Source organism: Salvelinus alpinus, chromosome 7 (genome assembly GCF_045679555.1).
Source record: "Salvelinus alpinus chromosome 7, SLU_Salpinus.1, whole genome shotgun sequence".
NCBI lineage: Eukaryota > Metazoa > Chordata > Actinopteri > Salmoniformes > Salmonidae > Salvelinus > Salvelinus alpinus.
The window spans coordinates 40,949,846-41,094,024 of NC_092092.1; the positions used below are offsets into that span (position 1 = coordinate 40,949,846).

At 42.5% G+C, this 144,179-nt stretch overlaps 1 protein-coding gene and 1 long non-coding RNA gene across 3 annotated transcripts; one reads left to right on the forward strand and one right to left on the reverse strand.

Annotated features, from left to right (window-relative positions):
• The first annotated feature begins 486 nt into the window (after positions 1 to 486).
• LOC139581025 (TANK-binding kinase 1-binding protein 1-like) lies at positions 487 to 115,311 on the forward strand. Of its 2 annotated transcripts, none has more exons than XM_071410324.1 (10): positions 487 to 1,176; positions 57,136 to 57,379; positions 66,464 to 66,589; positions 69,489 to 69,593; positions 70,345 to 70,489; positions 77,867 to 78,069; positions 78,262 to 78,323; positions 108,752 to 108,867; positions 111,309 to 112,156; positions 112,503 to 115,311. In XM_071410324.1, exons 2-10 carry the CDS (start codon positions 57,152 to 57,154, stop codon positions 112,629 to 112,631), a joined length of 1,962 nt encoding a protein of 653 aa, XP_071266425.1. In that variant the 5' UTR covers positions 487 to 1,176; positions 57,136 to 57,151; the 3' UTR covers positions 112,632 to 115,311. The 2 variants fall into 2 exon arrangements, with proteins under 2 accessions (XP_071266425.1, XP_071266426.1); XM_071410325.1 differs by lacking the exon at positions 487 to 1,176 and adding an exon at positions 1,196 to 1,674.
• Positions 22,094 to 27,502, reverse strand: LOC139581024 (uncharacterized). Its single transcript, XR_011676134.1, has 3 exons — positions 27,176 to 27,502; positions 25,329 to 25,835; positions 22,094 to 25,216 (listed from the first exon to the last, which is right to left on the reverse strand). It is a non-coding gene; the product is annotated as an uncharacterized lncRNA (long non-coding RNA).
• Positions 115,312 to 144,179: the final 28,868 nt, after the last annotated feature.

Here is a 144,179-nt window from a genome sequence, read left to right on the forward strand (position 1 = left end):
CGTAGCTGCTGGACTATGTCAAAATGACCTCAATATGACCCCCATGAAGGTCTTAAGAGTATTTGATGATCAGGATTATTGTCTATATTAACTGGGGGGTTTATTTATTTGGTAGATATCATTTTGATATTGTTTGGAATGATTTTACCTTATTTTCTTCTAACAGGAAATCCGAGACTGCCTCCAATACCGAGTTGCACAGCAGTCTAAGACACTGCCTCTCAGGGCAAGAAGCGTCCCTATCCCTGGTTAGATTCCAGGCTGTATCACATCCGGCCATGATTGGTAGTCCCATAGGGCGGCACACAAATGGCCCAGCGTCGCCCGGGTTTGCCCGGGGTAGGCCGTCATTGTAAATAAGATATTGTTCTTAACTGACTTGCCTAGTTAAATAAAGGTTACAATCTGTAGAATGTTCCTTAAGGTATCTAGTATTAGTGTACCAAGTTTGATACTTGTATCATAAAGTCGAACGATCTCAGCATATTTGGTTCTTATGCGCTGGACTACATGTGCTGCTGCTGCTGCGTGTTGGAGCCATATGAAGCTCCTATTGCCGCGACAAGAATCCACCCCAATCGAGAACAAAGTGTTTGATCTCCAGTTATAGCAGCAGTTACAGAACTGTGGAAGGAGAGAACAGAAGAACACTGGCTACTATCAACGGACATTGGGACTCGCCGCAACCTTGCGCTTTTTTGGGTGTACTGCCCCTCTTGAGCAATGGCATCTCTAGATCGATCAAAGGGAGCGTGTGAGGATGGGGTCGCCTTTTTTATTACCATGTATTATCAGTAGATTAGATGTATCATACAGTGATACTAGAGTATTCCATAGCCTCTGATGTGAGTGCATGGAGACACATAGGCAGACAAGGTTGGGAATGTGAAAGAAGCAGCGCGCTCCGTGTATACGCGTGATCCTACAGATTGCACAGAAAAAAAGCACAATATTTCCCATGCATGTTTTTGTTAGTAGACTTCGTAACACATGGGTGAAATATTGATTAATCGTCAGCTGCTAATGAGCACACCATAAATTAGCAGTGTTCTTGAACAAAGCTGATGCATCTTAAAGGAGACGCGCGTGCTTTGACAGCATCATCCCCACCTCAAATGGATGGAGTTATCGTCTGATCCTGGCCACAGAAATCGCCCAACTTCAAGCGCCACGTAGGTGAGGGATGCTCATACAATATTTTGAATGGATGATCAAATCATTTGCTCTGGGCAAATTTAGATTACATGAACTAAAAGGTATAGCTTGCAATTCAATTGTCAAAACCGTGCAGGTTTATTTAACCGTAGACCACTCATTTAGGTGGCTAGACTAATTACAATTCTATACCAATAAATACATGAAGATAGTGTTTTAGTGATCATTTGTACACTGTTGAAAGGAAGGCACCTTTAGGCTATGTGGGTAGCAGTATAGGCATAGGTATAGGCGTCTGTTGGATCTTGATGTAGATCGACTTTCGTTCTCCAGTTTTGTCAGAAGTGTTTGGTAGGCTGTAGAACAACAATAACACAATGACGTGCAACTAACAACAGACCGTGTGATCTTGGAATGAAATTAGTCGAATGGAAAACCACGGAAGCAAAATCTGGAACTTAAAGAGGAATGTGACATGACACAAGGTGTACTTGGATAGATACGGTCGTTCATTCTGAGGTGAGCCAAAGGCATTTTTAATCATGGATAGGCCTTAAGTCCCAATAGTGCATGTAATACTGGCATATACTGTACCGTTTATCTAAAGATGAAATACAATTGCAGTCTCTTACAGGGATGATGCATGATGTTTGGGTCTTTCTGGTGTCAGTCATTGAGGAAGCCTGTATGAAGTGCCTAGCTTGATAACAAATTCAATTAAACTACTGTAGGCACTAGAGATTTAGGGGAATCAGAGGTTGCCTTGAGAGGATAAAGGACTTATTGTCCAGTAGACTGTTGTGGGGTGGACTGGAGAGTGGGCTGCAGTGTCTCTACAGTTGCAATGAAGAGAACAGCACCGTGGTGCTGAAATACTTCGTTATCGTTTTACATGAATTGACGAGTTTAAATAGGACTTTTGGTTTCAGAAGAGAGAGAAAAGGTTTGTGGAGTTTATCTCAACTGTAGATTGATTGTGTTTTAGGTTGTGGTTTGGGGTTCTCTGACAGCCAGGGTCCTTATGAATTAGTAGTCATGTATAGCAAATGGGAATGACAGACTTCCTGCCAGACTTACAGAATATGTGCTTTAAAAGCAGAATTTAAGTAGGCAAAGAATACAGTGCTGTGATGGAAACATTTGCCTAATTCACACATTTCAGAAATTTCAAAAATATGTCTGTCAAAGCCAAAGGCATTTTACTTAAATTATGTCTCTATCTAACTGATCTTCTACCCTGGTGGAGAGTTGTGTAAGATCTCCCCCAGATCTCCATCAGAGAGATGGAAAAATACATCTTTGATCCAAGCTTACTAGCTGAACGGCATGCATCTCATGCTTTTAAACTGGCCTCGCAATTCACTATGTCAATAATACTTAGTCCATGCAGTCAGTGGCTCAACAGTGAACGATTAAACGCTCATTCAATTAGCCTGTTAATACGAATCTGATAACCCATGGCACTGAGAGGAGGGAGGTGGTACTGTAGAATGACCCCCACCACTCCAACCACCACCACCTAGCCTGTTTCCCTGCAGGCCCTTGTGTTGTCAATGGTGTTCTGGGCCAGAGCCTAACTTGATTACTGTGCACTTAATTTGCAGCGCGGCTCTCCGCTGGTCCCGCCAGGGCCTGTCTGTCTGTGTGCAGGGGCTCATTTAAGTGACTGAATCACTGTGTGTGTTAGCCTACCTGCTAATCGCCAATCACATACAGTGGCAAGAAAAAGTATGTGAACCCTTTGCAAATACCTGGATTTCTGCATAAATTGGTCATAACATTTGATCTGATCTTCATCTAGGTCACAACAATAGACCAACACAGTCTGCATAAACTAATAACATGTCTTTATTGAACACACCGTGTAAACATTCACAGTGCAGGGTGGGAAAAGTATGTGAATCCTTGGATTTAATAACTGGTTGACCCTCCTTTGGCAGCATTAACCTCAACCAAACATTTTCTGTAGTTGTGGATCAGACCTGCACAACAGTCAGGAATTTTGGACCATTCCTCTTTACAAAACTGTTTCAGTTCAGCAATATTCTTGGGATGTCTGGTGTGAACTGCTCTCTTGAGGTCATGCCACAGCGTCTCAATTGGGTTGAGGTCAGGACTCTTACTGGGCCACTCCAGAAGGCATATTTTCTTCTGTTGAAGCCATTCTGTTGTTGATTTACTTCTGTGTTTTGAGTCATTGTCCTGTTGCATCACCCAACTTCTGTTGAGCTTCAATTGGCAGACAGATAGCCTTACATTCTCCTGCAAATTGTCTTGATAAACTTGATGATAGCAAGCTGTCCAGGCCCTGAGGCAGCAAATCAGCCCCAAACCATGATGCTCCCTCCACCATACTTTACAGTTGGGATGAGGTTTTAATGTTGGTGTGCGGAGCCTTTTTTTCTCCACACATAGTGTTGTGTGTTCCTTCCAAACAACTGTAGTTTCATCTGTCCACAGAGTATTTTGCCAGAAGCACTGTGGAACATCCATGGGCACTTTTGCAAACTTCAGACGGTCAGCAATGTTTTTTTGGACAGCAGTGGCTTCTTTCGTGGTTTCCTCCCATGAACACCATTCTTGTTTAGTGTTTTTACGTATCGTAGACTCGTCAACAGAGATGTTAGCATGTTCCAGAGATTTCTGTAAGTCTTTAGCTGACACTCTAGGATTCTTCTTAACATCATTGAGCATTCTGCGCTGTGCTCTTGCAGTAATCTTTGCAGGACCGCCATTCCTAGGGAGAGTAGCAACAGTGCTGAACTGTTCCCATTTATAGACATTTTGTCTTACCGTGGATTGATGAACATCAAGGCTTTTAGAGATACTTTTGTAACCCTTTCCAGCTTTATGAATGTCAAGGAGTTCACATAGTTTTTCCAACCTACACTGTGAATGTTTAAATGATGTATTCAATATCGACAAGAAAAATACAATAATTTGTGTGTTATTAGTTTGAGCACGCTATGTTTGTCTATTGTTGCGACTTAGATAAAGATCAGATCAAATGACACATTTATGCAGAAATCCAGGTAATTCCAAAGGGTTCACATACTTTTTCTTGCCACTGTAACACTGTAGACTCTCACGGGGCTGTTGTTGTGTTTCGCTTTGTTTTCTCAGCTAACCATGTTTTGCTTTTCTCACCCTTAAATTGGATTGTGGGAGCATCTCGGCTTGTTTCTGATGTCTTATGTAAAGTGTTGTGTTTGAGCTGTAATTATGAGTGCAGAACTGTATTATGGTTGTCACTATTGGTGTATCATGAATGATGCATACTGTGGAGATGATGTACCTGTTAGTATGTCTATTTTGAGGATTAATTGCTTCCTTTAAGGGAAACAAAGCACAATCATACTCTAAAGCGGAAAACCAACAAGGAATCCATAGGGAGCCTTGGTGAGAAAGATATACCTCCAAACAACCATGGGGACATGTATTTACCAGTTACCTCATCATGTGTGAAAGTGATGTGGCCATTTGCTGGTCCAGACCCATGTTGCCCAACAGAGGTCCCATAGTACACAAATCTCTCCAGTTTCTGGCCAAAGTCCTGTCTGGCTTTTAATGGATCCCCCATAATCAGAGGCCTTACCAATCAAGCAACTGATTGCTTCAGTCGATTAATTAAGACTGTTTGCGCTACAGTGTGCAGTGTGACCTTCACCAAGTGTCCTTACTCTCCAGTGGTAACAAAGGGCTGACGCACATAGATTAAAGAGAGTGAGCAATTTGGCACCATACAGCTGGAGTGCAGAATTGAAGAGTGTTTTTCTCTGAAAGGTAGCCCGCTGAGGGTGAGTAACACATTGAATGATGCAGTTTAAGCATGACTCGTCGTTAAACTTCGCATTTCTAGCTTAACTGGAATCTAATTGGTCTGGAAATTGCAGCTTCGTTTCCCTGTCATCCGAGTCAACTCGCAATCTATGAGGGCCAGTGGGTGCAGACTTTTGTTCGAGTCAATCAGTAACACACCTGATTCTAACAATCTAGCAACTAGTTTTCAATCAATACTTTCGAATTGGAACACCCAATACCAGGAGGAGGCAGTCTTACCAGCATATGCTTGGTGTACAGTAGGTGCTGGCTTTTATTTCATCTTTTCAATCAAAACTTTGACTATTAGAGGTGTCACCTCTTGGCTGCCCAACACTGCCCTAAACCCATATTGCAGTGAGATGAGATCAACCGCTGCAAAGCCTACCACCATAGAGTAGATCTGAGTAATGTGTCTTTAATACACCCAATACCTGCAAGACTGCCTAGCACACTAGCATATTGAGGCCATTCATCTCACTCTATGGCCTCATCACCCGAGACCTGAATTTGCTCTACCTCTGAGCTCTCTGCTTAACTGTACATGTGTAATGCCTTCATAAGCACGGCTGACTACCAACTAAGAAACGGCACTTATGTGACTCACAGCACAGCCTGACCATGTATATAAAATGAATTCCATGTCTCTCCAACATATCTCTTACTCATTTCTGCCTCGCCCATTCAACAATGATGTTGCTGTACATTTATGTAAGCCACTCACACTCTGTCAAATGTAGCTGATGATGGGAGGAGGGAGAGCAGGAACTCTGCTACATGATATAATATTAATGGGCTGCTTTTAAGGGTCGCAAGGGGTGAGAGAGAGAGAGAGAGAGAGAGAGAGAGAGAGAGAGAGAGAGAGAGAGAGACTGCAGTTGTGACACTGATCTCTTCCCATTCCTTCTTCCTTCAAAAGTACTGCATAACAACACACCTAGCAAATCTGTAAAGGTGCTTGGACACTTTCTTCTCCGTGTTTCCAACTTCAACCCGAGGTGACCCAGTATCAACGGTTTATAACTTCTGTCGAGTTGTGCGGGAAGGAGGAACATTCTCTCTCATTCAGTTGCTGTCCGATGAATATTGGGTAAACGAGGGTCATTGTCGTTGCTAGCTCCTCCACAGAGCTTTACCAACTACCAGAGACCGTGGATGCTCTGTTTCTCTTACTAACTGTTAGTCATTAACCATTAAGAAGGGCCCCAGAATCCAGTTAACCGTAAGAGATCCTCAGGCATAGCCACTGGGGGAAATTGAAACGCAATGACGCCTTTTGAAGTGTGACCGATAATAGTGTTTGTTGGATGATTACACAACAGTGTTGCTGGGTGCTTGACTTAATATGAGCACAATAAAATACCAGTCGGTGTCCAGCCGAATGTTGTTTGCCAAGAGCACAATAATTCCCAACCAACTAGCACACTTCATGCCATGGGTGTTTGTGCCTCTGTGCTTTTCACTGCAACACATAGACGTTAGCTCGAGGTATCCTGTTTCTATTGCAAAGCTTTCACAATGCTTTGCTTGATATGAGTGTAACAAATATCTGCCAATGTCCAGCCAATTTGTTTCCCCAAGAGCATGCTGTCAATTTAGGATCACCCCGTGCTGAAAAAAACAGCGTAGACTAGCATAGACTGTTGTGTTTTCGCTGGTGACCAGCCTTTGTTGTGTTTTCGCTGGTGACCAGTCTTTGCTGTGTTTTCGCTGGTGATCAGCCTTTGTTGTGTTTCGCTGTTGACCAGGCTTTGTTGTGTTTTCACTAACGACCAGCCATCATTGTGTTTTTGCTGGTGACCAGCCTTCGCTGTGTTTTGGAGACTGGTCACAAGCGTACCAGAATTGTTGGTCACCCGCAAAACCAGCATCAAGTGATTTGATTTGAAGTAACATTATGCTGGCTTGCAAAGTGATGTCTATTGGAATCCAGCCTGAGTGGGGATATCCAACAATTGGAAATGTTATTCACCCACAATCTGCATTCAGAATGACTGCCAGGGTTAGAAAGATGAGTAAGATGAGTAAACCATCTAAACTGGAACAACCATTTCAGTAACGAGTGCAATAAGTCCAAATAACAGATTGGATTACTTTAGAAACATTTACATAATTTATTTTTGTGTAACATAAGATAAATGAATTAAGTGCTCTGGCACCCCAATGGTGGAACAAACTCCCTCACGACGCCAGGTCAGCGGAGTCAATCACCACCTTCCGGAGACACCTGAAACCCCACCTCTTTAAGGAATACCTAGGATAGGATAAAGTAATCCTTCTAACCCCCCCCCCCCCCCCCCTTAAAAGAGTTAGATGCACTATTGTAAAGTGGTTGTTCCACTGGATATCATAAGGTGAATGCACCAATTTGTAAGTCGCTCTGGATAAGAGCGTCTGCTAAATGACTTAAATGTAAATGTAAATGTAAGTGCCTTCAGAAAGTATTCACACCCCTTGACTTTTTCCTAAATATTTTGTGTTACATGGATTCAATCGAGATTTTTTTTGTCACTGGCCTACACACAATACTCCATAATGTAAAAGTGGAGTTATTCTATGTTTTTTAATTTTATTTTTTACAAATGAATTAAAAATGAAAAGTTGAAATGTCTTGAGTCAATAAGTATTCAACCTCTTTGTAATTGCAAGCCTATAAGTTCAGGAGTAAACATTTGCTTAACAAGTCACGAAATACGTTTCATGGACTCACTGTGTGCAATAAGTGTTTAACATGATTATTGAATGACTACCTCATTTCTGTACCCCACACATACAATTATCTGTAAGGTGCCTCAGTCGAGCAGTGAATTTCAAAGAACAGATTCAACCATAAAGACCAGGGAGGTTTTACAATGCCTCACAAAAAAGGGCACCTATTGGTAGACAGGTAAAAATATAAAAAAACAGACATTGAATATCTATTTGAGCATTGTGAAGTTATGAATTACACTTTGGATGGTGTATCAAAGCACCCAGTCACTACAAAGATACAGGTGTCCTTCATAACTCAGTTGCAAGGTAACCAAACAACCTGAGGATTGATTATAAAAAACATTTGACATGTTTCTACGAACTTTACGGATACTATTTGGATTTTTCGTCTGCCCTTCATGACCGCTCGAGCCTGTGGATTTCTGAACATAACGCGCCAACCAAATGGAGGTTTTCGGATATAAAAATAATCTTTATCGAACAAAAGGAACATTTATTGTGTAACTGGGAGTCTCGTGAGTGCAAACATCCGAAGATCATCAAAGGTAAGCGATTATTTTTATTTATTTTCTGACTTTCGTAACCAATCTACATTGCTGCTAGCTGTTTGTAATGTTTTGTCTAGTGATCGATAAACTCACACAAACGCTTGGATTGCTTTCGCTGTTAAGCATATTTTCAAAATATGACACGACAGGTGGATTAACAACAAGCTAAGCTGTGTTTTGGTATATTGCACTTGTGATTTCATGAAATTAAATATTTTTTGTAATTTCTTTTGAATTTGGCGCTCTGCAATTCAGCGGATGTTTACGAAAATGATTCCGCTAAAGCAGGGGTGTCAAAGTCAAATGGACGGAGGGCCAAATAAAAAATTTAGCTACAAGCCGAGGGCCGGACTGTTCGAATGTTCATTGAAATTTTTTTAAATGACGCATATAGTCTAGTGAACCTAATTGAACCTACTGAAAACCTAACAAATATATTCCAATATGATCAGATAAATAAAGCAATATTTTCTTATGGCTCTGTCAGTAATCTTTAATTTTCAACAGACACAAAAGACAAATTTCCTTTATATAAAAATCCCCATAACATGAACATTAAATGAAAGAAACCGGTATTCAAGGCACCTTTCCCTGGCTTAGCCATCGCACCTCTGTGTGATAAGGCAAATCACCATGCTCCGTTTCTAACTCCGTCAGAAATGCCTTGAACTGGCGGTGATTCAAACCTTTGGCTCTGATAAAGTTAACTGTGCGCGTGATGATGCTCATTACATGCTCCATTTTCAAGGCTTTACCGCACAACGCTTCCTGGTGTATGATACAATGATAAGCTGTCAGCTCACCTGTCGCGTTTTCCTCTTGCATCTTTTCCCGTATCTTCGCCACCAGTCCGCTCCTGTGTCCACACATCGCAGGTGCTCCGTCGGTTGTCAAACCCACGAGTTTTTCCCAAGGCAGCTCCATCTCATTTACACAGCAGCCTACTGCTCGGTGCGTCACCGTTGCATTGTGGGAAATGTAGTATTGGTGCGTGTAAAAGATCTGCGGGCTGCCGGCTTGCTGCGGTCTGCGGGCCGGTTCTAATAATAAATCAAGATCATCCCAGGGGCCGTAAAAAACCTTCTCGCGGGCCGGATGTGGCCCGCGGGCCTTGACTCTGACATATATGCGCTAAAGGGATCTGTGCGCCAAGAGGACTGGGGAGTTTTTCAGGATAAAAAAAGAAACAGAATGGATCTAAGCACAGGCTAAGACCTAGATTCAGTCTGCCTTCCACCAGACATTGGGAGATGAATTCACCTTTCAGCAGGACAATAACCTAAAACACAAGGCCAAATCTGCACTGGAGTTGCAGAGTTACAGTTTTTACTTAAATCTACTTGAAGACCTGACCTGGTTTTCTAGCAATGATCAACAACCAAATTGACAGAGTTTGAAGAATATTGAAAATAGTAATGTGCAAATGTTTCCAGGTGTGGAAAGCTCGTTTTACTTAAATCTACTTGAAGACCTGACCTGGTTGCCTAGCAATGATCAACAACCAAATTGACAGAGTTTGAAGAATATTGAAAATAGTAATGGGAAAATATTTCCAGGTGTGGAAAGCTCTTAGAGATATACCAAGAAAGACTCACAGCTGTAAGGTGTGTCTATAAAGTATTGACTCAGGGGTATGAATACTTATGTGAATTAGATATTTCATTTTTTACAAATTTTCACTTTACCATTATGGGGATTTGTGTGTAGATGGGAGAGGAAAAAACTATTTAGAATTTTGGAATACAGGCTGTAACACAACAATGTGGAATGAGGTATAAATACTTTCTCAAGTACAAATACTTTCTCAATGTATGTACATGTACGCATGCATGCAAAAACACAGATATTGAAACAAATAATTATACAAAATCAAACTGCAGTAGAGCATGCTGAGAAATATGATAATAATGGCCTGATTGGTGGAGTGCTGCAGAGGTGGTTGTCCTTCTGGAAGGCTCTCCCATCTCCACAGAAGAACTGTAGAGCTCTGTCAGAGTGACCATCGAGTTCTTGGTCACCTCCCTGACCAAGGCTCTTCTCCCCTGATTGCTCAGTTTGGCCGGGTGGCCAGCTCTAGCAAGAGTTTTGGTGGTTTGAAACGTCTTCCATTTAAGAATGATGGAGGCCACTGTGTTATTGGTGATCTTCAATGCTGCAGAAATTGTTTGGTACCATTCCGCAGATATGTGCTTCGACACAATCCTGTCTCGGAGCTCTACAGACAATTCCTTCAACCTCATGGCTTGGTTTTTGTGCCTGACAGGTTTGTGCCTTTCCAAATCATGTCCAATCAATTGAATTTACCACAGGTGGACTCCAATCAAGTTGTAGAAACATCTCAACGATGATCAATAGAAACAGGATGCATCTGAGCTCAATTTTGAGTCTCATAGCAAAGGGTCTGAATACTTACGTAAATAAGGTATTTCAGTTGTTTTTTTTGTTTTTTTTATTTGCAAAAATTTCAAAAACCTGTTTTCACTTTGTCATTATGGGGTATTGTTTGTAGATTGCTGTGAGTTATAATTTTGTAATCCATTTTAGAATAAGGCTTGTAACGTAACAAAATGTAGAAAAAGTCGAGGGGTCTGAATACTTTCCGAAGGCACTGTATATACTGAATTCTAGTCTGCCTATCCTACTTAACTTTTGCTGTACATATACTATTATATCGTACAAATTCTACAGATATACAACATATTTTGTCCATATACTGTCCATAATGTCTATACATTCCATCATATACAAATATACACTACCGGTCAAAAGTTTTAGAACACCTACTCATTCAAGGGTTTTTCTTTATTTTTGCTATTTTCTACATTGTGGAATAATAGTGAAGACATCAAAACTATGAAATAACATATATGGAATCATGTAGTAACCAAAAAAGTGTTAAACAAATCCAAATATATTTTATATTTGATATTCTTCAAATAGCCACTCTTGACAGCTTTGCACACTCTTGTCATTCTCTCAACCAGCTTCACTGGCACTGAATGCTTTTCCAACAGTCTTGAAGGAGTTCCCATATATGCTGAGCACTTGTTGGCTACTTTTCCTTCACTCGGCAGTCCGACTCATCTCAAACCATCTCAATTTGGTTGATGTCGGAGGATTGTTGAGGCCAGATCTTCTGATGTAGCACTTCATCACTCTCCTTCTTTGTCAAATAGCCCTTACACAACCTGGAGGTATGTTGGGTCATTGTTCTGTTGAAAAACAAATGCTAGTCCCACTAAGTCCAAACCAGATGGGATGGCGTATCACTGCAGAATGTTGTGGTAGCCATGCTGTTTAAGTGTGCCATGAATTCTAAATAAATCACAGAAAGTGTCACCAGCAAAGCACCCCCACACCATCACACCTTCTTCTCCTTCATGCTTTACGGTGGGAACCACACATGCGGAGATCAGCCGTTCACCCACACCATATCTCACAAAGATGCGGTGGTTGGGACCAATAATCTCCAATTTGCACTCCAGACCAAAGGACAAATTTCCACCGGTCTAATGTCCATTGCTCATGTTTCTTGGCCCAAGCAAGTCTCTTATTATTATTGGTGTCCTTTAGTAGTGGTTTCTTTGCAGCAATTCGACCATGAAGGTCTGATTCACACAGTCTCCATTGAACAGTTGATGTTGAGATGTGTCTGTTACGTAAACTCTGTGAAGAATTTATTTGGGCTGCAATTTCTGAGGCTGGTAAATCTAATGAACGTATCTTCTGCAGCAGAGGTAACTCTGTGTCTTCCATTTCTGTGGCTGTCCTCATAAGAGCCAGTTTCATCATACCGCTTGGTGGTTTTTGCAACTGCACTTGAAGAAACTTACAAAGTTTTTGAAATGTTCTGTATTGACTGACCTTCTTGTCTAAAAGTAAAGATGGACTGTTTCTCTTCGCTTCTTTAAGCTGTTCTTGCCATAATATGGACTTGGTCTTTTACCAAATATCTTCTGTATACCCCCCTACCTTGTCACAACACAACTGATTGGCTCAAACGTATTAAAACCCCTTTGTGCTAGGGAAAAGCATGCCCAAAGTAAACTGCCTGTTACTCAGGCCCCGAAGCTAGGATATGCATAAAACACTCTGACGTTTCTGTTCGAATAATGTCTGTGAGTATAACAGAACAGATATGGCAGGCGAAACCGCGAGGACAAACCATCCAAAAATAAAAAAGTTCAGCCTACCACTGTTTCCAATGGCTGTCATGTTTATTATGAGGCAAAATCCTCTCAGATTGCAGTTCCTAGGGATTCCACTAGATGTCAACAGTCTTTAAAAAGAGTTTAAGGCTTGTTTTTGGAAAAATGAGCTAGAATTTGTAGTATTTCCTAAGTGGCTCCCATTTTGGCTGTAGTGTTTTCATGCTGTCACGATCGTCGTAAGAAGCAGACCAAAGCGCAGCGTGGTTTGAATACATTCTTCTATATTTAATGAAGAACACTTAAACAAAAAACAACAAAACGAATAAGACGAACGTGACCGCTATAATAAACACTGTGCTAACATTCAACATAACATAGACAATAACCCACAACCCACAATACAAAACAGGCTACCTAAATATGGTTCCCAATCAGAGACAATGCAAAACACCTGTCTCTGATTGAGAACCATATCAGGCCAAACACATAGAAATATACAAACCAGACATACAACATAGAATGCCCACACAGATCACACCCTGACCAACCAAAACATAAAACATACAAAGCAAACTATGGTCAGGGCGTGACACATGCGCAAGGATGAGAGCGCGTTCTTTGTTGCTCATCTCCGGTAAAGACAATAGCGATTCTCCGTCTTAAATTGTATAATTTATTTACGTATTAGGGTACCAAAGGTTTGATTATAAATGTTGTTTGGCTTGTTTGGAGAAGTTTATTGGTAACGTTTGGGATTCATTTTGTATGCATTTTGAAGGAGGGAAACCGGTGGATTATTGAATGAAGCGTGCCAGCTAAACTGAGTTTTTGGGGATATAAAGAAGGATTTTATCGAACAAAATGACCATTTGTGATGTACAGTGAGGGAAAAAAGTATTTGATCCCCTGCTGATTTTGTTCGTTTGCCCACTGACAATGAAATGATCAGTCTGTAATTTTAATGGTATGTTTATTTGAACAGTGAGAGACAGAATATCAACAAAAAAATCCAGAAAAACACATGTCAAAAATGTTATAAATTGATTTGCATTTTAATGAGGGAAATAAGTATTTGACCCCTCTTCAAAACATGACTTAGTACTTGGTGGCAAAACCCTTGTTGGCAATCACAGAGGTCAGATGTTTCTTGTAGTTGGCCACCAGGTTTGCACACATCTCAGGAGGGATTTTGTCCCACTCCTCTTTGCAGATCTTCTTCAAGTCATTAAGATTTCGAGGCTGACGTTTGGCAACTCGAACCTTCAGCTCCCTCCACAGATTTTCTATAGGATTAAGGTCTGGAGACTGGCTAGGCCACTCCAGGACCTTAATGTGCTTTTTCTTGAGCCACTCCTTTGTTGCCTTGGCCGTGTGTTTTGGGTCATTGTCATGCTGGAATACCCATCCACGACCCATTTTCAATGCCCTGGCTGAGGGAAGGAGGTTTTCACCCAAGATTTGACGGTACATGGCCCCGTCCATCGTCCCTTTGATGCGGTGAAGTTGTCCTGTCCCCTTAGCAGAAAAACACCCCCAAAGCATAATGTTTCCACCTCCATGTTTGACGGTGGGGATGGTTTCTTGGGGTCATAGGCAGCATTCCTCCTCCTCCAAACACGGCAAGTTGAGTTGATGCCAAAGAACTCCACTTTGGTCTCGTCTGACCACAACACGTTCACCCAGTTGTCCTCTGAATCATTCAGATGTTCATTGGCAAACTTCAGACGGGTATGTATATGAGCTTTCTTGAGCAGGGGGACCTTGCGGGCGCTGCAGGATTTCAGTCCTTCACGGCGTAGTGTGTTACCAATTGTTTTCTTGGTGACTATGGTCCCAGCTGCCTTGAGATCATTGACAAGATCCTCCTGTTTAGTTCTGGGCAGATTCCTCACCATTCTCATGATCATTGCAACTCCACGAGGTGAGATCTTGCATGGAGCCCTAGGCCAAGGGAGTTTGACAGTTGTTTTGTGTTTCTTCCATTTGCGAATAATCGCACCAACTGTTGTCACCTTCTCACCAAGCTGCTTGGCAATGGTCTTGTAGCCCATTCCAGCCTTGTGTAGATCTACAATCTTGTCCCTGACATCCTTGGAGAGCTCTTTGGTCTTGGCCATGGTGGAGAGTTTGGAATCTGATTGATTGATTGCTTCTGTGGACAGGTGTCTTTTATACAGGTAAGAAACTGAGATTAGGAGCACACTCTTAAAGGGAGTGCTCCTAATCTCAGCTCGTTACCTGTATGAAAGACACCTGGGAGCCAGAAATCTTTCTGATTGAGAGGGGGTCAAATACTTATTTCCCTCATTAAAATGCAAATCAATTTATAACATTTTTGACATGCGTTTTTCTGGATATTTTTGTTGTTATTCTGTCTCTCACTGTTCAAATAAACCTACCATTAAAATTATAGACTGATCATTTCTTTGTCAGTGGGCAAACGTACAAAATCAGCAGGGGATCAAATACTTTTTTCCCTCACTGTAGCTGGGACCTTTTGGAGTGCCAACAGAAGAAGATCTTCAAAGGTAAGCATTTATTATATCGCTATTTCTGACTTTCGTGGCGCACCTGCCTGGTTGAAAAATGTTTTTCATGCTCTTGTATGCGGGGCGCTGTCCTCAGATAATCGCATGGTGTGCTTTCACCGTAATGCCTTTTTGAAATCTGACACAGCGGCTGGATTAACAAGAAGTTAAGCTTTATTTTGATGTATGACACTTTCATGAATGTTAAATATTTCTACTTCTGTAATTAGAATTTCGCACTCTGCAATTTCTGCAATTTCAGTCTCTGCTATGACTTATTCATTCTGGATGGGAGAGGCCTCACCTTTCCTTCATTCTCCGTTTTGCTACTCTTAATAAGAACCAACTCTACTGCTTGTCCAAGCTGTTTTGGTAACTGCGTACAGGCTACTTCGCTAATAGCTCCATTCTAGTTTGTGGTTATCATTCTGGAACATACTTTCATACAGGGGGTAACATGCTGACCAGACCCGACGCGTGCGCGAGCGTCGCAAAATAAATTTAGAAATCCATGTTATTCAATTATTGCACCCACACTGCTTCGCACGCCAACGAGCGTCTGCGACACCAAGGGCTAAAATAGATGTCGTTCCTATTTCTGACGCAGATCGCGCCGCAAGTCCTGCCTCTCCCATCTCCTCATTGGTTTATAGAAGCAGGTACCCACGTGCCATCTTCTCATTGGTTTATAGAAGCAGGTACCCATGTGCCATCTCCTCATTGGTTATACCCACGTGGGTGATAGAAAGACGAACTGTTTTGCCGGTAGTCGTGGTGATACAATGAAAGTTGTACTTCCACTTGTGTGAAGAGGTGGGTGGAGCCATAAATACATGGATCTGGAACAATAATGGCATACTGTGCTCTCTCTCTTTGCATGTAAATGCATTGTGTAATATTTGTAAAATGGATTTCCAACATTTCCAGTTGACCAGATTACATGTGCCCTTATGTTAAGATACCAAATGTGAAGTCTTCGTGTCAACAGTAAATCTATTTTAGTTTAGAAAACGTTCTAAATCGTGCAAATGTTTCTTTCTCATATCACTCAATTGATCTCTGCTCATCGATCCATGCACTTAGACCTCACTAGTGTCAAAAATGAGTATTGAGCCTATCCTAAAGAGTGTGTTGTGTTTTGTATAGAACTCACTGGTGGTTGCATTCTTTCCTGACCAGTCTCTTCATGGCAGTCTACCTGTTTGTCTACGACGTGCACTACTTCTTCTCCAAGCTGCAGATCATTAGTGCGGCCATTACCATCCTCTACTTCACCATGATCATGGTACTCATATTCTTCCTCTTCACAAGGGAGTCAACGACAGAGCCACACTACGGAAGGCTAGACTCTGTAACAGGTTTTTGTAGAGGAGCTCAAACAAATGGGGTATCTCCTGATTTTCACTTGAACAAACACAGTGCTGGAGCTTTTGGCAGACTTTGGCCGATTAATCGGCTGTTTCCCGCCACCTTTCGCAATAGGAATTCTATCCGCCTTTAATAAATGGAAATTGGCGGTGCTGTGATAGCAAGCCGAGCCAGTTGAAAATATTGATGCCAGGGATATTTTTGATGTCTGTGTGTTCCTGAAGTGCCTTGGCTCTGTGTTCTTTTTCATTCGTTTTGTGTTTTTATTCATTTATTTCTGGTACCCTCCTACCTGAGCAGCATGAGGCCTGTGTGGCATCTCATTGTTAACATCATCCCAGTGTTGAGATGAAACACCTGTGTGTTGCAAAGCCACATGCTCTCTAAGTTCTCTCTGCTCTACCTAGGTATTTTAATGGGCTGATGTGGCTAATACTAATACAGAGAACCATTGTACATGTATTTTCTCATCTTTTATGACATTATGTTTACCACTTCAATGCCCTTACATCTGTAGTTTGAAGCATATATAAAACATTTTGTTTCACTTTATAACATATTCAACAAGAAACATATGACACAACACTTTAGGGTGTCTGTGATGATTCTTGCCATCCAGTTATGTTTGTCAGCTATCTCTCCTGGTCAATTAAGTTTTATACGTTTTGGTTTTCAGCACTCAAGTCCACTTTACATCCATATTTAATACAAATCCGTGATTGACGAGTGCTAATTTCACTCAACTTTTTAAAAAGAGGAGACATTTACAGATCAGTGTCTAGCCCAAAACTAATCAGACTGTTTCAGCATGTGAATCCAACCACGGTATCAGATTTAAAAAATGCTTTACGGCGAAAGCATACCTTACGATTATTTGAGAACATAGCCCACTAGACAAATCATTACAAACAGTAGCCAGCCATGTAGAACAGTTACACGTCAGAAATAGAGATAAAATTAATCCCTTACCTTTGATGATCTTCATATGGTTGCACTCAGCAGACATTCATTTACTCAATAAATGTTCCTTTTGTTCGATAAAGTCTCTTTATATCCAAAAATCTCAGTTTTGTTCGCACGTTTTCTTCAGTAATCCACAGGCTCAAACGTAGTCAAAGCAGGAAGACAAAAAAATCAAAATTGTATCCGTAAAGTTCATATTCAAACCTCAGGTTGTTTTTAGCCTAAATAATCGATCATATTTCAACCGGACAATAACGTCGTCAATTTAAAAGGTAAACAAGAAATTCACTCTCTCGGTCGTGCGCAAGAAAAAGCTCTGTGACACTTTAGGGTCCACTCATTCAGACTGCTCTTACTTCTTCATTTTTCCGAATACAAGCCTGAAACAATTTCTAAAGACTGTTGACATCTAGTGGAAGGCATAGAAACTGCAATTTGAGTCCTAAGTCAATGGATACTGTAATGGCATTGAATAGAAAACTACAAAACCAAAAATAAAACTACTTCCTGAATCAACTTTTCTCAGGTTTTCACCTGCCAAATCAGTTCTGTTATACTCACAGACACTATTTTAACAGTTTTGGAAACGTTAGAGTGTTTTCTATCCAACTCTACCAGTTATATGCATATCATATCTTCTGGGCCCGAGAAGCAGGCAGTTTAATTTGGGCATGCATTTCATCCAAAATTCCGAATGCTGCCCCCTACCCTAGTGAAGTTAATCAAGGGAATATTAATCATGTGTCAGGTCCCATTAGGCAATATAATTTGATTAATTCATGATCTAAAAGTAAAAACTGATCCTAGATCGGCACTCCTACCCTAAGACGCTTAGTGAATACGGGTCCAGATAAGACCCTAGCCCCCAGCACATAAAGCTATTGCAAAATAATTACTGGGGACTGATGGGGGTTGGGAGACACTGTGGCCCTGTCCAATGTCACCCCAGGACAGGGCCAGCCAGGAAGAAGCTTACCCAACTACTCTGAGACAGCGGTTGTGTGGCTAGCAGAGGCAGAGTTGTGCTTTGCATATCTAAAAGAGAGCAACAACATTATTTGAATGAGAATTCAGTCCACTTGATAATTCAAACAGAATTCAGTATTCTTCATGCTGATGATTTGTACAACTTGAGACAAGTGGCAATACAGTACAAATAAATTAAAACATAATACGGAATGTAACACATACAGATGATGTGTATGTGGTGGTTTCAAATAGTACAATTACTACAGATAGCTAGCTATAGCCATGCTTTTCCTGAACATGTTAATCTGATATTATAGCTAGCTAGTTGATGTTGTTCTAGCTAGCTCACCCAAAGCAGGCTTTTCTCCTCCTCGCTGGTCTGTAAACTACATGATCATGATGTTGTGGCTGTTACATTTAACCTCTCTGGGATATGTGGGAAGCTAGCGTCCCAACTGGCCAACATCCAGTGAAAATGCAGAGCGCCAAATTCAAATAAATTACTATAGAAATTAAACTTAGATGAAATCACACATTCAATATACCAAATTAAAGCTACACTTGTTGTGAATCCAGCCAACGTGTCAGATTTCAAAAATGCTTTACGGCGAAAGCAAACGATGCTATTATCTGAGGATAGCACCCAAGCAAACAAACACAGACCATCATATTTCAACCCTCCATGCGCGACACAAAACACAGAAATAAAAATATAATTCATGCCTTACCTTTGACGAGCTTCTTCTGTTGGCACTCCAATATGTCCCAAAACCACACAAATGGTCCTTTTGTTCGATTAATTCCGTCGATTATATATCCAAAATGTCAATTTATTTGGCGCAACGTAACTACAAAATATCTCAAAAGTTACCTGTAAGCTTTGTCCAAACATTTCAAACTACCTTTGTAATACAACTTTAGGTATTTTTTTGTCTATGGGCTGTGTGCTCGATTTCATACACCTGTAAGCAGCCAAATCCCCTAATTTGAAGGAGTGTCCACATACTTTTGTATATTAATTTGAACAAATATGATCCATATTTAGCACAGTAGAAAGCGTGCTTCCAGACTGAACTCTATAAAACGTTTAAGCATGTTAAAGTTTGACACAGGTTAGTTGTCAAATTAGTGCCAAAACTCTTAGTGCAAACATTTGACATCTGTAAGTGTAGTTTTGATTCACAGAAGATAAGTTTAGTGCTTGTAAATCTTATTGAATTTATTCACATATCAACTTACCTGTTTGCAAGTGTTTTTGTATTTATTCACACATCATGTTATACACTTGCAACTACAACTCAGTATACAGGTGCAACTCATATTTTACATGAGCAAATCATACTTGACATGCTTGTATAATTAAGTCATGAATCTACCTCCATATAGAGAACACCTGGTTCAATCTGTGACTGACTGGGAGAGAGTGATGCAAATGAACTGTGGGACGGACCTCTCTCTTTGCCCAGTCAAGGCACTGAGCCCGTCCATGGAGGCGTGATGTAATAATCTGTAAAAAGAAAGAGAGGGAGAGAGAGAGAGAGAGCAGAGGAGTGTGTGTAATAGAGGTAGGGGGAAATTGATAGAGAGCAGTTGTGTGTGTTGTTTGAGAGAGAGAGAGAGAAATAGTTTGTGGGAGAGAGAGAAAAAGAGAGTGTGAGGGAGTGTGTGTTGTGAGAGAGAGTTTGCTTTAGGCCCTTATTCACGTTGGGGATTTACAGTGTTCTTTTTGTATCTCTGAAAAACCAGGTTACCCACTTGCCTGTCACTTGGTGCTGTGCTGGACTGCCTAAATTCCCCCAGGTGGCCCTAAAAATAGCCACTAATGCTGTCAGAATGCCCCTCCAGCTGCGTTCAGCTGGAAAACCTCTTTCCTTCTATGGATGGATTCAACGTAGCAACTTAGCCTTCAACTTCATTTAATCTTCGGTGGACTCTTCAACGTTAGCAGTGCCGTGACAGCTATTGTGAACAGTCCTAATACTAATGCCCCCAACGCATCAGAGCACTGCGTATGGAATAATCCATGAGGAAGTGGAAAATAGTCCGACAGTTTAACAACACAGCGATACGTTTCAAAGGGGGGCAGCAGGAACCTAGTGGTTAGAGCGTTGGGCCAGTAACCGAAAGGTTGCTAGAACGAATCCCCGAGCTGACAAGGTAAAATAATGTCATTCTGCCCCTGAACAAGGCAGTTAACCCACTGTTCCCCAGTAGGCTGTCATTGTAAATAAGAATTTGTTCTTAACTGACTTGCCAAGTTAAATAAAAAGAGGAAGCTGTGGCTTGTCTTAAAATGTCATTTGTTGTAGCGTTTTGTCAAGCGGAGAAGAGTCTGGGCCTCTCTCTCTCTTTGTGCCTCGTAGCTGTGTTAGTGTTTGTTCTTAACAAAAGACCCAGGGGCAGTTTGGATCACATTGGTTGAGGTTAAGTGGAGTAAAAATACCTGATTCTGGATCCATTTTTAACGGTTCTTTCCTGCAGTGAAGTATGACCACTGTCCATGGTTCTGAATCTATGTGATTGTGCTTACATGAAAGAAACAAACGACTCATATATATTTAGGTGATTATGCTGTTTCCCTAAATACTCGTCCAGAGAGTTATACAACAAAGCAAGTTAGATCTACTCAGTTTTCTAAAGTTAGCTAGCTTCAGTTAGCTTCCCAATTCCAGCTCAGGCTTCATCCGTATTACGGCGGTGGCTATTGCTTGTCTGCCTGCCGCTAACTCTAGCAGGCTTGTAACTGCGCATGCATGTCTCACATAGCTAGTCGAACGCCCAACTCTTCATTGAGACGACCCTGAAACAGAGAAAAGTTATCTTGCTAATTCAGCCGGCTATCGTGTCAAGTGCCGTCTTTATTGTATTACTTTGGTTCGCTTTGGTTAGGTCATCAATGCACAAGCATAATTTTATTGATAAAATTCTTTAATTAACTTTCAAATGCATTTCTCATGACTAAATATTTGAACATAACACATGTAACACACAAAAACACATTTGATTAATAAAATGTTTATTCAGTTGTCTTCCCCAAATTAAGTGGATGATTCGCGAGTGGGAGTGAATTTGATTTCATTGGTCCCCAACTCAGACACTCAGATAAAGCTAGTTGGCCCTGAGTCAGCCTGCCCTGAAGCAGGTTAGATCTGAAGGATTTGTTGCCATCGAAATGTACCAGGCTAAAAGGTGAGCCTCCTTCGTTGTACTGGTTATCTTGAGTTTAGCTCAAGAGTTAACCAAAGTTACCTTGCTAACTCTTCAAACTACATTTCTAACATAGGGCTCAGGACCTGCTTTATGATTTTACTCTTAAAGGGACAATTTGTGACTGAGCTGCTCAAATCGGTCTTATGTAGCAAAATTTGAAATAGTGTTTTTTACATTGGATAAAAGTAGAGACTCAGAGCTACAAAATGCTATATCATACACTGCAATTGAGGAACAATGGGAAAGTAATTCTGCTTTGAAAGTTGATCAACTGGTAAACTTGGCCTTTGAAAGTTTTGGTACCCACTGGAGTGCTCTCCTTTGTCAACACCCATTCAGCATTGTTCACACCCTCTTAAGCCAGCCCCACCCATCTCGTTAAGGATTCACATGTGAGGTCATGTGCTAAACACTGAGTAGTGTAGTAAAGATTAAGACTAAAAGTGGTAGTAGCCTACAATAAGGAACAATTCCAGGTTAACATAGTGTCCAGAGATATATTTTTTTATAAACATTAGACACTTACCCAGAAACACTTGTCTAAATTGATGGGTCAAGTGAAATAAATGCAATAACCCCCAGCCACATTCAGTGGTGGAAAATGTACTACATTGTCATAGAGTAAAAGTATAAATCATTTCAAATTCATTATATTAAACCAGACGGCACAATTAGTAAAACATTTTATAGCCAGGGGCACACTCCAATACTCAGACAAAATTTACAAACTAAGCATTTGTGTTTAGTGAGTCGGCCAGATCAAATCAAATCAAATCAAATCAAATTGTATTAGTCACATACACATGGTTAGCAGATGTTAATGCGAGTGTAGCGAAATGCTTGTGCTTCTAGTTCCGACAATGCAGTAATAACCAACAAGTAATCTAACCTAACAATTCCACAACTACTACCTCAGAGGCAGTAGGGATGACCAGGGATGTTCTCTTGATAAGTGTGTGAATTGGACAATTTTCCTGTCAAAATGTAACGAGTACTTTTTGGTGTCAAGGAAAATGTATTGAGTAAAAAGTACATTATTTTCTTTACGAATGTAGTGAAGTAAAAGTAGCCAAAAATAGTAAAGTAATGTACAGATACCACAAAGAACTACTTAAGTTGTACAGTACTTTCAAGTATTTTTACTTAAGTACTTTACGCCACTGCCCAAATGCCTTCACACCAGTACAGTAGCATACTTTATATACTGTTACACATACACTTATCACAGTGTTCCATACATAGGTTAAGGCCATGCAACCTGAGTTGAAACCTGAGTGAGGCGCAGATGTAGAGTACATAAACAGATGCATGCGCCATATATTTATGTGGTGGGCTCTTGATACGGTCACATGATATTGTTGTGGTATGTCACAGAATCATGTTACGACCACACATATCAATATTCATTATACAGTTGAAGTCGGAAGTTTACATACACTTAGGTTGGAGTCATTAAAACTCGCTTTTCAACCACTCCACAAATTTATTGTTAACAAACTATAGTTTTGGCAAGTCGATTAGGACATCTACTTTGTGCATGACACAAGTAATTTTTCCAACTATTGTTTACAGACAGATTATTTCACTGTATCACAATTCCAGTGGGTCAGAAGTTAACGTACACTAAGTTGACTGTGCCTTTAAATAGCTTGGAAAATTCCAGAAAATTATGTCATGGCTTTAGAAGCTTCTGATAGGCTAATTTACATAATTTGAGTCAATTGGAGGTATACCTGTGGATGTATTTCAAGGCATACCTTCAAACTCAGTGCCTCTTTTTGTGACGTCATGGGAACGTCAAAAAAACGTTCCCATGAAATCAGCCAAGACCTCAGAAAAAAAATTGTAGACCTCCACAAGTCTGGTTTGTCCTTGGGAGCAATTTCCAAATGCCTGAAGGTACCACTTTCATCTGTACAAACAATAGTACGCAAGTATAAACACCATGGGACCACGCAGCCGTCATACCGCTCAGGAAGGGGACGCGTTCTGTCTCCTAGACTTTGGTGTGAAAAGTGCAAAATAATCCCAGAACAACAGCAAAGGACCTTGTAAAGATGCTGGAGGAAACAGGTACAAAAGTATCTATATCCACAGTAAAACGAGTCCTATATCGACATAACCTGAAAGGCCGCTCAGCAAGGAAGAAGCCACTGCTCCAAAACCGCCATAAAAAAGCCAGACTACGGTTTGCAACTGCACATGGGGACAAAGATTGTACTTTTTGGAGAAATGTCCTCTGGTCTGATGAAACAAAAATAGAACTGTTTGGCCATCGTTATGTTTGGAGGAAAAACGGGAAGGCTTGCAAGCTGAAGAACACCCTCCCAACCGTGAAGCACGGGGGTGGCAGGATCATGTTGTGGGGGGCTTTGCTGCAGGAGGGACTGGTGCACTTCACAAAATAGATGGCATCATGTGGGAGGAAATTATGTGGATATATTGAAGCAATATCTCAAGACATCAGGCAGGAAGTTAAAGCTTGGTCGCAAATGGGTCTTCCAAATGGACAATGACCCCAAGCATAATTCCAAAGTTGTGGCAAAATGGCTTAAGGACAACAATGTCAAGGTATTGGAGTGGCCATCACAAAGCCCTGACCTCAATCCCATAGAAAATTTGTGGGCAGAACTGAAAAAGCGTGTGCGAGCAAGGAGGCCTACAAACCTGACTCAGTTACACCAGCTCTGTCAGGAGGAAGGGGCCAAAATTCACCCAACTTATTTTGGAAGGCTACCCAAAACAATTTAAAGGCATTTCTAGTGTATGTAAACTTCTGACCCACTGGGAATGTGATGAAAGAAATAAAAGCTGAAAGAAATCTTTCTCTCTACTATTATTCTGACATTTCACATTCTTAAAATAAAGTGGTGATCATAACTGCCCTAAGACATTGAATTTTACTAGGATTTAATGTCAGGAATTGTGAAAAACTGAGTTTAAATGTAAACTTCCGACTTCAACTGTATATCAATATTTTGCTAAGTGGATGGGTCTCTACAGAAAGTGTAAACGGTACAGTCAAATGGTTACTTGCATAGTAGCAATATCAGAAACAGATAGTATCAATATAAAACATAATACAGTGTGTACAAGAACAATATCAATAAGGATATCAGTGATAGACAAGGTTATATGCATACAATCAGGTAAAGTGGCTGAGCAGCAGGAGAAAAAAAATATAGTAGCAGCAATGTATGGCATGTGGGTTAGGAGAGAGTCATGTGAATAGAGGCACTGCAGATAGGGCTGATGACTGGTCCGTCCGAACCACGCATGAACAAGTGAATCTATATTCGGAGAGCCTGTTTCTGTCCTGCCCTTGACTTTGGTGCAGGGCATGTGATGTCCATAGCCTCTTCGTCGCAAAACTCCCTGATCTTGTCAAAAATATAGTTTTGTCTAGCTGTGTCCAGTCCAGGTGGATGCGCAGCAGCTGAAACCTTGTCCCGACAGTCCGAACGCTCCTTGGCGACAACCACTGTGATTATTATTATTTGACCCTGCTGGTCATCTATGAACATTTTAACATCTTGGCCATGTTCTGTTATAATCTCCACCCGGCACAGCCAGAAGAGGACTGGCCACCCAATATAGCCTGGTTCCTCTCTAGGTTTCTTCCTTTCTAGGGAGTTTTTCCTAGCCACCGTGCTTCTACTCCTTGCATTGCCTGCTGTTTGGTGTTTTAGGCTGGGTTTCTGTACAGCACTTTGTGACATCAGCTGATGTAAGAATGGCTTTATAAATACATTTGATTGATTGATTGACAACTCCAGGCTCCAGAGCATCGAAGCTGTAAAACAGGGAATAACAAAAAATCAGAAGACATTACAACCCTGCACAACATCAATTCACCTCCCAAGTTTAGATAAGAATAAACTCATACAATGAAAATATTTTTTTACCTGAAGTGCTGTTACTGCTTGATCTGTGGCAGCGGCCTGAAGTACGGAGTCAGGTGTTGTTGCCAACCATAGCTTTCCACCAGCACCGTACCATCCTCCAGTCCAACCGGCTGTGGAATTTTGACCCCTGTCATAGTGCGGTCCTTCACAACACCAGAAATCTCAGACAAAGTGTTCACTCTGGTCTTTCTGAAGCGCTGCTTGATGAGGCCGAAGCACCAGTGAGGGGCAAACTTGGTGTGGCCTGTGATCAGGAAGCGAAGGTCCAGATTGTGGTGGAACTTGTGCATGGTCCACCAGGCACAATACCAGAGCACAAACTTGTTCTTGTTTTGGCCATTGCAGTTATCACAATTCAGGTCCACACGTGTTTTCCTAACTCCTTAGTTGGTGAAGAAATGGTGCATGTAGTTGATGACTCCGCTGCTGTCTTTGCTTGCCTGGGCCAGCTCTCTTTTGATGACTATGACTGGTGGATTAGAGTCAGGCGTGTTCTACTGATTGATGCTGAAAGATACATTCCAGATACACATTTTTTAGCATTATTTTACCATAGATGCGAAATGGCATTCTGAGATATCACTACACACAGTTCATACTGGGATGTTAGCTACTGTAGCTAGCTAGCCATCTAACGTCAGCTGGCTAGCTAACAGTCAGCTTTAACTAGCAATACAAACCGATTTTCATAGCTAGCTAAAGTTATGGTTCAATAGGTTCAATGTTAGCTAGTTAGCTAACTAACATTAGGCGATAACTAGCAATATGCAATGGCATTCTGAGAAAACTACACTAACGTTGCACACACTTCATACACATAAATTCATGTTAGCTAGCAAGCCAGCCAGCCACCTAACCTCAGCTGACGTTAGCTAGTTAACAGCAAGCTTTAACTTGGGGTATTTTGTTTAGCTAAAATATGAAATAGAATCCCAATAAATAGAGTAACGTTACTAGCAATACAAACCGATTGTCATAGCCAGCTAAAGTTAACCAAATAACGTTCATTGTTAGTTAGCAAGCCAGCCATCGAACTTCAGCTGGCTAGCTAACAGCAAGCTTTAGCTTGCAATGAAAACAACTATCTGACAAAATTGGAAGCATATAATATCTGCAAAAAAACACATTTAGATTTTTTTTTTTAAATGATCATGTTCAAAATGCTCTCCTGTGAAGTCGTGACTTGCGACATACGCCTAGTTTCCTGAATCGGGTCACATTTGTGATTGTTACATACATTTTTTCAAACTTTTAAATAAATGACATATCCATGATTCTTGAAGAACATAACTTATAAATGCGGCATGAGCTTAGTTTAACTGTCTAACCCAGGGGTGTCAAAGTCAAATGGACGGAGGGCCAAATAAAAAATTTAGCTACAAGCCGAGGGCCGGACTGTTCGAATGTTCATTGAAATTTTTTTAAATGACGCATATAGTCTAGTGAACCTAATTGAACCTACTGAAAACCTAACAAATATATTCCAATATGATCAGATAAATAAAGCAATATTTTCTTATGGCTCTGTCAGTAATCTTTAATTTTCAACAGACACAAAAGACAAATTTCCTTTATATAAAAATCCCCATAACATGAACATTAAATGAAAGAAACCGGTATTCAAGGCACCTTTCCCTGGCTTAGCCATCGCACCTCTGTGTGATAAGGCAAATCACCATGCTCCGTTTCTAACTCCGTCAGAAATGCCTTGAACTGGCGGTGATTCAAACCTTTGGCTCTGATAAAGTTAACTGTGCGCGTGATGATGCTCATTACATGCTCCATTTTCAAGGCTTTACCGCACAACGCTTCCTGGTGTATGATACAATGATAAGCTGTCAGCTCACCTGTCGCGTTTTCCTCTTGCATCTTTTCCCGTATCTTCGCCACCAGTCCGCTCCTGTGTCCACACATCGCAGGTGCTCCGTCGGTTGTCAAACCCACGAGTTTTTCCCAAGGCAGCTCCATCTCATTTACACAGCAGCCTACTGCTCGGTGCGTCACCGTTGCATTGTGGGAAATGTAGTATTGGTGCGTGTAAAAGATCTGCGGGCTGCCGGCTTGCTGCGGTCTGCGGGCCGGTTCTAATAATAAATCAAGATCATCCCAGGGGCCGTAAAAAACCTTCTCGCGGGCCGGATGTGGCCCGCGGGCCTTGACTCTGACATATATGGTCTAACCCCATCAGAAAACAAAATATAAGCTCGTTCTACTCTATTGTTTGTAAACAATACAATTGTAAACAAACCAATGTATAGCTTAAAAACATGGCCAAAACTATCACTTTGATCTCATGGATGGTCAGTCTTTTGTATTCATAGCCCCGTCTATGAATTTGAGAGTGGTTTACCCAAAAACTGCAGATTGCCACTTTAAGGATATAACGTAAGACTATAAACGATGTAGAGAAAACTGATCCTAGACCATCACTTAATGGCAACCTCTCCCTAGAGTCTGGTGACTAATGAACTTCAATTAACAACAAGTGTGCTATTTTCAGTGAGAGGTATGTAGGCCTGTAGAATGTGTGTTGAGACTGGACAGGAAAATGTGTATTCAGTGGTCCTTTACGTGCCTGTGTTTGTTTCTGTGTCTGTGGGTAATAATTGTCTATCTACATCTCGTCGTTCTGTTGCTCTAATTAGAAGGCACATCCCGTTTGTTTGGCCTGCATCCATTCATCTCTCCTTCTATCTCTTTCTTTATATATATATTTTTTACCTTTCTATCTCTCACTCTCCATATTTCGCACTCTCTCTCTGTCTATCTGTCTGTCTGTCTTTGTCCCTCTTTTTCTCCTTATTCTGTCTTTCTCTCTCCATAACTCTCTCTCTTTCTTTCCTCTACCTTTTCCTGGTCTGTGTTTTTCTATCCCTCCAGCAGTGGTTCCTCTGTTTTGTGTTCTGTGCTCCCTTGGGTCCTTCCATCACAGGCTTTCTCCCTCTCTCCCCCTCCCTCTCTCCCCCTCCCTCTCTCCCCCTCCCCCAGTCTGTAAGGAGATGAGCGGAGCATTACAGGGATGGTAGTGGGGGGAGAGGAGGCAGAGCAATGTGTCCTTGACAAGGACACTCCAGGCCTTTCACCACAGTAGTGGACTAACGCCTTGCCAGAGAGGAACACGTGTGCACACCCACTCCGAGACACACACTTGGATACATTGTGCTTCACTAACAAACCTACACAGACGTTGACATATAAAGTCAGAAACACTGCACCGCACGCAAACGCACACACACACACAAAGGAACATTGCTCACGTTCGTCAAATATTCCTGATCCAACCCACTGCTTTCCCACTCATCACCTTCTCTCCTGCTGCTCCAGCCAGAGAGGAGCGTAAAGACACGTGCTGTTTTAATGAATCTGCTGGTAGAATGTCACAGCACTGAAAGTCAATTAAATCACACATATTGTTATAGATTCACTAAATCTCATTTGTCATTGCTTGCCAGCAATATCGAACTTGAGGAGTTTGCAATATTGGACTCCAATATCTTCTATATTTGGTGCTGAGGACCCACAGGGAATTCAAGCTTTGATCTAACACTGTTTTAAAAACATTAGTTAACTAATCCCCAAGCGTTTAAAGGAAAGATTCGCCCATTTTTTTAATGTTATATAGTTTTTGTGCGTCTCTGAGCGATGTTCTGTCGATTCCCGGGGTCATTTCATGTTTTTATGTGTATCTGAACTAATGCTGTTCAAGCAGGCAGTAATAGAGTCAATATGACAACGTTTTGCATCATGATATAACATTCAAAATGGGTGAGTCTTTCCTTTTAATAGTTGACTCTCGTGTGATTGTACTGACTAGAGCGAAAGCCTGCACACCCTATGAGTCCCCAGGACCAGAATTTTACAACACTGTTTTAGTGTGTGTTTTTTCCATCTCATTTGAGTGCACACTGAGCTCGAACCTGACATCAGAGAAGACCAAGTGGAGTTAATGTCTTTAGATGTGGTCTGGGGAAAGACAAAGTGAGAGCACAGCGAAGTGTCAGGAACATTGGCAGGGAATCATTATACTAGTTGACAGTGGCGATTTTAGCATGTAAATCTTGATGGGGCAAACTAAAAAAATAATTTTTTTTTTACATGCATGTCAGCAAACCCACTACACAACACAACTCTAAACAATACATCTAAATGCACTATAACGGTGACAAACGGTGCTCACACACTGTTAGGGCCTACATGAAGCTGTCCCAACAGCAGAGTCTCAGTAGCAGTCCCAACACCTTACCACTGCTACAGCCTTGTTTGGCAGCGAAACAGTTCATTCAGCCTCATTTACTGCCTTTAAAAAATAAAAACATCGCTGATATGGCTGATTTGCTTAAACAAATGTGGTTTCTCCTGACAATTGAGATGTACAACTTATGGCATAAGGGGACGACGAGCGGATAAGAGGAAATGCGTAATTTCAATTAAGACATTAATGAGCGAGCTAGGATGGACGTAGTCAATATAACTATTTGTTCAGGACTTTTGAAATGTAAAGCGACAGAATTCAGAACATGGGCCGTTCTTACAGTATTCTCCCTGTACACCAAGTCAGAACTGTAAGATAAATAAAGGGGAATATAAGCAGACAATGAAAGCTCTTACAATATTCAATCATTACATTTTTCTAAAACAGGCTATAGGCTACATGTGCACCACCAAGTCAGAACAGTGGGAGAAATTAGGTGGGGAAATGGGACCAAATTATTAGGGTGAGGCACATGGGCTAGTTGTAAGGACAGACGCTGGAGACGAGAAGCAAGTACAGGGAGTGAACATTTAATGACACACAGACAGGAACAGAATACAGACAGCGTCTGGATAGGGGAAAACAAAACGGCAATAATGCTGACATGGGGATGAAACAGAGGAAACAGACAGATATAGGGAAGGTAATCAAAACGTGAAGGAGTCCAGGTGAGTCCAATGAGTGCAGATGCAAGTAACGATGGTGACAGGTGTGCGTAATGAAGGGCAGCCTGGGAGGGCTGCGCCACCCGGGCCGAGGCATGGGTGCCGGACTAGCCGGCTGAGGCGTAGGAGCCCGACGAGCCGGCTGAGGCGTGGGAGCCCGACGAACCGGCTGAGGCTTGGGAGCCCGACAAGCCGGCTGAGGCGTGGGAGGAGCACGACGAGCCGGCTGAGGCGTGGGAGGAGCCCGACGAGCCGGCTGAGGCGTGGGAGGAGCCCGACGAGCCGGCTGAGGCGTGGGAGGAGCCCGACGAGCCGGCTGAGGTATGACGTGGGATGAGAGCCTGATGAGCCGGCTGAGGCATGGGAGCCCGAGGAGCTGGCTGAGGCATGACGTGGGATGGGCGCCTGCTGAGCCAACCGATGCAAGGAAACCTCTCGAGCCAGTTCCTACGGCAGCGGCACCCGGACCTGAAATCACCAACAAAACAAAAAACCTCCCTGATGCTTCAAATATTGGTGTCAGCATTCTGTAAGGACAGACGCTGGAGACGAAAATCAAGTATAGGGAGTGAACATTTAATGAAACACGGACAGAAACAGAATATAGTCAGCGTCTGGACAGAGGAAAATAACAATAATGCTGACACGGGGATGAAACCGAGGAGACAGACAGATATAGAGGAAGGCAATCAAAACGTGAAGTCCAGGTGAGTCCAATGAGCGCAGATGTGCATAATGAGGGTGACAGGTGTGCGTAATGAAGGGCAGCCTGGCGCCTCGAGCGCCAGAAAGGGGAAGTGAGAGCAGGCGTGACACTACTAACATCTTACTACACAACATACACTTAGTATTACTTTCTTAACTACAGTATACATATCTCCCTGGCATATTACATAATTTATGCAGCAGCATGCAAGACAGTTTTGGACCTTGTTGTGCTGTGCTCACTTGAACAGGAAGGTGGTGCGGCGGTCCTTCGTGGCCAAATTTAGACATCAAACTATGGTTCTTTCAAGACAACTGGGAACTCTGAAAAAATCAAGGTAGAATCATGATGACGTCAGTTATCTTCAGGTCGGAGCTCTAGAAAGAGGCCTCAGTTCCCGACTTGCAACTCCGAGTTGGATGACCGTTCAAAACGTTTTTTCCCAGTCGGAGCTCGTTTTTTTCCCCGAGTTCCAAGTTGTCTTGAATGAACTGAAATCAGATTTCCCAGTTCTGTTTCTCCAGTTGTTTTGAGTGCTGCAGAAGTCATGCTGGATTGACACCATGGCTAATGTTGAATGTTTATCCTTTTAAGCTTGGAAAAGAGACCCTTAAACCCAGACTTGGGACCACACACCCACTCCACGCAATAGCAGACTAGTGATTGCTTTGCAATGCTGGCAGTTAGCCACTGATTCCTTACAAACCATTCATTGTTGAATTGATTTGTTGAAAGTGATTTCCAACTTGTTGTGTAATGTTTGTCCAATGGCTGATGAGCACAGATACCTTTTATCTATAATTTCTCTTCATTACTTCTCTTTATATGACAAGGATGAAAAAGTTTTTGCCAGTCAATATTTCGACATGTTTTGCTAGAAAGGTGGGGCCCAAACAGGTGAGGCTCTGCTAGTTGATCTGGTTAGCAGGGTCTTGTCACCATTAGCGGGTATGTAGTAGAGGATTTTAGTGGTGTGTGTGTGTGAGGTGCAGTGTTTCTGACTTTATATATTAACGTCTGTGTAGGTTTGTTAGTGAAACACAATGTGTATGTGTGTGTGTGTCTATCGTGCGACCCTGCAGACTGCATGGCACTATTTCCCTTCTACATGCTGTATATATTCAGAGCCATATCCCTGTAATGCTTGGAGAAGATCTAATGTCAACTGTTATCGAGGTGTTGTGGTTGCAGGTTCACAGGTTCAGCCTTTTATTTTGGGGTGTTGCTGTAAGCCAACAAGTGCAAACAGTCAGTATATAAATAATATGTGTGAAATGCTTGAAAGTTTATGTGATATAACTTCTCTGGGATATGTGTGACGCTAACGTCCCACTTGGCCAAAAGCCAGAAAAAATGCAGCGCGCCAATTTCATATATATTACTATAAAAATCAATCTTTCATGAAATCACACATGAAAGACACCAAATTAAAGCTACACATGTTGTGAATCCAGCCAACATGTCTGATTTCAAAAAGGATTTACGGCGAAAGCACACCAAACGATTATGTTAGGTCAGTACATAGCCACAGAAAAACACAGCCATTTTCCCAGCCAAAAATAGGAGTCACAAAAAGCAGAAATAGAGATAAAATGAATCACTAACCTTTGATGATCTTCATCAGATGACACTCATAGGACATCATGTTACACAATTCATGTATGTTTTGTTTCGATAATGTGCATATTTATATCCAAAAATCATAGTTTACATTGGCGCCATGTTCAGAAATGCCTCCAAAATATCAGGAGAAATTGCAGAGAGCCACATCTAATAACAGGAATACTCATCATACACTTTGATGAAAGATACATGTTTTACATAGAATTAAAGATACACCTGTTCTTAATGCAACCGCTGTGTCAGATTTTAAAAAAACTTTACGGAAAAAGCACACCATGCAATAATCTGAGACGGCGCTCAGATATAACAACATTTCTCCGCCATGTTGGAGTTAACAGAAATACGAAATTACATCATAAATATTCCCTTACCTTTGATGATCTTCATCAGTATGCATTCCCAGGAATCCTAGTTCCACAATAAATTGTTGTTTTGTTCGATAATGTCCATTACTTATGTCCAAGTAGCTACTTTTGCTAGCACGTTTAGTGCACATGTACAAACGCTTGCGCAGATGCAGGCGAACTCGGACGAAAACTTCCAAAAGTTATATTACAGGTCGAATAAACTGGTCAAACTAAGTAGAGAATCAATCTTCAGGATGTTGTAATCATAACTATCCAATAACGTTCCAACCGGAGAATTCCTTTGTGTCTCTAGAAGTAATGGAAAGCAAGACGATATCATTTAGAATGCGCGTGACCAGGAACTGGCATTCTGCCAGACCACTGACTGAAACACCTCCCATCCGGCTCAACATCACTGTAGAGGCTTCATTCAACGTTCTACAGACTGTTGACATCTAGTGGAAGGCGTAGGAAGTGCAAACAGATCCATATCTTACAGGGATTTGAATAGGCAATGAGTTGAACATCGACCAGCCTCAGAATTCTCACTTCCTGTTTGGATTCTTTCTCAGGTTTTTGCCTGCCATGTGAGTTCTGTTATACTCACAGACATCATTCAAACAGTTTTAGAAACTTCAGAGTGTTTTCTATCCATACTAATAATAATATGCATATATTAGCATCTGGGACAGAGTAGGAGGCAGTTCACTATGGGCACGCTATTCATCCAAAAGTGAAAATGCTGCCCCCATTCACAAAGAAGATAAACAGAGAGGTCTACTTTCTTGGGAACCTGAATATTGACTGGTTTTCATCAAGCTTTCCGCTCAAGAGGAAGCTCCTTACTGTAACCAGTGCCTCTAATCTGGTTCAGGTTATTAATCAACCTACCAGGGTGTTTACAAACACTACAGGAACAAGATCATCCACATGTATCGATCACTTTTTTACTAATACTGTAGAACTTTGTTCTAAAGCTGTATCCGTACCCTATGGACGCAGTGATCACAATATAGTGGCTTTATCCAGGAAAGCCAAAGTTCCAACAGCTGATCCTAAAATACTGTATAAGAGATTTTTTGTTTGTTGTTGCTGTGACTCTTGTGTGGATGATGTTAAAAATATTTGTTGGTCTGATGTGATTAATGAGGAGCATCCAGACGCTGCACTTGATGCATTTATGAAATTGCTTCTTCCAATTATTGATGAACATGCACCTGTTAAGAAACTGACTGTTAGAACTGTTAAGGCTCCATGGATTGATGAGGAATTGAAAAACTGTATGGTTGAAAGAGATGGTACAAAAGGAGTGGCTAATAAGTCTGGCTGCACATCTGACTGGCTCACTTACTGCACATTGAGAAATGATGTGACTGAACTCAACAAAAAGAAGAAGAAACTGTATTATGAAGCCAAGATCAATGATATAAAGAATGATGGGGGGAAAAACGTTGGAGTACTTTAAATTATGGGCAGAAAGACAAATTCAACTCCATTTTCAACTCCATTTCATCCAATCAGATGGTTTATTCATCACGAAACCATTTGATGTTGCCAATTTTTGTATGATTATTTCATTGGCAAAGTGGGAAAACTTAGGCAGGAAATGCCAACAACAAACAGTGAGCAATTGTATTCATGCATAAAAAAACATATAATGAAAGAAAAGCATTGCAAGTTTGAATTTTGTAAAGTTAGTGTGGGAGTTGTGGTAAAATTGTTATCAATCAACAATGACAAACCTCCTGGCATTGACAACTTAAATGGAAAGCTACTGAGGATGGTAGCTGAATCTATAGCCACTCCTATCTGTCATATGTTTTATTTGAGCCTTTTGGAAAGTCTTTGTGCTCAGGCCTGAAGGGAAGCCAAAGTAATTCCGCTACCAAAGAGTGGTAAAGCAGCCTTTACTGGTTCTAACAGCAGACCTATATACTTGCTGCCAGCTCTTAGCAAACTGTTGGGAAAAATGGTGTTTGACCAAATACAATGCAATTTACATTTACATTTACATTTTAGTCATTTAGCAGACGCTCTTATCCAGAGCGACTTACAGTAGAGTGCATACATTTTATTACATTTTTTACATACTGAGACAAGGATATCCCTACCGGCCAAGAGCAGACGCTCTTATCCAGAGCGACTTACAGTAGAGTGCATACATTTTTATTACTTTTTTTTTTTTTTTTACATACTGAGACAAGGATATCCCTACCGGCCAAACCCTCCCTACCGGCCAAACCCTCCCTAACCCGGACGACGCTATGCCAATTGTGCGTCGCCCCACGGATCTCCCGGTTGCGGCCGGCTGCGACAGAGCCTGGGCGCGAACCCAGCCCAGCCTGGGCGCGAACCCAGAGACTCTGGTGGCGCAGCTAGCACTGCGATGCAGTGCCCTAGACCTCTGCGCCACCCGGCAATAATTCAATAAATACAATAATCTCTATAAACAAATTAACAACAGACTTTCAGCATGCTTATAGAGAAGGGCACTCAACATGTACTGCACTGACACAAATTACTGATGATTGGTTGAAAGAAATTGATAATAAGAAGATTGTGGGAGCTGTACTATTAGATTTTAGTGCAGCCTTTGATATTATTGACCATAACCTGTTGTTGTAAAAAACATATGTGTTATGGCTTTTCAACCTCTGCTGTATCATGGATTCAGAGCTATCTATCTAATAGAACTCAAAGGATTTTCTTTAATGGAAGCTTCTCTAATGTCAAACATGTAAAGTATGGTGTACCGCATGGCAGCTCTCTAGGCCCTCTACTCTTTTCTATTTTTGCTAATGACCTGCCACTGGCATTAAACAAAGCATGTGTGTCCATGTATGCTGATGATTCAACCATATACGCATCAGCAACCATAGCTAATGAAGTCACTGAAACCCTTAACAAAGAGTTGCAGTCTGTTTTGGAATGGGTGGCCAGTAATAAACTGGTCCTGAACATCTCTAAAACTAAGAGCATTGTACAAATCATTCCTTAAGTTCTAGACCTCAGACGAATCTGGTAATGAATGGTGTGGCTGTTGAACAAGTTGAGGAGACTAAACTACTTGGAGTTACTTTAGATTGTAAACTGTCATGGTCAAAACATATAGATTCAATGGTTGTAAAGATGGGGAGAGGTCTGTCTGTTATAAAGAGATGCTTTATAGACACCACACTCATAAAAGCAAGTTCTGCAGGCTCTAGTTTTGTCTAATCTTGATTATTGTCCAGTCGTGTGGTCCAGTGCTGCAAGGAAAGACATAGTTAAGCTGCAGCTGGCCCAGAACAGAGCAGCACGTTTTGCTCTTAATTGTAATCAGAGGGCTGATATAAATACTATGCATGCCAGTCTCTCTTGGCTAAGAGTTGAGGAGAGACTGACTGCATCACTTCTTCTTTTTATAAGAAACATCAATGTGTTGAAAATCCAAAATTGTTTGCATAGTCAACTTACACACAGCTCTGACACACACTTAACCCACCAGACATGCCACCAGGGGTCTTTTCACAGTCCCCAAATTCAGAACAAATTCAAGAAAGCGTACAGTATTATATAAAGCCCTAATTGCATGGAACTTCCTTCCATCTCATATTGCTCAAATAAACAGCAAACCTGGTTTAAAAAAACTGATAAAGCAACACCTCGCGGAACAACGCCTCTCCCCTATTTGACCTAGATAGTTTGTGTGTATGCATTGATATGTAAGCTACGTGTGCCTTTGACATTTTTTCTTGTCTATTGATGTTCTGTATTATGTCATTCTATATTATGTTTTATGTTTTGTGTGCACCCCAGTAAGAGTATCTGCTGCTTTCGCAACAGCTGATGGGGATCCTAATAAAATACCCCAAAAATAACACAATCTTCACTGAGTGATTCTGCTCCTCTCTGTCTCATCCTTCCATCTTATCTCTTCCAAGTAGCAATCGTTCACTCCAGTGTTTATGCCTACTGTGCATTTGGCTGTGCTTGGTGGCCTTAATGTTGCTTCGTAACAGCTGAGCAGTTGAAATGATGGGGAAGGAATGCTTCCTGGTTAGAGCCTCTGTCTCACTACTGTGTGTGTGTGTGTTTTGGTGGGTGTGTACACATGCACACGTGTGTGTGTGTGTGTGTGTGTGTGTGTGCGTATGTATGGGTCTGCATGTTTGTATGTGTGTGCTTCTATGCGAGTGTGTGCCCAAGTTTGATGGAGAGCTTATAGGTGGCAAGTGTAGGAGTGGGGCGGGTTGTGATTGGATGAAAAAATGACAAAAAAAACTCCAGAATCTCATTGTTTTCTCTTTGCACTTGGAGACTGCTGCAGACTTTGAGCTAGCCTTGAGAAGGAGGGACTGCAATGCTAATAATAAGGAGATGAATGTATGTTGTGGGAAAGTTCTCATTGAAACGTTGGTGCTGAGAGTAATTCCTCCTCCTTGGGGGGGCTGTGATGAACTTTGCTGCTGGAGCTGCGGGTTCCCTCCAGTACAACAGGGGGGGATGAATGAGAGAGAGAGACAGAGAGAGAGAGAGACATAGAGAGACATAGAGAGAGAGAGCGAGAGAGAGAGATAGCACATTGTCTACCCCCTGCTCCATCCATCAATTTCTTTGGTGACGCCCGCCTCTACATTTTCACACAAACCCCCTACACATACACACACACGCACTAAGGTTGGAGCCTGCTGCTGCATTTTGCCAGAACTGCCTACGCTGATGAAGAGGGATGAATCATGGCATGGAATGGCTCAGCACAGAATTACATGTGGTGGCTGTGCAGTGTGAACATGCAGTTCATCTGATTTTAGACATTTTAGACATTTTTTTATACTGAATGTTATCAGATGTTCAACCAAAACATAATATTAGATAAAGGGAACCTGAGATTACAAATACCCACCAAAAATACTTATTTTATTTATTTAATTAACAAAAGTTATGCAACACCCAATTCCCTTTTGTGAAAAAGTAATTGCCCCCGTACACTCAATAACTGGTTGTGCCATCTTTAGCTGCATTGACTGCAACCAAATGCTTCCTGTAGTTGTTGATCAGTCTCTCACATCGCTGTGGAGGAATTTTGTCCCACTCTTGCATGAAGAACTGCTTTAAATCAGCAACATTTGCGGGTTTTCAAGCTTGAACTGCACATTTCAAGTCCTGCCACAACATCTCCATTGGGATTAGGTCTGAACTAAGACTAGGCCATTCTAAAAATTTAAATGTGTTGCTCATTTTCATGTCCCAGCTGAGCTTTAGCTTCAGCTCGCAGATGAATGGACTGACATTCTCTTGTAGAATTATCTGATACAGAGGAGAATTCATGGTTCCTTCTATTAAGGCAAGTCGTCCACGTCCTGAGGCAGCAAAGCATCCCCAAACCATGACACTACCACAACCATGCTTGACCGCTGGTATGAGGTTCTTACTGTGGAATACAGTGTTCGGTTTTCGCCAGACATAATGGGACCCATCTCATCCAAAAAGTTGACTCAAGTTTGCCAAAAAGCACCTGGATGATCATCAAGACTCTTGAAAGAATGTTCTATGGACAGATTAGTCAAAAGTATAACTTTTTGGATGACGTGGGTCCCATTACATACCCTCTACACAGTACTTTTTTGAAGCACCTTTTGCAGCAATGACAGTATGACGCTAAAAGCTTGGCACACCTGTATTTGGGGAGTTTCTCCCATTCTTCTCTTTAAATCCACTCAAGCTCTGTCAGGTTGGATGGGGAGCGTTGCTGAACAGCTATTTTCAGGTCTCTCCAGAGATGTTAGATCGGGATCAAGTCCGGGCTCTGGCTGGGTCACTCAAGGACATTCAGAGACTTGTCACAAAGCCACTCCTGCGTTGTCTTGGCTGTGTGCTTAGGGTCGTTGTCCAGTTGGAAGGTGAACCTTCACCCCAGTCCGAGGTCCTGAGCACTCTGGAGCAGGTTTTCATCAATGATCTCTCTGTACTTTGCTCTGTTCATCTTTCCTTCGATCCTGACGAGTCTCCCAGTCCTTGCCGCTGAAAAACATCCCCACAGCATGATGCTGCCTCCACCATGCTTCACCGTAGGGATGGTATTGGCCAGGTGATGAGCGGTGTCTGGTTTCCTCCAGACGTGCTGCTTGGCATTCAGACCAAAGAGTTCAATCTTGGTTTCATCAGAACAGAAAATATTTTTTCTCATGGTCTGAGAGTCCTTTAAGTGCCTTTTGGAAAACTCCAAGCAGGCTGTCATGTGTCTTTTTCTGAGGACAGGCTTCCGTCTAGCCACTCCACCATAAAGGCCTTGTTGGTGGAGTGCTGCAGAGATGGTTGTCCTTCTGGAAGGTTCTCCCATCTCCACAGAAGAACTCTGGAGCGCAGTCAGTGTGACCATCGGGTTCTTGGTCACCTCCCTGACCAAGGCCCTTCTCCCCCGATTGCTCAGTTTGGCCGGGTGGCCATCTCTAGGAAGAGTCTTGGTGGTTCCAAGCTTCTTCCATTTGAGAATGGAGGCCTCTGTGTTCTTGGGGACCTTCAATGCTGCAGAAATGTTTTGGTACCCTTCCCCAGAACTGTGCCTCAACACAATCTTGTCTCTGAGCTCTACAGACAATTCCTTCGACCTCATGGCTTGGTGTTTGCTCTGACATGTCACAGTGATGTACTTGGCCGTACTCACCACCCTCTGTAGCGCCTTGCGGTCGGGTGCCTTGCAGTTGCAATACCAAGTGGGGATGCAGCCAGTGAAAATGCTCTGAATGGTGCAGCTGTAGAACCTGTTGAGGATCTGAGGGCCCATGCTAAATCTGTTCACCCTCCTGAGGGGGAAGAGGAGCTGTTGTGCCCTCTTCAGAACTGTATGGGTGTGTGTGGACCATGTTAATTCCTTAGTGATTTGGACACAGAGGAACTTTAAGCTCTCGATCCGCTCCACTATAGCCACTTCGATGGTGGATGGAGGCATGATCGCCCCTTCATTTCCTGTAGTCCACTATCAGTCATTTTGTCTTACTGACATTGAGGGAGAGTTTGTTTTCCTGGCACCACACTGCCAGGTCTCTGACCTCCTTGCTATAGGCTGCCTCATCGTCGTCGATAATCAGTCCTACCACCGTCGTGTCATCAACAAACTTAATGATGGTGTTTGAGTTGTGCATGGTCATTCAGTCATGGATGAACAGGGAGTACAGGAGGGGACAACACCCACCCCTAAGGGGCCCCTGTGTTGATGGTCAGCGTGGTGGATGTGTTGTTACCTACCCTCACCACCTGGGGGGCGGCACGTCAGGAAATCCAGGATCCAGTTGCAGAGGGAGGTGTTCAGTCCCAGGGTCCTGAGCTTAGTGATGAGCTTGGAGGGGACTATGACTACAGCGCAGCATTCAAAACCAATGAACAGCATTCTTACATTGGTATTCCTTTTGTCCAGGTGGGTGAGGGCAATGTTGAGTGCAATAGAGATTGCATCATCTGTGGATGTGTTGGGGAAGAATGCGAATTGGAATGGGTCCAGGGTGTCTGTGATAATGGTATTAATGTGAGCCATGACTAGCCTTTCAACGCATTTCATGGCTATAGATGTGAGTGCTTTGAGGCAATAATCATTTAGGCAGGTTACCTTGACATTCTTGGGCACGAGAACTATGGTGATCTGTTTGAAACAAGTTGGTATTACAGACCGGGTCAAGGAAATGTTGAAAATGTCAGTGAAGACACTTGCCAGCTGCTACGTGCAAGCTATGAGTATGTGTCCTGGTATTCTTTCTGGCCCTGTGGCGTGGCGAATGTTAACCTGTTTAAAGGTCTTACTCATATTTGCTATGGAGAACAAGATCACACAGTTGTCCGTAACACCTGGTGCTCTCATGCATGGTTAAGTGTTGCTCGACTCAAAGTGAGCATAGAAGGCATTTAGCTCGTCTGGTAGGCTCGTGTCTCCGTGCAGCTCACGGCTGGGTTTCCCTTTGTAATCCTTGATATTTTGCAAGCCCTGCCACATCTGTCGAGCATCAGAGCCGGTGAAGTATAATTCGATCTTAGTCCTGTATCAACACTTTGCCTGTTCAATGACCCTTTAATCAGTACTTTGTTGAAGCACCTTCGGCAGCGATTACAGCCTCGAGTCTTCCTGGGTATGACGATACAAGCTTGGCACACCTGTATTTGGGGAGTTTCTCCCATTCTTCTATGCATATCCTCTCAAGCTCTGTCAGGTTGGATGTGGAGCTTTGCTGCACAGCTATTTTCAGGTCACCTTAGGGATGGTGCCCGGTTTTCTCCAGATGTGACACTTGGCATTCAGGCCAAAGATTTCAATCTTGGTTTCATCAGACCAGAGAACTCTAGATCTCTGTCAGAGTGACCTCCTTGATCAAGGCCATTCTCCCCGATTGCTCAGTTTGGCTGTGAGGCCAGCTCTAAGAAGAGTCTTGGTGGTTCCAAACTTCTTCCATTTAAGAATGATGGAGGCCACTGTGTTCTTGGGGACCTTCAATGCTGCATAAATTTTTGGTACCCTTCCCCAGATCTGTGCCTCAACACAATCCTGTCTCTGAGCTCGATGGATAATTCCTTCGATCTCATGGCTTGATTTTTGGTCTGACATGCACTGTCAACTGTGGGACCTTATATAGACAGCTGTGGGCTTTTCCAAATCATGTCCAATCAATTAAAATGTATCACAGGTGGACTCCAATCAAGCTATAGAAACATCTCAAGGATGATCAATGAAAACAGGATGCACCTGAGCTGAATTTAATTTCGAGTCTCATAGCAAAGGGCCTGAATACTTATGTAAATAAGATATCTCTGTTTTTTATTTTTAATAAATTTGCCAAACATTCTAAAATACATTTTTTGCTTTATCATTATGGGGTATTGTGTGCAGATTTGAGGATTTTTTACAAAGTGTATCCATTTTAGAATAAGGCTGTAACGTAACAACATTTTGAAAAAGTCAAGGGGTCTGAATACCTTCCGAAGGCATTGTAGCTGTATCTTGACATTGGACTTTCGAGCTCTTAAATCATCTGACAAACATTGATTGTGAAGTGAACTATCTTTAACATGGGGAATTGGGTATTTGGAGGATCTATCCTGAAGTATGTGGTAGGCTACTTTGCTTAAAGTCAGGTCATAACATGTGTGAAATGCTTGATAATATATGTGATATCAACAGAGAGGTACACTGACGCTCCAGAAACTCAACTAGTCTAATGAAGGCGAGTTTTATTGCTTCTTTAATCAGAACAACCGTTTTCAGCTGCCCTAACATAATTGCAAAAGGGTTTTCTAATGATCAATTAGCCTTTTAAAATGATCAAATTGGATTAGCTAACACAACGTGCCATTGGAACACAGGAGTGATGGTTGCTGATAATGGGCCTCTGTACGCCTATGTAGATATTCCATAAAAAATCAGCCGTTTCCAGCTACAATAGTCATTTACAACATTAGCAATGTCTACACTGTATTTCTGATCAATTTTATGTTATTTTAATGGACAACAAAATTGATTTTCTTTCAAAAACAAGGACATTTCTAAGTGACCCTAAACTTTTGAACGTTTTTTCTGGGTGATTTAAATATTGACTGGCTTTCATCAAGCTGCCCATGCAAGAAAAAGCTTCAAACTGTAACCAGTGCCTTCAACCTGGTTCAGATGATCAATAAACCTACCAGGGTATTTACAAACAGCACAGGAATGAAATCATCAACATGTATTGATCTCATCTTTACTAATGCTGCAGAAAGGTGCTTGAAAGCAGTATCCAGATCCATCGGATGTAGTGATCACAATATAGTAGCCATATCTAAGAAAACCAAAGTTCTAAAGGCTGGGCCTAATATAGTGTATAAGGGGTCATAGAATGAGTTTTGTAGTGATTCTATGTTGTTCATGTAAATAATATTTGTTGGTCTGTGGTGTGTAATGAGGAGCAAACTGACGTTGCACTTGACACATTCATGAAATTGCTTATCCCAGTTACTATTAAGCACACACCCATTAAAAAAATGACTGTAAAAACTTCAATCCCTGTGGATTGATGAGGAATGAAAAAAATTGTATGGTTGAGAGGGATGAGGCAAAAGGAATGGCAAGTAAGTCTGGCTGCACAACCAATTGGCGAACGTACTGCAAATTGAGAAATCATGTGACTAAACTGAATAAAAAGAAGATGAAACTATGAAACAAAGATAAATGACATAAAGAATGATAGTAAAAAGCTTTGGAGTACCTTCAATTACATTTTGGGAGAAAAGGCAAACTCAGTTCCATCATTCATTGAATCAGATGGCTCATTCATTACAAAACCGACTGATATTGCCAACTACTTTAATTAGCTTTTCATTGGCAAGATTAGCAAACTTAGGCATGACATGCCAGCAACAAATGCTGACACTACACATCCAAGTAAACGCAGCAAAAAAAGAAACGCCCTCTCACTGTCAACTGCATTTATTTTCAGCAAATGTAATATGTGTAAATATTTGTATGAACATAACAAGATTCAACAACGGAGACATTAACTGAATAAGTTCCACAGACATGTGACTGACAGAAATGGAATAATGTGTCCCTGAACAAAGGGGGGGTTCAAAATCAAAAGTAAGTCAGTATCTGGTGTGGCCACCAGCTGCATTAAGTACTGCAGTGCATCTCCTCCTCATGGACTGCACCAGATTTGCCAGTTCTTGCTGTGAGATGTTACCCCAATCTTCCACCAAGGCGCCTGCAAGTTCACAAACATTTCTCGGGGGAATGGCCCTAGCCCTCACCCTCCAATCCATCAGGTCCCAGACGTGCTCAATGGGATTGAGATCCAGGCTCTTCACTGGCCATGGAAGAACACTGACATTCCTGTCTTGCAGGAAATCACGCACAGAACGAGCAGTATGGCTGGTGGCATTGTCATGCTGGAGGGTCATGTCAGGATGAGCCTGCAGAAAGGGTACCACATGAGGGAGGAGGAGGTCTTCCCTGTTAACGCACAGCGTTGAGATTGTCTGCAATGACAACAATAATGCTGTGACACACGGCCCCAGACCATGATGGACCCTTCACCTCCAAATCGATCCCGCTCCAGATTACAGGCCTCTGTGTAATGCTCATTCCTTCGACGATAAACGTGAATCCGACCATCACCCCATGTCAGACAAAACCGCGACTTGTCAGTGAAGAGCACTTTTTGCCAGTCCTCTCTGGTCCAGCGACGGTGGGTTTGTGCCCATAGGCGACGTTGTTGCCGGTGATGTCTGGTGAGGACCTGCCTTACAACAGGCCTACAAGCCCTCAGTCCAGCCTCTCTCAGCCTATTGAGGACACTCTGAGCACTGATGGAGGGATTGTGCATTCCTAGTGTAACTCAGGCAGTTGTTGTTGCCATCCTGGACATGTCCCGCAGGTTTGATGTTCGGATGTACCAATCCTGTGCAGGTGTTGTTACACGTGGTCTGCCACTGCGAGGACGATCAGCTGTCCGTTCTGTCTCCCTGTAGCGCTGTCTTAGGCGTCTCACAGTACGGACATTGCAATTTATTGCCCTGGCCACATCTGCAGTCCTCATGCCTCCTTGCAGCATGACTAAGGCACGTTCACGCAGATGAGCAAGGACCCTGGACATTCTTTTGTGAAGTTATTTGGATTTTTATGAATTATCTTTGAAAGACAGGGTCCTGAAAAAGGGACGTTTATTTTATTGCTGAGTTTATATCTGACCAAATGATGAAAGACAAGAATTAATTAAGTAATTTTGAATTCCGTAAAGTGAGTGTGGAAGTGGTGGGAAAATTATTGTTGTCTATCAACAATGACAAGCCACCAGGGTCTGACAGCTTGGATGGAAAATTACTGAGGGAACGATATTGCCACCCATATTTGCCATATTTTCAATATAAGCATACTGGAAAGTGTGTACCTTCATGCCTGCAGGGAAGCAAAAAGTAATTCCGCTCCTAAGGACAGTAAAGCCCCCTTTAGTGGCTCAAATAGCTGACCAATCAGCCTGTTACCCAACCCTTAGTAAAGTTTCGGAAACAATTGTATTTGACCAGATACAATGCTATTTTACAGTAAACAAATTGACAACAGACTTTCGGGGAAAGCTTATAGGGAAAGACATTCAACAAGCTCAGCACACAAATGACTGATGATTGGCCTAGAGAAATTGATGATAAAAAGAATGTGGGAGCTGTTTTGTTAGACTTCAGTGCGGCTTTTGACATTATTGATCATAGTCTGCTGCTGGCAAAACGTTTGTGTTATGGCTTTATACCCCCTGCTATATTGTGGATAAAGAGTTACCTGTCTAACAGAACACAGAGGGTTTTCTTTAATGGATGCCTCTCTAACATACTCCAGGTAGAATCAGGAATTCCCCAGGGTAGCTGTCTAGGGCCCTTACATCTATGTATGACTCAACACTATACACGTCAGCTACTACAGCAACTGAAATGACTGCAACACTTAACAAAGAGCTGCAGTTAGTTTCAGAATGGGTAGCAAGGAAGAAGTTAGTCCTAAATATTTCAAAAACTAAAAGCATTGTATTTGGGTCAAATCATTCACTAAACCCTAAACCTCAACTAAATATTGTAATAAATAATGTGGAAATTGAGCAAGTTGAGGTGACTAAACTGCTTGAATAAACCCCGGACTGTAAACTGTCATGGTCAAAACATATTCATACAACAGTAGCTAAGATGGGGAGAAGTCTTTCCATAATAAAGTGCTGCTCTACCTTCTTAACAGCACTATCAACCAGGCAGATCCTACAGGCTCTAGTTTTGTCGCACCTGGACCACTGTTCAGTCGTGTGGTCAGCTGCTCTGGCAGCAGCTAATGGGTATCCATAACAAATACAAAAAGTCTTGAAATCTTGGCAAGTATATGTTCACTCAGGAGCCATCAATGGGCTTTTCATGCTTGACACCAGCTAACCCAGTTTAAGAACTGTAAAGATGTGAACATGCAGGACATTTACATGCCATTGTATCCCTGCTTTTTCCATCTCTGGCATACACATAAAGTCACACACACACACACACACACACACACACACACACACACACACACACACACACACACACACACACACACACACACACACACACACACACACACACACACACACACACACACACACACACACACACACACACACACAGTGACTCACTCCCAAAGTTCTTTGATTCTGAATCTGTTGCCATTGGAATACCTTCAGCTTGACCCGTCTGGCGAGGGTTTCTCGCTTCTTTCACATATTATTTATGCCCGGAGCCAACAACACACTAAACGGATTGCATCTTAGAGGAAGAATAACTTATGAATTATTCTAACATCAGAATTATGAGCTGCAGCATCTGGACAAAATACCCAGAAATATCTCTCTTCTGGCCCCAAGTGATAAAGTGGCCAAAGCCGCTGGGGAATGGAGATGCCTTTGTGACCTTTGTGAGTTTTCATAAGATAACTTTTAGTTATCTTTCAGAAAAGAGAAAAACTAAAAGCAACTTTACTCAGAATGACCCATGAAAAATGTAAAAGTACACACATCCCAATGGTTCAGGTGCTGGACAGAAAAACAAATGTGAAGAAATGAAACATGTCCACAACTCTGTATACATAGACTGTCTCAATACATCCTAGTGGGACTGTGAGCATAGCTTTTCTCACATCCTTCATGTATTTACTCCGAATGGCTGCCCATGATTAATACAGATCCTCATATTATGGGATACATACAGCACAGTATGTGTGATATACTGTATGATTTTACATCTAACCCCACATAGCAGGTACACTACACAAGACAACAGGCTGATGGCGACGACAGATACTGATTCTGTAATATTATGCATGCTGATACCGTCATTCTCCAGTAACTGTCAATAAAGCATTCTCTTCTTGCCTAATGAACATGAACACAGGCCTACTATTATGTTGGCGTGTTAGTGTAGTGTGCTACCCAACCAGTATACACAGTGTCTGGTTCTAATGGTGGTGGTAGTACAGTCATATAGGGCGGTAGAAGGTGCTGCTATGTCTCTGTGCCAGTGCAATGTGTGCCATCTCAGTCCAATGTAATGTATGATTTCCTGTAATAATCGCTCTAATGAAGCAGGCATTGAGGGGAGGCGGCCAGTTTCATAACACTGAGTCCACCAGGGCTCCAACCAGAGTACCAGCAAATGAGCCCTGCAGGTCAGAGAGAGCGAGACAGAGAGAGAGAGAGAGAGAGAGCGAGAGATGTAAGGGGTGAGGAGGGTAGCTAGCTAGCTGAGGAGGCAGCAGCCAGAGAATGGCCAGTCTGTGGTAAATTCTCAGTCTCTACACTGCCATAAATTCAGAACGGACAAGATGGATGCTCTGTCTCCCTGTGCTTTGTTTTATTCCAGAGGGAGTCTGTGGTCATGGCTTTGGCTATTGATCAGCGTAGGTCTTTATCGGAAGGTGTTGGAACCCCAGATGTAGCACCGCCTGCTGTGAAAGGAATGTTGCCGTTCCGTTCCGGGTAGATGGTTCATAAAGGGTCCTTTGTTGGGTGAAAAGGGTACTCCTACACCTACAGGGACAGCCAAAAAAACAGTCAAGTGTAGTCTATCAGGCTAATAATAAGGATAGGACCATATGTAACAGCCAGGTTTGAAGACACCGGCTGTGTTTATCTTGAAAGTGTGTAGAGAGTTTGATATCGCTCATACACACACACACCCGCGCACACATCAATGTCAATATCCATGTCCAAGCAGTAGCAAGTAGACTAGGATGCTGCTGTGCAAATGTTCTGTTTGCTCTCCAAGGTCTGTGTGCATGTGTGCGTGCGTCTGTGTGTTTGCCGTGAGTCTGTGTGTGGGAACCTGTCTGTCAGTATGTGTGTCTGTGTCCGTGTGGGTGTGCTTCTGCGTTAACTCCGAAGGCCAGCTAGAAAAATAACTTGGCTTAGGCTATTTAATGGCAACACAAGGGATACAGCAGTAAAGCAGATAGAATGATCAACCTAGCTCAGTGGGCAATGCCTGAGTCAGGAAGCAAGCAGCACTATAACATTTTGCGCACCTCTATTACAAGCCAAATGGACTACAGTATCCACTGCCAGTTATACTATTCTTGTGAAGTAGTAGATTTACAGTACACCAAAGACTTGATTTCTGAAAACCTCAATGGATATTTCTATTTGGTTTTGCATTGGTTATGCCCACACTCTCTTGCCTACTGTTTGTTTGAAATGATTGGATTACACATCCTTCTCTGTAGGCCTATGTAGCAATGTGATGCTTGTGCAGTGAAAGAAATAGAAGGTGTTGATATCATCATTGGTGCAATTCATCTTCCCATGACAACTAACTGCCCAAAGTCATGGTGGAATGTGAGGGGACTGAGGGCTGGTCACTGTGAATAATGTGGTCAGTTATCTTGGCGAGCTAGCACAGAGCATGAGGCTAGCCTAGAGTGTACGCATAGGATGTCTAGGGCAAATGTTACAATATCATGACATACTGTGGTGAGGCGGCTTGTCTACTCGTCATTGACTTCTATGCCTCTCACTTCCCTTTCCCTCACTGAATATTTTACAGCGTCTATGCCAGAAGAGTCTGGATGTTCCCATTACATGCTGACCAGACCGCTCGCGCACATGTTGATTTTGTCCACCCACACCAGACGTGATCAGGACACGCAGGATGAAATATCAAAAGGAACTCTGAACTTTATTAATTTGGGGACAGGTCGAAAAGCATTAAACATGTAGGGCAATTTAACTAGCTCGCTTGCTGTTGCTAGCTAATTTGTGTTGGGGACATTGGGTTGTTATTTTACCTGAAATGCACAAGATCCTCTACTCTGACAATTAATCCACAGATAAAAGGGTACACCGAGTTAGTTTCTAGTAATCTCTCCTCCTTCAGGCTTCTTCTCGTTCTTTGGACTTTATATGGCGGTTGGCAACCAACTTTAAGCACATCCTTCTGAGTATGTGACAAAGAACATATGTGTGGAATGGGTCAAAAGTGAGGTTTTGTATGTGAGAAAGAAGTAACCCCCCAGCCAGATAACATTTGCTGTGAAGACTGTTCTAATTGTATAGAAATCAGGGGTTTGGCCCCAAAGACAAGGTTCCTCCAATCAGTCGTCCACACCAGAGACATCTTCTCCCTGGTACCTCACAGTATACAAACACCAACTCATTTTATGGAATGCAGGGTGTAAGTTTTATCACCAAGCTATCATAAATCAATTTCCAGCACCAAGCCCCAGAGGCCCAACTCAGTCCCACAGACACAGATAGGAGAGTACTCATCAAAGCTATTTGATTCAAAAACAGTATTATAACATAATCTTGTCATTTTCTACCTGTCACGCACTGACCATAGAGAGCCCTTGGTTCTCTATGGTGTTGAGGTCAGAGCGTGACTAAGGGGGTGTTCTAGTTTTCATATTTTTATGTTGGTGTGCTTGGTATGGTTCCCAATTAGAGGCAGCTGATAATCGTTTCCTCTAATTGGGGATCATATTTAGGTAGCCTTTTTCCCACCTGTGTTTTGTGGGATATTGTTTGTGTGTGTGCTAGTTGCACCACTTATGTTACGTTTCGTTGTTTCTTTATTTGTTTTGTTAAAATATGTGGAACTCAGAGCACGCTGCGCCTTGGTCCGTCTCTCCACACGTCCGTGACACAACCATAGCTCCTAAAAACCAATGAGGAGATGGGAGAGGCAAGACTTGCAGCGCATCAAGCGTCACAAATAGAACCAAGTTCTATTTTTTTTTTTTTATCACCTGGCTACGCGGACGCTCGTTGACCCGCGCGAGCAGTGATTTAATAGCATGTATGTGTAAATTCATTTTGCATCCCTCACGCACGCGACGCAGGCGGTGTGGTCAACATGTTAGAGATAGTTTATAGACATGCAAGGAGTTGCATTAGCCTTAATGACGTTTTAGCAATGTCTTCGACAGGACGCTGAATGCATGCAGTGATGATTTGAGAGCAGCCAAATGCTCCAGTTATGAATGTTACTGTAACATGAGTATTCTTTGTATAATTCGTGGATACTAGACCAGGTGTTACACAGACATTCTGCATGAAGTTCCCTATTTATGTCAATTCAGCTTCTGCCAGTTTGTGTTGCAGGTTGGCATTTATTGGAATGACTCATGTACTGGAGGCAGCTTTGCAGAGTGGTCACTAGCTGGCACAGCCACAAAGTCATAAAATCGGATTTTAAACCGAACCTTAAACCGAACCTTAACCTCTCTTGGGTACGTGAGACGTTAGCGTCCCACCTCTTCAACAGCCAGTGAAACTGCTGGGCGCCAAATTCAAATACAGAAATACTCATTATAAAAATTCAGAAAACAAAACATATTTTACATTGGTTTAAAGATTAACTTCTTGTGAATCCAAACACGTCATGTCAGATTTAAAAAATGCTTTACGGCGAAAGCATACCTTACGATTATTTGAGAACGTAGCTCAGCAGACAAATCATTACAAACAGTAACCAGCCAAGTAGAAGAGTTACACCAGTCAGAAATAGAGATAAAATGAATCCCTTACCTTTGATGATCTTCATATTGTTGCACTCAGCAAACATTCATTTACTCAATCAATGTTCCTTTTGTTCGATAAAGTGTAACGGCGTTCCTCTTCCACTTCATACGAAGAGGAGGAGCAGGGATCGAACCAAAATGCAGACTTGTGATTTGACATGATATTTATTAAAGTAAAGACGACAACACGAACTTCACTTAAAACTAAACAAAACAACAAACGGAGTAGACAAACCTGAACGTAAGGACTTACATGTAACGCAGAACGAACGAACAGGAAAATGACTACATAAAACGACGAACGAACGAAACAGTCCCGTATGGTGCAACATAGACACAGACACAGGAGACAACCACCCACAAACAAAGTGTGAAAACACCTACCTTAATATGGCTCTCAATCAGAGGAAATGAAAACCACCTGCCTCTAATTGAGAGCCATATCAGGTCACCCTTTAAACCAACATAGAAACAGAAAACATAGACTGCCCACCCAAACTCACGTCCTGACCAACTAACACATACAAAACTAACAGAAAACAGGTCAGGAACGTGACATAAAGTCTCTTTATATCCAAACACCTCCGTTTTGTTCGAGTGTTTTCTTCAGTAATCCACAGGCTCAAACGCAGTCAAAACAGGCAGACAAAAAATCCAAATTGTATCCGTAAAGTTCATAGAAACATGTCAAACGATGTTTATATTCAAACCTCAGGTTTGAATATACCGGACAATAACGTCGTCAATATAAAAGGTAAACAAGAAAGGCCCTCTCTCGGTCTCGCGCATGAAAAAGCTCTGTGACACTTTATGGTCCACTCATTCAGACTGCTCTTACTTCCTAATTTTTCCGAATACAAGCCTGAAACTATTTCTAAAGACTGTTGACATCTAGTGGAAGGCATAGGAACTGCAATTTGAGTCCTAAGTCAATGGATACTGTAATGGCATTGAATAGAGAAAAAAAAGAAAGAAAAAAACTACTTCCCGAATGGATTTTTCTCAGGTTTTCGCCTGCCAAATCAGTTCTGTTATACTCACAGACACTATTGTAACAGTTTTGGAAACTTTAGAGTGTTTTCTATCCAAATCTACCAGTTATATGCATATCATATCTTCTGGGCCCGAGAAGCATGCAGTTTAATTTGGGCATGCTTTTCATCCACAATTCCGAATGCTTCCCGCTACCCTAAAGAAGTTAAACACACTGTTAACTCTAATGCCTAACCCTAACCTTAAATTAAGACCAAAAGCAAATGTCAGTTTTCAGGAATTTTTACGATTTAGCCAATTGTGACTTTGCAGCTGGCATATAGCGCTCAGTTCTACCTCCAGGACAAGATTCATGACAATAAACGTCAACCTGCGTCAACATTTGTTTCTTCCACTATTTCATGTTGTTCATCTGCTGTTTGATCATCTGAGTGGAAGCAGTGTGTATGAACTCATGAACACTTAGAAGTTAGATGTTTTCTTTACTTCTCATTTTATTTTCATGTCATTGTTTCTTTTGTTTGTGTTCCTGCGCTTCACCGGCGGTCCTGTGCTCTGCTTCTGAGCAACTTTGCAGTATTTAGTTTTTGTGTGTGTTATTTCTTACATTATTAGCCCAGAAAGTTTTTTGTGTCATTACATACAGCCGGAAATAACTTTTGGATATCAGAGCGGCGGTAACTCACCAGCATTACGACCAGGAATACGACTTTCCCGAATTGGATCCTTTGTTCGTACCCCCCAGGGCGATTCAACTTATCCCAGAGGCTGCTCAAAGATGCGGTCGGTAGAGAAGAGGTATTCAGAATGGACTTCTAGTACGACTCAGGAGGCGTGCACACCATCCACCGCTTCTGGCTAATGTTCAGTCTCTGGACAATAAAGTAGACTAGCTTAGGGCGAGGATCTCCTTCCAGAGAGACATCAGTGCCAGTCCCCGTCCATACAGCCAACTGGGTTCTCAGTACATTGTGCAGACAGGATTAAAGAACTCTCTGGGAAGAATGTTTCATGGTTAACTACTCATGGTGTGATTGTGATAACGTACATAAACTCAAGTCTTTTTGTTCACCCGACCTAGAATACCTCACAATCAAATGCCGACCGTATTACCTCCCAAGAGAATTCTCTTCAGTTATAGACACAGCCGTGTATATTCCCCCTCAAGCCGATACCACAACAGCCCTCAAGGAACTACACTGGACTTTGTGCAAACTGGAAAATACATATCCTGAGGCTGCATTTATCCTCAGACGAGGAGGAGCATGGATCGGACCAACACGCAGAGTGGGTAGTGCTCATGATAATTTATTAAATCGAAACTGAACACTAACATGAAACAAAATAACAAAATGAATACAACCGACAACAGTCCCGTGTGGCACGAATACAAACACGGAAACAAACACCCACAACACACACGTGAAACCCAGGCTGCCTAAGTATGATTCTCAATCAGGGACAACGATTGACAGCTGCCTCTGATTGAGAATCATACCCGGCCGAACACAAACATCCCAACATAGAAAATCACACATAGACAAACCCACCCAACTCACGCCCTGACCAACTAAATAAATACAAGACAAAAGAAAACAGGTCAGGAACGTGACACTGCTACTCCAACTTCCGGGATGCCTACAAGGCCCTCCCCTGCCCTCCCTTCCGCAAATCAGATCGTGACTCCATTTTGCTCATCCCTTCCTATAGGCAGAAACTCACACAGGAAGTACCTGTGCTAAGGTCTATTCAACGCTGGTCTGACTGATCGGTATCCATGCTCCAAGCTTGTTTTGATCACGTGGACTGGGATATGTTCCGGGTAGCCTCTGAGTGTCACATTCGTTGATGGAATGAGACCAAGGTGCAGCGTGGTAGGCGAACATCTTGCTTTTATTTAAAATGAACACCAAAAACCAACAAAATACAAAACGAACGTAAAGTTCTGCAGGCTATACAGCAACTAACAAAATCAAGATCCCATAAACTAAGGTGGAAAACAGGCTTCCTAAGTATGATCCCCAATCAGAGACAACGAGAAACAGCTGCCTCTGATTGGGAACCATACTAGGCCAACAAAGAAATAGAAACATAGATTTGCCCACCCAAGTCACACCCTGACCTAACCAAATAGAGAATAAACAAGGCTATCTAAGGTCAAGGTGTGACACTGAGAATAACATCAACATATACACTGACACGGTGACTGAGTTCATCAGGAAGTAGATAGTGGATGTTTTCCCCACTGTGACTATTAAAACCTACCCAAATCAGAAACTGTGGATAGATAGATGGCAGTATTCGCACAAAACTGAAAGCGCAAACAACCGCATTTAAATATGGCAAGGTGATTGGGAATATGGTTGAATACAAGCAGTGCAGTTATTCCCTCCGTAACACAATCAAACAGTCGCAATTCAACGGCTCAGACATGAGATGTATGTGGCAGGGACTACAGACAATCACGGATTACAAAGGGAAAACCAGCCATGTTGCGGACATCGACGTCTTGCTCCCGGACAAGCTAAACACCTCCTTCGCCCGCTTTGAGGATAACACAGTGCCACCGGCGCGGCCCGCTCCCAAGGACTGCGGGCTCTCGTTTACCGTGGCCGCCGTATGTAATACATTTAAACGTGTTAACCCTTGTAAGGCTGCCGGCCCAGACGGCATCCCTAGATGCGTCCTCAGAGAATGCGCAGACCAGCTGGCTGGAGTGTTTACGGACATATTCAATCTCTCCCTATCCCAGTCTGCTGTCCCCACTTGCTTCAAGATCTCAACCCTTGTTCCTGTACCCAAGAAAGCAAAGGTAACTGAACGAAATGACTATCGCCCCACAGCACTAACTTCTGTCATCATAAAGTTCTTTGAGAGGCTAGTTAAGGATCTTATTACCTCTACCTTACCTGACACCCTAGACCCATTTAATTTGCATACCACCCCAATAGATCCACAGACGATGCAATCGCCATTGCGCTGCCCTATCCCATCTGGACAAGAGGAATACCTATGGAAGAATGCTGTTCATTGACTATAGCTTATTCTTCAACACCATAGTATCTTCCAAGCTCATCATTAATCTCGGGGCCCTGGGTCTGAACCCTGCCCTGTATAACTGGGTCCTGGACTTCCTGATGCCTGCCCTCAGGTGGTGATGGTAGGAAACAACACCTCCACTACGCTGATCTTCAACACAGGGGCCCCACAAGTGTGCTTGCTCAGCCCCCTCCTGTACTCCCTGTTCACCAATGACTGCGTGACCATGCATGCCTCCAACTCAATCATCAAGTTTGCAGACTACACAACAGCTGTAGGCCTCATTACCAACAATCACGAGACAGCCTACAGGGAGGAGGTAAGGGCCCTGGCGGAGTGGTGCCAGGAATTCCGGTGTGCTGGCCTTCTAGGCAGAGTTGAAAAGAAAAAGCCATATCTAAGACTCGCCAATAATAATAAAAGATTAAGATGGGCAAAAGGACACAGCCACTGGACAGAGGTACTCTGCCTATGCCAGCATCCCAGATTCGCCTCTTCACTGTTGACGTTGAGACTGGTGTTTTGCGGGGACTATTTAATGAAGGTGCCAGTTGAGGACTTGTGAGGCTTCTGTTCCTCAAACTAGACACTCTAATGTACTTGGCCTCTTGCTCAATTGTGCACAGGGGCCTCCCACTCCTCTTTCTATTCTGGTTAGAGCCAGTTTACACTATTCTGTGAAGGGATTAGTACACGGAGTTGTACGAGATCTTCAGTTTCTTGGCAATTTGCTTTTATTTAAAAAACAAGGACATTTTTAAGTGACCTCAAACTTTTGAACGGTAGTGTATGTTTAGGTAAAGTTTGTAGTTTTTGCTAGTGTTAGCATTGCTCATGGGGAGGGTGCTCAGATCCTTTATGGACCCTTTCAGTGTTTTCTTCTTTTGTTGTTGTGTTTTTGTACTTTTGTGAGGGTTTTTGTAAATATTTTGCCCACCTTAATTTTGTAGCACCTTTTATTTAATAAACCTACACCAGATTCTGCACCTCGAACTAAATTATTATTATTATTTTTTACCTTTATATAACCAGGTAGGACCCATTGAGGTTATAAAACTATTTTGCGAGGGCGACCTGGCAAGAAGGCAAAACAGGGAAATAGAAATATTACAAAAAAATACAAAATACACACAAAGACAAAGTGTCACAAGTTACGGATACAATTGAATATTAGAAACAACTGCAGCTATCACAAACAGTGTTGTCGATCAGAATCTTAAAAACAGGCAAGGACACTAACTCCCCTAACTTTAATATATTTTGAAGCATATGCCAGGATGAAGGGGCATTATGGGAAAATATTGTTTTGCCTCCTGCTGCACAATTGCCCTTAATCTTATCGCTGCAATCCCGTTAACGGGATGATATGACAACAGCCAGTGAAAGTGCAGGGCGCCAAATTCAAACAACAGAAATCTCATAATTAAAATTCCTCAAACATACATGTATCTTATACCATTTTAAAGGTAATCTTGTTGTTAATCCCACCAAAGTGTCCGATTTCAAATAGGCTTTTCAGGGAAAGCACCACAAACGATTATGTTAGGTCACCGCAAAATCACAGACAAACACAGACATTTTTCCAGCCAGAGACAGGAGTCACAAAAAGCAGAAATAGAGATAAAATGAATCACTAACCTTTGATGATCTTCATCAGATGACACTCATAGGACTTCATGTTACACAATGCATATATGTTTTGTTCGATAAAGTTCATATTTATATCCAAAAACCTCAGTTTACATTGGCGCCATGTTCAGAAATGCCTCCAAAATATTCGGAGAAATTGCAGAGAGCCACGTCAAATAACATAAATATTCATCATAAACTTTGATGAAAGATACATGTTTTACATAGAATTAAAGATACACTTGTTCTTAATGCAACCGCTGTGTCAGATTTCAAAAAGCTTTATGGTAAAACACAAAATTCAATAATCTGAAAACAGCGTTCAGCCACAAAAGCAAGCCATACAGTTACCCGCCAAATTGTGCAGTCAACAAAACTCACAAAAAGCATTATAAATCTTCACTTACCTTTGCTGATCTTCGTCGGAATGGACTCCCACTTCCACAACAAATGTTCGTTTTGTTCGGTAATGTCCATCATTTATGTCCAAATAGCTATTTTTGTTAGCGTGTTTGGTAAACAAATCTAACGTCAGGAAGCGCGTTCACTAAAAGCTGACGAAATGTCCAAAAGTTCCGTAACAGTCAGTAGAAACATGTCAAACGATGTATTGAATCAATCTTTAGAATGTTTTTAACATAAATCTTGAATAACGTTCCAACCGGAGAATTACATTGACTTCAGATGAGCGATGGAACAGAGCTCCCTCTCATGTGAACGCGCATGGTCAGAGCATGGTCAGGTCATGGCAGACCTGACTAATTCCCCTCTCATTCGGCCCCCCTTCACAGTAGAGGCATCAGACAAGGTTCTACAGACTGTTGACATCTAGTGGAAGCCGTAGGAAGTGCAAACTCATCCATATCTTGCTGTGAATTCAATAGGATCTTGGTTGAAAATCGACCATTCTCAGAATTCCCACTTCCTGTTTGGATTTTCTCTCAGGTTTTTCTACATAATGTATCTTCATACTAATCATCTCTCTCTCTCTCTCTCTCTCTCTCTCTCTCTCTCTGTCTCGTTCTATCCTGACAGGTTGAGGTTCTGAGCAATGGAATCTCTATTCGGTGGTGAGCTGAGGCTACTGGGAGGTGGCGAGGGCTTGAAGGAGGACAGCTGTGGCGACGTGGGCTGGTCCTCCTCATCCCTCCCTGATGATATGTACTCCGTCTCCCACTACGCCCTCATCACCGCCTACCAGGACATCAAGACACGGCTCGCGGGCTTGGAGAGAGAGAACAGTGGCATCAAGAGGAAGCTCAAGATCTACGAGATCAAGGTAGGGCTAAGAGCCGATTGGCATATGAGCTTTTCCTGATCCTGACCATGTGACTTGACCAGGAAATAATCTAAACTCTAGTTAGAGAGAGCTCTGAGATTTTTCTGGGAAGGAAAAACTCCTGGAATAGGAGTTAGAGGAGTGGAATAAGTCTCACTTACTGGCTAATCTAGCTTCCATATTCCCTATATTGATGACTAACACTGTTGCATGTTGTGTGTGAGGTACGAGGGTGTCTGTATCTCATCAGTGGTGGTATTGTGCTGAGTCAGTGATGTGCCACCCATGCGCTCTACGTGCATGGAGTAGCAGAGTAGTGGTGTAGAGGGACACAGCTGGTGCAGCAGATTAACTCTCTGAGCTGTCCCACCTGGCAGGGTGACTGTAATGTAGGCGAGAACGCTGCAGATGAGATGAAAGAGGAGAGAGAGCAGTTGAGGGAGAGAGAGAGGGATGCAGGAAGGGAAGAGAGAGAGAGGGAGAAGTGCGATGGCTGAATGACAAAGGACAGAGAGTGCAAATGAGGGAGGAAAAGAAGGTGAGAGAGAAGGGCATGAGAGAGAGAAAGAGAAGAAGAGAGAGGGAGGGTGATGAAGAGAGTGCCCTCGGGCCTCCAGATTGCTTGTTTTGTCTGTACTGCCTCCCCAGATGTGTGTACGCTCAGTCACTCACTAACACACCTGTCCATAACAGAGCAGCTGGCACTCAAGGCTTTGCCACTAGGTTGCATTTCAGTGGAATGGTTATAAATTATTTATCAAAGGAACAGTTTGTTCAGTTTGAATCACGTAAAAAACGAATGTATTGATTTTGTTAGTACTGAATTTTGTCTCTTGTGACAGAAAAAGAGACTAAATTTAATAGCTGGCCAGTTCACATGCAAGATAATGCGATTGGTCTTTCCAAAATTGAATAAATGGTCTGAATCTGAGTAGCAGATATGAAAATGTTGGAACATTTTCTCCAACTTTAAGACTGGCTAAGAGTAAGGTGTCTGACAAGTAGAGAGTTTAGAGTAGCTGGTGCCTCACAGTGTGAGGACTGTGTGGCCCTGAAGAGTTCCTTCTAGAGCTACAACACATTCTGCTAATTCAGTCTAAGTAGAAAGAGATGTTTCTCTAAATGGAAAATGTTTGTTTGGTCCTAACATCAATATCATTGGATGATTTAGGCACTCCAAAAGAGAGATATGCATTACGATGGAAACAATCTTGTGATTTCTGGTTATATTATATAACGTGTGTTGTTCCGTCTTTGTGTGAAGTCAAATCAAATCAAATGTTATTTGTCACATGTGCCGAATACAACAGTTGTAGGAATACTGAAAAATATGGGTTGTTTATGAATTCAAAGGACCAATAAAAAGGAATAAAAAATGTAGGTGCTGGATTTTTGGCCGGTAGCAACCACCACATTGTGTTCCGTTCAGAACACGAGGAAGCAGTAGTTCCAGTTCAAGGGTTTAATGAAGATCCACACACACACATACAACACCACTCTCTCTGATACTAATTGTGGTTCTGTAAAGAAAAGAGGAGAACTTAGGCTATAGCACAGTATGGGAAAATGTGCCTATTTGCATGTCAACATTTAAACAGACTATGTGGACTCAAACACATGCTAGATGCACAAAGAACAATAGAGCAATGTAGAAATATCTACACATTATAAAACATAATAAGCATGAGCGATCTACAACCAAATCGCGAATCGTTAATAAGCATGCTAAATAGTCATGCATTCCGGATGACAATGCTAATGCTAGCGGGAGTACGGAAGCAAGTTTACACAAATGGTACATATTTATAACAGACACTATTTAGCTCCAAACAACAAGACATCAGGATTTTGGCACTTACATTTAGATGCACGCACAATAAACATCAGAAAGAAAAGCAATTTCTTCTAAGGCAGTAAAATAAGCAGGAGAGAAAAACAGGTTGGTCATCAGAATGCAAACTACAGACTGCCTGAGGCCCTGCCTGGTCGGGTATTATGCTAAGTCCCGGGAAAAAAGGATGCTGATAGGCTAATAAAATTATAATGATTGGCGTGACCTTATTCCAATAGGAAAACCAAAAGAAAGTTGGGGTCTCGGAAAAGAGATGAGCTGGCCGTTTTTACAGCCACACGCAAATGGGTTATACATATTTGCTTCAACTGACAAGCCAGCTAAGGGTCAGTAGCTTCTTGAGGAAGGGTGAGCAGCTGGATGAGTCGAGCAACATGCCTGACGTAGGCTCTGTCCTTGACTTGGATCTCTGCTGTCCTCATTTCCCCGTCTGCTCCAGGGATAACTTACTTGATAGTTCCAACTTGCCAGAGTGCCCTAGGAGACTGATCATACACGATCATCATAACCGTCCGAACTACAAGGTCTTCCTTATCCTTGTGCCACTTATGGCGGCCTTGAAGTGCAGGTAAGTAGTTGCGTGTGAAGCAGTGCCAGAAATGGTCGGCTAGAACCTGGCTGTGTCTCCATTTTTTGAGACTGAGCAGTTTAGACTCTGGGTAGACCACCTGTTGTAGTGATGAGTCTGGCCGCCCCATGAGAAGAGAGTTTGGAGTTATTGGATTCGGATCCGCGATGTCCGATGACACATATCCCAAGGGCTTGGAGTTCACGATCCCTTCTATTTCGATTAGGACAGTCCTCAGCAACTCTTCAGAGATGTTCTGCGCACCAAGGGTGGTTTGCAGGGCAGTCTTGATGGATCTGATCTCTCTCTCCCAGCATCTTCCAAAGTGTGGTGCACTTGGTGGGTTGAAGGCAAGGCGAATCTTCTGACTGGCTAACTGTTCCTGGAACTGTGGGTGAAAACTCGTGAAGGCTTCCTGTAGCTCTCGCTCCACTCCCTTGAAATTTGTTCCTCGATCGGACAGGAACTCAAAGGGCCTTCCTCTTTGAGCGATTAAGGAACTGGAATCCATGTTCATCAGTAGATCCACTTGTGCAGCCCGAGTGGTCATGGACTTAAATATGAAAATTCTTCAGCCAATCTTTATGATATATGGTCCAAAGCAGTCCACGCCTGTAAATAAAATGTGGGCTTGTGGAGCCACAGTCGAGCTGGAGGCAGGTCAACCATCCTAGGCACATCTGGCTGGCCTCGCCACATCCTGCATCCGGTGCAGCCAAGCTTGTCAGCAGCATACCACCCTGCATACCACTGCTGGCTTGCTTCTGAAGCTAAGCAGGGTTGGTCCTGGTCAGTCCCTGGATGGGAGACCAGATGCTGCTGGAAGTGGTGTTGGAGGGCCAGTAGGAGGCACTCTTTCCTCTGGTCTAAACAAAAGATCCCAATGCCCCAGGGCAGTGATTGGGGACACTGCTCTGTGTAGGGTGCCGTCTTTCGGATGGGACGTTAAACGGGTGTCCTGACTCTCTGAGGTCATTAAAGATCCCATGGCACTTATCGTAAGAGTAGGGGTGTTAACCCTGGTGTCCTGGCTAAATTCCCAATCTGGCCCTCAACCATCACGGTCACCTAATAATCCCCAGTTTACAATTGGCTCATTCATCCCCCTCCTCTCCCCTGTAACTATTCCCCAGGTCGTTGCTGCAAATGAGAACGTGTTCTCAGTCAACTTACCTGGTAAAATAATGGTAAAATAAATAAATAAAGCTGAAAACAGTGAATGGGTGCCCTCCCTCTCAGAATCCAGAACCTTGGACGTAACTCAGCAAACACCCTCTCTGGTCCCGGGTGCCTCAGCTGCTCATCATATTTCTTGATCTACAACCTGGTGAGTGGATGACCTGGGTCCAGAACCACCTCCAAAGGCAATCTCCAACACAGAATCAGTCTGTTGTCATTGTCATACTCTGGGGCCAGCTTCACCAGATGGCTGCTCAGAGGGATTGGCTTCCCTGCCTCTAGTAGGGAGAGGTCTTCTGGGAAGCTCTCAGACTGAGCATGTCTGAGTACTTCGAGTTCTGCTTGCTTGAAATCATCGACTGAAGGGCTGTCTGCACTACTGGCCGCCCCGTGTAGCAACTGCACTGTGGCTTCCAATAGCTCATGGAAAGTGTTGAACTGGGCAACATCAGAGAGAGACAACATGAAGTCCGCTGACAGGAGTCCACAGAAGGTAGGCTTCCGCAGCTCCTTTGCTTTGTCAGGAGATACTTGGTCTTCTCGGCAGGATGACTGGACCTGCCACAGGAATGGAGGACCTTGACTCCAACGGTTGTGTTCTGAAAGCTGAGACAGCATCTTGCAGCATGTGATATCGTCATCCGGATTTCTCTCCGTGTCCACGCAATGCCAGGCCTGGGGGTCCGTGAGCTCCTGTATTTCTGCAACGCTTGTGTCTACAAATACTTTGTACCTGCAGGAGTGTGACTGGAGCCAGGTTAAGACTGTTGTAGAATCTGACCAGTACGTGACCTCATGGATTTCCAGGGTGAGTTATTTTCTGATGACCATGGCCAGCTGCGCACAAGTGAGTGCAGCGCAGAGCTCGAGTCTTGGCATCGACTGTTGTCATTTCGGGGCCACTCTTGATCTTGCTGCAAGGAATACCCTTGGATCTGTCCATTGGTGTCTTCAGTACAGAGGTACGCGATGGCACCGTATGCACGTTCTGAGGCATCATTGAAGACTTAAACACTTCTTTTGCTCGTTGGGAGATACATGTCGGGGCTGATGTAACATCTTATGTAGTGTGACCTGAGACAGCTGTGGAAGTTTGTTCTCACAAATAAGCCATGCTTGGGGAAGATCTTCAGGTAGGTCTGGGTCATCCCACACTCTTTTCTTGGTCCAGAGCCTCTGGACCACAACCTTGGCCTGTGTGGTGTATGGGACAATGAGGCCAAGTGGATCGTACTGGCTGGCAAGGATCCGATATATGTTGCGCATGGTGGGTTCAACTTTCTCCATGTGACCTTGCTTGTAGCCAAGAGTGTCAGACAGACATTACCATCATAATCCAAGGGTGTGCTCTTGGGGTTCCACGCCATCCTGGGTGAACCACAGCACACTGCTCTCCGACCTGTATCTTGAGGTAGGTGTTCGATGACTGCTGGAAGGTTGCTGGCCCACTGGCGTAGATCAAATCCTCCCTCAGCAAGAAGGTGCTTCAGCTTGTCCACCAGTTTCTTGGGTTCATCTGCAGAGGGGAGGCTTTGTAGACAGTTGTCTACATAGGAACAGCGTTCTACAGAAAAGTGCACATCTTCTACGGTCTCACTGTGGTCGAACACATGCTTCTGAAGGGCAAACGTGGTGCAGCAAGGGCTACATGTCATCCCGAAGGGAAGAACCTGCCACTCATAGACATCAGGTTAATCATCACGGTTTAGGTCTCGCCACAAAAACCGGAGAAGAGATTGGTCTTTGGGTAGCAGGTGGACTTGAAGAGAACATCCCCTTTATGTCACTGCTGATGGCCACAGAGTGTGGAGAAGGACGGAGAAGGACTCCAAGCAGAGTAGCTCCCAAGGTAGGTCCGGGAAAGAGTTGTTTGTTCAAGCTTTTGTCCCTGTAGTTGAGGAACAGTTGAAGATGACTCTGTTTTTCCCATTGAGATGGACCATATGATGGGGAATGTATCAACCTTGGTACTCCCCTTTCGACTGCTACTGGGGATACTTTCTTAACGTGGCCGGACTCCACCAGCTTGTGAACCTCTGTGTTGTACACTGCTGGTTTGTCTGGATCCTTGGACATACGCTTCTCTGTCCCTCGCAGATGAGCCAGTACTGCCTCCCTCGGAGCTTCTAAGGGAGTGGAGTACCTTTGAACACCGTCAACTTCGACTCTGACTGTCTTCTCCTCCAGTAGATGCATGGCTTCTACATCTTGTCTGGACCATGTGACGAGTTTCTCACTCCTGTAATGTAGAGTATCCAACTGTCAGAGCTTCTCGACATGGCTGAAGAGCTGGATGGAGAGACAAGGGATGTATGAAGGCACTGTTGTGGAGCAAGACTTTGCTGCAGGAACTTTGAAGGGCCTTGAAGGGTCCACCCGAGCTGAGTCTTGATGGTGGCAGGTCCGCCAGGGGGACTCAAATGCACTGGCTCTGTCGGAGTGATTAGATGGGGATAGTCTGATCCGATGAGCAGTAACGGCTGCACCTGATCCAGTGGTTGAAGGGGTAGGCCTTTGAGGTGCCGATATCTTTTCTGAAGGGCTTTGATCGGGAAGGTATGCGGTGCAAGGCCCAACTCTTCAGCTGTGAAGGCTCTGTGGATGTCAACGGACCTGTTTGGTTGAGTAACAGGGTCCACAGAGAATGACACAGAAGCTCCATGGTTGATTGACATCTTGACGCACCGTACAAGGTGCCAAGTCCTCTTGATTGCCTTGGAGGGCTAGCTGCTCTGCTGTTTTGTGTAGAAGTATAGTGCAACAGGTCGTACGTGTCAAGTGACTTGTTGCTGCTCCGCAAGATGACTTGACTCATCTTCAGCAGCACCTTGCTGCTGCCGCAAGGTCGATCAACGTAGAGAGCCTGCAGTGGAGCTCACCAGGCAAATGCTCTCTGTTGGTGCCTTTGTGCTGGCGGTCTTCATAGCATTCGTGCTAGCGTTCTTTGTAGCAGTCGGGCTAGTGTTGACCTCGTGGACAATCTCAAGATGCTTCTTCTCGCACTTCTTGCACTTAGCCTTGAGAGTACACTGAGCTGCTTGGTGTTCGCGTCCACACTTCCAACATCTTTCATTTGTCTTGATCCAGGATTCTTTCTGTTCTTTGGAAAGGAGCTGAAAATTGGTGCATTGATTCATGTAATGCTCGGTGGTGATGTAGAACAGACAATAATATTTTGGCTTCTCCCGTGACTTTTACTGCGGAGACTGGTTCTGTGCAGAGACTGACTTCATCCTTTCTATGTTCACCTCAGTGGAGGATGGTGGTGGTCTTGGGGAAGGATTAGCTTTACACTGATCTCGGCGTGAGCTAGGGTGGTCCCTGCTTTGGTTGCTACTGAACTGCGTGCCATCTACTTGCACTCTCGCCTCATACTCGAGCCCGTCTGCCAGGTGAAGGAGGGTTGGAATGGGTGTCTTGATGGGGTTCACACATCTCTTGAAGCTGGCTCTTAGGTTGTGTGGTAATTTAGCTAAGAGGCGGGAGATGTGTGAGCAATTGTGGGGCCCATTGGAACGGATGAATTTAGCTCTTCCGATAGCTCCAGTATCTCCTGTGTCAACTTCTCAGTTTCCTCTCCTACCAGCTTCAGGCACGTTACCACTGTTCTGGAAGAAGAACGGGTTTTTCTCTCATCTTGTACAGGAGGATAGCTGCTGCTCGTCTTGTTGTGAGAGTAATTAATTCCACTCACAGTGCCCTCTGCTTGTGGTCCCTCGCTGGAGTGGTGTGTTGTTGTGTGTGGTGTTTGCCTTGACTCGTAGCTTACCTCATAGTTAACCAGACGATGTGGAGGGCGAGTCTGATGGCGGGGATGAACCACAACTTATGGAGGATCTTCTCTGTAAAGAAAAGAGGAGAACTTAGGCTATAGCACAGTATGGAAAAATATGCCTATTTGCATGTCAACAACTAAATAGGCTATGTGGACCCAAACACATGCTGGATGCACAAAGAACAATAGAGCAATGAAGAAATATCTAAATATTATAAAACATAATAAGCATGATCGATCTACAACCGAAAATAGCCTAGCACCACAGACAAATGCTAACAAATGCTAATCGCTAATAAGCATGCTAAATAGTAATGCATTCTGGATGACAATGCTAATGCTAATGCTAGCGGGAGTACACAAGCTAGCATTAGCTAGCAAGTTTAACACAAATGGTACATATTTACAACAGACACTATTTAGCTCCAAACAACAAGACATCAGGATTTTGGCACTTACATTTAGCTGCACGCACAATAAACATCAGAAAGAAAAGCAATTTCTTAAAAGGAGGTAGAATAAGCAGGAGAAAAACAGGTTGGTTATCAGAATGGACACTACAGACTGCCTGAGGCCCTGCCTGGTCGGGCATTATGCTAAGTCCCGGGAAAAAAAGGCTGCTGATTGGCTAATAGGAAATCCAAAAGAAAGTTGGGGTCTTGGAAAGGAGATGAGCTGGCCGTTTTTACACTTACCATGAAATGCTTACTTTACAAGCCCTTAACCAACAATGCAGTTTTAAGAAAATATAGTTAAGAAAATATTTACTAAATATACGAATGTAAAAAAATATATAAAGTAACAATAAAATAACAATAACGAGGCTATATACATGCGGTACCGGTACCGAGTCAATGTGCGGGGGTACAGGTTAGTCGAGGTAATTTAGGTAATATGTAAATGTAGGTAGGGGTAAAGTGACTATGCATAGATAATAAACAGCGAGTAGAAGCAACGTAAATAATAATACCCCCGAAAATATATAATAATAATGATTTTGTTTTTGTTTTTTAAGAAAAAAAAGTGGGGGGGTCAATGCAAATAGTCCGGTTAGCCATTTGATTAGCTGTTCAGCAGTCTTATGGCTTGAGGGTAGAAGCTGTTAAGAAACCTTTTGGACACGGACTTGGCACTCCGGTACCACTTGCGGTAGCAGAGAGAACAGTCTATGACTAGGATGGCTGGAGTCTTTGGCAATATTTAAGGCCTTCCTCTGACACGCCTGGTATAGAGGTCCTGGATGGCAGGAAGCTTGGCCTCAGTGATCTACTGGGCCGTTCGCACTACCCTCTGTAGCTCCTTGCAGTCGGAGGCCGAGCAGTTGCCATACCAGGTGGTGATGCAACCAGTCAGGATGCTCTCAATGGTGCAGCTGTATAACTTTTTGAGGATCTGAGGACCCATGTCAAATCTTTTCAGTCTCCTGAGGGGGAATAGGCATTGTCGTGCCCTCTTCACGACTGTCCTGGTGTGTTTGGACCATGAGTTTCCCCAAGTAAACAGATGCTCAACTCACTCTATGCTGTTGCTCGGTGCGCTGTTTTTCTCTGTATTTCTCAAATAATATAGGAGTTATAAGAGTAATGTCTAACAAGATTGAAAGATTATTGTATATTGTTATGTATGGAGAATGTGTGGGAAAAAAGTTACATGACAAGACCTGTATCGTACGAATTATAAATAATGTTATGCTCCTCTCTCCCTCTCCAGTTCCCTATGATCAGTGAGTTTGGGGAGGACAGGAACTCCTACTGCAGCTTTGAGTCCAAGGAGACAACTCTACTGCAGTCAGAGAACGGCAACCTGCAGCAGAAAGTCAGCACCCTCACCCACGAGGTGAGACTGAGAAAACACCTGGGGCTTCATTTAATCCTACCCACAATGCAGTATTTATAATTTCCTTCGCGTGGCATGTAAAATCACAGGATGAGGAGTACTGTGAAAAACGTACCACTATTAGCAAGTACACAGTGTAAACATTGCTATAGCTAGCTATAAAACGAAATAACTACTCTATTCTTCCCTGAACAATTTATATATCACTTTGTTTATTGTTGAGAGGGCGGAAGGAGAGGCAGGAGAGGAGAGGTGAGGAGAGGGGGAGTGGTGTGAAGGAAGAATACGAAGCCGTGATTAAAAAAAGAGCGAGGGGGAGGAAGAGATTTATGGGAACATGTTCAAGGGATGCGCTTTGTCCCTTGAACACACAAGGTCAGAGCGCTTCGACAAAGGCCTTTATAAAGATTGTTAGTGTCACGCCTCAATGAGCAAGCCCCATACACAGTCAAGGCAATATTTGCTTCCCCTGCCAACCTGAAACAGTGGCTTCCACCTAGGAAACCATGTTTTCTATCCACACAGCCAGGAGGGTAGCGAGCGAGTCTGCTTCACCAGTAATCTGTCTCCACTCCTCTTTGTCACGATGTTGACTGCCTGGCTCTTTGTCACGATGTTGACTGCCTGGCTCACCTTGGCCGTGATTTCAATGTGTTACCATAGACACGCTTCTGCTGAATTCTCCACTGCTCAAGCATCTTGTACTGTCATATCTCTCTTTGTCCTAAGTTGCTTTCTCTCTTTCCCTCTCTTTTTTTGTGTGACTGTCTCTCTCTTTCTCTCACTCCCTCGTTCTCTCTGGACCTCTTCTCCCCCCTCTCCTTCTCTCTCCCTCTTTCTCTCCGTTTTCCTTTCTCGTCAGATTCATTCAGTTTCCCTCTCTTTGTCAGCGTTTCCTCCAGTGACCCCCAACCCCCTCCTTCGTTTCCATCTTCATCTTATTCATTTGTCTTCTTCCTCAGTCATCTATCCATTTGTCCACCATGTCTCCCACTTAAATCACTGGATATAATTTACAGTATTGAGTGTCTATGATTTTGACATCAGACAGGGCCCATGTTCATAAAGAGTCTCAGAGTAGGGGTGCTGATATGGGAGCAGGTTGGCCTTTTAGATAATAATAAATGATTATATGGACAGCGGGTCCTGATTCTACTCTGAGATGCTTGAATTACGGGCCTTGATCTGTGGGTGTGAAAGTCGTCAAGATACTATTGTTGCAAATGTTCTTGTCTCAATATTACAAGTAGTTGCTGGAATGGAAATGCATGTAATGGCTGTCTAGACTGTCTGGGAGACACAGGCACTGTCTGAAGTTATGTTTGTGTCCTGCATGAGAATCATTATGGAGTATTTCTTTAGGCTTCAGACTGAGAGAAGCATTAGATAAAAAACAAACTATAATAGAACAAGTTTAGTTATTTTGCTTCTAAAAAGAAGTTTCAACAGTGAAATTAATGAAAACAGGAGATTGGGACGGGCTCTTCGATCATTTAATTCCTCGTCTCCCTTTCTTTCTCTTTTAATTCAATTCAATTCAAGGGCTTTATTGGCATGGGAAACATATGTTAACATTGCCAAAGCAAGTGAAATAGATGATAAACAAAAGTGAAATCAACAATAAAAATGAACAGTAAACATTACACTCAAATGTCATATTATGCTATATACAGTGTTGTGATGATGTGCAAATAGTTAAAGTACAAAAGGAAAATAAATAAACATAAATATGAGTTGTATTTACAATGGTGTTTGTTCTTCCCTGGTTGCCCTTTTCTTGTGGCAACAGGTCACAAATCTTACTGCTGTGATGGCACACTGTGGTATTTCACGCAGTAAATATGGGAGTTCATCAAAATTGGGTTTGTTTTCAAATTCTTTGTGGATCTGTGTAATCTGAGGGAAATATGTGTCTCTAATATGGTCATACATTTGGCAGGAGGTTAGGAAGTGCAGCTCAGTTTCCACCTCATTTTGTGGGCAGTGTGCACATAGCCTGTCTTGTCTTGAGAGCCAAGGCTATGCTCACTGAGTCTGTACATAATCAAAGCTTTCCTTAAGTTTGGGTCAGTCACAGTGAGTCAGTCACAGTGGTCAGGTATTCTGCCACTGTGTACTCTCTGTTTAGGGCCAAGTAGCATTCTAGTTTGCTCTGTTTTTTTGTTAATTCTTTCCAATGTGTCAAGTAATTATCTTTTGTTTTCGTCTAGTTGTGTTGATTTGGTTGTGTCTAGTTGTGTTGCTGTCCTTGGGCTCTGTGGGGTATGTTTGTGTTTGTGAACAGCCCCAGGACCAGATTGCTTAGGGGACTCTTCTCCAGGTTCATCTCTCTGTAGGTGATGGCTTTGTTATGGAAGGTTTGGGAGTCGCTTTCTTTTAGGTGGTTGTAGAATTTAACGGCTCTTTTCTGGATTTTGATAATTAGCGGGTATCGGCCCAATTCTGCTCTGCATACATTATTTGGTGTTTTATGTTGTACACAGAGGATATTTTTGCCGAATTCTGCATGCAGAGTCTCAATTTGGTGTTTGTCCCATTTTGTGAATTCTTGGTTGGTGAGAGGACCCCAGACCTCACAACCATAAAGGGCAATGGGTTCTATAACTGATTCAAGTATTTTTAGCCAGATCCTAATTGGTATTTTGAATTTTATGTTCCTTTTTATGGCATAGAAGGCCCTTCTTGCCTTGTCTCTCAGCTCCTTCACAGCTTTGTGGAAGTTACCTGTGCGCTGATGTTTAGGCCAAGGTATGTATAGTTTTTTGTGTGCTCTAGGGCATCTGTGTCTAGATAGAATTTGTATTTGTGATCCTGGCGACTGGACTTTTTTTTCTGTCTCTCTCTTTCTCTCTACCTCTTTCCGTCTCTCTCGTTCTCGCCCTCTCTTTCCCTCTCTCAGCTCCAGAAGAGGAAAGAGCGCCAGGAGCAGCTGGAGGATGTGATCCAGGCCTATGAGAAGATCCACATGGAGAAGAACAACCTCCAGAGAGACCTGGACAAAATGGTCAGACATCCCATACCTCCATGCCTGCGTCCCTCCACTCTCCCATCCATCCAATATTCCATCCGTGTTCTTCCTCCCTCCATCCCTCCATCCATTCAATCTAAAACATGCTCCCAAATTTTCCCAAAATGCTTTTTTAACATCCATATCATGATCTTAAATATTCACATTAAAACTTTCTAGGAACATTTATTATTTAATGAGCTCTAAGCTACAATGGCGACATGGTGGCTAGAGCCTTACTTAACCACCATAAGTAGCTGTTCAGAAACCCCTACAGTATATCAGTCTCTTATGATTGAGGCCATGGTTCTACCCCCCACCTGTGTTCTACCTGGTTATAAGCCAACTTGAAGCCCAATGAAGCAGAGATGCCCAAGATTACTTTCAAGATTACTTCCAAAAAAACGAATCTAAGAAAATCTTATCTGAAATTGAAAAGCAACACTCTGCAGTCTCAGCATTTTGCATGTGTTCCAAATGATTTTAGATCAAGTGTCCGAAAGAGGTTGGTTGTAGAGATCACCTGCCAAGCTCTGAACAATTTACAGTAAATGTGAAAACCCATAAAATGTCTTTACATTGTCTAAGATTTTAACTATGTTAGACCTGCTACTATGTATGCTATCTATCAAACCCTAACCAGGACACTAATAAGCCTAGTCTGATTCCAGATCTGTCTGTGCTTTACCCAAATTCTCAGAATATTGTTGTCAATGACGTCTGTGTGTGTTTCTGTATCTGATCCTAGACCAGTCTAGTGGAGAAGCACGTGGAGCATATCGTGGATCTGGAGTCTGCTCTGAGACAGAGAGGCAACTCGCTACAGAAGCTCAACACCCAGCTACACAGCAAGGACATCCAATACCTGCAGCTACACAGCCCAGACAATCACAGTGAGTCCCTATGGGTGTGACATAAGGCTTGAAACCCTTCTCACACACTCTATGTTGGCGCTTGCAGGATAGATACCCTTCTCACTCTCTCTTTTCTACTGGCACTTGTAGGATAGATGATACCGTTCTCAGACTCTATATTGTCAGCTGGCACTTGCAGGATCGAATTAGATTGCTAATTTCAATACACTTTAGTTCAAGAGCTGATTTGGATTAGTCAATGTCCTCATAAAAACAGTAGTCGTGCGTGAGTAAAATCACTGAGGAAGCCAAGCCAGTAAAGAAGCCATATTACAAACTATGTTGTGATAATTGCGTTGTTTGCTCTATAACATATTCGTCCATACCCCCCCCCCCCCGTGATATACAATGAGGCCGTGACAACAAAAAGACAACAGTCACACAGTGGAGGAATAAATTCAACTACACATTCGTTTGTTTCATCACAAAACCGGAGAGTAACATCTGTCCGGTGAAGTCCGCGAACAGTTACAAACAGTTATATCACCTGTAGCATGGTCAAGCAAGTTCATGTTTTTGAACAGTTTACTAAACAGCTACTGATTTAGAACCACAGAGTTTTCGCAAATCAGCACAAAGACCACAGGAGCCCTTGCCTCCGTTATTTCAGCACCATTTCAACTTAAACATTTAAACAGATCAACAGGGCTATATATGCTTAGTTTAATACAGTGAAAACAAACTTAAAGATACCAAAAATAATTTTGTCCAATCAATGTTGCTAAATATCATGTGGCTGTCCATGGTACTGATTTCTGTGTGTGTCCGTGTGTGTGTCTGCGTTTGAATTTGTGCCTGCGTTGACTCATCCCATGTGTAGACTAGTTGAACGCCAATGCCATCCTCCACTCTTTCATGTTGGCTAAACGGTCTATGGCTCTGTCATACAGTAGACTTTGTAGTTTTTGTTGTCAGAGACTAGCTAAAATGCTTGCTACTAGCTGAAGTTCCTCACATGGGCAACAATGAACCAGCTAAGTTAGCTAGCTAGCTAGTTAACGTGAGCCTACTAGGCTACATCTAGGCTACATATTGAACTTCAATCATCTCAGGCCAGTGGCACAACATATAAATGTATCGTTAGATCAGAATCGGCATCATAATCGTTGGCCTGTACAGAGACTGAAGTCAAAACCACAAGTCCAAATCCACATCTCCATCCATAGATTAGGAAAGGGACAATTTAGCAAATTAGCTACTGCAGGACATCAACATAAGCGGACCAGAAACAGACACGTTTTTCTGAAAATTACGTTTTGCTTAGGAAGTGATTTGATTGGTCTGAAGCCAAATCCAAACTGACCTCCCTTGGGGGGCATTTTGCTGCACCAGGACAACCCACAGTTGAGCTCAGCTCAACGCTAATTGGCTAATTATCAAGGGAGGCCAAATTCTTGCTGGCATCAATCAATCAAATGCTACGGCGGCAACATGTTATACTCTTTTGGTCCAGACAGCGTCAGATACATGGGCTACTCATACTGAGTACTCATACTCATACAGAGGACCACTGATTTCTTCGCTCTGGGTCCAGACCTGAACCCAATAGAAAATCTTTGGAGGGAGCTGAAAGTCCGTATTGCTCAGCGACAGCCCGAAACCTGAAGGAATACCATCCCAACCGTGAAGCATGGAGGTGGAAACATCATTCTTTGGGGATGCTTTTCTGCAAAGGGGACAGGACGACTGCACCGTATTGAGGGGAGGATGGATGGGGCCATGTATCGCGAGATCTTGGCCAACAACCTCCTTCCCACAGTAAGAGCATTGAAGATGGGTCGTGGCTGGGTCTTCCAGCATGACAACGACCCGAAACACACAGCCAGGGCAACTAAGGAGGGGCTCCGTAAGAAGCATCTCAAGGTCCTGGAGTGGCCTAGCCAGTCTCCAGACCTGAACCCAATAGAAAATCTTTGGAGGGAGCTGAAAGTCCGTATTGCCCAGCGACAGCCCCGAAACCTGAAGGATCTGGAGAAGGTCTGTATGGAGGAGTGGGCCAAAATCCCTGCTGCAGTGTGTGCAAACCTGGTCAAGAACTACAGGAAACGTATGATCTCTGTAATTGCAAACAAAGGTTTCTGTACCAAATATTAAGTTCTGCTTTTCTGATGTATCAAATACTTATGTCATGCAATAAAATGCAAATTAATTACTTAAAAATCATACAATGTGATTTTCTGGATTCTTGTTTTAGATTCCGTCTCTCACAGTTGAAGTGTACCTATGATAAAAATTACAGACCTCTACATGCTTTGTAAGTAGGAAAACCTGCAAAATTGGCAGTATCAAATACTTGTTCTCCCCACTGTATAAGGTATTTCTGTTTGTTATTTTTTATACATTTGCAAAAAGTGTAAAATCCTGTTTTCGCTTTGTCATTATGGGGTATTGTGAGTAGATTGATGAAAAATAATGTATTTAATCAATTTTAGAATATGCTGTAACGTAACAAAATGTGGAAAAAGTCAAGAGGTCTAAATACTTTCCGAAGGCACTGTAAATAAATATATTTCTCTGGCCTTGCTGCTTGTTATATGCTAACGCATGCTGCGTAGCATGTCACAAACTATGAAATAACACATATGGAATCATGTAGTAACCAAAAAAGTGTTAAACAAATATACCACATGAAACTGGTTGAGAGAATGCCAAGAGTGTGCAAAGCTGTCATCAAGGCAAAGGGTGGCTACTTTGAAGAATCTCAAATATATTTTGATTTGTTTAACACTTTTTTGGTTACTACATGATTCCAAATGTGTTATTTCATAATTTGGATGTCTTCACTATTATTCTACAATATAGAAAACCCTGGAATGAGTATGTGTGTCCAAACTTTTGACTGGCACCTTACAAATCAAATCAAATTGTATTAGTCACATGCGCCGAATACAGTGAAATGCTTACTTACGAATCCCTAACCAACAATGCAGTTTAAAAAAAATATGGATAAGAATAAGAAATAAAAGTAACAATTAATTAAAGAGCAGCAGTATGTATACAAATAAGAATGTTTAACCAGTTCCATTAAGGACCCCAAAAAATTACAGCTGCGCCATAAAGGTTGCAAAATAGTGAGATTTTCGATGTGCCAATTCCATGGCTTATGGTTTATAAACTGATATACAAAACAACGCTCGATTCAAAACTTCATGTTTTTCTATTTAAATTATTATACACTACCGTTCAAAAGTTTGGGGTCACTTAGAAATGTCCTTGTTTTTGAAAGAAAAGCTTTTTTTCCAATTAAAATAACATCAAATTGATCAGAAATACAGTGTAGACATTGTTAATGTTGTAAATGACTATTGTAGCTGGAAACGGCAGATTTTTTAATGGAATATCTACATAGGCGTACATAGGCCCATTATCAGCAACCATCACTCCTGTGTTCCAATGGCGCGTTGTGTTAGCTAATCCAAGTTTATCGTTTTAAAAGGCTAATTGATCATTAGAAAACCATTATGTTAGCACAGCTGAAAACTGTTGTCCTGACTAAAGAAGCAATAAAACTTCCCTTCTTTAGACTAGTTGAGTATCTGGGGCATCAGCATTTGTGGGTTCGATTACAGGCTCAAAATGGCCAGAAACAAGTAACATTTTTCGGAAACTCGTCAGTCTATTCTTGTTCTGAGAAATGAAGGCTATTACATGCAAGAAATTGCCAAGAAACTGAAGATCTGGTACAACGCTGTGTACTACTTCCTTCACAGAACAGCACAAACTGGCTCTAACAAGGAATAGAAAGAGGAGTGGGAGGCCCCGGTGCACAACTGAGCAAGAGGACAAGTACATTAGAGTGTCTAGACAAGTCGTCAACTGGCAGCTTCATTAAATAGTACCCGCAAAAGACCAGTCTCAAGGTCAACAGTGAAGAGGTGACTCTGGGATGCTGGCCTTCTAGGCAGAGTTGCAAAGAAAAAGCCATATCTCAGACTGGCCAATAAAAAGAAAAGATTAAGATGGGCAAAAGAACACAGACACTGGTCAGCGGAAGATTGTGAAAAAGTGTTATGGACAGATTCATCTGAATTTGAGGTGTTCGGATCATGAAGAAGAACATTTGTGAGACGCAGAAAAACTGAAAAAATGCTGGAGGAGTGCTTGACGCCATCTGTCAAGCATGGTGGAGGCAATGTGATGGTCTGCGGGTGCTTTGTTGGTGGTAAAGTGGGAGATTTGTACAGTTTAAAAGGAACCTTGAAGAAGGAAAGCTATCACTCCATTTTGCAACGCCATGCAATACCCTGTGGACAGCGTTTAATTGGAGCCAATTTCCTCCTACAACAAGACAATGACCCAAAGCACAGCTCCAAACTATGCAATAACTATTTAGGGAAGAAGCAGCGAGCTGGTATTCTGTTTATAATGGATTGGCCAGCACAGTCACTGGATCTCAACCCTAATGAGCTGTTGTGGGAGCAGCTTGACCGTATGGTAAGTAGGAAGTGCCCATCAAGCCAATCCAACTTGTGGGAGGTGCTTCAGGAAGCATGGGGTGAAATCACTTCAGATTACCTCAAGAAATTGACAACTAGAATGCCAAAGGTCTGCAAGGCTGTAATTGCTGCAAATGGAGGATTCTTGATGAAAGCAATTTTGAAGGACACAATTATTATTTCAAGTAAAAATAATTATTTATAACCTTGTCAACGTCTTGACTATATTTCCTATTCATTTTGCATCTCATTTCATGTATGTTTTCATGGAAAACAAGGACATTTCTAAGTGACCCCAAACTTTTGAACGGTAGTGTACAAAATTCTTGCAATCAATAGAATATTATGTATATGGGGGATACAACCATCCCAGGTTTGTAGGTTTTGCTGCGAAGAGACGAATCATTACATCACTTGTTTTGGTACTGCCCATATCTACCTTGTTTTTGGTCGCAGGTTCAGGAATGGCTGAAGAATCACAACATTTACCTAAAGCTAATGCTGCAAATAGCACTACTGGGTGACTTGAAAAGCCATAGTCATTTGATCAATGATATAATAATGCTCTTAGTAAGAATGTTTATATTTCATTTACAATCTGTAGAAACTATGAGAATAGAAAGCTTCAACATTTTTGTGAAACATCCCCAGCACAGTTGAAAAGTATAATGGCAAGTAGAAATCAAAACGGATATTTTTTTAGAGATAGACGGGAGGGGTTGAGGGTAGCAAAAAAAACAAGATAACTGGTGTAAAATGTATCGTGTTCGTAAAATGTATATAGTATGTTCACAAACTAGTTCCCAAACTTTTTCACTCAGGCACCTTTCTAGCATTGGAGAACATTTGTGACCCACCACCTAGATTCGGTCCTATGTAGCTAAATTTTAAAAGTGTGTTTTTTACATTGGATAAAAGTAGAGACTCCAAGCTAGAAAATTGTATATCATACATAGCAGTTGAGGAACAATGAGAAAGTAATTCTGCTTTGAAAGTTGATAAACTTGTAACCCCACTTTTGAGAAAATGGCCCGTGAATGTTTTGGTACAGCTACTGGAGAGCTCTTCTTTGTCATTCAGCATCGTCCACACTCTCTTAAGCCTTAGCCCCACCCATCTCTTTAAGGATTCACGGTGTAGAAAACAAACAAAGATTTCAAGACTAAAAGTGAAAGTAGTAGCAATATCTAGTCCCTGGCCTATATCATAATCTGATTTTGGTGCAGGTCATGTTGTTCTTCACTTTACTTTTCTCTGGTAAACACACACTATATCAAATATATTTGTTACATGCACAGGATACAGAAGGTGTAAACGGTACAGTGAAATGGTTACTTGCATAGTGGAGTCTTTTGTTTAGACATGTAGCTAGCTAGCTAAACAATGAACCATAATCCCAACCCTTCAAACAACTGGGAACTCTAGATCTCCTACACAGATCATACATGTAATGTTAGCTAGCGAGCCAGCCAGCTAATGTTAGCTAGCTAGCTAACAGTACGCTTTAACTTGTAATGAAAATGACTTTCTGATAAAATTACAAACGTAAAATATCTGAAAATGTAGCTAGACTCTTAACTGTATACATGGATGAACGCTTCTCCCTCTATCATGGATGCCATGGTTGCCCTTAGTTTGAAGATTTAATCCGGAGACAGATGTTTTATACAACAGCCCTATTTCTGTGTTCTCTTTTTGGACTCTCGCCGCATTTGGAAATCATCTCTCTGCTTCCATTCCACTGATTTCAAAACTCGGTCAACTTCTTCCATGACAACGACACCGTTTCTTCCCCACCATTGTCATCAGAAGACTCTACAATGTCTGATTCAATTCAAATGTTTTGACCTAAATCTTGGATTACCTCATTGTCTGATTCATTTTCAGTCAGAGAGAGTCACTGAGCTTTGTCGATAGCGCTATTAACTTCAGGGCAGCAATGTTGAGCGCAGTAGCAAAACTTTTTCAGTTCTTCATGATATCTTTCTAGACAGGATTATCCACACATACTTTGCAGTTTATGTTCTAGACAGAAGCATGCTACATGGCAGACCAATCCAAACTCATCTCTCTGCATTTCCAGATCATCCATTATCACACAATCATGGCTAGCAGGAAGGTTCCTGTATTTTCTCCGTGGCTAAACCAACTAGGGTTGTTATTAAACAATTGTATTCATATTTACAGATGGCATACAAGTTTGTTATTAAAGCACATTAAAGTTCACATGTTCCAAAAAAACATATTTTTATAAAAATAAAACATTAAAATGCCTCTCCTGTGAAGTAGTGACGTGCAACGGATCACATTTGCCCCCTCAAAGCTTCTGAGCAAAAATTAATGTTTCTGTTGTTTGAAAAGGAAAAAAATAAATATATGAGGATTGGAAATGATGCAGACAATTACGTTGATAGAATCTGCAATATTAAAGCTAATCTACCCAATAAAAAAACACAACAACAAAAAAACAAAAACAAATGTGTGTGTTTGATGTAATTACGGACGTTGCGTGCAAGACAGTGTGTTTGAAAGGTTTTGTGTGTACTGTATTGTATCGGTGTGCGTTGTATGTGTTTTATTCCAGTGTCAATGTGTGTGCCTATGTGTTGTGTGAGGAGGCTGGCTGGCTGGGTGAGATGAAATAAAGACGGCTCCTGCTGAACAATCCATACTGGTTTAAGGACGGAGTCGGTATGAGCTTGGCTTCATGGCTGTGCCCACGCACGCTCAACCACCGAAGTGGAAAATTAAGAAACGTGGAGTTCTTATCTGGCCTTAAGTCCACTTCTCTATCCCTTATTATCCCTTCACATCAAAGTACAATGATGGATGTTATAAACACTGGGATAATTAAGTCCCTCTAGATTGATGCTGTGAGTGTGTGTGTTTGCGCTTGTGCGTGTGTGTTCCCCCTCCCCAGTGCTAGACTGTCCTGCGCTGACCATGCAGAGCTCTCGTAGTCTAGACACTCTGTCAGACCTGAAGCTGCAGCGTCTGGAGACGGAGCTAGAGAGGGCGCGGCATGAGGCCGAGCGGGCGTGTCAGAGGGAAGAGGAAGTGAAGGCCGAGTGTGAGAGACTGCAGGAGGAGCTGAGACAGATCCAGAACAACCACATAGGGAGGGTCAGTGAACAACACACACACACACACCTAACACACTGGTATGTATAACAAACTGATATATTCTCCCTCAATTTTTTTAAGCATAGTCAGTTCTGTCTAACTCTTGTTCTCGCCTGGCTCTTGCTGTCCCATCTTGTCCAATCCACTTCGAGCACCTGCCTGCTAATGTAATTTCATGCTCTACTTCGGCAGGAAATGACTTCGCCGTGTGAGCAGTGTGATGTGGAGTGGATAAAGAAGGTGGGAGATGAGCAGTAAGTGACGAAAACAACCATTTACTATGTGACACTATAAGACCTGCAACTTTTTATCTGCCGGATAGAGAGAGGGAGAGGTTGGGAGGGACGGAGGGAGAGAAAGCGAGAGGGGACTATGAGATAAATAGTTTGAGAGAGAGAGAGAAACAGAGAGAGAGAGAGGCAGAGAGAGAGAGAGACAGGGAGACATACAGAGGGAGAAAGAGAGAGGGAGAGAGACAGAGAGAGAGAGTAGTAGCAGACAGTAATGTTTCACTAGGATCTGTACCTGACTCATATCTGAAGGTCTAGACCAGGGATGGGCAACTTTGATGGGGACGGGGGCCACAAAAAAACCTCACTCATCATGAGGTCCGCAGTGCTTTTTAATGAGCAAGGCCTTATTTCTATTACAGCATATTGGATGACTGTCATTCATATTCCATTCACTCAGCTCAACGTAACATCGATAGGTTGAGGCTACTACATCATGAGGTTGCTGCAACCTAGCCAATGAATGGAAGCTTACAACGTAGGTGCACACAGGTCAAGAGAACAGTCATGCCTTGCACACTCTTACCTGCATCTAGCTGATCTAGGCTGTAATCAGTAGTCCAATGGTTGCAAAGGAGAGTATCTATTGGACAAATTCAGGTATGTATTTTCCCCGTTTGCTTCCATTTAAGAAAAGTTTTTCAATAGAATCGGGCAGACTGAATACACACCTGAACACACGCAAACAGTTCACTTTCATAGCCACATACAAAACAGCTCGTCGGATTCCTTCTCACATCTACGTGCTCTCCTCCTCTCACCTTTTCCCTTTGCTTGTGGATTTTAATGCACAACACATCAGCTGTCTGTGACCAGGCGCAAAAACATTTCCAAGCCAAAACTTCATATCATAACCGCTACACAAGGCCTACATCGTTGTCACCACATTCGCTAAAGTAATGTCATAGTCAACATAGTCTAATAGAATCAACGTGTTAGTAAACCCGCTACAATCATGCAGTACAGTGTACAGTCAGTAAGCAGTTTAGCAGTTACACTGGCGGGCCACGGTGGCAATAATGTACCCTGAACAAAAACATAAACGCAACATGAAATAGTTTTTTACGGAGTTACAGTTCATATAAGGAAATGAGTCAATTTAAATTAATTCATTATACCCTAATGTATGGATTTCACATGACTGGGAATACAGATATGCATCTGTTCGTCACAGATACCTTTACAATAAAGGTAGGGGCATGGATCAGAAAACCAGTCAGTATCTGGTGAGACCACCATTTGCCTCATGCAGCGCAACACATCTCCTTTGCATAGAGTTGATAAGGCTGTTGATTGTGGCCTGTGGAATGTTATCCCTCCTCTTCCATGGCGGTGCGAAGTTGCTGGATATTGGCGGGAACTGGAACACACTGTCGTACACGTAAATCCAGAGCATCCAAAACAGGCTCAATGGGTGACATGTCTGGTGAGTATGCAGGCCAAGGAAGAAGACATTTTTAGCTTTCAGGAATTGTGTTCAGATCCTTGTGACATGAGGCTGTGCATTATCATGCTGAACATGAAGTGATGGGGGTGGATGATTGGCACGACAACGGGTCTCAGGATTTCGTCACGGTATCTCTGTGCATTCAAAATGCCATCGATAAAAGGCAATTGTGTTCATTGTCCGTTTTACAGCAAATTTTCTGCAATTCTACACATTTTGCCATAGGGTAGAGGCAAATATTTGCAGTTTTTAATATGATAACTGATGATCACGTAGCCGAGTGATTAGATCGTTGGGCCAGTAACCGAAAGGTTGCTGGATCGAATCCCAGAGCTGACAAAATCTGTCCTTCTGTCCTTGAGCAAGGCAGTTAACCCACTTTTCCTCGGGCACCGAAGACGTGGATGTCGATTATGGCAGCCCCCCCACACCTCTCTGATTCAGAAGGGTTGGGTTAAATGCGGAGGACACATTTCAGTTGAAGGCACTGACTAGGTATCCCCCTTTCCCCCTTTTCCCACCCCGGTCGGTAATTTGACCATGTTTACTCGAAGTACACTACATGACCAAAGTATGTGGACACCTGCTCGTCGAACATCTCATTCCACAATCATGGGCATTAAAACCTCTTTGGGCTAGGGGGCACTATTTTCACGTCCGGATGAAAAGTGTACCCAAAGTAAACTGCCTGCTACTCAGGCCCAGAAGTTGGATATGCATATCATTGGTAGATTTGGATAGAAAACACTCTAAAGTTTCTAAAACTGTTAAAATTATGTCTGTGAGTATAACAGAACTTATTTGGCAGGCAAAACCCCGAGGACAAACCATCCAGGGAGAAACAAAATTGAGGTCACTGTCTTTTAAATTGTTTTTCTATGGGGAACTAGATTTATGAGGGACCTGGTTGCAGTTCCTATGGCTTCCACTAGATGTCAACAGTCTTTAGAAATTGGTTGATGTTTTTCCTTTGAGAAATGAAGAAGTAGCCCTTTCCTTTCTGAGTGTAGAGCCAAGTGAACTGTTTTGTTTGGTGCGCGCGACCTGAAACTCGCTCCACTTTCATTTTATCCGCTATTGAACACAGTATATTCCGTCTTAAATTTTATCGATTATTTACATTTTAAAATACCTAAAGTTGGATTAGGAAAGTTGTTTGAAATGTTTTGATCAAGTTTACAGGTAACTTATTAGATACTTTGTAGTCATGTTGGGCGAGTTGGAACCGGTGTATTTTCTGAATCAAACGCGCCAAATAAATGGACATTTTGAGGATATAACGACTAAATTTATTGAGCAAAAGGACCATTTGTGATGTTTATGGGACATATTGGAGTGCCAACAGAAGATCTTCAAAGGTAAGGCATGAATTATATCGTTATTTCTGACTTTTGTGTAGCACCTGCCTGGTTGAAATCTGATTTTCATGTGTTGGCATGCTGGGCGCTGTCCTCAGATAATCGCATGGTTTGCTTTCGCCGTAAAGCCTTTTTGAAATCTGACACTGCGGCTGGATTAACAAGAAGTTCATCTTTAAACCGATGTATAACACTTGTATGATTTATGAATTCTTATTATGAGTATTTCTGTTTTTGAATTTGGCGCGCTGTAATTTCACTGGGTGTTGTCAAATTGATCCCGCTATCCCGAAGGGATCCATAAGAAGTTAACATGTAGTTGGTCCCCCCTTTGCTGACGTAACAGCCTCCACTCATCTGGAAGGCTTTCCACTAGATGTTGGAACATTGCTGCGGAGACTTGCTTCCATTCAGCCACAAGAGCATTAGTGAGGTCTGACACTGGTTTTGGGCAATTAGGCCTGGCTCGGCGATCCAATTCATCCCAAAGGTGTTCGATAGGGTTGAAGTCAGGGCTCTGTGCAGGCCAGTCAAGATCTTCCACACCGATCTCATCAAACCATTTCTGTATGGACCTCGCTTTGTGCACGGGGGCATTGTCATGCTGAAACAGGAAAGGGCATTCCCCAAACTATTGTCACAAAGTTGGAAGCACAGAATCGTCTAGAATGTCATTGTATGCTCTAGCGTAACGATTCCCTTCAATGGAACTAAGGGGCCTAGCCCGAACCATGAAAAACAGCCCCAGACCATTATTCCTCCTCCACCAAACTTTACAGTTGGTACTATGCATTTGGACAGATAGCATTCTCCTGGCATCCGCCAAACCCAGATTCGTCCGTTAGACTTCCAGATGGTGAAGCACGATTCATGACTCCAGAGAACGCATTTCCACTGCTCCAGAGTCCAATGGCGGTAAGCTTTACACCTCTCCAGCTGACACTTGGCATTGCGCATGGTGATCTTAGGCTTGTGTGCGGTTGCACTGTCATGGAAATCCACTTCACAGTTATTGTGCTGATGTTGCTTCCAGAGGCAGTTTGGAACTCGGTAATGAGTGTTGCAACCGAGGACAGACTTTGCAGCTGAGCCATGATTGCTCTTAGATATTTCCATTTAACAATAACAACATTTACAGGGCAGCTCTAGCAGAGCTAGACTGACTTGTTGGAAAGGTGGCATCCTATGACGGTGCCGTGTTGAAAGTCACTGAGCTCGGGCCATTCTACTGCCAATGTTTTTGTCTATGTAGACGGCATGGCTATGTGCTCAATTTTATACAACTTTCAGCAACAGCTGTGGCTGAAATAGCCGAATCAACTAATTTGAAGGGGTTTCCACATACTTTTGTATATCAAATCAAATGTATTTATATAGCCCTTCTTACATCAGCTGATATCTCAAAGTGCTGTACAGAAACCCAGCCTAAAACCCCAAACAGCAAGCAATGCAGGTGTAGAAGCACGGTGGCTAGGAAAAACTCCCTAGAAAGAAAGAAACCTAGAGAAACCTAGAGAGGAACCAGGCTATGACCTCTTCTGGCTGTGCCGGGTGGAGATTATAACAGAACATGGCCAAGATGTTCAAATGTTCGTAAATGACCAGCATGGTCAAATAATAATAATCACAGTAGTTGTCAAGGGTGCAGCAAGTCAGCACCTCAGGAGTAAATGTCAGTTGGCTTTTCATAGCCGATCATTAAGAGTATCTCTACCGCTCCTGCGGTCTCTAGAGAGTTGAAAACAGCAGGTCTGGGACAGGTAGCACGTCCGGTGAACAGGTCAGGGTTCCATAGCCGCAGGCAGAAAAGTTGAAACTGGAGCAGCAGCACGGCCAGGTGGACTGGGGACAGCAAGGAGTCATCATGCCAGGTAGTCCTGAGGCATGGTCCTAGGGCTCAGGTCCTCTGAGAGAGAGAAAGAAAGAGAGAATTAGAGAGAGCATACTTAAATTCACACAGGACACTGGATAAGACCGGAGAAGTACTCCAGATATAACAGACTGACCCTAGCTAGTATATACAGTGGGGCAAAAAAGTATTTAGTCAGCCACGAATTGTGCAAGTTCTCCCACTTAAAAAGATGAGAGAGGCCTGTAATTTTCATCGTAGGTACACTTCAACTATGACAGACAAAATGAGAAAAAAAAATCCAGAAAATCACATTGTAGAATTTTTTATGAATTTATTTGCAAATTATGGTGGAAAATAAGTATTTGGTCACCTACAAACAAGCAAGATTTCTGACTCTCACAGACCTGTAACTTCTTCTTTAAGAGGCTCCTCTGTCCTCCACTCGTTACCTGTATTAATGGCACCTGTTTGAACTTGTTATCAGTATAAAAGACACCTGTCCACAACCTCAAACAGTCACACTCCAAACTCCACTATGGCCAAGACCAAAGAGCTGTCAAAGGACACCAGAAACAAAATTGTAGACCTGCACCAGGCTGGGAAGACTGAATCTGCAATAGGTAAGCAGCTTGGTTTGAAGAAATCAACTGTGGGAGCAATTATTAGGAAATGGAAGACATACATACATCCACTGATAATCTCCCTCGATCTGGGGCTCCACGCAAGATCTCACCCCGTGGGGTCAAAAGGATCACAGGAACGGTGAGCAAAAATCCCAGAACCACACGGGGGGACCTAGTGAATGACCTGCAGAGAGCTGGGACCAAAGTAACAAAGCCTACCATCAGTAACACACTACGCCGCCAGGGACTCAAATCCTGCAGTGCCAGACGTGTCCCCCTGCTTAAGCCAGTACATGTCCAGGCCTGTCTGAAGTTTGCTAGAGAGCATTTGGATGATCCAGAAGAAGATTGGGAGAATGTCATATGGTCAGATGAAACCAAAATATAACTTTTTTGGTAAAAACTCAACTCGTCGTGTTTGGAGGACAAAGAATGCTGAGTTGCATCCAAAGAACACCATACCTACTGTGAAGCATGGGGGTGGAAACATCATGCTTTGGGGCTGTTTTTCTGCAAAGGGACCAGGACGACTGATCCGTGTAAAGGAAAGAATGAATGGGGCCATGTATCGTGAGATTTTGAGTGAAAACCTCCTTCCATCAGCAAGGGCATTGAAGATGAAACGTGGCTGGGTCTTTCAGCATGACAATGATCCCAAACACACCGCCCGGGCAACGAAGGAGTGGCTTCGTAAGAAGCATTTCAAGGTCCTGGAGTGGCCTAGCCAGTCTCCAGATCTCAACCCCATAGAAAATCTTTGGAGGGAGTTGAAAGTCTGTGTTGCCCAGCAACAGCCCCAAAACATCACTGCTCTAGAGGAGATCTGCATGGAGGAATGGGCCAAAATACCAGCAACAGTGTGTGAAAACCTTGTGAAGACTTACAGAAAACGTTTGACCTCTGTCATTGCCAACAAAGGGTATATAACAAAGTATTGAGACAAACTTTTGTTATTGACCAAATACTTATTTTCCACCATAATTTGCAAATAAATTCATAAAAAATCCTACAATGTGATTTTCTGGATTTTTTTTCTCATTTTGTCTGTCATAGTTGAAGTGTACCTATGATGAAAATTACAGGCCTCTCTCATCTTTTTAAGTGGGAGAACTTGCACAATTGGTGGCTGACTAAATACTTTTTTGCCCCACTGTATAGTGTAGCTGACAGCTAGACTCATTTACCAATCTAAAATAAAATGCTGACATGGGCTAATTAAGTGACTGCTGATGCACAACCAAATTTCGAAATTGCACCTTGTGTATTCTATTATTCTAACATTCAACAGTAAGTTGAGACCATGACTGAGTTCCCCTCCGCCAAACATTTTTATTCTATTGATGTATTATTATGCTTTAAATTAGTCTGCTGGCCGCTAGTTGCCCATCCCTGGTCTAGACATTAGAGGGTCTAAAGGGTAATCTCTAGGGAACTCATTAGAATCTAAATGAGCTTTTTTCCAGGCCCATCTTAAAGTAAAACTCTGCCTAGAATAATGGCCTCTCCATTGCATTTGCATGCATTGATATTACTAGTACATTAGTGCCCATACAACTTGCACTGGATCATTTTGTGGACCTCAGTGTCTTTCCATGTGGGGGACAGTTTTGTCTTGTGTGGTAATACATAAGACAACAGTAGAGGGCAGTGTGAGCACAGCGTTTCCTGACAGCAGTTCGTCATGTTGTTTCTCAGGGGAACCTACACCGACACCTCTGTGGGGACTATGCGCCCCCCTGCCCCGGTTCACTCTCCCCATCCTCCTACACACATCAGTCACACCACATACAGCTCGCCCACTAGCTGTATGAAAAACCAACATGTGAAACGTGAATACTGTTTTGATAAGAAAGTGGATGTGAATTGCACTGCAGAGGAGCTGAGATTGAGTGGGGCAAAGGCCAGGGAGGGGAAGCCTACTACTTTTCCAGACCTCAGTCACATCTTGGTTTCACTGCCTTACTCACCCTATTTTCTTTCTGAATGAGAACTGACTTCTTGTAAGTGCTCTTGTTTAATGTAAACGGCTCTTAGATTCTTGTGAAACTGGTCGCGTGTTGCATGTTCTGGAGAGCATGTGAGTAATTGTCTGTGAGTTTGGCCCTCAAATCAAATCAAATTGTATTTGTCACATACACATGGTTAGCAGATGTTAATGCGAGTGTAGCGAAATGCTTGTGCTTCTAGTTCCGACAATGCAGTAATAACCAACAAGTAATCTAACCTAACAATTCCACAACTACTACCTTATACACACAAGTGTAAAGGGATAAAGAATATGTACATAAAGATATATGAATGAGTGATGGTACAGAACGGCATAGGCAAGATGCAGTAGATGGTATAGAGTACAGTATATACATATGAGAGGAGTAATGTAGGGTATATAAACATAAAGTGGCATAGTTTAAAGTGGCTAGTGATACATGTATTACATAAAGATGGCAAGATGCAGTAGATGATATAGAGTACAGTATATACATATACATATGAGATGAGTAATGTAGGGTATGTAAACATTATATTAAGTGGCATTGTTTTAAGTGGCTAGTGATACATTTTTACATAATTTCCATCAATTCCCATTATTAAAGTGGCTGGAGTTGAGTCAGTATGTTGGCAGCGGCCACTAAATGTTAGTGGTGGCTGTTTAACAGTCTGATGGCCTTGAGATAAAAGCTGTTTTTGCTTTTATGCACCTGTACTGACTTCGCCTTCTGGATGATAGCGGGGGGAACAGGCAGTGGCTCGGGTGGTTTTGTCCTTGATGATCTTTATGGCCTTCCTGTGACATCGGGTGGTGTAGGTGTCCTGGAGGGCAGGTAGTTTGCCCCCGGTGATGCATTGTGCGTATGTACACTACCGTTCAAAGGTTTGGGGTCACTTAGTAATGTTCTTGTTTTTGAAGGGGAAAAAAATAAAATTGTCCATTAAAATAACATCAAATTGATCAGAAAAACAGTGTAGACATTGTTAATGTTGTAAATGACTATCGTAGCTGGAAACGGCTGATTTTTTATGGAATATCTACATAAGCGTACATAGGCCCATTATCAGCAACCATCACTCCTGTGTTCCAAAGGCACGTTGTGTTAGCTAATCCAAGTTGAGCATTTAAAAGGCTAATTGATCATTAGAAAAGCCTTTTGCAATTATATTAGCACAGCTGAAAACTGTTGTTCTGTTTAAAGAAGCAATAAACCTGGCCTTTAGACTAGTTGAGTATCTGGAGCATCAGCATTTGTGGGTTCAATTACAGGCTCAAAATGGCCAGAAACAAAGACCTTTCTTCTGAAACTCATCAGTCTATTCTTGTTCTGAGAAATGAAGGCTATTCCATCCGAGAAATTGCCAAGAAAGTGAAGATCTGGTACAACGCTGTGTACTACTCCCTTCACAGAACAGAGCAAACTGGCTTTAACCAGAATAGAAAGAGGAGTGGGAGGCCCCGGTGCACAACTGAGCAAGAGGACAAGTACATTAGTGTCTAGTTTGAGAAACAGACGCCTCACAAGTTGTCAACTGGCAGCTTCATTAAATAGTACCTGTAAAACACCAGTCTCAACATCAACAGTGAAGAGGCGAGTCCGGGATGCTGGCCTTCTAGGCAGAGTTGCAAAGAAAAAGACATATCTCAGACTGGCAATAAAAATAAAAGATTAAGATGGGCAAAAGAACACAGACACTGGACAGAGGAAGATTGGAAAAAAGTGTTATGGACAGACGAATCTAAGTTTGAGGTGTTCGGATCACAAAGAAGAACATTCATGAGACGCAGAAAAAATGAAAAGATGCTGGAGGAGTGCTTGACGCCATCTGTCAAGCATGGTGAAAGCAATGTGATGGTCTGGGGGTGCTTTGGTGGTGGTAAAGTGGGATATTTGTACAGGGTAAAATGGATCTTGAAGAAGGCTATCACTCCATTTTGCAACGCCATGCCATACCCTGTGGACAGCGTTAAATTGGAGCCAATTTCCAGGACAATGACCCAAAGCAGAGCTCCAAACTATGCAATAACTATTTGGGAAGAAGCAGTCAGCTGGTGTGCTCTCTTTAATGGAGTGGCCAGCACAGCCACCGGATCTCAACCCTATTGAGCTGTTGTGGGAGCAGATTGACCGTATGGTATGTAAATTGTGCACATCAAGCCAATCCAAATTGTAGGAGGTGCTTCAGGAAGTTTGGAATGAAATCTCTTCAGATTACCTCAAGAAATTGACAACTAGAATGCCAAAGGTCTGTGTAACCGGTTCTGCACCGGTACCTTTCTGTGTTGTGTTCTGGTAAGGTGTAGGTGGAACATAAGGCTCTGGACACAATTCAGCCGGTTGTCTCTCTTTTAATGACTGCATGGAATGGATACAAATACAAGGCAAAAGTTACTGCTGTAGTCTGGACTCCATACAAGTATATTTGCCTGATAAAAGACAAAAGACAGTGCAGAAAACCAAGGAGAAAATTATTTTAAAAACTCACGATGTCTGCACCTGAAAGAGACCCTCTCCCGCCACAAAGCTAACGATAGTAGAGCTAGCCTTGCAAAGTTGCACTCTAACATTATCCCCATTCAAATGAATATATATTCCTATAAACAGTAATGCAACACTAAATCAGTGACGATATAACTTTTGCTTGTCTTTTCTTGTGAATTTGTGAACATTTGCGAACATGTGCATTCAAAAGACCGGAGCATACGTAACACCTACCTCTCCTCATCACGCTCTGAGCAAACGGAGGAGTAAGAGCATGGCTCCCTTTGATGACATCACAGCATTAACCTCTCTAGGGTATGTGGGACGGTAGCGTCTCACCTCGTCAACAGCCAGTGAAACTGCAGGGCGCCAAATTCAAAACAAAACATCCCATAATTAACATTCCTCAAACATACAAGTATTTTACACCATTTTAAAGATACACTTGTTGTAAATCCAGCCACAGTGTCCGATTTCAAAAAGGCTTTACGACGAAAGCACACCAAACGATTATGTTAGGTCAGAGCCAAGTCCCAGAAAAACACAGCCATTTTTCCAGCCAAAGAGAGGAGTCACAAAAAGCAGAAATAGAGATAAAATGAATCATCAACCTTTGATGATCTTCATCAGATGACACTCATAGGACTTCATGTTACACAATACATGTATGTTTTGTTCGGTAAAGATCATATTTACAGTGGGGAGAACAAGTATTTGATACACTGCCGATTTTGCAGGTTTTCCTACTTACAAAGCATGTAGAGGTCTGTAATTTTTTATCATAGGTACATTTCAACTGTGAGAGACGGAATCTCAAACAAAAATCCAGAAAATCACATTGTATGATTTTTAAGTAATTAATTTGCATTTTATTGCATGACATAAGTATTTGATCACCTACCAACCAGTAAGGATTCCGGCTCCCACAGACCTGTTAGTTTTTCTTTAACTTCTTGTCAATACGGGGGCGCTGTTTTCACTTTGGAAAAAATCGTGCCCAAATGAAACGGCCTCGTACTCTGTTCTAGATCATACAATATGCATATTATTATTACTATTTGATAGAAACCACTCTCAAGTTTCTAAAACTGTTTGAATTATATCTGTGAGTAAAACAGAACTCATTTGGCAGCAAACTTCCATACAGGAAGTGAAAAATCTGAAAACGAGGCTCTGTTTCAGGGCCTGCCTATTCAACTGGCTTTTATTTATCGATATGTATGCACTTCATACGCCTTCCACTAGATGTCACCAGGCAGTGGAAGGTGGAATGGGGTGTCTAGCTTGATCTGAGGCCGAACAAGAGCTTTTGGAGTGACAGGTCCGGTATTTTCTTTGTCTTCGACGGCGCGCGAGGGACCTCGACATTGTCTTCTGAAAAGCGTTCGGTATACACGGCGAATATCTCCGGCTCTGATTTTATTTGATACATATGATAATAACATCATAAAGTAGGTTTTTTCAACCGAGTTTTATCAGTTTATTCAACGTTTATTGGGACTTTTGGAGTTTTCCGTTCTTTGCGCCAAGAGAGGATGGGAATGTTAGCAACCTTGTCTAGCATTGTGGCGCGAATTCGACAGAAGAAATGGACATTCTAAAACCAAACAACGATTTATTCTGGAAATAGGACTCCTTGTACAAGATTCTGATGGAAGCTCAGCAAAAGTAAGACAACATTTATGATGTTATTTCGTATTTCTGTGTAATATGTTGATGCCTATTCTCCGCCGTGTTGGTGAGCGCTGTCTCACAATAACCCAAGCTGTATGTTGTGGTAAAATTATTTTAAAAAATCTAACACAGCGGTTGCATTAAGAACGAGTGTATCTTTCATTTACCATACAACAAGTATTTTTAAGTAAAGTTTATGATGAGTTCTTTGGTCAGATTAGGTGAGTGTCCAAAATATCTCCGGACATTCTGGGGAAATGTTGCTACGTATTCACAATGTATAACCACGATTTGCAGCTCTAAATATGCACATTTTCGAACAAAACATAAATGTATTGTATAACATGATGTTATAAGACTGTCATCTGATGAAGTTGTCCAAAGGTTAGTGATTCATTTTATATCTATTGCTGGTTTTTGCGAAAGCTACCTTTGCGGTGAATAAATGCGTTTGTGTGTTTGGCTATTGTGGTAAGCTAATATAATTCTATATTGTGTTTTCGCTGTAAAACACTTAAAAAATCGGAAATATTGGCTGGATTCACAAGATGTTTATCTTTCATTTGCTGTACACCATATATTTTTCATAAATGTTTTATGATGAGTATTTATGTATTTCACGTTGCTCTCTGTAATTATTCTGGCTGCTTTAGTGCTATTTTTGATGGTGGCTGCAATGTAAAACTATGATTTATACCTCAAATATGCACATTTTCGAACAAAACATAAATGTATTGTATAACATGTTATAAGACTGTCATCTGATGAAGTTGTTTCTTGGTTAGTGACTAATTTTATCTCTATTTTGTTGGTTATGTGAAAGCTACCTATGCGGTGGAAACATGGTGAAAATATGCGGTTGTGTGTTTGGCTATTGTGGTTAGCTAATAGAAATACATATTGTGTTTTCGCTGTAAAACATTTAAAAAATCGGAAATGATGGCTGGATTCACAAGATGTTTATCTTTTATTTGCTGTATTGGACTTGTGATTTCATGAAACTTATATTATATGATATCCCTGTCCCGTTAGGCTAGGCTATGCTAGTCAACTTTTTTGATGAGGAGGATCCCGAATCCGGGAGGGTGATGAAGTAGAGGTTTAAGAAGCCCTCCTGTTCTCCACTCATTACCTGTATTAACTGCACCTGGTTGAACTCGTTACCTGTATAAAAGACACCTGTCCACACACTCAATCAAACAGACTCCAACCTCTCCACAATGGCCAAGACCAGAGAACTGTGTAAGGACATCAGGGATAAAATTGTAGACCTGCACAAGGCTGGGATGGGCTACAGGACAATAGGCAAGCAGTTTGGTAGAAGGCAACAACTGTTGGCGCAATTATTAGAAAATGGAAGAAGTTCAAGATGACGGTCAATCACCCTCGGTCTTGGGCTCCATGCAAGATCTCACCTCGTGGGGCATCAATGATCATGAGGAAGGTGAGGGATCAGCCCAGATTTACACGGCAGGACCTGGTCAATGACCTGAAGAGAGCTGGGACCACAGTCTCAAAGAAAACCATTAGTAACACACTACGCCATCATGGATTAAAATCAGGTTCCCCTGCTCAAGCCAGCGCATGTCCAGGCCCGTCTGAAGATTGCCAATGACCATCTGGATGATCCAGAGGAGGAATGGGAGAAAGTCTTGTGGTCTGATGAGACAAAAATAGAGCTTTTTGGTCTAAACTCCACTCGCCATGTTTGGAGGAAGAAGAAGGATGAGTACAACCCCAAGAATACCATCCCAACCGTGAAGCATGGAGGTGGAAACATCATTCTTTGGGGATGCTTTTCTGCAAAGGGGACAGGACGACTGCACCGTATTGAGGGGAGGATGGATGGGGCCATGTATCGCGAGATCTTGGCCAACAACCTCCTTCCCTCAGTAAGAGCATTGAAGATGGGTCGTGGCTGGGTCTTCCAGCATGACAACGACCCGAAACACACAGCGAGGGCAACTAAGGAGGGGCTCCGTAAGAAGCATCTCAAGGTCCTGGAGTGGCCTAGCCAGTCTCCAGACCTGAACCCAATAGAAAATCTTTGGAGGGAGCTGAAAGTCCGTATTGCCCAGCGACAGCCCCGAAACCTGAAGGATCTGGAGAAGGTCTGTATGGAGGAGTGGGCCAAAATCCCTGCTGCAGTGTGTGCAAACCTGGTCAAGAACTACAGGAAACGTATGATCTCTGTAATTGCAAACAAAGGTTTCTGTACCAAATATTAAGTTCTGCTTTTCTGATGTATCAAATACTTATGTCATGCAATAAAATGCAAATTAATTACTTAAAAATCATACAATGTGATTTTCTGGATTCTTGTTTTAGATTCCGTCTCTCACAGTTGAAGTGTACCTATGATAAAAATTACAGACCTCTACATGCTTTGTAAGTAGGAAAACCTGCAAAATCGCCAGTGTGTCATACTTGTTCTCCCCACTGTATATCCAAAAATCTGAGTTTACATTGGCGCGTTATGTTCAGTAGTGTAACGTCCTGACCAGAGTTATTATGTGTTTTGCTTGTTTAGTGTTGGTCAGGACGTGAGCTGGGTGGGAATTCTATGTTGTGTGTCTTGTTTGTCTGTTTCTGTGTCCAGCCTAATATGGTTCTCAATCAGAGGCAGCTGGTAATCGTTGTCCCTGATTGAGAATCATATATAGGAGGCTTGTTTTGTGTTGGGATTTTGTGGGTGGTTGTTTCCTGTCTCTGTGTTTGTGTTCTGCACCAGATAGGACTGTCTCGGCTTTCACGTTTGTTATTTTGTTATTTGTTAATGTTCACTGTTTATCTTCTTATTAAACATGTTGAACAATAACCGCGCTGCATTTTGGTCCTCTCCTTCATCCCAGGAAGAAAGCCGTTACAAGTAGTTCCAAAACATCCAGTGATTTTGCAGAGAGCCACATCAATTTACAGAAATATTCATAATAAACATTGCTAAAAGATACAACTGTTAAGCATGGAATTTTAGATCCACTTCTCCTTAATGCAACCGCTGTGTCAGATTTCAAAAAAACTTTACGGCAAAAGCACACCATGCAATAATCTGAGCACAGCGCTCAGAGACCAACACAACCCAAACAGATATCCGCCATGTTGTGTAGTCAACAGAAGTCAGAAATAGCATTATAAATATTCACTTACCTTTGATGATCTTCATTAGAATGCACTCCAAGGAATCCCAGTTCCACAATAAATGTTTGTTTTCTTCGATGAAGTCCATCATTTATGTCCAAATACCTCCTTTTTGTTTGCACGTTTAGCCCAGTAATCAGAATTCATGACACGCGATCACTAGGTGCAGGCGAAAAGTCAAAAAGTTGCGTTACAGTCCGTAGAAACATGTCAAACGATGTATAGAATCAATCTTTAGGATGTTTTTAACATAAATCCTTAATAATGTTCCAACCGGAGAATTCCTTTGTCTTCAGAAATGCAATGGAACACTCTCTCACGTGAACGCGCATGGTCAGCTCGTGGTTCTCTGGCAGACCTCTGACTCAATCCCCTCTCATTCGCCCCCACTTCACAGTAGAAGCCTCAAACAAGGTTCTTATGTTTCTACTGACTGTTACGGAACTTTTTGACATTTCGTCTGCTTTTAGTGAACGCGCTTCCTGACTTTGGATTTGTTTACCAAACACGCTAACAAAAATAGCTATTTGGACATTACCGAACAAAACAAACATTTCTTGTGGGAGTCCTGGGAGTGCATTCCGACGAAGATCAGCAAAGGTAAGTGAAGATTTATAATGCTTTTTTATGAGATTTGTTGACTGCACAATTTGGCGGGTAACTGTATGGCTTCCTTTTGTGGCTGAATGCTGTTCTCAGATTATTGAATATTGTGCTTTTGCCGTAAAGCTTTTTGAAATCTGACACAGCGGTTGCATTAAGAACAGGCGTATCTTTAATTCTATGTAAAACATGTATCTTTCATCAAAGTTTATGATGAGTATTTATGTTATTTGACGTGGCTCTCTGCAATTTCTCCGGATATTTTGGAGGCATTTCTGAACATGGCGCCAATGTAAACTGAGGTTTTTGGATATAAATATGAACTTTATCGAACAAAACATATATGTATTGTGTAACATGAAGTCCTATGAGTGTCATCTGATGAAGATCATCAAAGGTTAGTGATTCATTTTATCTCTATTTCTGCTTTTTGTGACTCCTGTCTTTGGCTGGAAAAATGACTGTGTTTTTCTGTGGCTATGTACTGACCTGCTTTCGTCGTAAATCCTTTTTGAAATCTGACACGTTGGCTGGATTCACAACAAGTGTAGCTTTAATTTGGTGTATTGCATGTGTGATTTCATGAAAGTTACATTTTTATAGTAATTTATTTGAATTTGGCGCTCTGCATTTTCACTTATATTATATTGAGATTTCGCTCAAGACATTTTACCACAACTTTGGAAGTATGCTTGCGGTCATTGTCCATTTGGAAGACCCATTTGCGACCAAGTTTTAACTTCCTAACTGATGTCTTGAGATGTTGCTTCAATATATCCACATAATTTTCCATCCTCATGATGCCATCTATTTTGTGAAGTGCACCAGTCCCTCCTGCAGCAAAGCACCCCCACAACATGATGCTGCCACCCCCGTGCTTCACGGTTGGGATGGTGTTCTTCGCCTTGCAAGCGTCACCCTTTTTCCTCCAAACATAATGATGGTCATTATGGCAAAACAGTTCTATTTTTGTTTCATCAGACCAGAGGACATTTCTCCAAAAAGTACAATTTTTGTCCCCATGTGCAGTTGCAAACCGTAGTCTGGCTTTTTTATGGCGGTTTTGGAGCAGTGGCTTCTTCCTTGCTGAGCGGCCTTTCAGGTTATGTTGATATAGGACTCATTTTACTGTGGATATAGATACTTTTGTACCTGTTTCCTCCAGCATCTTCACAAGGTCCTTTGCTGTTGTTCTGGGATTGATTTTCACTTTTCCCACCAAAGTATATTAATCTCTAGGAGACAGAACGCTTCTCCTTCGTGAGCGGTCTGACGACTGTGTGGTCCCATGGTGTTTATACTTGCGTACTATTGTTTGTACAGATGAACGTGGTACCTTCAGGCTTTTGGAAATTGCTCCCAAGGATGAACCAGACTTGTGGAGGTCTACAATTTTTTTTCTGAGGTCTTGGCTGATTTCTTTTGAAAGTCAGGCAAAGAGGCACTGAGTTTGAAGGTAGGCCTTGAAATATATCCACATGTACACCTCCAATTGACTCAAATGATGTCAATTAGCCTATCAGAAGCTTCTAAAGCCATGACATAATTTTCAGAAATTTTCCAAGCTGTTTAAAGCAACAGTCAACTTAGTGTATGTAAACTTCTGACCCACTGGAATTGTGATACAGTGAATTATAAGTGAAATAATTTGTCTGTGAGCAATTGTTGGAAAAATTACTTGTGTCATGCACAAAGTAGATGTCCTAACCGACTTGCCAAAACTATAGTTTGTTTACAAGAAATTTGTGGAGTGGTTAAAAAGCGAGTTTTAATGACTCCAATCTAAGTGTATGTAAACTTCCGACCTCAACTCTATATAAAACACAAGAAACCACGTTTTTGACTGCACTGGGCCTTTAAGGTCAACAGCATCATTAACCCTTACCAAAACTATAGTTTGTTAACAAGAGTGGTTGAAAAACGAGTTTTAATGACTCCAACCTAAGTGTATGTAAACTTCCGACTTCAACTGCAGGTATGTTGTAAAAGCCTGACGTCAAGTCCATCATACTGAAGTAAGTGTTTCCCCCTAGGGCTGCAAGACAGTCCGATTGGTGTGGATGTGCATCTTTGAGTGTCCTTGCATTTAGCCATCTGAAATCTGTACATATACGAAGCCCACCGTCTTTCTTCCACACCATTACTAGAGGGGAAGCATATTTGCTAACGGATTTCCTGATTAATTCCTGTTCCTCCATTTCCGTCAACACTTGTCGTAGTTTCTGGTAATGGGCAGGCGGAACCCTCCGATATGGTAAGTGAAATGGTCTGTCATCTGTGAGTCGAATGCGATGCTCAAAGCCCTTGGCTTCGCCACAATCGAGAGCGCTCTTGGAGAACACATCGTTGTAGTTAATAAGTAACTGAACTAATTCCTCTCTTGATGCTTGACTGATTTTACAGGGTTCGATGTCAATCTCTCCCAACCCTACATCTAGCAGTCTCTGCTTCAAATCCACGGAGTCAGTTGTGATGGGCTGCTTCCCTAGAGTTCACCCTTCCATCTTGCAGGAGCCTTGGAAAATGGTGAAGTCCTCCACATCCAGACAGGGAGACACATCAGCCAGCTTGCAGTTTCTCTTTGGAGTGATAGGTTTGTCCGATAGGTTAGTGACTTTCATGGGCACCCACCTGTCGCCCCACATGGGTGTGATGACTCGACCCACCATGATATTTCGTGGCATGGTCTTGGATGATGTGGGTTTGACCAAAATAGTGCTCCCTGGAGACATTGGCACGCTGTTGGGAAGCCTTCCCCATACTAGATGCTCTTGTTTAGCGAGGAGTGCGACTGCCTGGTTGAGTTTGACTGTCCCTATTTTTCTGGGAATTTCTTCACTCTGCCAACATGTCAGGTTAGACATCATGTTCAAGAAGTATTCACCTGCAGGTGATGGCTGCGGAGTACATTCTGATATGAGTCTCCAGTACACGTCAGTACCCTTCATTTGATGCATAAGGTGTTTTATCAAGTTTGTACCGAGAATGAGATCATCATGCTGACCTGGGACTATGAGCACAGGGACTAAACAACTAATCCCATACACGTTAAGGTCAACTTCATACATGCATTTTGGTTGTGCCGTTTTCCCCCTACAGCAACGAGAATGACTGGCTCTGATAGTGGCTTCTTCTCTAGACTAATATTTTCCGCAAGCATTCTTTGTTCGGGTGCTTCGCTTAAAGTACAGGCCATGGAGCCGGTGTCAAGCATCCTTTTCAATTGGAACTGGTTATTTCCAGTGACTGGTGCATAAAACAGTTAATCAAATGGCGTTAATCTTTGTATATTCTGCGCTATGACCCGAAACCCTTCTGGTGCTGTACTACATGCGTTCACATATTGTCGTTCTAAATCTTCATCACACTCAAGGGTTTGTTTCTCTTCACCCGCATATCCCCCCTCCAAATGCGGGCCCGCTAGTTTAACGGCTCTGCGTGTGCTCCTCACTGTATCTAGGCCCAGACGTCAGACAGTTTTTCTTCCAGTGACCTGACTCAAAGCATGACAAACACCCTCCCTCTACCGTGTGCAAGTGTAGAGTGGTTTGAACCGTTACACACCTTGCAGTATTTCCTGTAAGATTACCCTTGGTTAGGTGGGTTCTGTGGTCTTACTGCTGTCTGAGTGTTCTGCGTTAGCACACAATCAAGTAGACTTATCAACGTTTGCATGCAGTTTCCCTCAGTTTGATTAGAGGGTGTGACAATATCCTCACTCTGGTTAGGAGACACTGGACAGGATGTCACTTCATCTTCAAGTACAGGCGTCTGGACATGTGTGGCCACCTGTCTCACAGCAGCAGGGTGCTTTGACCTGGTCAACATTTGGGCTTTCATTTCAGACTGATACTCGTCTAGACGTTCTTGTATCTCAGTTGCTGTCCACCTATCAGCTGTTTTGAACTTTAAACCGCAGAAAGAGAAGGATCTGGGCAGTGTTTCACAAACATCATCGTTACCTCTCGGCTGGAGTCCTCGATGCTCCGACCCTGCCTCCTCAAACACTCGTCGGCCACATCTACTGCCTTGTTCAACCGGATCCAGTACTCCATGGCATTTTCCCCTAGTACTGGCACAGAGGCAAGAGGCATGGATGAATATGTTAACTCACTGAAATGTTGTTTCAGTATATCTATTATCACTTTAGGGTTCTCGTGAGGTTTCAGAGATGTATTGCTGGGGAGTGTTATCTTTACGATGTCTCTAGCTCTACCCATAAGCTTGGACATGATCTCCTGTGACTGTTCTATGACCGGCACGCCCCTCTTTCTCAGGTAAACGTACACGAGTTCCTCCCATTCATGTACTGAGTACCATCCCCTCTGAAACACGGAGGCTCTCTCACGTCAGACTGCACGACCAACTTCATACCAGATAAATGAAGGGAGGGTGTGTCAGTGAATGTCTGCCCTGCACTGGTGCTCTGAGCATGTGCGCCGCTATCCTCCTTCCTCTCACCTTCCTTCCTGATTTGAGCTGATATAGACGGTCCTATCTGATGGGCGAGTCGTGTGGTAAGATTTCCCAAGTCAGGACTGGCCACCTCTGAACTATCTGAGTGAGTGTCACACGGCATAATTACAGGAGCTGAGGGTGTGTCGTTAGGCACCCGAGTAGAGCAAAACTTTGGTCAATCTACTACATCTATAGTTCTAGCTGTGGTCTGAGGCAACTCCCTGAAAAACCTCCCTCTCCCAAGACCCAGTACAAGCTCATCACTGAAAACACAGTCTCCTTTTCCAACAATATAAGTCATATTCACTATCAATATACACAAATAAAATGAAATATATGTATCAACAATTTCAAATTAGTCAGTTAATCTAAGAGATATACCTAACGAAACATTAAAAAAATTCCCTTGCGTGTGTAAGAGATTTCACTTCCAACCTATTTATAGCATAGCAACTCCCGGCGAACAAGCTGGTGTTGATAAATGGCAATTCACAATGATCCACATTTATCCGGGTCACGGCACCAATGTAACCGGTTCTGCACCGGTACCTTTCTGCGTTGTGTTCTGGTAAGGTGTAGGTGGAAGATAAGACTCTGGACACAATTCAGCCGGTTGTCTCTCGCTTAATGACTGCATGGAATGGATACAAATACAAGGCAAAAGTTACTGCTGTAGTCTGGACTCCATACAAGTATATTTGCCTCTCCTCATCACGCTCTGAGCAAACTGAGGAGTAAGAGCATGGCTCCCTTTGATGACATCACAGCATTAACACAATTTAGAAAATAAATACAATAAAATAATTCACTCTTGAAAGTAATGAAATACATCTTAAAATAACCTTAAAATAATAAATGTAAATAAATATGAGGGATTTTCGGTGAAATACATAAAGTATATTTTTGAGCAAGGCTGTAATTGCTGCAAATGGAGGACTCTTTGACGAAAGCAAAGTTTGAAGGACACAATTATTATTTCAATTAAAACTCATTATTTAGAACCTTGTCAATGTCTTGACTATATTTCCTATTCATTTTGCAACTCATTTCATATAGGTTTTCATGGAAAACAATGACATTTCTACGTGACCCCAAACTTTTGAACGGTAGTGGTATTTTGAACGGTAGTGGTATGTTATGTTTAGGATCTGCATTACTTACAGTTGAGTGACAGCAGACAGGCTGTACTCAGTAGTAGTATGGCAAAATAGATGTTAGAGCACACAAACAAAAAGCTGAGTAGCAGTTACAGAAACAGCAAGCCTACAGTCCGTACTCTCTAATGTGTATTCAGAGGTCAGCTCCAGCTCATACGGCCCACACACAATTCCTCACCCACACACACCAGCATATAGATTGGCTGTCATGAATCTCCTCTCGCTAGATACACACTCATCATCTCTCCTCCCACACACACACACACACACACACACACACACACACACACACACACACACACACACACACACACACACACACACACACACACACACACACACACACACACACACACACACACACACACACACACACACACACACACACACCTCCAAATAGCTTTTCCAAAGCAAAGGGGGCTACAATGCAATTGAAGTCTTGGTAGCTTTGATGAGCAAACATAAGAGATCACACGCGTGAGTGAAATGTGTTGCATTCCAAGCCGTGCTTTTCAAAGATTGTCGAGAGGCTCCAGGTGAAGTTGAGAATTGTGTGCGCAGAAGTGTGAAAAGGAAGAGTCGCGGATGTCAAAATAGTCAATAAATACAGTTTGGTGCATGGAAAATCCAAGAGACTTGAGACTGTAACCGAGGTGTAGATAGTCACTCAGACATCCCCCTTGGACTGTAAAAGAAGGAAAGGAGATTTCAGCTCTCAAATAGAATACCGGTACTTCCATATTCATGAAAGCGTTCGATAGAGGCAGTTAGGAAGGAGGGAATAAGGGCTCCTACTCTCATCAATGGCTTCCACGGTTCCTGTAAGTTATGTATGATCTCTTCTATTTTCAGGTTGTTGTGAAGGTGTTGAAGGGGCTTCAAAAGCCCACTCAATAGCCCTGTCTGAGTCATACAGAAACGTAGTGGGAGGACTTGGTAGGTCTGTCTGAAGGACTAACTAAGTGATGGAATGTATGAATGCGTTGTCTGTGGTCGAAATGATTTTGTTGAAGTTCTCAATTTTCCTCAAAATAGAGGTTCTATCGAGACCCTAAAATGGAAATGTGATGACATGTTTCTTGGGTAAACAGATCTAGCTGTAATTCATTTCTGGGGTCAACACCATTCTCCTGGCTGAAATATATTGTCACATGAACTGTCATCACAATATATTTCAGCCAGGAGAATGGTGTTGACCCCAGAAATGAATTACAGCTAGATCTGTTTACCCAAGAAACATGTCATCATGGAAAAGATTCAACAATAATGACTCATGATGACTGCCATTTCCTTTAGCTAATGGTTCAGTGTTTACTGGTCAAAAACCTCCAGGCAAAATGGGGTATGTTTTCTACTGCCTCCCTCTCCCTCCTACACACAAAAAACCTAACACATTAAGACTCAATTAAGTTATTCAGTGGGTTGTGGAGAGTACTCATCATTTTCCTATGACAAGGTGAGACTTCTCTTGTTGGCTCTATAATTGGCATGACCATATAAATGAATTGAGATGTTTCCAGATTCGCCGTTGTACAGTTGAAGTCTGAAGAAGAAGTTGTTTGTCCGTTGAAAATCTTTCTCTATATGTCTTGCTATCACTATGTAGAGTTAGCTGAGTCAGATTTTTTATGGATATTGGTTCGAGAGCTCAGATAAGCTTTAACAGATCTGTCTGGATACAGACTGGCACCTATCTACCACAGCATATCTACAGTACATACAGAAGATATCATACTTATTCTTCCCCTTTGGATTTTTTCACATTTTGTTGATTTACAAAGTGGGATTGAAGTAGATTTTAAAATATATAATTTGTTCATTGATCTACCCAAAATACTCCATAATGTCAAAGTGAAAAGAAAATTATATATTTTTTATCAAATTAATACAAATTATATAACGAAAATATAGTTGTTGCATAAGTATTGATCACCTTCGTTTAAGCAAGCCTAAATTAGTTCAGGAGTGAAATGTGCCTTTACAAATCACATAGTAAGTTACATGGACTCACTTCATGATATTTGAGTTACTAATCCTTCCTCTGTCTCCCATACATACAACATCTGTAAAGTCCCTCAGTCAAATATTGAATTTCAAGCATAGAGTCAACTACAAAGACCAGGGAGCTTTTAAAAAAAGCCTCATAAAGAAGAGCAGTGATTTGTAGATGGGTAACAATAACAAATCAGACATTAAATATCTCTTTAAGCATGGCCAAGTTAATAATTCTGCTGTGGATGATGTATTAAACCACCCAGACACATCAAAAGATACAGTTGTCCTTCTGAACTGAGCTGCAGGACAGGAAAGAAACTGCTCAGGGATGTTACCATGAGGCCATTGGTGATTTTAAAACAGCTACCGAGTTCAATGGCTTTGATTGGAGAAAACTAAGGATGGATCAACAAGATTTGTAGTTGTAATTGTAGTTGTAATTACCTAAATGACTGAGTGAAAATATTTGTTAGAATTCAGAATATTCCCAAAACATGCATCCTGTATGCAACAAGGCACTAAATTAATACTGCAACAACAAAAAACAAGGCATAGGAATACACGTTTTGGCTTTAATGTAAAGCCTTAAGTTTGAGGCAAATCCAACAACACATCACCGAGTAACTGCCTCCATATGTTCAAGCATGGTTGTGGCTGCATCATGGTATGGGTATGCTTGACATCGGCAAAGACTGGGGAGTTTTTCAGGATAAAAAAAACTGGATGGCGCTAAGCACAGGCAAAATCCTAGAGAAAAACCTGCTTGTCTGCTTTACACCAGACACTAGGAGAGGAATTCACCTTTCAGCAGAACAATAACCTACCACATAAGGCCAAGTCTATAATGGAGTTGCTTACCAAGAAGACTGTTCCTGAATGTTCCTGAGTGGCCAAGTTCTGACCTAAATCTGCTTGAAAAGCTATGGAAAGACTTGAAATCGCTGTCTAGCCATGATCCCCAACACCTTAACAGAGCTTGAAGATTTTTGAAAATAATAATGGGCAAATACTGCACACTCCACGTGTGCAAAGCTCAAGAAGGTGTTACCTTCTTACCCAAGAAGGTGTTCTAATATGTTTTGACTTAGCAGGGTGAATACTTATCTAATCAAAGTATATTAGTGTTTTATTTATCATTCACCCCCCCCCCAGAATTAAACAAATCTTCCACTTTGACATTAGGGTATTTTGTGCAGATTGTTTACAAAAATGACAATTTAATCCCACTTTGTAACATACTAAAATGTGAAGAAATCAAAGCGGGTGAATACTTATGATAGGCACTGAATGTATTCTAATTCCTCCCTAGTTCCCTCTTTTCATCCCCAAATGGGGTTGTGCTTACACAAATGTCAGAAGTCAATAAATGTTATAATATTACATAAGGTTTGGGGCAATATTTCTGCTCGAAAATATGATACAGTACATGGTTCATACAGTACAGGTCATGACCTTTGTCAGTTGTCTAAATCATTGCTTCTCTTCTGGATAAAGAGCAAAGAAAGATGTTATACAGGTCCAGTCCAAACAAACTATTATTTGCCATCTTGTATTTCTGAAAAGGAGAGGAAAGATGCACTCTATTTTTCACTGCAGTCGCATTTATCACACCGCTTTATTTAACTATCGTCTCTAAAATATTACTAAAACACTGCTGAAGTTAAACAATAAAATAAATCACACAGCAAAGACCAATAGGCTGCGTTTACACAGGCAACCCAATTCGGATCTTTTTTTCCACTTATTGGTATTTTGACCAATCACATCAGATCTTTTCACATCAGCTCTTTTTCAGAGCTGATCTGATTGGTCAGACGGCCAATTAATGAGGAAAAAAATATATACCCTGCGAGAGTCAATATATACCCTGCGAGAGTTACTGTACGGCTGGCTAACTGCTACACAATAGTGTGATGCATGTGTGATTTGTATGATTGGTATTCTAAAAATACTCTTTATATTACGTAATGATATCAACAATGTCATTGGTATTCAGTCAATCTGGAGATGAGGAAGAAATGCATCTAGGAACTGCTTGGATAGACGGTAAATGTGAATTAACCGTAGATATTTGAAAACTGGAATGCATTAGGTCAGGTAACCTCACGCATTAGTGTGTACACATTTGAAGCAATGTAGTAGCATGATTTCAAAGCGGCAGCTACTCTTCCTGGGGTCCACACAAAACATAATACAGAACATTAATAGACAAGAACAGCTCAAGGACCGAACTACATGGATGTAAAATAAGAATACACGCGTACATACAGTATGTACATATCAGTACATATACTGTACAGTACACTGCATATACCAAACATTAGGAACACCTTTTAAATATTGAGTTGCATTCCCCCCTTTTGCCCTCAGAACAGCCTCTGTTCTAGAGTCGGGGCATGGACTCTACAAGGTGTCAAACGCGTTCCACCGGGATGCTGGCCCATGTTGACTCCAACGCTTCCCACGGTTGTGTCAAGTTGGCTAGATGTCCTTTGGGTGGTGAACCATTGTTGATATACACGGGAAACTGTTGAGAATGAAAAACCCAGCAGCGTTGCAGTTCTTTACTCAAACTGGTGCACCTGGCACCTACTACCATACCCCATTCAAAGGCACTTAAATAATTTGTCTTGCCCATTCACCCTCTGAATGGCACACATACACAATCCATGTCTCAATTGTCTCAAGACTTAAACATTATTCTTTAACCTGTCTCCTCCCCTTCATCTACACTGATTGAAGTGGATTTAACAAGTGACATCAACAAGGGATCAAAGCATTCACATGGATTCACCTGGTCAGTCAGTAATGGAAAGAGCAGGTGTTCTTAATGTTTTGTATACTCAGTGTACATACTGTAGGTCTACAAGTTATTTAGGTCAGAAACGGGAGAAGCGTTGTGATGTGAGGCGCTATTTAATGTGTTTTTAATGCACATTTTGCTGTTTGCTTGAGTGATTTGAGATGGCAGGGAGTTCAATGCAATCATGGCTCTATATAATACTGTGCATTGCCTTGAATTTGTTTTGGACTTGGGGTCTATGAAGAGACCCCTGGGAGAGTATAGAAAATGTATCAGTGACGTTGTCCCCACGGTGAGGGTTCGTTACTTCCCTAATCAAAAGCCCTGGATTAATACAGAGGTTGGAGCTGAACTAAAGGACATGGTTACCACACACAGAGCTATCATAGACAACTCTGAGGCTACGGCCGAGGACAGGATTAAGTACAAGATGTCCCCCTATGACCTCCGCAGAGTCATCAAACGAGCAGAAGGACAATATAGGAATAAGGTGGAATCGTACGACACAGGCTCCGACGCCTGCTGCATGTGGCAGGGGCTACAGTCCATTGCGGATTACAAAGAAAGACCCAGCCGTGATCTGCCCAACAATGCCTGTCTTCCAGACGAACTCAATGCATTTCCTGCACGCTTCGACAATAACAACACTGTACCGTGTGTGAGGGCCCGCACCGGCCCAGAGGACTGGGTGATCTCCCTCTCCGAGGCCGACGTGAGAAAGGTCTTTCATCGGGTCAACACCCGCAAAGCCACTGGGCCCGACGTTATTCCAAGGCGCGTTCTCACTGCAGAGCAGTTGGCAGGCATATTCACTGTAATTTTCAATCTCTCCTTGACCACCATCATTCCTGTTCCCAAGAACTCTAAGGCTTCATGCCACAATGACTACCTCCCTGTAGCACTCACTTCTGTAATCATGAAGTGCTTTGAGAGGCTGGTTATGGCACGCATTAACTCCACCATCCCAGACACCCTAGACCCACTCCAATTTGCATACCGGCACAACAGATCCATAGATGACGCAATCTCAATTGCGCTTCACACTGCCCTCCCCCACCTAGATAAGAGGAATACCTATGTGAGAATGCTGTTCATTGACTACAGCTCAGCTTTCAACAACACTGTCCCCTCTAAATCCGTTACTAAGCTTAGGAATCTGGGTCTGAATACCTCCCTCTGCAACTGGATGCTGGACTTCCTGTCGGGCCGACCCCAGGTGGTGAGGGTAGGCAACATCCCCTCTGCCACGCTGACCCTCAACGCGGGGGCCCCACAGGGGTGTGTGCGTAGTCCCTTCCTGTACTCCCTGTTCACCCACGACTCCAACACCATCATCAAGTTTGCTGACGACACAATGGTGGTAGGCCTGATCACCGGCAACAATGAGTCAGCCTACAGGGAGGAGGTCATTGACCTGGCAATGTGGTGCCAGAACAACAACCTCTCCCTCAACATCAGTAAGACAAAGGAGCTGATCGTGGACTACTGGAAATGGGGAGTGGTGGTGAGCATGCCCTCAAATCCTCTAAACGTTCTACAGCTGCACTGAGAGTATCTTGACTGGCTACATCACTGCCTGGTATGGAAATAGCACCGCCCTCAATTGCATGGCGCTACAGAGGGTGGTGCATACAGCCCAGTACATCACTGCCATCGAGGACCTCTATATCAGGCAACCACCCAAGCCATAGACTATTCTCTCTGCTTCCGCACGGCAAGCCGTACCAGTGCATCAAGTCTGGCCCCAACAGGCTCTTGAACAGCTTCTATCCTCAAGCAATGAGACTGATAAATACAGTAGCTGACAAAATAGCTATACAGACTATCTGAGTTAACCTTATATCTTTATTGAGCTTTTATTTTTATTTTTGCACTGTCTTTATGCACACTCACAGGGCCCTACACACACACACTGACTCCATCATCTACTCATTCGGAAAGTATTCAGACCACTTGACTTTTTCCACATTTAGTTACGTTACAGTCTTATTCCAAAATGGATTAAATTGTTTGTTTTTCACATCAGTCTACACACAATACCCCATATTGACAAAGCAAATACAGGTTTTTAGACATTTCCAGACCCTTTACTCAGTACTTTCTTTAAGCACCTTTGGCAGTGATTACAGCCTCGAGTCTTCTTGGGTATGACACCTGTATTTGGGGAGTTCTTCTCTGCAGATCCTCTCAAGCTCTGTCAGGTTGGATGGGGAGCATCGCTTCACAGCTGTTTGCAGGTCTCTCCAGAGATGTTTGATCGGGTTCAAGTCCAGGCTCTGGTTGGGCCACTCAAGGACATTCAGAGACTTGTCCCGAAGCCACTCCTGCATTGTCTTGGCTGTGTGCTTAGGGTCGTTATCCTGTTGGAAGGTGAACCTTTGCCCTAGTCTGAGGTCCTGAGTGCTTTGGAGCAGGTTTTCATCAAGGATCTCTCTGTACTTTGCCTCAATCTTGTCTCCCGGTCTCTGCCGCTGAAAAACATCCCCACAGCATGATGCTGCCACCATCATGCTTCACCGTAGAGATGGTGCCAGGTTTCCTCCAGACGTGACGCTTGGCATTCAGGCCAAAGAGTTCAATCTTGGTTTCATCAGAACAGAAAATATTTTCCCTTGGTCTGAGAGTCTTTAGGTGCGTTTTTGAAAACTCCAAGCAGGCTGTCATGTGTCTTTTACGAAGGAGTGGTTTTACGTCTTGCCACTCTACCATAAAGGCCTGATTGGTGAAGTGCTGCAGAGATGGTGGTGCTTCTGAAAGGTTCTCCCATCTACACAGAGGAACTCTGGAGGTTCTGTCAGAGTGACCATCAGGTTCTTTGTCACCTCCTTGACCAAGGGCCTTTTCCCCCGATTGCTCAGTTTGGCTGGGCGGCCAGCTCAAGGAAGTGTCTTGGTGGCTCCAAACTTCTTCCATTTAAGAGTGATAGAAGCCACTGTGTTCTTGGGGACCTTAAATGATGCAGAAATGTTTTGGTACCAGATCTGTGCCTCGACACAGTCCTGTCTCAGAGCTCTACGGAAAATTGCTCGACCTCATGGCTTGGTTTTTGCTCTGACATTCACTGTCAACTGTGGGACCTTATATAGACAGCTTTCCAAATCATGTCAAATCTGAATTAAAAAGTAAAAACATCTCAAGGATGATCAATGGAAACAGGATGCACCTGAGCTCATTTTCGAGTCTCATAACAAAGGGTCTGAATACTTATGTGAATGTAAAAAAAAAAAATTTCCTTTATTTAACTAGGCAAGTCAGTTAAGAACAAATTCTTATTTACAATGACGACCTAGGAACAGTGGGTTAACTGCCTTGTTCAGGGGCAGGACAACAGTTTTTACCTTGTCAGTTCGGGGATTCGATATAGCATCCTTTCGGTTACTGGCCCAATGCTCTAACCACCTGCCGCTCCTGTAAATAATTTATTAAAAAAAATATATATATTATACATTTGCAAAAAATTCTCAAAACCTGTTTTTGCTTTGTCCTCATGGGGTATTGTGTTTAGACTGATAAGGAAAACCATGTATTTAATCAATTTTAGAATAAGGCTGTAACGTAAATAAATGTGGAAAAGTGTCGGGGTCTGAATACTTTCGGAATGCACTGTAATATCCGCATACATTTATACTGACACACGCACACCCACTCACATACAAGCTGCTGCTACTCTGTTTATCTTATATCCTGTTGGCTAGTCACCTTAGCGCTATACATACAGTATCTACCTACATCACGCCAGTATCCCTGCACATTTTAAATATGGTATTGGAACAGACCCTGTATATAGTATGCTTATTTACTTACTTATTGTGTTCTTCATATTTCTTCTTATTTCTTGTGTGTTTTTTTCTAGTATTACATTGATATTGATTATTGCATTGTTGGGTTTTGAGTTTGCAAGAAAGGAATTTCACTGTACTTGTGCATGTGGCATTAAAACTTGAAACCTGAATGCCTTGTGGGGTATCAATCAATCAATCACATTTATTTATACAGCAGATTATATCAGCAGATGTCACAAAGTGATACAGAAACCCAGCCTAAAACCCTAAAGAGAAGGCAATGCAGATATACTGTAGAAGCACAGTGGCTATGTAAAACTCTCTAGAAAGGCTGGAACCTATGAAGAAACCTAGAGAGGACCAGGCTCTCTGAGGGTGGCCAGTCCTCTTCTGGCTGTGCCTGGTAAAGATTGCAAGAGTCCATGGCCATTAAGGACAGATCATTCTTCAAGATGTTCAAACGTTCATAGATGACCTGCAGGGTCAAATAATAATCAGGGTGGTTATAGAGGGTCGAAACAGCAGGTCCGGGTCAAGGTAGCACATCCGGTGAACAGGTCAGGGTTCCATAGCACAGGCTAGAAAAGCAGAAACTGGAACAGCAGCACAACGAGGTAGCACGTCCGGTGAACAGGTCAGGATTCCATAGCCGCAGGCAGAACAGCAAACACTGGAACAGCAGCACGACGAGGTGGACTGGGAATGGGGACAGCCAGGAGTCGTCAGGTCAGGGAGTCCTGAGGCATGGTCGTAGGGCTCAGGTCCTCCGGAAGGGGAGAGAGAGATGGGAAAATTAGAGGGAGCATACTTAAGATCAGATTACACCAGGACAGACTGACCCTAGCCCCCCCAGCACATAGACTATTGAAGCATAGATACTGGAGACGAAGACAGGGGTCTGTCAGAGCTGTATGTTAGTTGATTAAATAGACCATTTTTAATTTAACACATTCATATTTCTAATCAAATCTAGAAGTGATGCAGTCAATCTCTCCAATTGATTGATTGACTCTGTTCTTTCCCCCTGCAGGGTGAATTTGGCGCTAGCCTACACAGAGCTAACTGAGGAGTTGGGACGTCTCCAGGCTCTGAGCTCCAAACAAAAAGAGATCTTGAGGATGGTCTCTCAGGAGCAGCATAGCCCAGGTTAGTAACATCCCTAGAAAATTATATATGGCCCACATTAAACAGGCTAGCCCAGGTTAGCAGCATCCCTATAAAGGTTTACATCTTAATAACGTATAAAAAAATATTTAAAACATCAACAATCACTATACAACCTTACCATACATCACAAAAGACACTAAAATAACATTGCTGCAACCAGTTTTGTCCGCTGGAAACATTCAATCAACACCTTTCTCTTCCTGTGTCGTATCAACAGACTTTTCTCTCACCTATCTCTTTACCGCAAACCCCAATCCGAAAAGGTGTTGCTCCCTATCCCTAATGCATGCTCTGAGTGTACAAAACAATAAGAACACTTTCCTAATATTGAGTTACACAGCCCCCCCCCCCCCCCCCCCTTTGCCTCAGAACAGCCTGAATTCGTCAGGGCATGGACTCTTACGTGGTGTCGAAAGCATTCCACAGGGATGCTGGCCCATGTTGACTACAATGCTTCCCCCAGTTGTGTCAAGTTGGCTGGTTGTCCTCTGGGTGGTGGACCATTCTTGATAAACACGGGAAACTGTTGAGTGTGAAAAACCCAACAGCGTTGCAGTTCTTGACACGCTCAAACCAGTGCACATGGCACCTACTACCATACCCCATTTCAAAAGCACTTATATATTTTGTATTGCTCATTCACCCTCTGAATGGCACACATACACAATGTCTCAATTGTCTCAAGGCTTTGAAATCCCCTTCATCTACACTGATTGAAGTGGATTTAACAAGTGACATCAATAAGGGATCATAGCTTTCACCTGGATTCACCTGGTCAGTCCATGTCATGGTAAGGAGCAGGTGTTCATAATGTTTTGTACAGTATATTGTTATACTGTACATATACTGAAATACAGGGTGGGAAATGAGTAAGCTTTACACGCACATCTTGAAATCAGCATTGTCATGCTCACCTTACAATACAATACTTGCTTTATTGGTCCATTTGCACAGATATTCTTAATTTTGTGCTGTCACAGTACTCAACCTGACACACAACACACACGTCACAGGCTGGGAGCAGCACATTGGCTGCTGCAGAGCAACACCCCTGAAGAAATGAGGGGTAAAGAAAAACAGAGGTAGATAGTATATGGGACATACACTACCATTCAAAAGTTTGGGGTCACTTAGAAATATCCTTGTTTTTGAAAGAAAAGCACATTTTAAAATAACATAAGAAATACAGTGTAGATATTGTTAATGTTGTAAATGACTATTGTAGCTGGAAACGGCTGATTTTTAATGGAATATCTACATAGGCGTACAGAGGCCCATTATCAACAACCATCACTCCTGTGTTCCAATGGCACGTTGTGTTAGCTAATCCAAGTGTGTCATTTTAAAAGGCTAATTGATCATTAGAAAACCCTTTTGCAATTATTTTAGCACAGCTGAAAACTGTTGTTCTGATTAAAGAAGCAATTTACACTGTATTTCTGATCAATTTGATGTTATTTTAATGGACCAAAAAATTTGCTTTTCTTTCAAAAAGTGACCCCAAACTTTTGAACGGTAGTGTACAGTATACTATGGCTTACAGCTCACTCCCTGCAGATTTCCCCCCAGTCAGCTCAGGGATTTGAACCAGCAAACCTCCGGTTACTGGCCTGCATCTCTAACTACATATTCAGCTCATACTCAGCCCTGTTTCAAGATGAAAAATAGAAGAATGACCTAGACTATATTGGGATATAAGTAGGCCTGCAGCTGTTTTTTTACTCTCCTGGGGTTGCAGAGTTACAAATACAGTATATGTACTGAAATACAACAACAAAAAATCCTCTTCCTTGAGTCTATGTTTTCTCTGTATTTTAAGTTTCTGTGGATAGTTTGAGAGCACAGCAACCCCCCTCTTTTTTTTAAATAGTTTTTTCACTCAACCACAGAACCATACGTTTCCCCTTTGAGATGCTTCTGATTCACCGATGCAAGTCTTGTTTTTAGCTAGATGGCTGATAGTTATCTGATGATTACAGGAAGCACAACATAATGTACTGTAAAAATTGTCTACATCATCTGAGATCTGTGTCTTAGGTAAGCGGAAAATAAATCTATTCAAGGGTGTTTCTTTTTTGCATATCTTGTCGGGTGTGCCGCTTGTTGCGAATTGAGTCTTTTGATCAGACAAACATTTGCACTGCAAATCCAGAGCAACACAGCATGTCTGACACACAGTAGAGAGAAGTACAGGAATGTTATTCAAGAAAATAGATATGAAAGATTATACACTTTTTCTTCATCATTATCAAAAATATATTACACTGACCCTAGTTACTTCTTTTATGTAATTATGAATAACAACAGGCTCTAGTCCTATTTTGGTGAGAATCTATCATTTTGATCTTCCAGAGACAGCCACAGGCAGTCTTGTCTCGTGTGCTGCTCTCTAACTTCCCGTGTCTCTCCTGTCTCCTCAGTCCAACGCCACTCCCACCCCCCATCTCCCATCCCTCACCAACGCCACTCCCCCGTGCCCCAGCGACACTCCCCCATCCCCCAACGCCACTCCCCCATCCCCCAACGCCACTCCCCCGTCCCTCCTCAGCACCACTCCCCCATTGCCCAGTGCCGCTCCCCGGTGCTCCAGCCGCAGCACCTCTCCCCGGACATGCACCGCCGCTCGCCGCTGCTGGACGTCAACGATGGGCCTGCCTCGTACTCCTGCCGGCCAGCCAGCCACCATCTGAGGGCCAGCTTCCAGGGCCGACGGAGCTACTCCGAGGTGGCCGACCCCTCGGCCTACCAGCGGCCACCGCGCTTCAGCCTGGACCCCGTGTCCACCCTGCCCAAACCCCGGCCCTACAGGGACTCCGGCTACTCAAAGCAGCATCAGCAGCATGAGCATGGAGGCTCCCAGCATGGAGGGTCACCCCACAGAGGAGGCCAGCTCCGAGCTTCCCAGTCTGGGCTAGAGAGGGCAGGGAGTGAGGTGGGCCTCCACGAAAGTTCCTGCCACTCTCGAGAGCTGCCCTTCCCCCTGTCCGAGGTCTCTCCCAGGTCTCACCTGCACTTTGAACCCCTGCCTCCCCCCACGCCTGCCCCCCAGCTTCCGCAGTCCTCCGAAGACGAGGAAGAGTGGACCTGTCCGCACCCCATCAGCCCCCCACGGACGCTGGGCGTGCCCAACAATGTGTCAGCTCATGGGGTCATGAAGGGGCCAGCGTCCTGCTCGGCCTTCCCCATCCCATCCAGACCCAACACTCTGACCTGCCACCCGCCAGGATACCTGCACACAGACCACGCCCAGTCCTGGCCCTCCATCAATGTGAGTCACACGCACACCCTATCCCAAATATACTGTATAATAATATCTTTGTTATATCAAAACATTCTCTAAAATTGTAAAATGCTTGCCATTCCGATCAGTCAAAATGTCTCTCTTTGTAAATTAACTGCCCTTGACTTGCCAATGTCTTCCTACACTGTGCTATTTCATGGGAAATGCTCTGTGTAACATGACATATGTTCTGATGCACCTCTACATATAAGCTTATTTTCTTCAAGAAATTACCTAAATGGTCATTGATTGTTGCCATAGACCCACACTGCTTATTGACCTGAATGTTGTGTGTGTGTGTGTGTGTGTGTGTGTGTGTGTGTTTTCGTTGCAGCTGTGGATGGAGACAGAAGAGAGTGACATGAGGAGCTGCCCTCTGTGCCAGCTGATCTTTCCCATGGGTTACCCTGATGACGCCCTAATCAAGCACATCGACTCGCACCTGGAGAACAGCAAGATCTGATCGCCACGGCAACACTGCACCCTCTTTTTAGTTGCCACAATTCTTTACTTACATTGTGGAGTGATTTTAGGTTTGGTTTTATAGCTGGGTGCCTTTTTGTTTGACAAGACAAGAGGGCTTATTGTGTGTTTAGTAGTCCATGTATGGGACTAGGTTTAGGGAATGACAAGGCTGGCTTCGAGGTTCATGACAGACAATGTCCTGAGGGTTCCAGGCAACTTGCAGTCCATTTGTTTTTATATCTTACACCTTACCACTACTACTTGCTGTAAAGTGTCCTGCTTTAGTTTGACTCTCTACCGATGTACAGTATAAGGCTTGTGAAATACAGACCAACCACAATTAATTCCTGGAATTATCTGGGGGGCCAGATGGATATATCCAGTTTGTTTGATCTTCAGGGATTGACAATGTGCGGTCAGAGGTCAGAGTTATTTTTTTTAACCTTTATTTAACTAGGCAAGTCAGTTAAGAACAAATTCTTATTTTCAATGACGGCCTAGGAACAGTGGGTTAACTGCCTGTTCAGGGGCAGAACGACAGATTTGTACTCGGGGATTTGAACTTGCGACCTTTCGGTTACTAGTCCAACGCTCTAACCACTACCCTACCCTGCCGTTATGAAGAAAGGATGTTAGTGTTGTGACTGATTGTATGTAGGTAAGAATCTGTCCTGCAGGGTGAGGCATGTAGTTGCTGTGACAACCTTGCTGTGGTGAAGCGCATAGGCAGATTATCTGTATTATCTTGCGGCCTGATCAGAAATCCATATAAATCTGAGCACATTAAGTTAACCTACAGTATATAATCCTATAGTAGATAATAATTTCTCCCCTATATTATTTATTTAACCCCCTAGAGTTGATGTCTGTGCCCCACGGACATTTCATTAGCATAATACAAAAATCCCCATAGAAATCTATCAATTTTAGCTAGAGAAATCTGTTTTTGCATGGGGATGTGTCTCAATCCACCGCATCAGCCAATGCCACACTTTTGCATCTGAGGTGAAAGGTGACAGAGCTAGAGCAGTGGTCTTCTCACAAAATTGTCTGTAGCATCTGAATCATTTTGCTCTACGACCCCCACAAGAGTCTTGGGACTTGTCTGAAGTCGGTACAGCCAATCTGCCAATCTTTAGCGTCCAAACAGTTTGCGCTACACGCTCATATGACCCCTCTGTGGAAAGGTGAGACTCTCACGAACATATCAGTTGAAGTTCTCCCTGTACCAGTTGGGAAAAAAATGGAAGTACTGTATATCTGGAGACTGGTTAGTGCCAAAAATAAGGGGTTAAATACATGTAAAAAGAAAATGTTTCCTGATCTTTCTTATATCTTTTAGATATAGGACAGACACTTTAGAACAAACTTCCTTTATCTGTTGTTCCATGTAGTGAATATGTTATTCAATGCGTTGGTATGGGCTAATGGCAGTAAGGCCAAACATTATTTTGTAATATTTTTGGGGATACATCAAGGGGTTTTAAAGTTCAAAATCATATAGCAAAAATATGCTTGGTATGACCTTCTTTAAACAATTACATATAGCTTAGTAGAACCCCACCCCACCTCCCCGGCTTAGACAGGGCTTAGGCTGTAATGGGTTAAAGGGCAATTCCACCACTTTTTAACCTAATTGTCATTATCTCCAGCACAATACCAGTGTCTACATATGTGAAAATGGTGCATTTCTATGCTTTTGTAGAAATAAATATACATTTTAAAAGTTCTCCCAGATGACATCATCAAAAGTTCCAACATTTAAAAAAACTGTGATTCTCAAACACAGTGAAGTGAGGAGCAAGAAAATGCCCTCTGGCTAATCAATGTTTTTTTTTTTTTAAATGATGCTACCCTGTGATGTCACAGAGAAGCATTTTTTTAGGACCTTGGTTCTTCTCTTTTTAACCACAGATCATAGAAACGCGCTGTTTTCACATATGCAGACACTGGTTTGGTGCTGGAGAAAATGAATATGAGGTTGAAAAGTGTCGTGATTGCCCTTTAATGTATCATTTGATATATCTGTAAGTAATGAGGCAAAAAAAATCTGTAAAAAAATATATATTTGTGCTGAACATGTCTTATGTTGGTGAAATGTCCCCCTCCTAAGCTTGCACAATACTGTATATAGCTAGTGGGACAGGAGTTTGTATATGGAAGAGGGAATGGAATATATTTGTATATGATAACAATGATTCAACTGGGAGTCTCTTTAGTCTTCCTGAAGAACCGACCTGCAAACACATCTGATAAAGTATTTATAAGATTTCTCCATCTTACAGTCTGAAGCTGGCACACTTTGCATTTTATATCTAATATACGTATATACATGTCAAATATAACCCAAAAAATCAGAGTGAGTGTTGTATGGAATAACACATATGGAATCATGTAGTATCCAAAAAAAGTGTTAAACAAATCAAAATATATTTTATATTTGAGATTCTTCAAAGTAGCCACCCTTTGACTTGATGACAGCTTTGCACAGTCTTGGCATGGCTACTTTGAAGAATCTCAAATATAAAATATATTTTGATTGGTTTAACACTTTTTTGGTTACAACATGATTCCATATGTGTTATTTCATAGTTGTGATGTCTTCACTATTATTCTACAATGTAGAAAATAGTAAAAATAAAGAAAAACTCTTGAATGAGTAGGTGTGTCCAAACATTTGACTGGTTCTGTATGTATGTGTATGGCTCTGGTTACTATATGTTCTAAAGCCTAATACAAAGGGGTGGGAAAATTAAATTCCAATCAAATCAGCTCTGAAAAAGATCTGATGTTAAAAGATCTGATGTCATTGGTCAAAAGACCAATTAGCGGACAAAATATCAGAATTGGGCTGCCTGTGTAAACGCAGCCTCTGAGAATTTACTGATGTATATTCCTATGATTCTATGTAAAAAAAAACAACGACGCATTTTTAAATCTCAAAATTATTTCACTTTGGGAATTCCCGCCCACTTCCACCCCTGGTAGTACAGTACATCTATATTCTAATTTGAAACTAACAACGATATCACAATATGTGATTGGGCAGTTAGATTAATAGTATTAATTACTTCCACGCCCACACAGACAATATTGGCTATCATTGACTGTGTACAGAATTCCGTGTTAGATTGTATACCTTTTGATTGCTTTGACTGAAGGATCAGTCACTACTCTTTTATAACCAAAGAAAGCTAGATTAGATACAGTGCCTTCAGACCCCTTGACTTATTTCACATTTTGATGTGCTACAGCCTGGATTACAAAATTGATTTAGAAAAACTATGACGAAGTGAAAACATGTTTTTAGAAATGTTTACAATTTTATTGAAAATGAAGAACAGAAATATCTCATTTACAAGTATTCACACCCTTTTGTTATGACACTCCAAATTGAGCTCAGGTGCATCCAATTTCCAATCGTCGCTACAACTTGATTGGAGTCAACCCGTGGCCATTTCATTGTTTTGGACATGATTTAGAAAGAAACACACCTATGTATATAAGGTCCGACAGTTGACAGTGCATGTCAGAGATTCAAGCTTCACAGTTTTTGATTTTTTTGTTGCTAGGGATGGCTCGAGTTTGAAGTGGAGGGAGTACAGTGCTTAGCATGTCTCTCGAGAAGGCTAAAAATAGATTTTGGCTTGGAAAAGTTGAATATTTTCAGGAGGAGTCGGGTAATTAGTTAAGGGAGGAAGATTGCAGGGAAAGAGAGAGAGGAGGTTGAAAAGACTGAGGGAGGCAGAGGATAGGTTTGAATCTGTTGAAGCTAGCAATAACAAGGGAGAGGGTATGTCGAGAAAGATTGGTGTCAAGATCAAACGGAGTTAGCCGGACGTCAGTTTGAGTTCTGGAGGTGTAATGGAAGGGGTAGAAGGTGTTGTGAGGAGCTCGGAGCCTGAGCTTTGCATTGATGGACATGGTTATGGCAAAGATAGGTTTGGTCCAGTGCGAGTGAGATTTTTGAAGAGGGTGGAACCAGGGCTTTTTTGCTGATCAACTTGAGGAAAGACCTGTATCTTGCTTTGCGCTGAGGTACAGGGCAGTGTTGAAGGGAGTGATTCCTGGGGTAGCGTTAAGTGTGGCGCTGGAGCAATTTAAGTTGAAGATTCCTGGTGTTTGTGACGCTCCCCGTTTTGTGTGACGCAGATCAAGAAGGACCTTGGGAGTTGTCCAGGGATGTGACCAATGCAGGTGACCAAGAACCCAATGACCTCTGACAGAACTACAGAGTTCCTTGGCTGAGATGGGAGAACCTGCCAGAAGGAAAACAGTCTCTACAGCACTTTACCAATCTGGGCTTTATGGGAGAGTGGACAGACGGAACAGACAGAATGTATGAATACTTTCTGAAGGCTCTGCACAGTATGTCTACAGCATATACACGCTTATCTCTCTTGATGATGACTCAGTACCAACTGATCATATCATGCTCACAGATATGAATGGAGAGATGATACATACAGTAGATATGAATAGATAGATTACACTGTTCCGGGGAACACATTTATGACCAAAATATGTTGACCAGCAGCTGTAGCGCATAGCAAACATGCCTGTCAGCTCACAATGTTAAGCAGTGAAATGTATATACCGGTACAGCATGTTGTCATTTCAATGGCCACATATACACAGACACGTCGTTGGAATAGGAGTCCGACACTCAAGCCACTATTCACAAAGAGTCAACTCGGGAGATGTGTAAAGATTTCCTCTTTCGCTTTTCTTTTTCCCTCAAATCCTCCAGCAAGAATCAAATCAGATCGAGTGCTGGCGTTAGCAGTCTAAAAACAATCCTCAATCCCTCAGCCTGTGATTTCTAACTCTGAGACTTATCTGATGATAACAGGAAACCCTCGTCTGGAAAGACTCCGGGGGCAAAGCTTTGTGAATATGGCTCCTCTCTTGGGGCCTCTCTGTGGCTCTGGGGAGCCCGCGACGACTGACTGATAAGAACTCATCAGAAATGTCTAGCAAGCTAAAGGGCCACTAACGAGGAAGAATAATCATAATGGAGGTATTTTGTGAGTACACCGCTGGCTTTCAAGGACTTTCAACAATGTGTAAAAAATTTGAATAAAAAGAGATGCATAAGGACTTCTTTTTATCTGTAAGTATGTAAATATTCTGATGAATAAACTGTAACTTGCACTGAAATTACTCTTGGAATTGGTTGGTTTCACAGGAGCCTGGTAAAGCTTAGCAATGACTGGCCTGGATAACTGTTTATCTCTGAATATTCACCACAGTGGAGATATAATATTAGAGATACAGGAGAAATATGTAGAGTTACACAATGAATGCTATTTAGTAGTCAAGATAGCATTTATTGTGCATCTCCACACATTTATTCTGTATCTCTAAAATTATGGTGTGGTGAATATTCAGAGATTAACAGTTATCCAGGCCAGTCAGTGCTAAGCTTTACCAGGCTGCTGTAGTGTCTATTTCCCATATTTCTATCTATCCCTCCCAGAGCCACTCCTAACTGCAGAGCGGAATCTGAGCACAAGAGGGAAGCAGACAGACGGAATCACATTGGGAATTACAATCCACTCTCTTTACTGTCTATTTTGTAAACTACAGATAGGCATAAACCCAATCGCGCTCTCTTTCTCTCGCATGCACACACTTGTTTTTCTATCCTCCCTAAACCCTAACCCCTTAACCTAATGCTAACCCTAACCCTAATTGGACCCTAAACCTAACCCCTAAGCTTAAAATGGCCTTTGTCCTCGTGGGAAATGTCCCCACTAGGGAGAATTTTCCTTGTTTTACTATCCTTGTGGAGATTTTGTGGGATTTTAGGTCCCCACGAGGTAGAAGAACAAGATCACATGCACACACACAAGGTGTGATGAAATGTGTGGGCTGTGTTGCACTGTTCATGCAGCTGTCACGAGCAGTGGGTCATCAGCAGCTGTAATCAGACACATTCATTCGAGCCCAGTGCTGACTACACACTGTGAGAGAGAGAGAGCTGAGTTTACTGTGAAAACATGTTCTTCAGCCCACCCAAAACATACTGTTTCAGAAGTAATCAACTTTGAGGAGAGCTCTGCTGTTGTATCACTCTAAACAATCCGGATGATTCCACTATGGTTTATAGTAAGGTTATGTGATAACTAGTTTGTATTGATAGTGCAATGCATTTATAGTGGGTTTAGGGACCAGTGTTTTTTTTATGCTAATTTGCCTGCTAATTTACAACTCTTAATCTGATGTGATTGTTTGTTCTTGGTGAATCTACACAAAAAAACTTTGCTGGACCACATAGGCCTACACTCCACCACAGCGTATACCACTTTATATACAGACACCGAAAATATCTCAGCTCTTGTTTTCTTTCTTTACTCCTCTGTATAAAAGAATAACCTAGGCTCCATTTCTCACTTTCTATAGTCGTCCACCGTAGCCACTGTGCATAAAAATAGGACAAAAGCAAATCCACATCTTTGTTAAGAGACCTCAAACATGAGCAAAACACAGTGCCTTCCAAAAGTATTCACACCCATTTACTTTTTTCCACATTTTGTTCTGTTACAGCCTGAATTTAAAATGGATTACATTTAGATTTTGTGTCACTGGCCTACACACATTACCCCACAATGTCGAAGTGGAATTATGTTTTTAGATTTAAAAAAACAACTAATTGATAGAAAATGAAAAACTAAAATGTCTTGAGTCAATAAGTATTCAACCCCTTTGTTATGGCAAACCTAAATAAGTTCAGGAGGAAACATTTGCTTGACAAGTCACATAATAAGTTGCATGGACTCACTCTGTGTGCAATAATAGTGTTTAACATATTTTTTTTTATGACTACCTAACCTCTGTAGAGCAGCTCTCAAATGATCTTGACTAACCTGCACCCACGCACATTGACTCGGTACCAGTGCCCCCTGTGTATAGCCTCGTTATTGTTATGTACATTCCTTGTGTTACTTTTTGATTGATTCGATTTTCTTTACTTTAGTTTATTTAGTAAATATTTTTTCAGCTGTATTTCTTGAACTGCGTTGTTGGTTAAGGGCTTTAAGGGCTTGTAAGTAAGCATTCAACGGTAAGGTCTACAAATGTTGTATTCGGCGCATGTGACAAATAACATTTATTTTTATTTTATTTTTATTTGAATTGACTACCTAACCTCAGTCGAGCAGTGAATTTCAAGTACAGATTCAATCACGAAGACCAGGGAGGTTTTTCCAATGCCTCGCATAGAATGGCACCTATTGGTAGATGGGTATATATAGAAAAAAGCAGACAGTGAATATCCCTTTGAGCATTAATTACACATTGGATGGTGTATCAATATACCCAGTCACTACAAAGATACAGGCGTCCTTCCTAACTCAGTTGCCAGAGAGGAAGGAAACCACTCAGGGATTTCAACATGAGGCCAATGGTGACTTTAAAACAGTTATAGAGTTGAATGGCTGTGATAGGAGAAAACTGAGGATGGATCAACAACATTGTAGTTGCTCCGCAATACTATCCTAAATGACAGAGTGAAAAGAAGGAAGCCTGTACAGAATATAAATATTCCAAAACATGCATCCTGTTTACAAGGGACTAAGGTAAAACTGTTAAAAATGTGGCAAATAAATAAACTTTATGTCCTGAATACAAAGTGTTATGTTTGGGGCAAATCCAACACAACACATCACTGAGTACCACTCTTCAATATTTTCTAGTTTGGTGGTGGCTGCATCATGTTATAGGTATGCTTGTCATTGGCAAGGACAAGGGAGTTTTTTTAGGGTAAAAATAAACTAGAACTAAGCACAGGCAAAATATGGTTCAGTCTGCTTTCCAACAGACACTGGGAGACAAATTCACCTTTCAGCAGGACAATACCCTAAAACACAAGGTCAATTATATACTGGAGTTGCTTACCAAGATGACATTGAATGTTCCTGAGTGGCCTAGTTACAGTTTTGACTTAAATCGGCATGAAAATGGCTGTCTAGCAATGTTCAACAACCAACTTGACAGAGCTTGAAGAATAATGTGCAAATACTGTACAATCCAGGTGTGCAAAGCTCTTAGAGACTTACCCAGAAAGACTCACAGCTGTACTCACTGCCAACAGTGAATCTAACATGCATTGACTCAGGTGTGAATACTTGTAAATGTAAATTAGATATTTCTGTATTTCATTTGAAATACATTTGCAAACAAAATGTACCTGTTTTTACTTTGTCATTATGGGGTACTGTGTGTATTTAATCCATTTTGAATTCAGGCTGTAACACAACACCATGTGGAATAAGTCGAAGGCTGTGAATACTTCTGAAGGCACTGTATGTTTATCCTCTGCTGCAGTAAGTATTTCTGCCAAACTCCCCCTCTCTACCCCTGCACCATAGCCCCGTTTCCTAGCTTCAGCTCTCTGCCGCTATTCTCGAGCTATACCTCAGAGCATCCACCCATCCGGTCCTTACTAACCACAAACCCCTAGCAGAGCTGAGCACAGGATGTGCGTACATACCCATGTATAGTCTGGACTGAAGAGCTACAGTACCAAGAAAAACGCCACACGTATTGACCTATTCAAATGGTGATACAGGCCATACCTTCCTCTCTAATGAAAAAAAAACTCCTAAACTCCGCACACGCACGCACACATACAGTACCAGTCAAAGGTTTGGACACACATACTAATTCAAGGGATTTTCTTTATTTTTACTATTTTCTACATTGTAGAATAATAGTGAATAAATCAAAATTATGAAATAACACATATAGAATCATGTAGTAACCAAAAAAGTGTTAAACAAATCAAAATATATTTGAGATTTGAGATTCTTCAAAGTAGCCACCCTTTGCCTTGATGACAGCTTTGCACACTCTTGGCATTCTCTTAACCAGCTTCATGAGGAATGATTTTCCAACAGTCTCGAAGGAGTTCCCACATATACTGAGCACTTGTTGGCTGCTTTTCCTTCACTTTGCGATCCAACTCATCCCAAATCATCTCAATTGGGTTGAGGTCGGGTGACTGTGGAGGCCAGGTCATCTGATGCAGCACTCCATCACTCTCCTTGGTCAAATAGCCCTTACACAGCCTGAAGGTGTGTTTTGGGTCATTGTCCTGTTGAAAAACAAATGATAGTCCCAATAAGCGCAAACCAGATGGGATGACGTATCGCTGCAGAATGCTGTGGTAGCCATGCTGGTTATTTGTGCCATGAATTTGAAAAATATCACAGAAAGTGTCACCAGCAAAGCAACCCACACCATCACACATCCTCCTCCATGTTTCACGGTGGGAACCACACATGCGGAGATCATCCGTTCACCTTGCGTCTCACAAAGATACGGCGTTTGGAAACAAAAATCTCAAATTTGGACTGAATAGACCAAAGGACAGATTTCCACTGGTCTAATGTCCATTGCTCATGTTTCTTGGCCCAAGCAAGTCTCTTCTTATTATTGGTGTCCTTGTCCTTTAGTAGTGGTTTCTTTGCAGCAATTCGACCATGATTCACGCAGTCTCCTCTGAACAGTTGATGTTGAGATGTGTCTGTTACTTTTTTTGGGGCTGCAATTTCTGAGGCTGGTAACTCTAATTAACTCTGTGTCTTCCTTTCCTGTGGTGGCGAGCCAGTTTCATCATAGCGCTTGATGGTTTTTGCGACTGCACTTGAAGAAACTTTCCAAGTTCTTGAAATGTTCCATATTGACTGACCTTCATGTCTTAAAGGAATGATGGACTGTCGTTTCTCTTTGCTTATTTGAGCTGTTTTTGCCATAATATATTTTACCAAATAGGGCTATCTTCTGTATACCACCCCTAGCTTGTAACAGCACAACTGATTGGCTCAAACGCATAAAGAAGGAAAGAAATTCCACAAATAAACTTGTAATAAGGCACACCTGTTAATTGAAATGCATTCCAGGTGACTAGCTCATGAAGCTGGTTGAGAGAATGACATAAAAAAAAAATGTTTACACTTTTTGGTTACTACATGATTCCATATGTGTTTTTTCATAGTTTTGATGTCTTCGCTATTATTCTACAATGTAGAAAATAGTAAAAATAAAGAAAATCCCTTGAATGAGTAGGTGTGTCCAAACCTTTTACTGGTACTATATATATATATATATATATATATACAGTGCTGTGAAAAAGTATTTGCCCCCTTCCTGATTTCTTATTTTTTTTGCACATTTGTCACACTTAAATGTTTCAGATCATCAAACAAATGTTAATATTACACAAAGATAACCCAAGTAAACACAAAATGCACTTTTTAAGTGATCATTTTATTTATAAAGGGAAAAAAGCTATCCGAACCTTCATGGCCCTATGTGACAAAGTAATTGCTTCCCCCCTTGTTAAATCATGAATTTACTGTGGTTAATCACATTTTTTGGAAAGCGGAGTTCAATTTCACTAGCCACACCCAGGCCTGATTACTGCCAGACCTGTTGAATCAAGAAATCACTTAAATAGAACCTGTCTGACAAAGTGAAGTAGGCCAAAAGATCTCAAAAAGAAAGACATCATGCCGCGATCCAAAGAAATTCAGGAACAGATGGGAAACAAAGTAATTGACATTTATCAGTCTGGAAAGGGTTACAAAGCCATTTCTAAAGCTTTGGGACTCCAGCGAACCACGGTGAGAGACATTATCCACAAATGAGGACATTTGGAACAGTGGTGAACCTTCCCAGGAGTGGCCGGCCTACCAAAATTACCCCAAGAGCGCAGCGACGACTCATCCAAGAGGTCACAAAAGAACCAACAACATCTAAAGAACTGCAGGCCTCACTTGCCTCAGTTAAGGTCAGTGTTCATGACTCAACCGTAAGAAAGAGACTTGGCAAAAATGTCATCCATGGCAGAGTTCCAAGGCAAAAACCACTGCTGACCAAAAAGGACATAAAGTCTCGTCTCACTTTTGGCAAAAAACATCTAGACGATCATCAATACTTTTTGGGGAAAATATTCTGTGGACTGACGAGACAAAAGTTGAACTTTTTGGGAAGGTGTGCGTCCTGTTACATCTGGTGTAAAAGTAACACAACATTTCAGAAAAAGGACATCATACCAACAGTCAAATATGGTGGTGGTAGTGTGATGGTCTGGGGCTGCTTTGCTGCTTTAGGACCTGGACGACTTGCTGTGATTGATGGAACCATGAATTCTGCTCCCTACCAAAAAATCCTGAAGGAGAATGTCCGGCCATCAGTTCGTGACCTGAAGCGCACTTGGGTTCTGCAGCAGGACAATGATCCAAAACACACCAGCAAGTCCACCTCTGAATGGCTTAAAAAAAAAAAAAAATTAGTCTAGTCAAAGTCCGAACTTGAATCCAATTGAGATGCTGTGGCGTGGCCTTAAAAAGACGGTTCACACTCAAACCCTCCAATGTGGTTGAATTAAAACAATTCTGCAAAGAAGAGTGGGCCAAAATTCCTCCACAGCGATGTGAAAGACTCATTGCCAGTTATCACAAACGCTTGATTGCAGTTGTTGCTGCTGAGGGTGGCACAACCAGTTATTAGGTTTAGGGGGCAATTACTTTTTCACATAGGGCCATGAAGGTTCAGATAGCTTTTTTTCCCTTACTAAATAAAATCATCACTTAAACTGCATTTTGGGTTATCTTTGTGTAATGTTTCAATTTGTTTGCTCTGAAACATTTAAGTGTGACAAATGTGCAAAAAAATAAGAAATCAGGAAGAGGGCAAATACTTTTTCACAGCACTGTATATACATACGTGTGTGTATATATACATGTTATCTACTTTTATACCTTCATACTAGTCTGTATGACAAGTACATCAATGAATCTGTAAAACATTTTTTAAATGCTGTATTTGAAGTGTGCTGTGGTTAGATGCTTTAAAACTACACAATTTCCTTTAAACAACAACCAAAGAAGAGCTCGTAGTGAGGTTAACACCGGTAAAAGTATTTTACTGTGTTGTGGTCTGTCAGCTTTGCACACTAAAGTGCGAAGAATATCTAAAAGTGTGATCCTTCACATTTTTTAAGAATACAGAGTGGGCCTAAGCACAAACAATTGCCATTTCTCAATCAGTATATACACTAAGTGTTCGACTTTTATGTGGGCCCAAATTGATCACAGCTCCAAAATATATATTTGGTCGAAAAAAGTATTACAAATATATTAAATAAAATGTGTCGCGTAAACTTGTTTTTAAATAAATTAATATTGTAGCATGAATGACAGATTTTAACATTTTAAACTGGCAAAGAAAGAAGAGGAAGAACATGTTTTCATGTCTCTTGAAAAGGAAACAGGAACTGAGTAAAGAGAAGCTGTGCTGTTCGACACATTTTTTTATAACATTTCACCTTAGCCAATAACATATTCATTTTATTCAGCCACTGTTTTAATTTAGAGCTATGCAGCCTAACAACAAAAGAGTAATCCTCTCTTCTCTGTTGGTCCTCATTATCATAGGGTCTGAGTCAGCCCTAGCTTTTAGCTGTACAGCAAAAAAAACAATTTTATTTTATTTTACAATCCTTAATTTTACACTCATTTGGTATTAACAATTACTTGAAATGATTCAACAAAAAGTCCCTATGTACCCGAGAAGTAATTCTTAGTGAATACCTATTAATGACAAATCATGTTTACTGTTGGTCTCATGTTTTCATGAGCTGAAATAAAAGATCCCAGAAATGTTCCATACGGACAAAAAGCTTATTTCTCAAAAATGTTGTGCACAAATTTGTTTACATCCCTGTTAGCGAGCATTACTCATAAACATGGCACCATCCCTAAGGTGAAGCATGGTGGTGGCAGCATCATGCGGTGTGGATGTTTTTCAGTGGCAGGGACTGGGAGACTAGTCAGGATCGATGGAAAGATTAATGGAGCAAAGTACAGAGAGATCCTTGATGAAAACCTGCTCCAGAGTGCTCAGGACCTCAGAATGGGGTGAAGGTTCACCTTCAAACAGGACAACGACCCTAAGCACACATCCAAGACAATGCAGGAGTGGCTGCGAGACAAGTCTCTGAATGTCCTTGAGTGGCTCAGCCAGAGCCCGGACTTGAACCCGATCGAACATCTCTGGAGAGACCTGAAAATAGCTGTGCAGTGACGTTCCCCATCCAACCTGACAGAGCTTGAGAGGATCTGCAGAGAAGAATAGGAGAAATCCCCAAATGCAGGTGTACCAAGCTTGTACCATCATACCCAAGAAGACTTGAGGCTGTAATCGCTGCCAAAGGTGCTTCAACAAAGCACTGAGTAAAGGGTCTGAATACTTTGTAAATGTGATATTTCCGTATTTTATTTGTAAGAATTTTGCAAACATTTCTAAAAACCTGTTTTTGCTCTGTCATTATTGGGTATGGTGTGTATATTGATTCGGGAAAAAATTAGAATAAGACTGTAATGTAACAAAATGTGGCAAAAGGGAAGGCGTCTGAGTACTTTCCAAATGCACTGATTTGTAAGTAATTTCCAGATAATTAAGGGAGTGTAAAGTCTTACTTTCTATCACTGCAGAATGTGAGCGGTTTCTGCCCTGTCTCTGCTCTCTAATGCTCCTTCTTTCACTTCTGACATGACTGTTCTGCCACATTGTGCTCTACCTTCAAACAGAAACCACTGCGGGATCAACACTGGGTGAAATGTTTTGTAAGATGAGTAGTTAGTTGCAAAATGATTGCTGTACACTGCACTCCTGAAAATGTATTCAATGCTAAGCTATATTCAGCATATATTTTTCTAAGTCCAGCATGCCTGGACTTAGAAAAAAGGATTCCAAAAGGGTTCTTTGCCTGTTCCCATAGGAGAAACCTTTTTGTATCCAGGGTGAACCCTTTTTGGTTGCAGGTATAACCCTTTTGGGTTCTATGTAGAACCCTCTGTGGAAAGGGTTTTTACATGGAACCCAAATGGGTTTTTACCTGGAACCAGAAGGGTTTTTTCAAAGGCTTCTCCTATGGGGACAACTGAAGAACCGTTTTAGGTTCTATATAACACTTTCTTTCTAAGAGTTTGATGTTGTTCCAATGCATCCCTGTTTTGTCCTGTATCCATGGCCAGAACATTCCACACAGCCCACTAGGTGGCCATCCAGACCACAACAACCACCTTACACAGGGCAACCTCCAACTCCACTGTCATCATAACCTATTGAATGTCAAACATAACCCGTACAACATGTACATCATGTAGCATTTGCACGTTCAAATAGCATTTAATTTCAAGCAGGATATAAAACAGTATTATTTCAATGATAATGAGAAAGTAATTATATAAATCAGAGAATAGGGTTTCCCAAAAGTGTTACAGTTATATTTGCAAAAGGACACAAATATGTTGATCATGGTAATAAGGATGAGAAAGATGTGATTATTCCGTCTATCATCATTCACATTATGACCGTTGCTCTTTTATCAGTCAGTATTTTTATTTATTTAACTAGGCAAGTCAGTTAAGAACAAATTTGTATTTACAATGATGGCTTAGGAACAGTGGGTTAACTGCCTTGTTCAGGGGCAGAATGACAGATTTTTACCTTGTCAGCTCAGGGATTCGATCCAGCAATCTTTCGGTTACTGGCCCAACACTCTAACCACTAGTCTACCTGCCGCCCCCCAGTATGTGCTTATAAAAGTTAGCCTACTATTTATTTTACAGTCTAAGATCTCTGATGAACAGCAAATATACAACACAGCATCGGAGAATCACTGCCTCTGATGTGCCCCCATCACATGTTCATTGCATGTTAATTGGAAACTAGCCCAGTGAAGGGATCGAACCCTGGATGATGAGACTCAGTCAGTAAACACACGTTGGCATAAATGATGAGCTGCACACACACAAACACACACACAGGCGCGCTCGGGTAGAGATGTCGAGCGTCGCCGTGACGCTGTGACCTGCGTTTGAACCGCCGACCTGTGTAACTCACCCCTATTGATGGTGGGCCACGCTCTCGCTCACTCACAGCATAGCGCTTCAGCAGGCACAGCATGGCCCAAGGGGCACTGGGTGTCAGAGTGGAGGGGGAGTGAGACGTGTGGGGGAAGGGATGGAGAGAGAGAGAAAGAGAGAGAGAGAGAGAGAGAGATGAGCCCGAGTCAAAAACAGAGGCAGGAGTGCCAGTCTGCCAGCGGAGGAGAGTTGGGTTGATATGTTGAGTTTTTACACTGCAATAATTACTGAGGCAAAGAGGAAAGATGCAGAGCGAGAGAGAGAGAGAGAGAGAGAGAGAGAGAACAATGAGCACACAATGTGCCCCCCAGGCAGGGTTAGTGAAAGTTAACTGGATAATGCTACAGTTTAAACTCATGCCCTGCCTTTCTGTCCCCAGTTCAACATGCTAAATTAGAGCTAGGAAACAGGGCTATGATGCAGGGGTAGAGAGGGGAAGCTTGGCAGAAATACATACTGCAGCAGAGGATAAACATACAGTGTCTTCAGAAAGTATTCACACCCCTTGATTTATTCCACATTTGTTGTGTTACAGCCTGAATTCAAAATGTATTAAATAGATTTCTGCCTCACCCATCTACACACAATACCCCACCCCATGAAAACCAAATGAAAACACGTTTTTAGATTTTTTTGCAAATTGAAAAATGAAATATGAAATATGAATTCCTGGGTAAGTCTCTTTCTAGGTAAGTCTCTATAAGAGCTTTCCACACCTGTATTTTGCAACATCTGCTCATTATTCTTTTCAAAATTCTTCAAGCTCTGTCAAATTGGTTCTTGATCATTGCTAGACAGCCATTTTCAGGTCTTGTCATAGATTTTCAAGTAGATTCAAGTCAAAACTGTAACTCGGCCACTCAGTAACATTCAATGTACTGTAACGGTCTTCTTAGTAAGCAGGATTTGGCTTTGTGTTTCAGGCTTTTGTCCTCCTGAAATGTGAATTTGGAAAGCAGACTGAACCAGATTTTCCTCTAGGATTTTGCCTGTGCTTGGCTCCCTTCCTTTCATTTTTTTATCCTGAAAAACTCCCGTCGATTACAAGCATTCCCATAACATGATGCAGCCACCAGTATGCGTGAAAATATTGAGAGTGGTACTCAATAATATGTTGCATTGGATTTTCCTCGAACATAATGATTTGTATTCAGGACAAAAAGTTGATTGCATTGCCAAAATGTTTAGCAGTATTATTTTGGTGCCTTGTTGCAAACAGGATGCATGTTTTGGAATATTCTTATTCTGTACAGGCTAGGTTAGTATTTAGGTTAGAATTTGGGAGTATCTACAATGTAGTTGATCCATCCTCAGTTTTCTCCTGTCACAGCCATTCAACTCTGTAACTGTTTTAAAGTCACCATTGGCCTCTTGGTGAAATCCCTGTGCGGTTTCATTTACATTTACATTTACATTTAAGTCATTTAGCAGACGCTCTTATCCAGAGCGACTTACAAATTGGTGCATTCACCTTATGACATCCAGTGGAACGGCCACTTTACAATAGTGCATCTAAATCTTTTAAGGGGGGGGGGAGTGAGAAGGATTACTTTATCCTATCCTAGGTATTCCTTAAAGAGGTGGGGTTTCAGGTGTCTCCGGAAGGTGGTGATTGACTCCGCTGTCCTGGCGTCGTGAGGGAGTTTGTTCCACCATTGGGGGGCCAGAGCAGCGAACAGTTTTGACTGGGCTGAGCGGGAACTGTACTTCCTCAGTGGTAGGGAGGCGAGCAGGCCAGAGGTGGATGAACGCAGTGCCCTTGTTTGGGTGTAGGGCCTGATCAGAGCCTGGAGGTACTGAGGTGCCGTTCCCCTCACAGCTCCGTAGGCAAGCACCATGGTCTTGTAGCGGATGCGAGCTTCAACTGGAAGCCAGTGGAGACTCGCATCCTAACTCTTTGGCAACTGAGTTAGGTAGGACGCCTGTATCTTTGTAGTGACTGGGTGTATTGATGCACCATCCAAAGTGTAATTAATAACTTCACCATGCTCAAAGGGATATTCAATATCTGCTTCTTTTTTGTTTACATTACCCATCTACCAAAAGGTGCCCTTCTTTGTGAGACATTGGAAAACCTCCCTGGTCTTTGTGGTTGAATCTGTGTGAAATTCCCTTCTCGACTGAGGAACCTTACAGATAAGTGATGTGTGGGGGTACAGAGATGAGGTAGTCATTCAAAAAATATTAAACACTATTATCGCACACAGAGTGAGTCCATGCAACTTATCATGTGACTTGTTAAGCACAATTTTACTCCTGGAGTTATTTTTGGCTTGCCATAACAAAGGGGTTGAATACTTATTGACTCGAGACATTTCAGCTTTTCATTTTTACAACAAAATGTGGAAAAAGTCAATGGGTATGAATACTTCTGAAGGCACTGTAGGATGTTTGAAAGGCATAGCAAGCACACAGATAACAAATATAGCCTTAGGATGATCAGACAAAAGTGTGGTTGATCACAAGTTGTGTGTGTGTGTGTGTGTGTGTGTGTGTGTGTGTGTGTGTGTGTGTGTGTGTGTGTGTGTGTGTGTGTGTGTGTGTGTGTGTGTGTGTGTGTGTGTGTGTGTGTGTGTGTGTGTGTGTGTGTGTGTAAATGTAGTGTGTGCCTGTTGCAGTCGGTTCTGCTGCTAGCCTGTCTGAACCACTCAGAGCCATAGACTCGCAGGGATTCTTCTCTACACAAGCACAGTTGACAGAGAGGTGAGCTTCTCTCTCTCTCTCTATGAATCATTAATTTCATTTCCATGTACATTTTCAAATTTTGCATTAGGCGCTGGCTGCAATGTTTGTCATTCTTGAGAGTTCTATCTGAAATATTAAACAGACAGAGAGTCCGGGAAACGCTGTATCCTCAATGACACAATATCCATGACACATTTACACACCAGCAACCCCACATGTACAGCACACTGCCGGCCAATAATAATTATGAAGAAAAGCTATTAAGTTAAGGTTAGTATTGGCCCTGATCTTTTTTGTGTCAGGAACATTCAGGTACGGTACTGTAGCTACCTAATGATCTCAGCCCCAGTTCTCTATGAGATTCCTAATATCAAAAACAATTGCCAAATAAGTGGAGGGAGTGAAAATGCTAAACACAATTGGTGTCAGAAGTGGGATCTACCAAAACGAACACCTAGCTCCATACTGTATCCAGGAGTGCCATTCTTTCTCCATTGTGAAAAGCACGGTTCAGCGGTTTAAAGACCCGTTAACAACCCTGTTATTTGGGTATCAAATAACAGATATCACAATCGTGTTGTACCCTCAAGCCTGGCACTTGTAGTCAAACAGCTTGTTTTCAGGAGTATAGGCCTATCCTCACACTTGTAACTTTATTCTCAGATACAGTATGTACAGTCAGTGACTGTCACTTGAGGAATAGTAGGGTCATGTCCGCTGACGTTTGATGACAACAGAGAGATAGGGAAATGTCCATCTGAGAACACATCAGCCCGGTGATTTCCGGGCGGGCATGTTGATCGACTAGGGCCGTTCCTTTTCATCATTAGGCGGCGCCGCATGGCAAACAGGTGGTGTAGGCCCTTTTTTCCCCACACGGCAGTATCACAGCTCCGATCTGTCACCCTTCGCTCGCCCTAATGTGCGAAAGCAAGACGTGTTGTGCCTATTAGCACTTCCTGGTAAGGCTGGCACGCTGATCCCCCGTCCCCAGGGAGCCTGGCAATATGGTGCCGCACGGTCATCGCCCGCCAGCTCTGGCTCCCGCTGTCACAATATATCACACATCCCCCACCAACACTGTCACTGCTACCACAGCTCAGACAGTGTACTGTAGCACTATGGCAGGGGCCCCACTGCATACATACGGACACCAGCATCAGGGGACACTGGGTAGAGCAGAGCAGACTGTCAAGGTGGGCGGAAGTTCACATCTTGGGTGAACAACTGCTATGAACATGAACAGCCTCAACAGGAGGATAGCGTAGATGATATGGATGAACAAATCAATTCTACAGCATAGAATGCACACAGACAGGTTCATCCTAACAAAACCTAAAAATGGAAGGCCGAGAGTGTCTCTGAAAGTCCATAATGTGTTGAGACGCACTGGATGTCGGTGAGGTCTCTACTCATGCAGGGAAGACGGCGTAATACCTCGACTTCCACCGACTCAGTCGTCTTTGTGGGTAATCCTTTTTTACAAACAACAAATGTACGTGTGGAAAGAACCGCGGCGTTTCAATCTTGTAGAAGACTAAAATGGCGTCACTTTGATACTTTCCATGACAAGGATTTCCCTTATCCTTTGATGGCAAGTGATTTCTAACAGCAAGCTGGTGTTACACTTTCATATGATATCATGCTTTACCATCAGCATTTAGGAATGAATTGCATGTGAAAAGGGTAATATTTCTGCCTGGATTGCACTGTTCCCACTTGACCTCAATTATATCTAAGTGGTGTTTTGTGTGAAATACTGCATCTGCATATGATTATACTCACACTTGGTTTGCATGGACAACTTAACATGCACAACAAGAATAACACCGTTTTGAATCCAATTGCTGCAAAATAACACTCTTGACTGTGGGCATAAGGATTGTGCAGAGAGGCATTGGAAAGGTTGAGCTAGAGGAATGTTACTTAAACATTCTGACAACATCTGTTGAGGCTGCCCTACCTGCTCGTTAAAGGTCAATAAGTACCTAACACATAAACTCAGCAAAAAAAGAAACGGCCCTTTTTCAGGACCCTGTCTTTCAAATATAATTCTTAAAAATCCAAATAACTTGACAGATCTTCATTGTAAAGGGTTTAAACACTGTTTCCCATGCTTGTTCAATTAACCATAAAAAAATTCTGAACATGCACCTGTGGAACGGTCGTTAAGACACTAACAGCTTACAGTAGGCAATTAAGGTCACAGTTATGAAAATTTAGGACACTAAAGAGGCCTTTCTACTGACTCTGAAAAACACCAAAAGATAGATGCCCAGGGTCCCTGCTCATCTGCTGCAAGGAGGCATGAGGACTGCAAATGTGGCCAGGGCAATAAATTGCAATGTCCGTACTGTGAGACGCCTAAGACAGCGCTACAGGGAGACAGGACAGACAGCTGATCGTCCTCGCAGTGGCAGACCAAGTGTAACAACACCTGCACAGGATCGGTACATCCAAACACCTGCGGGACAGGTACACCAGGAACACACAATCCCTCCATCAGTGCTCAGACTGTCTGCAATGGACTGAGGGCTTGTAGGCCTGGTGTATGGCAGGTCCTCATCAGACATCACTGGCAACAACGTCGCCTATGGGCACAAACCCACCGTTGCTGGACCAGACAGGACTGGCAAAAAGTGCTCTTCACTGACGAGTCGCGGTTTTGCCTCACCAGGGATGATGTTCGGATTCGTGTTTATCGTCGAAGGAATGAGCGTTAAACAGAGGCCTGTAATCTGAAGCGGGATCGATTTGGAGGTGGAGGGTCCGTCATGGTCTGGGGCCGTGTGTCACAGCATCATCAGACTGAGCTTGTTGTCATTGCAGGCAATCTCAACGCTGTGCGTTACAGGGAAGACATCCTCCTCCCTCATGTGGTACCCTTCCTGCAGGCTCATCCTGACATGACCCTCCAGCATGACAATGCCACCAGCCATACTGCTCGTTCTGTGAGTGATTTCCAGCAAGACAGGAATGTCATTGTTCTGCCATGGCCAGCGAAGAGCCCGGATCTCAATCCCATTGAGCACGTCTGGGACCTGTTGGATCGGAGGGTGAGGGCTAGGGTCATTCCTCCCAGAAATGTCTGGGAACTTGCAGGTGCCTTGGTGGAAGAGCGGGGTAACATCTCACAGCAAGAACAGGCAAATCTGGTGCAGTCCATGAGGAGAAGATGCACTGCAGTACTTAATGCAGCTGGTGACCACACCAGATACTGACTGTTACTTTTGATTTTGACCCCCCTTTGTTCATGGACACATTATTCCATTTCTGTTAGGTTAGTCACATATCTGTGGAACTTGTTCAGTTTATGTCTCAGTTGTTGAATTTTGTTATGTTTATACAAATATTTACACATGTTAAGTTTGATGAAAATAAACGCAGTTGACAGTGAGAGGACATTTCTTTTTTTGCTGAGTTTATATCTATTAAAGCGTTGTTTAACAAGCTCACTCTCAATCACATAGATTTGCACGCTACTGTATGAGAGTTTATCCCCCCAAAAATCTGAAGCGGCTCGTTGTGACACTATGGCTCCTAGCGGTGAGTAATACTGCCGAAAGGTGCCTCGTTATCCCAGCCATCATCGCTGCTCCTACCTGCCACCCTGGCAGTACCCGCCGGGCACCGCGTTGCATGGTGCTGCTTCCTAGCCCAGTGCCAGAGACACAGCCCGGCAGGTTCTGACCTGAAATTAAATTAAGATTTACGTGTGCCAGGGGTGATGCCCGGGCAGGCAGGGATATTAGAGCTGTACGCTGGGAGCAGGGGGAGGGGGGGCAGGGGGGTTGTCTGCTGATCTGTCACAGCTCCACGCCTGGCTGGCCACGCTCCTATTAACATTGACGAGACAAAGGGGTGACACATCCCAGCCCGCAGCGGCAGATACACCCACACATACATACACATGCACCGCATACAAACACCCATACAGGCATCTATACACTCACACACAAAACACACTCAAGAAAGTATACACACACGATGATATAAAATATTCTCATGCACAAAAACAAATGTACACATATACACACACACACACATAAAAAGCGAGAAAAAAAATACCAATGCGTGCGCAAACCAAAATCTATTGCTCGACTCACAGCTGGGGAAAGAGAACAGTGGAGGGCAGGGGACCCGGCACACACACGGTTCGAAAACAGCTTGGCTGATGGATGGGGGGTGGCAGGAAGCGATGCCGGAGCATGACAAGATTGAACTTTGGGACATCTCTGCTCTCGACAGCTTCAACAAGCAGAGGGCACCCGGCGGTCACGAGGGGCATGGCTTCGGTCAACGGGGGATGGCACAACACAGGAACGGGGGGGAAGGGGAGGGGACGGATATGGGGGAAGAGGAGGATGGGAGGGGACACATGAGGCGTCACAGTGTCACCGTAATGTCAGCCGATGTCATGTGTAATCATCGTTAGCTGTCATTTTCTGAGCAATTAGAGCACTTTATATTGAGAACACTGGCTGGCAAACAGAGAGGGGCTGGCTGGCTGTTGGAGCTGTCCTTGTAGACATGTAGAGACACACGCGCCATCCTCACAAGCACTGCCAGCTATAGTATCACTTGCTTTGGCTGATTTCTCACTTTTCTTGTTTCTGCTCTCTTTTTATCTCTCCCGTCATTTTCCAGTTGTTTCTTTTTTTTGGTCACTCCGTCTCTCTTCACAACAACGCAAAACATTTCAAAATGTTCCTGTGTGTAGTGTGTAGTTATTTTGCATTTTTATTCATTTTCTCGGCATTGCTAAAATGCTGCTGCATGTAGCGACTTCTGTGTGACCGAAGGATCTGATTTTGGGAGTGCATGTCGTTTTGACACAGCTAATATCAGCCATGTGGTCCCAGTCCTGTTTCTCACACCCTGGGTGATGCCTGCCCCCCTTTTTGACATGACTCTGGCTCCCTTCCCAGCACCCTCTCACCCCTCACCCCGCATCCACACACTCTATCCTCACTACACTGCACCATGCACACCACTATGCCAGCTTCTGTCAACAGCATCCATGGTGCCTAAGTAGACATAGTGGATCGTGTGACATGAGTACAATTAAACAACAAAATATAGTGATTCGTGTATTACTCTGTACTAAGGCATTCATGTTATTTTGTTATTGACGGCTTGGTTGTGTAAGAAAAGACAGACTGGGAGAGAGGGTTAAATAGTGAGAGTGAGTGAGAGAGAAAGAGAGAGAGAGAGAGACAGAGACAGAGACAGAGACAGAGAGACAGAGAGAGAGACAGAGAGACAGAGAGACAGAGAGACAGAGAGACAGAGAGACAGAGAGACAGAGAGACAGAGAGACAGAGAGACAGAGAGACAGAGAGAGAGAGAGAGAGAAACATAACCAACAAAAACGGGTCACAACTCCTGCAGCTCTGTCGCACGCTGGGTATGTACATAGTCAATGGTAGGCTTCGAGGGGACTCCTATGGTAGGTTCACCTATAGCTCATCTCTTGGCAGTAGCACTGTAGACTACTTTATCACTGACCTCAACCCAGAGTCTCTCAGAGCGTTCACAGTCAGCCCACTGACACCCCTATCAGACCACAGCAAAATCACAGTCTACTTGAACAGAGCAATACTCAATCATGAGGCATCAAAGCCAAAGGAACTGAGTAACATTAAGAAATGCTATAGATGGAAGGAATGCAGTTTGGAAACCTACCAAAAAACAATTAGGCAACAGCAAATTCAATCCCTTTTAGACAACTTCCTGGGTAAAATGTTCCACTGCAATAGTGAAGGTGTAAACTTGGCAGTAGAAAATCTTAACAGTATATTTGACCTCTCAGCTTCCCTATCAAATCTAAAAATCTCAAATAGAAAACCGAAGAAAATGAACAACAATGACAAATGGTTTGATAAAGAATGCAAAAATCTAAGAAATAAATTGAGGAACCTGTCCAACCAAAAACATAGAGACCCGGAAAACCTGAGTCTACGCCTTCACTATGGCGAATCACTAAAACAATACAGAAATACACTACGGAAAAAGAAGGAACAGCACGTCAGAAATCAGCTCAATGTAATTGAAGACTCCATAGACTCTAACCAATTCTGGGAAAATTGGAAAACACTAAACAAACAACAACACGAAGAATTATCTATCCAAAATGGAGATGTATGGGTAAACCACTTCTCCAATCTTTTTGGCTCTATAACAAAGAATAAAGAACAAAAACATATACATGATCAAATACAAATCCTAGAATCAACTATTAAAGACTACCAGAACCCATTGGATTCTCCAATTACCTTGAATGAGTTACAGGACAAAATAAAAACCCTCAAACCCAAAAAGGCCTGTGGTGTTGATGGTATCCTTAATGAAATGATCAAATATACAGACAACAAATTCCAATTGGCTATACTAAAACTCTTTAACATCGTCCTTAGCTCTGGCATCTTCCCCAATATTTGGAACCAAGGACTGATCACCCCAATCCACAAAAGTGGAGACAAATTTGACCCCAATAACTACCGTGGAATATGCGTCAACAGTAACCTTGGGAAAATACTCTGCATTATCATTAACAGCAGACTCGTACATTTCCTCAATGAAAACAATGTACTGAGCAAATGTCAAATTGGCTTTTTACCAAATTACCGTACAACAGACCATGTATTCACCCTACACACCCTAATTGACAACCAAACAAACCAAAACAAAGGCAAAGTCTTCTCATGCTTTGTTGATTTCAAAAAAGCCTTCGACTCAATTTGGCATGAGGGTCTGCTATACAAATTGATGGAAAGTGGTGTTGGGGGTAAAACATACGACATTATAAAATCCATGTACACAAACAACAAGTGTGCGGTTAAAATTGGCAAAAAACACACACATTTCTTCACACAGGGTCGTGGGGTGAGACAGGGATGCAGCTTAAGCCCCACCCTCTTCAACATATATATCAACGAATTGGCGCGGGCACTAGAACAGTCTGCAGCACCCGGTCTCACCCTACTAGAATCCGAAGTCAAATGTCTACTGTTTGCTGATGATCTGGTGCTTCTGTCACCAACCAAGGAGGGCCTACAGCAGCACCTAGATCTTCTGCACAGATTCTGTCAGACCTGGGCCCTGACAGTAAATCTCAGTAAGACCAAAATAATGGTGTTCCAAAAAAGGTCCAGTCACCAGGACCACAAATTCCATCTAGACACCGTTGCCCTAGAGCACACAAAAAACTATACATACCTCGGCCTAAACATCAGCACCACAGGTAACTTCCACAAAGCTGTGAACGATCTGAGAGACAAGGCAAGAAGGGCCTTCTATGCCATCAAAAGGAACATAAATTTCAACATACCAATTAGGATCTGGCTAAAAATACTTGAATCAGTCATAGAGCCCATTGCCCTTTATGGTTGTGAGGTCTGGGGTCCGCTCACCAACCAAGATTTCACAAAATGGGACAAACACCAAATTGAGACTCTGCATGCAGAATTCTGCAAAAATATCCTCCGTGTACAACGTAGAACACCAAATAATGCATGCAGAGCAGAATTAGGCCGATACCCACTAATTATCAAAATCCAGAAAAGAGCCGTTAAATTCTACAACCACCTAAAAGGAAGCGATTCCCAAACCTTCCATAACAAAGCCATCACCTACAGAGAGATGAACCTGGAGAAGAGTCCCCTAAGCAAGCTGGTCCTAGGGCTCTGTTCACAAACACAAACACACCCCACAGAGCCCCAGGACAACAGCACAATTAGACCCAACCAAATCATGAGAAAACAAAAAGATAATTACTTGACACATTGGAAAGAATTAACAAAAAAACAGAGCAAACTAGAATGCTATTTGGCCCTAAACAGAGAGTACACAGTGGCAGAATACCTGACCACTGTGACTGACCCAAACTTAAGGAAAGCTTTGACTATGTACAGACTCAGTGAGCATAGCCTTGCTATTGAGAAAGGCCGCCGTAGGCAGACATGGCTCTCAAGAGAAGACAGGCTATGTGCACACTGCCCACAAAATGAGGTGGAAACTGAGCTGCACTTCCTAACCTCCTGCCCAATGTATGACCATATTAGAGAGACATATTTCCCTCAGATTACACAGATCCACAAAGAATTCGAAAACAAATCCAATTTTGATAAACTCCCATATCTACTGGGTGAAATTCCACAGTGTGCCATCACAGCAGCAAGATTTGTGACCTGTTGCCACAAGAAAAGGGCAACCAGTGAAGAACAAACACCACTGTAAATACAACCCATATTTATGTTTATTTATTTTAACTTGTGTGCTTTAACCATTTGTACATTGTTACAACACTGCATATATATAATATGACATTTGTAATGTCTTTATTGTTTTGAAACTTCTGTATGTGTAATGTTTACTGTTCATTTTTATTGTTTATTTGACTTTTGTATATTACCTACCTCACTTGCTTTGGCAATGTTAACACATGTTTCCCATGCCAATAAAGCCCCTTGAATTGAATTGAATTGAGAGAGAGAGAGAGAGAGAGAGAGAGAGAGAGAGAGAGAGAGAGAGAGAGAGAGAGAGAGAGAGAGAGAGAGAGAGAGAGAGAGAGAGAGAGAGAGAGAGAGAGAGAGAGAGAGAGAGAGAGAGAGAGAGAGAGAGAAGTGGGTTGCTGAGAAGGTCAGTGCGGTGCGGTGTGCTGGTGGCTGGTTGCTCTGGGTACTTGCATGTGGGCGTCTGGCTGAGCATATATATATATAGCTTATATATCTGGTACAGCTTCACAGCTCTGCTGCTATCATGGGCTGCCTGACTCATGCCTGGCTGACTGATTCACCAGGCCACCAGTAGGAGAGAGAAGCTGGGCATGTCTACTGGTATCAAACTGAAGCCCCTCTCTGTCCCTCCGTCCTTCTACCCCTTCGCCTCCTCCACCTTCACAAAGCCTTAGCGTCTTCCTCCACTTGGGTGTCCTCACGCGTCACCCAGCGAGTTAGTGACACGCGTCTATCCTGGGCGCTGCTGCCATCCCATTTCCTGTCTGCTAACGTTGGCACCACCCGTGTCACCACCAGCCACCCGCCTCCTCAGCGCCTGTGCCCAGACTGTCTCTATCTCTCTGTGCCTGCCCCGGCAAAGGAGAATTATTGTCGCTGGAAGAATTCCAGCCCCTTCGCCATAGTAAGCCAAAGATGATATGACACCAACACATTAAAGTCTTCAGTGGTTGTCACAGGGCCTATTGGAGGGGACAAACAGCTCTGGTTATGAAACTGGCATGGTTGTGTGAGCCATGGTGGTGCAGAGTTGTTGGAAGAGAGCACCAGCAGTGACAAAGACTGAAATCGGAAGCAGTTTGCGAAATGAATAGAGAAGGGTTGAGGAAACTCAAGGTTACTTTCGTAACCCTGGTTGTCACATGCGCCAAATACAAAAAGGGTAGACTTACGAGCCCTTTCCCAACAATGCAGTTAAAAAGTACGAAAATTAACAAACAGATAAAAATAAAATAGTAACACAATAAAATAACAATAACGAGGTTATATACAGGCTACATATAAGGAGCTCCGAAACGAGTCAGTGGGGTACATGGTACTGTAGTTGGGGTAATTGATTGACGTAATATGTACATGTAGGTTTGGTTAGGTGATTGATTGAAGTACTATGTACATGTAGGTAGGGGGTGAAAAGCAGTCTTATGGCTTTGGGGTAGAAGCTGTTCAGGAGCCTTTTGGTCCCAGACTTGGCGCTCCGGTACCGCTTGCCGTACGGTAGCCGAGAAAACAGACTGTGACTTGGGTGGCTGGAGTCTTTGACAATTTTTAGGGCCTTCCTCTGACACCGCCTAGTATAGAGGATCTGGAGGGCAGGAAGCTTGGCCCCAGTGATGTACTGGGCCGTAAACACTACACTCTGTGGCATCTTGCGATCAGCTGCCGAGTAGTTGCCATACCAAGCGGTGATGCAGCTAGTCAAGATGCTCTTAATGGTGCAGCTGTAGAACTTTTTGAGGATCTGAGGTCCCATGAGGATCTGAGGGCTCATGAGGATCTGAGGGCTCTGATAATATGAGTGAGATGTATCACATATGGGAAGTCTCCTTGCGGATTCACTACAAGAAGTAACCAATCACACAGCGTCTGTTGGAGACACTGGTCATTCTCAAGCATGTCTCTCTTCCTTGCGCTCTGCGAGGAGGAAGAAGCAGTGATATATCTCACTCATATTATCAGAGAACCGGGGTTACGAAAGTAACCTTGAGTTCTCTTTAAAATACTTGTTTCGATGTACTGTATCCCATATGGGATATAGCCAACTCCCGTATCGCAGATATGCTCTCCAAAGCCAGGGTAGTCTTCAAACAGTACCATGAAAGTGCAGTGACATTCAGTTGGTAAAAACCTCATAGTATGAGGGGTAGCCCAACATGTAGCATCACAAATCTCTTTGTAAGGAGATGCCTTTGAACTGTGCCCAAGAGGTAGCCAAATCTCTGGTGGAATGAGCCCTCGGGCCCTCCGGTGACTTCAATCCTTGCTATTTTAAGCCAATATAGTAGCCTCTACTATCCTATGGAATAGACAATGACGAGAGAGGGACCCTCCCTTCCATAAAAACTCTCTTGGGCTATCCAAGTAAATGCGCAACCCGTGTATTGGACACAAACGGAGGAGACAATCTATTACCATAGAAGTGAAGGGCAGCAGGTAGAAAGCCAAAAGCTCTAAGGAAAGACAATTACATTTATCGCTGACCTTAGGCATAATTTAAAATATATATATATATTTCACCTTTATTTAAACAGGTAGGTGTCACGCCCTGACCTTAGAGATCCTTTTTATGTCTCTATTTTGGTTGGTCAGGGCGTGAGTTTGGGTGGGCATTCTATGTCTGGTGTTCTATGTTGTTCTATGTTTTGTATTTCTATGTGTTTGGCCTGGTATGGTTCCCAATCAGAGGCAGCTGTCTATCGTTGTCTCTGATTGAGAACCATACTTAGGTAGCCTGTTCCCACCTGTGTTTGTGGGTAGTTGTTTTCTGTTTTGTGTGTCTTCACCTTATAGAACTGTTTCGTTTCGTTCACTCTCTTTGTTGTTTTTTTGTTATTGCAGTGTTCAGTTTATTTATTCAAATTAACATGGACACTTACGACGCTGCGTTTTGGTCCGATCCTTCCTATTCCTCATCCGAAGAAGACGATGATCGTTACAGTAGGCCAGTTGAGAACAAGTTCTCATTTACAACTGCGACCTGGCCAAGATAAAGCAAAGCAGTGCGACAAAAACAACAACACAGAGTTACACATAAACAAACGTACAGTCAATAACACAATAGAAAAATCTATGTACAGTGTGTGCAAATGTAGAAGAGTAGGGAGGTAAAGCAATAAATAGGCCATGGAGGCGTAATAATTACAATTTAGCATTAACACTGGAGTGATAGATGTGCAGATGATGATGTGCAAGTAGAGATACTGGGGTGCAAAAGAGCAAGAGGACAAGTAACAATATGGGGATGAGGTAGTTGAGTGTGCTATTTACAGATTGTCTGTGTACAGGTACATTGATCAGTAAGCTGCTCTGACAGCTGATGCTTAAAGTTAGAGAGGGAGATATAAGACTCCAGCTTCAGTGATTTTTGCAATTCTTTCCAGTCATTGGCAGCAGAGAACTGTAAGGAAAGGTGGCCAAAGTAGGTGTTGGCTTTGGGGGTGACCAGTGAAATATACCTGCTGGAGCGCGTGCTACTGGTGGGTATTGCTATGGTGACTAGTGAGCTGAGATAAGGCGGGGCTTTACCTAGCATAGACTTATAGATGACCTGGAGCTAGTGGGTTTGGCGACGAATATGTAGTGAGGGCCAGCCAACAAGAGCATACAGGTCGCAGTGGTGGGTAGTATATGGGGCTTTGGTGACAAAACGGATGGCACTGTGATAGACTACATTCAATTTGCTGAGTAGAGTGTTGGAGGCTATTTTGTAAATGACATCGGCGAAGTCAAGGATTGGTTGGATAGTCAGTTTTACGAGGGTATGTTTGGCAGCATGAGTGAAGGCTTTGTTGAGAAATAGGAAGCCGATTCTAGATTTAATTTTGGATTGGAGATGCTTAATGTGAGTCTGGATTTTGCAGCTCTTTCAGAACATCAGCTGTCTGGATTTGGGTGAAGGAGAAGCGGGGGGGGGGGCTTGGTCAAATGGCTGCAGGGGGTGCTGAGATGTTGGCCGTGGTAGCGGTAGCCAGGTGGAAAGCATGGAAAGCCGTAGAAAAATGCTTATTGAAATTATCGATTATCATAGATTTATCGGTGGTAACAATGTTTCCTATCCTCAGTGCAGTGGGCAGCTGGGAGGAGGTGCTCTTATTCTCCATGGACTTTACAGTGTCCCATATCTTATTGGAATTAGTGCTAGAGGATGCAAATTTCTGTTTGAAAAAGCTAGCCTTAGCTTTCCTAACTGACTGAGTATATTGGTTCCTGACATCCCTGAAAAGTTGCATATCGCGGCTGCTATTCGATGCTAATGCAGTACGCCACAGGATGTTTTTGTGCTGGTCAAGGGCAGTCAAGTCTGGGGTGAACCAAGGGCTATATCTGTTCTTAGTTCTACATTTTTTGAATGGGGAATGCTTATTTAAGATGGAGAGGAAAGCACTTTTAAAGAGCAACCAGGCATCCTCTACTGACGGATTGAGGTCAATATCCTTCCAGGATACCCGGGTCAGGTCGATTAGAAAGGCCTGCTCGCAGAAGTGTTTTAGGGAGCGTTTGACAGTGATGAGGGGTGACCGTTTGACCGGGGACCCATTACGCACGCAGATAATGAGGCAATGTTCGCTGAGATCCTGGTTGAAGACAGCAGAGGTGTATTTAGAGGGCAAGTTGGTCAGGATGATATCTATGGATTTAGATAGGACGGCCGGGGTGTTAAGCATGTCCCAGTTTAGGTCACCTAACAGTACGAGCTCTGAAGATAGATGGGGGGCAATCAATTCATATATGTTGAAAGGACACAGCTGGGGGCTGAAGGGGGTCTATAACAAGCGGCAACGGTGAGAGACTTGTTTCTGGAAAGGTGGATTTTTAAAAGTAGAAGCTTCAATTGTTTGGGCACAGACCTGGATAGTATGACAGAACTCTGCAGGCTATCTCTGCAGTAGATTTCACCTCCGCCCCCTTTGCCAGTTCTACCTTGTCGGAAAATGTTATAGTTAGGGATGGAAATTTCAGGATTTTTGGTGGCCTTCCTGAGCCAGGATTCAGACACGGCTAGGACATCTGGGTTGGCAGAGTGTGCTAAAGCAATGAATAAAACAAACTTAGGGAGGAGGCTTCTAATGTTAACATGCATGAAACCAAGGCTTTTACGGTTACAGAAGTCAACAAATGAGAGCGCTTGGGGAATGGGAGTGGAGCTAGGCACTGCAGGGCCTGGGTTAACCTCTACATCACCAGAGTAACAGAGGAGGAGTAGGATAAGGGTACGGCTAAAGGCTATAAGAACTGGTTGTCTAGTGCGTTTGGAACAGAGAGTAAAAGGAGCAGAATTCTGGGTGTGGAAGAATAGATCCAAGGCATAATGTACAGACAAGGGTATGGTAGGATGTGAATACAGTGGAGGTAAACCTAGGCATTGAGTGACGATGAGAGAGGTTTCATCTCTAGAGGCACCATTTAAGCCAGCTGAGGTCACCGCATGTGTGGGGGGTGGAACAAAAGGGCTAGCTAAGGCATATTGAGCAGGGCTGGGGGCTTACAGTGAAATAAGACAATAATCACCAACCAGAATAGCAATGGACAAGGCATATTGACATTAGGGAGAGGCATGCGTAGCCGAGTCATCATAGGGTCCAGTGAGTAGCTAGGCGATTCAGACAGCTAGCGGGCCAGGGCTAGCAGGCTAGCAGAAGGGCCTTCGGGGGACGTCGCGACGGAAGAGCCTGTTGAAACCCCCTCGGA

Coding starts and splice junctions, on each gene's coding strand:
- LOC139581025 (XM_071410324.1), top strand. CDS start 57,152: ATGGAATCTCTATTCGGTGGTGAGCTGAGGCTACTGGGAGGTGGCGAG. Junction 66,590..69,488: donor TCAGCACCCTCACCCACGAG/GTGAGACTGAGA, acceptor TCCCTCTCTCAG/CTCCAGAAGAGGAAAGAGCG. Junction 112,157..112,502: donor AGTCCTGGCCCTCCATCAAT/GTGAGTCACACG, acceptor TTTTCGTTGCAG/CTGTGGATGGAGACAGAAGA.